Raw genomic sequence first — 124820 nt, 5'->3', positions numbered from 1 at the left:
TGACTAAAAACAACAACAAGCACAGGCATGCTGCTTCAAATAACTGTCTGCAATGATAAAATCCTCCAAATAGGGACATGATGTTGATTGTACACCTCTGTTAAATAATTTAATTTATTATTTAGTTTAATGGCGGACAGCAGCCCAGACGATCTGTCCTACATCACTTGTCGTTTGTAAGTAGGGTATCATAGACTCTAATAGGGGGTCAAAAAGATGACTCTGTTAATGCTGATCATGCTGCAGCTTGTCTGATTTGTTGCCTATGATGGATTAAAAGACATCCTGTTTTTAAGAAGACTAAAATGTTGTTTAGCATTGTTGATGCTGATTATTGTATAGCTACAGTATTTTGTAAATTCACTCCTATGCTGAAGTTTGCATAATTCATGACATCTGCAATGAAAATGTGAATGTTATTTTTGCAGCCCGTCCTTCTGAACATAGTACATTATAATGACAGCCATGACATTACTGATTCATTGCATCAGAGTTGCAGCACAGCTTATTTTCTCATTTAATTAATGTCTGTTTTCCAGTGGGAGCTGAATGGAATCCCTTTTTGAAGGAAAATCAGAGAACGTTACCCGGCATGAATGGAGAAAATGCTAATTTTAAGTCCAAATGACAAAATGTAAATAAGACATTTGCAATTCAACTTGACTAACAAGGCCAGAGTAATGTATAATTTGGGCAGGCCCAGGCCAGCTAGTTCTCTTTAGTTGGACCCAAAAAAGTGTTTATTTTGCAACATATGTAAGTAAGAAAATCCACAGTTTAGAGCTGTTCATCCCGCTGACTTCATCATGGGCTTAACAACAGAGGATATTTCATCTGCTAGGCCATAACACATTCTTTGTGTGCATTTAGTAACCCGCATGACCCTTGATTTTGTTTAGTTATTTTTTTCTCCTTTAAACTGAGCTTGCATTTTGCTAGACCTAGGCAAAATGAGCTTTGGAATCAAACTGACCCATCGGTGTGAGAAAACAAGGTTATTTGTGCACACTGCTGTATTTTTTTGCAGTGGCGGTGTTATCAGACACCTGAAAGTAATCCTTACTTCCCTGTTTGTCACACCAGATTGAAAGCCAGAAAGAATGCGAAGCATTCTGTGAGAGTGACATGAGAATGTTGCAAAAAAATAAAAACATCAGTAAGCCTCATGAAAATAGGTGCATGCCTATCAAAGTTCTTAGTTTGATGGATGTCTTCCCATCCTCGTTGGTACATGCTAAGATTTCTGTGTTTTCTTAAAGGACACTCTGGCATGATGCATTGCAAATTATCCTGTAATCAATGTTCCATCACCCTCTAGCTGAGCTATAGCCAGCCCATTAGGGTTTGACCACGTTGTACAGAAAGGTGGCTCTGCAGCTGTAACAGCAGCACAGTGAATTATACCACAAGGTGCAGGCCTTTAACAACCCTAATTTACAGTCAAGGGGACATAATAGCCACATGGCTTGAGGTATGCCATTGAAAGCCAGGGACAACTGGTATAAATACACATTAACAGTCTCTTTGCCAAGCTTTTCTGCTAGAGCAATACAGGAGCTCCTGCTGTGATTCATAACAGAGATCAAACAATCACGCTTACGTGATCTTATTCAGATGTTCCTTTTGCACAGAGACAGTGGCTCAGTAGTAGCACTAGATCAGGGCACATACGCTGCTCTGTAGAGTTTCTATGGGAATGCCACATGAATGTGCATGGGTGTTCTTGTTTTGCGGATTGCCATTCAAAATTAAAAGTTACTCCCTTTAGACCAGGTGACAACGTATGTTGTGACTGCTTCACGGAATTGTTCAGCCATTTTTAAGTGTTTCTATACAAAAGTGACAAATGACTGTTATTTAAGCTGTTATAAATAGATTTCTCAGCTACTTCTGATTGGAGTGTAACGGCATGACGGTTCTCTGATTTGTGCCAAAGGTCACATTTGCCCAGCTGGGTCAAGCTGGGTCAGACAGTACTTTGAATCCACAGATTAAAACCCAAGGAGCTGCGATGTCTGCTCAAGATCAGAACATCATCTGCTGTTCCGTCCCAGAAGAAGGACACTTCAAGGCACGATGATAATAATTAAATAATAATTCATTGATTTTATTACTGTTTAAATAATAATTACAACATGATCACTTGGTTCAGATATAAAGGTATTTTAATTACATGAAATGGATTACTATGCTTTGGGTATTATAATGATGATAATTATAATGATTATAAAGATGTGTTCAGCAAAGAAGACCTTCACCCTGTTCAGCTAACACAGCGTTCAGATAAACAATAACTGCAGCACATGTTTTTGACGCATGACCAAGCTTCCTTCCAGAGAGAGTGGGAGGGGTTCTGAGAGTTTTTGGTAAAAACCAACATCACAGATTCACGTCCAGTTCTTGAACCAACACCACGAGGGAAGGAGAACGGCCGTCTCCTAACCTCCACCTGCTGTTCTGTCACGCCGACAAGAATGGCTAAAGAACGAACGAAACTAACGAACTAACGAAAGACTCTCCCAGGGTCATTTGATTTCTGAAGTTAAGTTAAGACGATAACGTGCATCTGCCAAACGCTTCGTACAGCCGTGTACCCGGGACATCTCTGGACCGGACCATCGGACACTTGCGTCTACTCTACCAGTCGAAGTGTCACGTTGGATGAAACCATCCTCCTGATGTCTAGATCTGCAAAGGGGGTCCTGTTTGGGTGAGGTAGAACACGACAGATGACGTTTGATGCTGTTTTCTCTAAAAATAACTCAGTTATCTGCAAAACATCATTTTCACCCAGAACGCTTCATCCTCTCTGAAAGAAACCTTCTGAGAACTTCATTCACGCATCCCAAAACTCGTCATTCTCAATTTAGCTCCATCCAACACAGGTTTGCTTTGAAACAAGTTTAATATCAAAGCTGTTAAAGATTGTCATTGAAATTGCCATCCATGAACTGTCATTTTATAATTGTCGTTTCAAATCTTTCAGTTTAAAATTGTTAGTAATAAAATTTCTTCATTTTTAAACTTGCCTCATTATTGAAACGAAACACAGAAAAGGGTTGCATTTTCAGTTTATGGAATGGAAAGAATCTTACTGAATCTTCTGTTTAATAAATAAACTTTTGCTATTAATTTAAGCATCTTAAATTCATTTTCACACCATTACAGGAGTAATGCAGTTTACATCTCAGAAGAGCTAAACAGTAACAGTAAACAGTCCAGGGATTCTCGATCTTGGTCATGGAGTGCCGGTATCCAGCAGGTTTTTGTTTATTTTCTGCTCCAGTGCACTTGATTCAGTGGTCGAATCATCTGTGCAGCATCTCATCAGGCTATGTAGAGACCTGTTAATCACCTGCTGGTTAAAATCAGGTGTGTTGATGCAGGGAAACAACTGAAACATGTTGGGAACCCCCAAGACCAAGGTTGTGAACCCCTCGCTAACCCAAATGCATCAAGAAAGGTGATAGGTTGTCATCTTAACAAAGCTCCAAAACTCCAACAGCAATTCATGCAAGCATTTGGACATTCAATTTTTCATTAAATGTTCATTTTAGCCGGAACATTAGCAAAGTGAACCATGGAGCCCTGTGACAGACTGGTGACCTGTTCAGGGAGTCCCTCACCTCTCACTAAGTGACTGCCGGAGATAGGCGCTTATAACACCAGATGGACGGATGGATGGTTGGATCTTTGGATGGCTGGATGGGTGGATGGACAGATAAATGGATAGATAGATGGTTGGATGACTGGATGGATGGATGGATGAACGGACTGACAGAAGGAAGGATGGATGAAAGGACAGATGGATGGACGGATGAAATGATGGACAGATGGATGCTGCGATGATCATTTTGTTTGTAAAGGACCAAAGCCTTCCATTTAAAACGCCGTGTGATATGAAAATGACATCTTCAGTTAATTATTTTCTTTGTGGAACTTTAAACTTTATTGTCAACAACAATAAGAAATAATTAAGTTGTACATTAAACTGAAGGCCAAACGTTGCTTCTTCATAACGATGGAGGATAGTGTTTTCTTACGTCAGACATAAATCACTGTTTGCTTTATTAATTCTCCCTGAATGTTATTTTTATTCCAACACTTATCTCCAGGATGGTGTCACAACAGGACTTTAAAAGTCAGAGAGAAGCAGAGAAACCTATTAGATTTAACCACAGGAGCAGGTGTTATCCTGATCTCTGAGTTTAAGAAGGCAGCTGTTTTCACACAAACAAAATGTGACATCGCCACACGTAGAATCCTGCACCTCACCTAGCCGAGCCTCAGTCTGAGGAGGAGTCACTCCATCTTCATGCAGTCACTCTAATAAGGAGCAAGAAAGCAGCCAAAGTGACAAAATTCACCTTTACTTAAAAACTAACCACATGGACGGTTTGAACAACTGAGCAAAGGTTGTCTAGAGTAGATCACAGATGGAAGAGTAGAAGAAGAGGACTTGAAAGTGAGCAAGATAAAACCAGAGCACGCTGAGATGGAACGCCCGAAGATGAATGTGCTGCTGTGAAGATCCATGTTTGATCCTGCTCTTCAGGCTGTAGCTGCCATGCTGTAATTAAGGTAACAAATGATGCTGACAGTCATCTGCTTATTGTCAACGTATTTGGTGGTGGAAAAGAAATGCCTTACCGAAACAGGTCTGCTGCGAACGCCATCTATTCTGCGATGGGTTGGAAACTCCAGAGACAAAATCTACCTACTGGATGGACTCCTGGTTGTAAGAGGCTTGCCTTTAATAAAGAAATAAATCTGCTCAGACAAATATCGACGCATCAGTCTGACAGTTTGGCAGTGGAGAGACACAAATATATATTTAGTTTGCAAAGGCAACACATTATAAAATAAACATCGATATTGACTGAACGTTTTCCTCTGGATGACCGGAGACAGAATTTAACATTTATCGTCCTGAGGTCGGGGCTGAGGAGTGGATTCCAGGAGCGTTTCAGGTAGAACGCCCTCCAGCCAGCCGAGACCTGGGGAGTGCTTATGCCGCGTTGAGATGCCTCAGCGCTTTTTCTACACACAGCCACTGAAGTTCAGAAGTGTTGCGGTTACTTTGAAATCATTCTCAGCTGAGTCTTCCTTCTAACCCTCACATGACACACATGCCAGCTGTTCTTTCATCCAAATCCTCCTCTGTCACTGCAGCTCTGGACCCCAGCAGTACACAAAGAGAGGTATTACTCTGGCTTCAGCCGGCTGCTCTGTGGAGAGCGGCTGAAACAGATTGCTGAATCGACTGCAGCACATAATGAAAATGACTCAGATCACATCAGACCAGTGCGATCAAACTGTTTGACCAATCATCTCTTTTCTTCTCCATATTTGAAGTGTAATTTGATGCTAATCACGTGCATACGTTAATTATTCTGTGTGCTTACTCTGAACTTCTCATTAGTTTAAAACTACGCTATCCCCTGGCAGTGAGAGAAGATGCTTACACATTTTAGCATCTGTGAAATAAAACATTTCACAATTTTCAAAGATTGTAATAATTTTGTATTTTAATTATGAAGAAATTAAATTTTTTCTGGTCCGTTTTGCTCAATGGCCCAGCTGTACGTTCGTGCAGCAGTTAGTGGGTAGGTTCACTGTAGGGCCTGGTGTATGGATCAGACATAATGACTGAGTGGAGGATAGCAGAGTCGTGTGGGTGGGAGGAACCCAGTGGCTGGAAAGCCTCACCAGTTTGGAGCTTCAGATTTTGTTCCTGTTCCATGATGGATGTTTTCCAGTCCCCCAGTTTCACTCTCTATGTCACTGTCAGCTGGTAAAAGGCAGCAGGAATCGGCCTCAAAGAGATGGATGATCTGATTTATTCTGCGCCTCCACACAACAGAAAATTGCTACCATGTTATACTTGTTTTATACAATACAAGAAGTTCACTCAAGCTTGTTAAATAGGTTTTATATGGATGCTGACTAGAATATTCAAACTTTAGACATGTCTAAGGAATTATACCAGATTAATAAATCTGTAATAAATAAATAAATCTGAAGCAGATAATGTGACCAACCCGCAGTGCAAACTCTACCTACTGCTATGGTTGGTCTAGGTTTCTGGGCTAGGTGGAAGACTGTCCACAAGCCGCACGGACCCCAAGAATGCATCTGTATCGCGCTCAGTATAAAAGTGGCATAATTCCTGGAATTTCATTCTTATGGACACAATAAAATTCATGACCATAACAGTTTAGTTCATTCATTTCTAAAGAAACTGTCTCATCAACAAAAAAATAATATATAGTTAGAAGAAAAAGCTGGAGGGCCTAAGCCTTCCGGGGAGCCAGCTCCCCGCTGAAACCAATATGCACCCTCATTCCCAAAACCCATCCGGAGCATGGAGACCCCAGTCCATCTAGCCCTAGCCCAAAACAGCAGCATCACAGAACCCCACAGAGACTGAGGCCACCCACTCAGCCCCACCCCAGCAGAATATCTACGCCCACCCCCACATTTGACCAACCTCCAGACTACGTAAGACATAAGGCACCCATGTCAAGCTGGATCCTCCCTCTCTCGGACATCCCCCTCCTCCATGATGGAATATAAGTGCATCTGCCAGAAGGTACCAAGGTCTACCCAAGGCCCGGAGCCAGGGCCAGGCACTGCCCCATGCTCCCGCCCTTCCACCAGCATCATAGCAAGGCCCCAATTCCCCAGGCCCAGCATGGATCCACATCCGGGGATGACTGCCCCCATATCCCAAGCCTCAAGGTCCTCACCCAGACTCACCAGAGGCGCCAGACCTTTCCACCCAGCCCCAGCACTTTGGGCTCTAACGGCCCCCAATTGCTGAAGTTTAGCAGCAAAATGAATGTCCCAAATATCAACAATTGTTTATGTTCTCCGAATACAACTAAAACTACAATCAAAACAGTTTATGGTAAATGGTCTGTATTTGATATAGCATCTTCTAGAGTTCTGGAACCCTCCCCCCAAGGCGCTTTACAACACAATCAGTCATTCACCCAGTCACGCCCTGGTGGCGATGAGCTACACTGTAGCCACAGCTTCCCTGGGGCTCACTGATAGAGGCAAGCCGGCCGTACACAGGGGCCACCAGTCCCTCCGACCAACACCAGCAGGCAAGGTGGGTTAAGTGTCTTGCTCAAGGACACAACGACAGTGACAGACTGAGTGGTCCACGAACCTGCAACCTTCCGATTACGAGGCAAGCACTCCTGTGCCACCGTTAGATAGAAAACAAAACCATTTTAAATATTAATAAATTAAGATACAGTAATACTTGAACTGGCTCTCACTGTGTCTGCTGGAAACATCTCTGACCCTTGAACACATTTATTTGAGGACCTCTGCCCTAAAGGGTCCATCATGACACAGGTCTCATAGGAAGGGTGTGAGTAGGACAATAATGAACACCTTGATGAAAGAAGATCACATTAAATCAGGATACCTTGCTTATGGAAGTTTCCTGAAGCCAGACCTCCACTGGGCTTGATTACCTGGTGGTTGAGCCACAGGGGTTCAGCCTGAAAGATGGGAAGTCGTCTCATCATGGCTCCAAGCAACAGGTTGGCTGCTTAGAAACCAGGCAGCAGTTGTGGGATGGGTGCTCTGATTCCCTGAGTCAAACTAAGAAAACCTCAGGTTTTGAATTAATTTGGAGTTCTGAGAGCTTAAACAGGCCTCCAAACAGCCAAAGAGAGAGATGCAATTCAACAAGAAATCAAAGCTTATGGTATGTTTGTAGCATGTTTATGACCCGTTTAGCCTCCACCAGTTGTAACTGATGTAAGCTGTGAAAACAGTTTGAGCACCTACACATCCACACAGACATATGAGGCATGTAATCAGGCAAAAGGATCATCAAGAGTCTCTGCTTAATAGCAAAAAAAAAAAAAAAAAAAAGAAAAAAAAGGTTCCCCTGAGGAGAGGAGGAAGGGGTTTTTCACCAGGAAAGCCGTCATCTAAAAAATAAATAAAAAACTAGAGCAACTCTGCTGAAAACAGCTGAGCTTGTGTAAGCAGCTGAGGATGGAGATGGAGCACCCTCTTCTGGTCCGACTGCCCATCCACGTCCACCTGTGGAGCCGTGAGGGATCAAACCAACGTGGAAACGTAGAACTGCATTAACAAAAGAAGACATCAGAGTCCATTTTCAGAAAGCATTTTTAAATTAATTTTATTATTTTATAGCTAATTTACAACAAGCGCTTCACTGAACTGGAACATTTTATTTTGCTTCATATTGTCATTATTTATTGAATATATTTTTCTGCATCAGTTGACTTTGTCATTAACTTTGTATTCAGTCTTTTCTGTAAAAATTCATATACTTTATAAGGAATATCACACTATGATACGGATGGCTGAGAGAGATATTAAGAAATACACCGAACCCTCAAAGAAAGAAACTGAAAACATATTATTCCATTCATGAGCACATTCTCTGGGACTCCATTGGTGTGTAGATGTAAACGCATATGTGCACATGCTATTTTGTTTGTGCATGTGTGTGTGCGTGAGTGTGTTGCCCACCCAGAGTGTACATGTAATTTAAACTGGGCTGTAGCTCTTAATGGCTTCTTCTATTTGCTTGAATTTAGCATTTTGACCCTAAATCCACATGGAAACCCAACTTTGTATTTACATCGTCTGCAGGCCGAGACCCAAAAGCTTTCTCGATGTGGGGAAAAAAAAAAAAAAAATCCAACTCGGGATGGACAAGTGACAATTTAAAATAAATAAACCAGAAAACAAAAAAATATAGATTTTTGTCACATGTTTGGCTTCCACGTTATGCTGAGAGGATCAAATAAAGAAAATCAGTAAATATGGATGGTGATTGCCATCAAAACCTTCACTCTTATAATTCAGAACACAGAAGTTAATACAAATGCATGCTCCTAATCGGTCTTCACCCGCCCCCTTCCTGCTCATATTAGCATTTAATGCCACCAGTGCAAACTTTTTAGATACCCCTTTTTAAAAATCTTACACATAAATCCATCTTCATTGCATAACATCATAGCAGTATTGCACTACATCTTCATATGTGTGTGTGTCTCTCTCCCTCTCTCTCTCACACACACACACACACACACACACACACACACACACACACACACACACACGCACACACACACACACACACACACACACACACACACACACATTTTATACATCATAGCCATAAGCTGTAAGAAAGGATGTATTTTCACTTATAGCATCATCTATAATTTATATACGACACACACTTTCTCACCACTCGCACAGGCAGCAAACAAGCGCACACACACACACACACACACACACACACACACACACACACACACACACACACACACACACACACAGTCACACAGAGACACACAGCTGCATTGCACATGTATTTTTTTTCAAACAAGAACATGTCATAGATGTCAGTTCAAAGCTTGAGTCTGAGGTCTTCTCTAAATCATCTTAAATGTGTTTTTTTTCCTTTCTGTTCAGCATTTATTGTGTTTTACAACAATAAAATGTGTCTATGAGGAAATCCAACAACCAAAACAGCAATTTCACCCAAATAAATCAACAGAAAACTGCTCGGAAATGTTGATTTGTACAGACTTATTCCTGTTAGAAATTGTCATAAAAAAGATAAATATTTATATATATATTCATATATATAGGCCATGGATTTTTTTGGATATTTTTTCTTTCTTTAAACATGATTTAGCTTTAATTTGTGTGGACTTGAGAGGGAGAAAGATGCAGGGAAAAGTGGAAGAGAGAGAATACAAGAAGACCTATTCCCTCCACGCGAAAGGAGTCGCCACAGTCGTCTGCAGACGCACACACACACACACACACACACACATGTACAAACACACGCACACAAATGCAATGGCTTTTGCTGTGGCCACTGCAAACAGCGTGTACGTCTGTGGTTGAGGGGGATCTTTTTGGAAGAGTGACCGGCGGTGAAGTTAAGCTGTTTGTGCCTAAAGAGATAACATTCATCCTGGATTCTGACAAGCGGGTCAGAACAGCCGGTCTCCCCCTGCTCTTACTGCAAGAGGGGTGTGTGTGCGTGTTGCTGGACGAGTGTGAGACTGTGTTTGTGTGTGAGCATGTGCGCGTAAGAGGCTAAACTGTAAATCAGAGCATCGATTTGGCTCGGGGCCAGCCTCTTCTACCTTGACGAGACATGCTAAAACCCTTCACGTCTGCCTTTCTTCATCGCTCTCGTCTCCTTTGTTGTTGAGGAAGCATGCACAAATTCATCATATTGACTTTTAAACATAATTATTTGAACTGCCTTAAAATAATCCATTCAATTATTTAAGAAGTGAGTCCTGGATTTTGAGGCACTTCTCCTCAGGAACCACAGCTCAAAAAGGGTGAAAAGGGAATCCTGCTTTGCTCCCAATCTGCCAACATTCCTGCTCTGAAACCAGCTAACCCTAACCCTGCTCTGAAACCAGCTAACCCTAACCCTGCTCTGAAACCAGCTAACCCTAACCCTGCTCTGAAACCAGGCAGAACAAACAGGAAGTGGAAGACAGAGAGCCAAGGGGATCTTGCAGGAGGATTGTTGCATGGTGGTCTGTAAAGGTGATCTCCGACCTTCCTGTGTTGACCTCTCCTCTAACATCTGGAATCCAAACACAGACTGATTAAAGATCTACATGAAGGACCGAAGTTCACACCTGGCTTGAAAATTCAACTCAAATCGAACTGTTTTCCAATGAATTTACTTGATATCAGGAGGGGAAACGCATCTGATTGTGTATTTGGGTTTAGATGCATGTATGTGCACGTTATATAAGCATCACTAAAGGGTGCAGTCACAGCCAAAACACACTTTAATGCTGATCGTGAACTGGGCCTCAAGTATTGAACCCTACTTCATTAAAAGTGGAATACAGATAAATATTTTCTCTCTGTCTCTTTCAGTTTAATTACACATCAGTGTGTTTACACGAGTCATAAAGTCTCTGTTTCCTTCATTTATTGTTTTTGGTATCCTTCTTTGTCTCACTGGGTCACTTCCTGTTTTTGTCTCTGTGTCATTTGCAGCCTAAGCGCCGACTTCGCTGGAGGACTTCGCAGGCGGGCGAGGCTGGCTCGGCCTTGAGGGTGGAGGGGGGAGGAGAGGAGAGTGAGGGGAGGTCGGCCGGGTGCAGCATCACAGCCTCTCCCGGGTGGGGATCCAGATGTAAGGCCCCGATTGCTCCTCAATCACTGTCTTTACTTTATGATAAACTTCCTCAAAGCTGTCCCCGTCCACGACAGCTGCAGCAGGAAATGAGAAAAGAGAAGAAAATCATCAAAGAGCGAGCAGCGACAGAAGGAAGGAGGCAGAAAAATGATAAGATTAAAGGATGCCTTTGGTAGACAACTTAGGGAGCAACTTTTTAGAAAAATGATTCAAAAAAATCTTTTTACAAATGTTTCCACACATTTTGAAACTTGTTTACTTTTTCAGTGTCTGATACAATGTCACGTACCACAGCAATCTGGCATGTGGTAGAAACCGCAGACAGCACTGGATCTGTCAGAGATCTGCTGCTGGGATGTGCCCTAAATGCATCTCTAAAATATTAAAAATCTCTGAGTTATCCCAGAAGACTCTGGTGGGACTCAAAGCGTTCATCTCATTCAGGGTGGAGGAAGTCATGAATCAGTGGATGAATGAAGCTTGAAGCGTACCTAACAGAAGCGCCGTGAGTGCTAAACGTCTGAGTGCTAACGGTGATTTAAAACAGCAGCTCTGATGTGCATTAGCCAAAGTTTACGTAACCAAAACAGCTTTTGTCTTCCTGTAGAAACGTCTGACCTGAGAGAACACATGAACTCCAAGATCTGGGAGACATTTTGTATAAATTAGTTTTAAATCTGACCAAAACAGCTATTATGATCTTAAACTCTATGAAAGATCATGGGTGACGTGCACATTTACAGAATGTTCTTGCCTAACTTGAATGGTCCACATGAATGCTCTCAGGAAGACGTTTTAAAGTTCTGTGCTTTTTGCATGTTTTTGTTCGTAAATATCCCATGCCTTGGGATTAAAATCTATTAAAGCAACAATTGATAGTGTTTAACACTTTAAACACTTTTGTTTTCAAACTGGTTTCAGTGGTTTTGAGCGAGAACATTCACCAGCTTCACATTGGACAGCACTCTGTCGCCTTCTGCTGACCGGAATCTGCACTTAACAGTTTTGTGGTTGGACAGGAACACTAGTGGGGGGAGGGGGGGGGCTGTCTCTGCTTGCATTAAGCTTGGTTTATGCTTGACGCATTTACTTTCCGCTTGGTGATGCGGCTCGTGGCTGGAACGCGCTTTACAACTCGCAGCGTTTATGGTTCATGCGGCTCATCTCTGCGGTGAGCCAGTATTCTCCCAGACTGAATGGGGCAGCATGGAGCTCTATGGCATGCATCCAACACTACACCATTGTAGAAGTAAAAATTACTGTTTACAACATGGCATTCCAGCATTTTTTAACAGCGTCCTCGTCTTTTCCGACAGTGCGAGCTATTTCTCTCCAAGAATTATTAACAACATGTTGATCACGGTGATCTCTGAGAGCTGAATCATACAAATGTCTGTATTTACGAACCTCTGCCAGTCCGCCATGTTTTTCCGCGTCCGACCGTCCGCGTGGTTAGAAAATTTCCTAGGTGCGCGTTGCGGAAATTTTGGGCCGCGCGGAGCCGTGCGGACCTCGCAGATGCGTCAAGCATAAACCAACCTTTACGGCAATAGCTGTTTACTGTGCTGGTAGCTAGTTTAAAGGCTACCAGTTTGCTTTTGAGAGGGGAAGCAAGGAACTAAACTAGAGTGAACATTGGAAACATAAGAAATCACAGACTGATGGTGACCTAGCTTCTTTGTAAGTAATGATATTTGCTTTGTCAAGCAGTGTAGATCTTTTTCTTTTAAGGCTTATTTAATATCTGTTAGCATTAGCTTGTTGTTCCAACCAGTAAAGGGCGAACTGGAAAACTTATCAAGTTCAACTTTAAACTGTAAAAGTTTGCTAATCTGTAAAAATATGCTGGAAGGATCAGGATTTCTATTAGTAGAAGTTTGTTTTTATACAAATTTTTAACAAAACAGAAGAAAAATGAACAAAACAGTGAATCTATTTTTTATTTTATTTTATTTTTACCAAATCACATCTGGTGTAATCTACCTCCCACTTGTCTTTAGCTTCAGGGCTATTTGGATCTTTAACACTTGAGTGTAAATGTTATGTTCTACGAAATTAAATACAAAAGCCAAATGGGTAAAATAGTCACATCTTTGTGATAACAGCATTCCCACCTGAGAAACACTCTAGGAAGTCTTGCTCTAGTTTGAGGGCTCTGTCCATCGCTTTCCTGGCCTGCTCCTCTGTCAGACGAGTGTTGATTTCTCTGTTAGCACACACACACGCACGCACACACACACACACACACGCACACACACAGTTGTTGCCATAGCACGTTTTTGCTGATGCTGCATTTGAGGAGTTGTGAATACATACAGAACATTCTCCAGCGACTTGGGCCGAACAAAGATGGCGATAGGGTGAAGTTGAGCTGCCTGTAGTCTACGGACAGCGTTAGCAGACACATCCAGGATGCAGTGCTTCCCCTGCTGCTTGTGCACACACACACACACACACACACACACACACACACACACACACACACACACACACACACACACACACACACACACACACACACACACACACACACACACACACACGGTCGTGAGGATTTTTTAGGGGAAAATTGATCATTGGTGTCATAACAAATGAAAGCGCTGTTGGAGGCTAGAGCTGATGTGCTGAATTTTGATATTCAGGTTTAAATAACATCCTTGAGTCTGATCAAATGTGAGTGAAGAAGGTGTTTTTCTATTTCATAACTTCATATATGAATAAAATGTAATAATAATCATTATGTCAGAATGGGTGATTCATGCCTTCATTACATCCCGGCTAGATTACTCCAACTCCTGCTTGTAAGGCATCCGTAAAGCTGCTCGTCCAGACGTCAGCAACAAGGTTTCTGACTGGAGCTGACAGAAGACGGCACATTACACCCAAACCTAAATCACTCCATTGGCTGCCTGTTCAGTTCAGGATCAATTTCAAAATTTTGCTTCTTGTAATTAAATCATTGAACAGTCAGACCGCTCCCTATTTAAGCGAACTCCTCCATTTCTACCACCCTCCTCACGCTCTGCAGATCAGCTCCTCCTCACTGTGGCACGCTTGAAGACCTGTGGGGAAAGGGCTTTTTCCATCTGTGCCCCAAAACTGTGGAACGCACCTCCTCTCCAGGTCAGACAAGTGCCCTCTATTTTATGGGCGACGGTGGCACAGGAGTTAAGTGCTTGCCGTAATCAGAAGGTTGCAGGTTCGAGCCCCGCTCAGTCTTTTGCTGTCGTTGTGTCCTTGGGCAAGGCACCTGACCCACCTTGCCTGCTGGTTGGAGGGACAGTTGGCGTCTGTGTACGGCAGACTTGCCTCTGTCAGTGTGCCTCAGGGCAGCTGTGGCTACAATGTAGCTCATCACCACCAGCGTGTTAATGTGTGTGTAAATGGGTGAATGACTGCTTGTGTTGTAAAGAGCCTTGGGGGGTTCCCAGGACTCATTTCCATTTTTAAATCACACCTGAAAACACACTACTTCTCCCTGGCCTTCAACTCCTAAACCATAAAGCAACCATCATACTTCAATATTAAATCCGTGAATTAGCATTTTGTGGTTTGACTTTGTTTTAGTGGTTTGATTCCATTTCCCTTTTTTGCTTGTGTTGTTTTACCATGTGCAGCGCTTTGGTCGGTTGTAAAGCCGCGTTAAAAGCACTCTAGAAATCAAGCGGTACGTATTATTTTCCTTTTCATCATCATTCCTACGTACTTGCTCGGCCACCTCACGGACACTTTGCACACTCGTCCCGTACAAGTGGCTGTTGTACTGTCCTGCCTCGATGAACCGATGGCTCTGGATGTCCTTCTCCATCTGTTCCCGGGATGACACAAAGTGATAGTCTCTCCCGTCCACCTCGTACTCCCTCTTGGGCCGCGTGGTGTCTGTCGGGAGCAGAAGGGAACAATAAAAAGAATGCATATGCTCATTTTCAAATGAAAACTAGAAATGCTGCAGGTGGTGCCCCCCCAGCAAAATATAAATATAATAATAATAAAAAATAATTAAATACTGTGCAGATCAGTCTTTATGCGCGACCGTGTGATTACTCACGAGGGACACAAGATCCAAACTTATCAGGGAACTCGGACAACAGGTCATCATTTATCCTGTCCTTCACCGGACCCAGGATGATGATGGGCCTTGCGTAATGCACTTGTCATGAGGAGAGAGGAAGGAGAAAGAGAGTGGGATCAGTCGAATAAGGGAAATCAAAACAAAAATGAAATGTCATATTAAAGCCATCAGCCGCCGCTCCTGCAGGGTCTTACCTTCCACTTGAGTAACTGTCTCATAACTGTGGGGGGTTTTATCTCTCCCTGGTGACAGAACAGAGGCAGTCAGCATCACATCGTTTTTTTATTAGAAATGAGATTCAGCTTGGCGTCACGCCCGTGTGCATCACTCATATGCCCTGAATAGCTGCTAGCTTATATGTTGGAGGCATTCTTTGTGCATGTGAATGCAAATTGTGGTCCTGGATTGCTGTTGATTATTTCACTCCTTTAAGGAACACAAATAGTCAAATTGTTCCATCCATCTCGAAGCATCACAGCTGCAGCAGGCAAAACAGGAAGCTGGCCGAAACAGATGCTGACCGTATAAATGTGAGAATGGATAAGCATCATTTACGCATCAGCAGAATGTGACGGTTAGTTAGGTTTGTGTATTTTAATGTTAAATGAGTCTGCTGAATGTGCGCTGCCTCTGAGAAACGTGAGACAGATGTGACTTTGCACTAAAAGATTTACAAACAGATAAATGATCCCAAACTGAACCGATTTATTGCAGAGGCTCATTTTCTGTCATCCTGGCTTTTAAATGGTTTTAAAAATGTGTTGAATGGTTCAACTTGGCTGTTAAAACAGTTGAAAGGATGAATGCAGACGCAAACATGAAAACCAAAAAGTTTAGTGAGCATCCAAATGAGTCACAGGAAATGGAAAAGAGCTATTTTATAAATCAGTCATTTTATTAAAGGAAAGAAAATGGTTCTAAAACTGTAAAGGCCAACAGGAACGAGCTTTGGGTGAATCATTTTGTTTTAGGCTAAATAAGACATAGCTGGGAAAATGAAACTGGTCAGATGTTCACACACTAAGAACACACAAAAAAAAGAAGCTTGTTGTCTGAGAAACAAAATATTTAAAAAGATCAGTCTGGAAGTAGCATTATTACATGGATGCTGAACATTAATCTGCTTATTATTTGTGGAGTTAAAGCTGAAATCACCTCACTAAAAACACTAATCCTGCTTATGGGCCTCTGATGTGTAACAAAATCAGCTAATTTAAAGAAAACTTCTTTTTACACAGATTTTCTTTAATATAACATTTATCTTAGATAATGGTAGCATTTTAAAAACTACCTTGGATGCTGAAAACAAAAGAAGTGCTGATTTAAACAGACAATATGTATTTTTACCATTAATCTCTGGAAATATCCATCAAAATGTTGTTGAAAATGAATAAAATGATGTCCAGTTGTTGAATATTGGCGGCTTCTTATCATAATTGAAACCATAAAATCAAGTACTTATCGTGGGTCTAGCGACTTTGGGGACGCCATATTAGACGTGTTTTCTTCTGGCCTGCTCGGGGTTCTTCGCCTGTCGAGGTGCCTGTCTAGTAAACACTAGATTGGCTGGACGTATGACTTATGGAAGTTACGATACCAAGTTCACAAACATTTAGGCAGTAAGAAACACAAAGTTAAAGAGCAAACTGCAGGTTAGAAACTACCATGAACCAATGTTTAGAGAAACATAATAGAAACTGGTTTAAAACATTTTTTACACATGCATAAATTATTTAGGCTTTTAGAGTCATTTCTGTGAGAAAGTTTTTTTTTATTTTGGCCAAACCAAGTGACGTCAGCTGAGGGAGTCCTGAGAAAAATATGGACTCTAATGCGGCTCTGACACAGACGAAACTTTAAATGTTTATAATTCTACTTCTGATGGACCAGACCCATGAAGTTATGAGTTTGCTGCACGCCCCAGAGGGCAGAGACAAACCAGAGGGAGAGACCATCAGTCAAAGCAGAGAGATTGGGGAGAAGTAGCTGGGGAGCAGCAGGTGAGTTAACGATGTTAGCTTAAACTCATGTGCTAACATCACAATATTGTACAGATTACTATCATGTATCAGACAATTACAATAGTATTGGTCAATTAATGCAATATTAATACTTGACAATAATAAACTAATGAGCGTCTGTCAGCTGTCTCATACTCGGTAATATCCGTTCACGTAACGTAGTTTAGTGCTTAGAGAGGGAGAGACACGTCTGTCATCCGGTTCTGGAGCTCAGGTGGGCTTCTGTGAGCTGGATCTGACCCAGACACCAGCGAGCCGGTCCAGCTGGTATTTTTAAAAGCTGTGCATCCTCTCCTGGAGGTCCAGGCGGCTGTTCTGATCCGGTTCCGACCCAGAAACAAGCTGACCCGCTGAGCCGAGTGTCTCTTCTGGTGGTCGGTTCTGACCTGGTTCTGATGGGGATATGAGCTCCAGAAAGCCACATTTAATTTTTTAACCCCACCACGGGTCTCTAGAGCCCAGCGTGGACCTCCCTGTCCCGGTACTGACCGATGTGGGCTACAGAAGTCCGTCTTTTCAGCTGCAGAAACGCCCTCAGGCACAGAGATAGAGGCGTTGTTTCTCTTATCTGGAAACCCGTGGACTCGATGTCCAGACAGGCTGGAGCTGGTACAGCCTTCACAGACTCTAGTTTATCTAAATGAACACAATCCAAAACTCGTAAACACACACTGACTGGATAACATGACCTCTCTAAACTAAAACCAGCCACTCTCCACATTGAGCTGAGGCAGCGCCTAGCTTCTAACTCCCTTTGGTCACGTCAGAGGTTCAGATTTAGAAAAAAGAGCTTTTTTAGAAGCTTTGCTGAGAAAGGCCACTTTTTACTAGAAAACTCTGCTGTTGTGTATTTTACAACAAAATATCCACAATAAGCATTTCAAATAGTATTTTTGGGCAGCATTTTATATGAATAAGAAAAAAAATAACCTGCAATTTTCTCTTTAATAACAAAACTGCTAAACTCTGTCCAAAACCGATGTGACAAAACAGAACTGAAAAAGAGTGGTATTGCTTTAGTATGATGACATCACCAGCAGGCGCAGAACCTCGAGCAGATCTGTGAAGTACAATGCCAGAAAAACTACAAACAACACTGCATTCTCGACGGAATGAACTGAAGGACCATCAAAGTCTGAGCAGCCGTGCAGAGGTTGCATGCTTTCTGCTCCACAGGTAACAACATTACTTTACATTTACTTTAAACTAGCAACAGTCACGGGGATATGGTGTAAAACTACCCTGAAATGTATGTCCTGCCCCCTAGTGGCAGAAAACTACACACTGTCACTTTAAAACTTGACTATTTTTTCTCCCGTTATGCTTTCTGTCTTTATTATTCTAAAACGTTTCATTTCCTGAATGTCTGCATGATTTGTGAAATTGCCTTTGATTGTGTTGTATTTTCCACCTCTGAATCACTGCAGTAATCAGCCTAAATCAGGGAAAATCAGCCAGCCTTTAGTGATGTTATACGTCTGTGTTTATACTAATTACCTTGAGTGCCCACGTTGTCTCGCCCGTGGTCCTGTAAACAGAAACCAAACTCAGATTAACTCTCAGACGTTTAAGAGAAGCGACCTCATTCAGAGTGCACGGGTGAGTAAACAAACCCTCTCTTTGGTGTTAACCCGAGACCACTCTTTCCTTTCCACCCTGTAGAAAGATGAAGCATTTTATTGACTAAGTCTCTAAAACAGCTGCTGAAACACACACACACACACACACACACACACACACACACACACACACACACACACACACACACACACACACACACACACACACACACACACACACACACACACACACACACACACACACACACACACACACACACACACACACACACACACACACACACACACACACACACACACACACACACACACACACACACACACACACACACACACACACACACACCAGGTCCGACCTGTGCTTGCTGGGGATGAAGCCGACCTCCTCTGCCTCGTTCTGCGGGCTGACCTTACGGGCCTGCCACCACTCTTCATCTCCACAGTCCAACACGTGGAGAACGTCCCCGAACCGGAAGCCCAGAGCTTGACTGAGGAAGCCACAGTCTGCAGTCTTATCATAGTCAAACAGAGCCCTGAGGGAAGGGAAAGGAAAGCATTTAGTGATGATCTTTTCAACCTCTCCTGAGATTTCTGAGACAAATGCAGCTTAAAGTGTCACTGATGCTAAATTTAAAGGTATGATCTTAAAATCAGAAACAGAGATGAGAACTTCCTGACATCTAGGCGTTAATGATAAAGCCTCTCAACATTTCAGGGACATGTTTTCTCATATTTATGACGGCGTCGTTTCAGAGTTTTTTCCGTCACTTGCAGGGAGAAGCTATTATCAGAACCATTTTCTCTCTTCTATCTCCTGATTTATGCAGGTCTTTTTACTCTGTGTCAGTCATTAACGAAGACCCAACCCATCAAAAATAGCCAGAAAATTCAGATATTTTGGAACTGTAATGATTATGAACCCTTAAAACAAAACCCACATTTCCCCCTATAGCGTATTGTTTATGGGTTTATTTTTTTGTATGACATTTGAAATTTTTGGCTACTTTTTGTTTACAACAATGTTCATTTTTGAGGGGAAAAAAAGTTTTGTCAATAACATGTTGAAATTATAGAACATGTTTTTTAAGTTTTTCCTCTTTTATTGTTTTTCACACTTTTTACAACCTTTTTCAATCTGCTACCTCACAGCTGGACTTGAATTGCACCACAAAAGAGAAATAAAGTAAATGATTTCATGTAATTCCTCAATAATAAATATTCATACACTGCTTTTATTTATCGATTCAATATCTGAACATGAAATATTGCAATAATTCAGTGTTGTTATTTTCATACATCCCTACTTTTATTCATGCAATATTGGTAAATATCAGTTATCGGATATAACTACAAAATTAGTATCGGATATTGGTAGGCCTACATTTTCACATCTTTACATTCCTGCTTTCTTCTTCCTCATCGGTGCTATCTGAACTTTCATGCAAGTCCTGAGGAGTCCATTCTTCTTCCTCATCTTCTGCCAACTAATTAACATCCAATATCATGTTGATATTTTCAAAGTACTTTCTCTTTCTCATCTTTTTCTTCTAGTCTTTTCATACATCTTAAACTGGATACACGTGTAAATATAGCATAGACATAATTTCAAAGGAAGTTTTATTGTGAAAATACTCAATGTATTTGAAGATGGTATTTCAGTGATCGGTTAGAATAATTAAGTCATAATAGTCAAAATAGTATGTATTTGTATTTTATTAAGTATTCTGTAGATAAAATTACAAAAACGTCATTTTATACCTGCAGTATTAAATTTGATAGACATTTTAATATGGTTTGATTGTAATAAAGAATGAGCTACTTAATAAAAATGCACTATTTCAATAGAAAACCCATCTTTGTTAAGAAATTACTTAACTTTTCATGTTATTCTTACCATAACTTCTCAAACATTAGGAATGATTTACCTGAAAAAGGCGAGTGGATCACTTACTGGGTGCAGCCATGTTGGGAATGATCAAAACTAAACTTGAGCTGCCTGTAGAGGCATCATAATCCAGTAGGGAGCAGAATACATGCATCAGATTACATACAACAGGTTTTTAGGGCAAATTTTGATCATGTTGATGAGATAGAGGTCTCAGAAAGCCATGAAGCAAACATGACACAAATGGTATTAAAGGGTTAAAACATCCAGATGGCCTATCAGGATTAGTACCTTCAGCAGAAACCTGCCATAACATGTCTACTGCTCCCTGGTGGAGGATCTAAAGGTGGAAAGGGTCAATTTTACTTCCTAATAAGTTATGTTTACCTGATGAAATAATTGTAATTATTAAATTGTTATTTTAACATTAGATAAAAAATATTTTAATCTAAAATTTAGATTTCTTTAAAATGATGTCATAGTGTAGGTTTCAAGGGTCCATTTGCTGGTTACAGAATATTTTATATCACAATATCCCATTTTTATCTCTCAAGATATTTTCATTCATACGGATCATGAACGATATGATATCACACAGCTCTACTTAAATTCTTTAAGTAAAACAAGCTGGACATCAGGCATAAATTTAACCCATCTGTGTTAATGCAGACACACATTAAATATATATTTATTTTACTTCTTACAGTCTGCAGGAAATGATCACACTTTTATTTTGACGTCTTAAATGGGTTTAGGTCAGGCGTGTGAATGACTCAGTGAAAATGTTAACAGCTATAATAAAAGCATGCTTTAATCATCCATCCATCCATCCATCCATCCATCCATCCATCCATCCGTTGTCTGTCCCGCTTGTCCACGCAGGGGGCTGGTGCCTGTCAATCTCTGGGAAAACAGGCGGGGTGCACCCTCGACCGCTTTTGCATATTCCGTCTGTGTGTTTCTTCTGATTGCATTTTTAGGTTGTTTAACACAGGAAACATTTTTTTTAACCTTGCTGACAGTTTTGACCACTGCTGTGGTCTTCCTCAGATATGGTGGTGTCACATCCTTTTCTGTTTATCTCAGGGCTGCGCTCTTCTCATCGATGACAGTCCCATGCGTGATCCAATGTGTAGACCCCATCTTCTCTGTTTATGGTTTCATGCCCACGTCTCCTTATTTCTAAGGCTTCTTTAATCCATCTTTTGTATTTCTGCTGTTCTGTGTTTAGGATCTTTGTTCTGTTCCAGTCCATTTTATAGTTTTCTCTTGTGCAGTGGTCTGTTACGGCAGATTTATTTATTGTACTTTCTGCTTCTTGTTTTGCTGCTCGTGTGTCTTCGGCTTGTTTCCTTCTCACACTCTTTTCTATGTTCTATTGTTGGTGTGTTGAGTTGGCGTCTGGTTTCTCCTATGTATGATTTATTGCAGAGTTTGCATGGGATTTCGTATATGACTCCACACTTACGTCCTGCTGATATCTCAGCCATAGCAATAAGGAGACGTGGACAAGGAACCATGAACAGAGACGATGGGGTTTACACATTGGATCACGCATGTCATCGCTGAGGAGAGCGGCCATAGTGGCTAGCTCTGATGAAGACTGCAGGAGTGGTCGAAACTGTAAGCAAGGTAAAAAAAAAAATTCCTGTGTTTAAAAAAGAACCTAAAAATGCACCCTGCACAGGTTGCCAGTCCAATCGCAGGGCAACACAGAGACACAGGACAAACAATCAAGCACACACACACACATTCACACCTAAGGATCATTTTAGAGAAACCAGTCATGTTTTTGGACTGTGGGAGGAAACCGGAGTACCCGGAGAGACCCCACGTGTGCACAGGGAGAACATCAAATCAATCAAATCAAAGATACTTTATTCATCCCAGAGGGAAATTAGAGTTTCAGTACACACAATTCAGAGATCAGACATACATGGGCAAGACACATGACAAGAATTGGTGACTGTGGTCATTCGCAACCATGAGTCGCGCCACCTTAATAGAGATAAGAGGGGTTACATGAGGATTGGTTCAGGTGGAGGGAAAAAAAGGCACTTCAGAGTTACCCTCCCACCAGGAGGGCAGCTTTGCTCTGCGAAAAATCACCTCAAACATATATGCAACAGACTTCAGACAACACACGTGTCCACTAGGTGGGGTGGTGGGTTGGGACTATCCCTACTTCAGTTCCTGCAGCCACAAAAGAAGCAGCGCATGTCACCTCAGTGTGGATAGGGGGAGGAGCATTGAGGGTTGGAGGGTTGCAGTGACCCTGGAACGTTTCAGCGGCCTTCCCGCAGTCCCGCCCAGGCTGGGATAGAAGACAGAATTGAGTTGCCATAGCGACAGCACATTCCGCATATCTTCATGCAGAAAGACCAGGGACCTTCATGCTGCAAGGCAACAGCGCTAACCGCTGTGCTGCTGGGCAGCATGGTTTAATCAGTTTGACAATAAAATCTAAATATTCAGCCAGCAGCTAAACTTATAGCTAAATAGATGAAAGGAAAGGTTTCATGTTGACTTAAAATGAAGTGTTTCAGTCATTTTTGACAAAGATTTCCTTTGTTTACTACAAATAATAAATATGTATGTAAATGAATATTTTGGTCCTTTGATCTACGTTTGTTTAATTATGCACTCCTGCATGATTTATTTTAGATGTTGCATCAAATCTTTGTGGTACCTGATGTAGAAGCCTCTCTTTGGGTTACTTCTTAGTGTTGTAGTCCCAGAACCCATGCTGCTGTTCATCAGCTGCTCCCTCAGATCATGAATTTTGGCCTCAAAACGGCTATACTCTGGAAGAAATAAAAACATTGTATTTATAATAATAAACCATTATCAATGACAATGAGTGACATGACAGCTGTTTTAACACCCTAGAAGGTAATGAGATATTCAGAGAAGCTGAAGTATTGTGCACACACTCTAAATGTAGGAAAAGCAGAGAGTGAGGGACGCTAAGTAAACACTGAGTGAACCTTCCAAGTCCCCACTGACCCGATTAGAACATGAGGACATGGTGACCTTGACTTGAGTCAAAAATAGTGAAAACACCTGCAAGCAGCATGCCATCGTTCTTAGCAACAGTTCTGGGGCAAAGGCAGCAGCCACCTGCAGGTTCTGTTCCAGAAAGTTCCTGATGAAGAAGAGAAGGGTGAACTCTGAAAGGTGCAGCCAACAGCCAAACGAGAGGTTTCACCTGGTATAAACCGAAAGAAAGTCTGATTGCATCACATTTTCCATCTAAGAGAGGTGAAAGGTCAGCCTTACACATACATGTGCATTAGTCTATGGTAGAACGCTTTGTAAGTCGTACTTTGGGGGAAAAAAGCTCTGGCGAGTCTGTTACAGCACGGAGAATTCAGCTAGAGAAGAAAGTAGCTTCAGACGGCAGGATTTGAAGTCTTATTTCCTGATATCTGGACAGCTTGCTTCTGATTGGTTAACAGCAATGAGAGTCCACCACTGATTCAGTTTGCTTTACAACGTTGATGTTTTATCTCCACAAAAAAAAGTCTGAAGGAGTTCTGCTGTGTGGTGGAGTAGCTAATGCTAACGTTAGCTTCTAATAGCCAAGATGCTCTCTGCTGTTTCCTGGACGCTAAACCAATAACAGCCTTCCCCATCGTGAGTCACGATGGGTGACTCCCTGAATGATAAGTGACAATGTGACGTAGATCTGTCAGGATTTTATAATTTAGTTTCACCATTTATTTTCATGTTCAGCCTGCATGAAAAACTCAGAGTGACACGATTTTAATCAGAAATAATTGTTAAAAATGCTTTTTTAGTGAAGTTGACCTTTAATTTCTCAGAATTTCATGGGATAAGTATAAATGTATCTGTGCTCCTGTTTATTTTTGTGAAAAACTCTCTTGTCTGATGGAATTAACATATTTAAATAAATAAAAAACATTTGCATGAAGCTCATTAACATTTCCCACATTAAGCTCATCTCACAGACATTAAAACTCCCCACTGGGGATAATCAGCTGTCTATAAAAGCCTGAGTGAAAGCTCCTGTTTACCTTCGGGTCGGTACTGAGCGATAATGGTTACGGTCTGGCCGGCGTTCTTCAGCGCCGCAGCAGCCTGCTCGTGTGTGGCCATACGCAGATCCACGCCGTTAACCTAAAATACACACACCCACAGTGAGTGTGTTTACAGCCATTAAAATGCACAAGAGTGTGTGTGAGGAATTCAGCGTTGATGAAAATGTCATTACACTGAGGATCTGATCGCCCTTGTGAAGCTCTCCGCTGAGATCGGCCGGCCCTCCTGCCAGGATGAAGGAGATAAAGATTCCTTCTCCATCCTCTCCGCCAACAATGTTAAAGCCCAGACCCGTGGAGCCTCGATGGATCAGAACTCGCCGGGGCTCCCTGAAACGTTTACCAACAGAGGCATCAATAAAGCTGAAAACTCAATAAGAAGGCACCACGCAGGAGAATGGTATCACCTGGGGATGTCATCGTCTCCCAGCATGCCGTGCAGAACAGGAGAAAACCGGCTCGGTGAGGTCGGAGTGAGGGCTTGTGGGTAATCAGATCCAAGATAGTTGGAGTGGCTCAGTTCAGTATCCATATGAGAATACGCTGCGGAAAAAGTTGTCACAAATCAGAGCTGTGATGTGGCGATAAACACGATGTCATTTGTCACAGGTGAGTTTAATCAGCAGAGTCTAAATTCTTATCAATTTACACGCTTCTATCCTTAGAATGTGTGAAACTTTTATGACTTTAAGAAGGATTGTGTTGGAAATCTGCATCCTACTAAAATCTGGGGTATAAAAGTGTCACCCAACTGTTGTTTAGCCCCAAAAATTCACAGTTTTAGTAGCTCAGATGATCACGCAAGTGACTAAATACTGCAAAAGTACAAAAGCGCATCAAATTTTCTGTGAGTAAACATTTTATTTATAATATTATATTATTTCTGAGCTAAATAGAAACTCCAGAGCTGAAATGTTGCATCTCATTTGTGTTGTCTGGCAACTCTTATCTTATGGTTTAGAAAAGAATGAAAAATTGTCTATCTGTAATCAAAGAGAAATGTACTCATCATTTTTATTAAATTAATGGTAAAATGCTTAGACTAAATGATGTGGCATTAATAAATTTTTGAAACGCGATGAGAAAAAGAAGTGCCACTAAAACCAGAGCGCGGATCTTACTGCTGGTGAGGTCTGGTGGGTTGTAGGAGTTGGTCAGAAACAGGTTGTTTGGCTTGGCCACTCTGAGGTACACCACCTCGCCCGTGTTCTTCAGAGCTCCAACTGCATCCTCGTGCATCACGTCCTCCAGACACACGTTGTTCACCTGCATGTTGACGGCAAGCAGGATTGCAAACAACTGCAGCTGTAGCGTAGACGTTCACCAGCAAATCCAAGCAGCTGAAACTTTATTTTACTCTAAATAAACATTAAGGTCAAGTTAGTGCATGCTACAATGAGATATGTATAACAATGTCTGACCTGCCAGTCAACATGTATTTATCCCCTTTAGGAGAACAGATGCTAGCACAAAAGCTTTCAGCAGTGAGCCGGTGGCCCCTCCATCTCTCTACTAACCAGACACGCATGCACAGGGAGCAGCAGATACCCAGGTATTAAGACATGATTAATATTAGCTAATCAGAACAATGCAATCAATATTTTATGACAAGTCTCAATGCACAAGAAATGCTGTCGCTGACTCACACACCATTTAGAGGAAACTAAGCTCCATTTTGAAGCTTTAGGTGTGAGTTTCTGTGTTGTCCACCAGACAGCAGCAGAGCTGTTTGAGAAGCATGATGTTGGATGTTTACAGTCATCCATCTGGCACATGCAGCATCATGTTAATGAGCGTAATGTCAGAGAGTAAAGCCTGCAGCTGTAAAGGCTTGGCTTCAGGACAAACGTGCATAATGTCTGTTTTAATGTGTGTGTGTTGCTATCTCTGCATCCATGTGCTTATTATTATATCTGCATGACTGACCGCTAAGATCTTGTCCCCGATCTGCAGACGTCCATCTTTGTGAGCCGCCCCGCCTTCGATGATCTTGGTGACGTAGATGCTGTTATCTCCCGGTATGTGCTGGTTTCCCACCCCTCCAGCGATGCTGAAACCCAATCCTGAGAAAAAAACCAAAGAGATAAAAGAAACACAGAGTGAGCAAAGAATTGGGGGACGCAGAAGAGATTTGCTAAATCCAGAAGGGCACAGCTTAGTTGGGCACATGGCGCCGCTAAGCCCACACAAAAGCCTCCGTGCTGGTAAACCAGCCCAGTCCTCCATGTACCTTTAGGCCCTTTGATGAGTTTGATTTCGGTGACTTTTTCTGCTGCTGGTTTTCTGCGGAGAACGTAGAGGCGGACAATAGCACCTGCCTCTTTCAGAGCCTCCACAGCCTGGCTGTGTGTCACCTCCCTCACATCGACATCATTCACAAATAGGATGCAGTCGTTCACACTGAGAAACAGAAAGTAGGCGACATGGAGAGAGTCGGTGAGTGGGAAAGTGAGAACAGCATGACTTTGGTGACTATATCAGGATAATTCTCCATTAGAAAATGTCAGAAACTAATTTTTAACATTTAAAGATGGTAGAATTTCTTCCTTGACTTGATCAAACCATAACCCTTATACCCTCCCAGTGCATTTTTTGTGCACATGGAGAAGAAACGTTAAAAAATTCAAGGATTAAATGCGGGTTAGTGTCGACATACGCTCCAGTATGAACCTTGAGAGCCATTTTTGGTGAGGAAAAAGCTTTGGTGCTCCTGTGTCAGGAAGTAGACATTAGTTGGATGAGAGGAGGTGGAAAATGGACATGGAGTCTTACTGATGATCATTCATGATATCCAAGCATCTCGCCTCTGATTGACTAACAGCAATGCAACTTTCCCACTGCCTTCATTCGCTCTTAAATGTTGTTTTATCTCCACAAATAACAGAAGCCTGAAGGAGTTCTGCCATGTTTTGGGGTTGCTAATGCTAACGGTTAGCTTCTACTAGCCAAGATGTGCTCTGCTCTCTCCTGGACACTAAACCAATAATAGCCTTCCAGTTCACGAGCCAAGATGGCAGAATGCTAATTTACAGTGTGATGCAGATCCGTGAGGCCTTTTCTGACCCGAGCATTTCATCGTCCACTTTCATTCAGCGGCTAATACAGGAGAAGTAAGGGACTATGTTCATGCTCCTCATGCACGTGGAGCTGAGAGACCGATCATATTTCTAAAAGAACAAGTGTTATACGTCTCAGAGAGCCTCACTCTGAACCCTCCACAGCATGAATTTTTGTCTTTTGGCTGAAAAAAAAATTGTACACCCCATATTTTTGGAGCTTGGTTGTCTCTGAAAATATAGCCATCAGAAAATTTGCCCCCCCCCCCCCCCCCCCCCCCCCCCACCCCCCAGAATCAGGTTTTCTGCAGTGGTATATCAGTGGTTTACCAACCCAAAAAATTATATATTTATTAGAAAACAAGTTTATTGGATCTAACCAATAAACACTTCAGTTTCCAAAAAAGCGTCTATGCATCAAACCTTATTATTAACTTATTTTCTTATTTATGTATAAAATATTGAAATTCTGTGTATTTAAATGTGCAAAACAACAGACTGATAGTAGTGAAAACATTTAGCAAATATGCTAAATAAAAAATAAGGCTAAATAAAAGTAAGTTAAAGAAAAAACCTGATTATTGGTAAACTGTTTAAAATATAAGGACTTAACGGTTGAAAATATTCAAAATACTTGCAAGTGTAGCTAAACAATAAGAAAAAAAGTCACAGTTGAGACCGGGAAACAAACCTGCACAAAACTGCCTACCAGCCCAGTGCCCTGACCACTAGGCTACCAATACGCTAGATGACACCAATCACCAATCACCTAAGCCACACTTCCTGTGCTGGCCAGAGGAAAACGGTTTCAGACCAGAGACTAGCTTCCAGAGAGGAGCAGGGCCTGATGACGGGATTAGTTTAATTGATGCTTTACAGGATTTTCAAAGTAAGAAAGAAATCGGTCTTTTATATAGCGTCTCTCAAGATAAAAATCATGAGGTGCTTCACAAAAATAAATAAATAAAAACAAATAAAAACTAAACAAAAAATTAAATATTAAAAAGATTTCAAAAATGATTAAAATATATTTAAAATTAGAAAAATTTAAAGTAAATATTGTGAATAAAATTATAAGGAAAGGGGAAGAGAAAATGAATGAAATTAATGAATGAAAATGAAAGAGGGAAATCAGTGACCTCAAAATTTGCAGCAGGAACAAGACAATGCATGAATGCTGCCAACATTGTTTTTTTTCATGGAGGAAGTAACAATATCACTTGGTTAAAAGCTCCAACGTGTGGATTTCCATGATATGGAAAACTCTTAAGGTTTCTTTTCAGCAATATGCAATAACCTTCAGTAACCACCAGGGGGCCACGGATCTAGTAAACGTGCAGAAAACCCTCCTGGTGTTGGCTGTTTCTGAAAACAATGAGCAATGACGATTATTGCTGGCATTCAAATTAAATTTGATCATAAGTAGACGTGATTGTAGCAGTTTAGTCAGAACAATCCAATAAACACACCCTCCTCTTTGCAACATAAAATGTTCCCAGCTGATTACATGAACCCCCAGTAAACTCTTGAAGAGTAGTAGAGGTTCTAGTTTTAAGTCATTTCACGTGGGCGAATAAGAAAGCATCTTTTTGTGTTTTAAATCTCCAGAGACAGCAGCGTCTTAACGCAGCGCAGAAACACACAAAATGAAGGTTTTATAAGGTTTTCATTTTTTATCACAAGGAATAGAACATTTCTGAGAAGATCCTTCAAGGTGTTTGAGATATGCTGCTTGTGGCAGACTGTAAAAATGCCAAGAAAAAAAGAAAAATATGCATTCTGGCCAATACAAGCATTTCCTGCTGTAAACAGTCTTTCCAGATGGACGTTTTTAGGTCAGCTGTGTAGAGATGAGAATGCCTCTGTGCACATCTTGTTTATTCCAGCATAATCAGTGAAACGGGGTATAAATAACTCTAATCATTCAGAAAAGGCAAGCTGTGTCTTCTCTGGCGTCAGCAGCAAAACAAACTTTCTGTGACATATTTCCATCGTGAGGTCCTTTAGGATTTGATTACTTGAATTTTAATAGTAGTTAGACTTAATTTGCCAGAGTCTGTCAGAACAAAGAGGTTATTCCTAAAATATGTTGCTACTATTTTGTTTTTATAAATGATCATAACTTTTTCTAAATATTACACAATCATTATGCAACAGGACTTTTTGGCCTTTTGAGCAAGCTGAGTGGGTAAAGGTAGAAGTGCCTTCAGGGTTAGCTTTTTTTCTGACAAAAGAATAATGTTCTAAAAGCAACACTTAAGAGTTTTTAACTACTGCTTTCAAACTGGTTTCAGTGGTTCTTCAACCAGAAACTTGAGGAGTTTCACATTGAATAGAACTCTGCTGCCCTCTGCTGACCAGAAATTGCACTTAAGAGTTTTGTAGTTCGGATAGGAACACTAGTGGAAGGTCTAATCCTGCTTTATAGCCATTTACTGTGCCAGTAGAGGTTAGCCTTATTAGTTTGCTGCCCGATAATCCATACATCCATTGTCTGAACCCCCTTGTCCATGGGGGGGGGGGGGGGGGGGGGGTGATGCCTACACCCTGGACAAAGTGCCTGTCCATCGCAAGGCAACACAGAGACACACAGGACAATCATGCATGCACGCGCGCACGCAAACACACACACACCTAAGGACAATTTTGACGGACCAATCAACCTAACAGTCGTGTTTTTGGACTGTGGGGGGAAGCCGGAGCACCCGGAGAGAACCTGCACATGCACAGGGAGAGCGTGTTAACTCAATGCAGAAAGATCCCAGGCCGGGAAGCTAACCCAGGACCTTCTTGCTGCAAGGCAACAGCTTTAACCAATGTGTCACTGTGCAGCCCCTATCCGATGACAAAAAATGTAAAAGGAAGAAGAATTTGCTTTTTTTTTGGTTGGCATTAAAGACGAGCCTGGAGGTAAACGTAAGAGAGTAATGTCTTTGGAGGTAAAGCAAAGAGCTAAAACCAGAGTGGCCTATACTTGTCTGAGGGAGTGGAAGGAGGCTTTAAAATCTTGTACTGATGATGACCTAGCTTTGTTGCTACTTGACTTGCAAGTAATAACACTTTTGGTCCGGCAGTTCGGATCTTTTTACTTAATGGTTTATTTTATTAGCTAGCTCACATTAGTGTTAGCTTGTTGTTAGCTACAACAGGTTTGCAACAGTGTTTCCAGTAGAAGTGCAAATATTCACTAGTCTCACGATTCAATTAGATTACAATTATTGTGTGAATGATTCGATTCAATGTCATGATGCATATGATTTCATATGGATTTGTTTTCATAAATCAATAGGTGTCCGATAGAACATGCCATCACCCAAAAAGCTCTTCATTCACAACAGTCCTCAGGCTGTGGGGAAAACATGCTCTGCAGATGCTAACAAAATCTTAAAAAAAAAAAAAAAAAAAATACTGAAAACCTATAGGACATGCCTAATTCTTGTCTTTCATTTAGTTAATAAAATCCATAATAGGTCCATATCTTAAATTTCAATGCCTTTGAGCCAGTGGCAGCTCCAGAATTTTTTTTCTGCAGGTGCTATGAAGGAGCTAGTCTTTTAATTGAGGGTGCTTTGAAGGAAGTGGTCATGCTTACCTGTTGTTCTCTAAAACACCTTCAACACTAGCAGATACACATGCGTGTACAAAACCTCAACAACACCTGAAACAATCATTAATATACATTATTAACATATGAACAATCTCTGACTTTTCCATGAAATCATAAACACATACAGCCACACAGAAAACCATCTATAGTGTTGCAAGGTTAGCTAACGTTAGCATTAGCATTTCCAGCAGCTAAACCCTCGACTGCTGCAGTGGTTGAGGGTTGACTCTCTTCATCCAGATCCGTAGGTTTTTGTGGGTCTGAGATCACTTCTAAAGATTCATTCATTTCTGACTGAACCCGTGGAAATTTGGGCAACAAAAACCGATCCATTTTACCCATAGACTGTACATATACCACTAGCTCCACCTTTCACTCGTTCGCAGGTGGAAAATGAGGTCAAAGGTTAACAAATTTCGTGTTTTGGTTTAAGTTTTTACTATCTACATGATAATTTACTGATTTTTGTTTTGTATGTTAATTATCACATCCACACGTTAAATTAAAATTAAATTGTAAAAATTTTTTTTTAAAATCTAATATGGTTTATACTTGGGGTGCAATGACTAATCCAGGAGTAGCTATAGCGCCCCCTAGCGCTCCCCTGGCACCGCCACTGCTTTGAGCAGCTTGGATGTCAGATACTGATACCGCAGTTCAACAGGTGTGTCCTCCTCTCCTCTATTTATTTTATTTAACCTTTACTTACCCAGGAAAATAACCCACTGAGATTAAAAACCTCTTTTTCAAGGGAGTCCTGCAGCAAACATCACATAAATATACAGAAACGAAGTTTACACAATTAAGACCCATATAAAAAAAACAAAAAAACATAATAAAAAATAGCTAAAAACTAAAATAAATACAATTCCTAAAAAACAAAACAAAACTAAGAAACAAGTAGATTTAAAACCTTAAAATAATCTAAATAAAACTGTTGCATGTCAGTATATTGCTCTCAAGATTCCTTAGATAGGATTTAAAATTTTGCAAGTGTGACTTGACCCATCGGGCTCACTCGGTTTGGGTTTGGTCAGGTTAGAACTCCAGCGCTCAGCCCTGCACCGCCACTTAAAGGCGGACAATATTTCATCATCAGTAAATGTGGCGACACACACACATCCCACTGCACAAATGCAGCAATACAAATCAAACACTACAATCGATTATGGCGTCCTTCTTCAACGATGCACCGTGGTTCATGTATGCATCTGGATGCATCAATTGTTAGATTATTTTCCTCACAGGGAGAAACCTTTGAAGTGATACTTCCACATTGTAAATGTTACCTCAGCCGTCCGTCCTGAGCTGCGGCTCCTCCAGGTATGATTTTGGTGATGAAGATGCTGGGGTCGTCGCCCACATGAGGGTTGTCTGTTCCCCCTGCTATGCTGAAACCAAGGCCCGAGTTGCCCTGCAGCAGCAAACCCACAGCAGTATTTACTGACTTTGAAAACACAGCGACACGAGCTTTTTAAAGTATCAAATGAAGTCCAACGTCCCAAACCTACTCGTTCTAGTGTGATTTCCTCGTACTCGATTTCTCCTTCCGTCCCATTTACCTGTCAGAGGAACAGGCAATCTTTCAGGATTTGACTTGTTCAATAAGACACAGCTGGAGATGGTTAACCCATTTCTAGCCTGAGCTCTGGGCTGGATCATCTCAGCACCACTAATTTAGCTGGATTTGACCCGTGGGTGAACAACCTGACTAAAAATACCAGCCTTACCTCTGCAATTAGGAAACTCCCAGAGGAAGAGGGAAGTTAAGAAGCTTCAAACTTTACAGTTTTCAGGTTCCGACCCAGAAAAACACTTTTCTTGTTGCAGTGATTGTCTAAAACAAACTTCTGGGTGACAGCTGAGTGTGAAGCCTCATGTTCCCATCCCTCACATGATTATTCAGTGATTTAGACATTAAAAACAGCATCATTAGGAGAGGGCGACTCAGATACATGTTACTGTCACACCAAACGTTCATCAAACAGAGAAAAGGAGTTAAATTAATTACTCTTCTCTTTCAGAATAAAACAAAAAAGCAAGAAATAATTGCACTGCTTATACAGGCTGAAAATGGAGGCAGCTACGTTGTTCCAATATAATAATGAAAAATTTAAGATGGTCCTTACATATGGTGAGCCATCGAGTGTATCAGTGTTCACAACCACTGGAGGAGTGTTTCCCTGCAGGGAGAAAGAGAAAGATATTAGGGAATAATGGCAGGAACTCATAGAAGAGGCTGAAAGCTGGCGTCTCGTCAGGACTGATGGCCGTTTCAGGGTGACGATGAAGACCTCGCTCTGCTGCAGCTGTCACCCTGCTAAAGAGTAAAAACCACCACTCCACAGCCGTTTGTTATCATCCATCCATAATGAGCACAAAATAATTCATGCTAGCTCCAGTGCTTTGATTATGTCACATTTGCTGTCCTAATGGTTGCTTTATTTGGCTGCAGGTGTGGGTCTAATGAGGCTGTGTTAACTGGAGCTGCAAACGACCGTCTCATGGACGCTGTGGACGGAGGACACGCAGCCCTCCATCCCAGCAGTCATTTCAAACGCTCTGAGTAAATTACGTTCAGGCACATGGTTGGCAAGGGTCCAACACACTCAGAGGATGACGAGGATGCACAAAGTTGGTAGCTAAACACTGACAAGCAGCACGGTTAACTCAGACTGCCCACATCATCATGGCCATTTATTCTCAGACCACGGGTTCTCTGATATGATTTGTGCCAAACGGACAGATGAAGATGTACAAGGAGACAAGATGTTATGAAAACAAAAAAGGCCCACGCAGGAAATCAAAGTTTAGGTTTTGATTAGTAGCCAAGCTCTTCATTTGGCCCGTCTGAAGTCCTCATTTTCCTCCTCGTACATCATTTCTCCCGGTGAAACTAACGACTCTAAAAGTTCCCCCAAAAAGATTCCAAGAATTCCCAAGTCCCAATAAACCAGAAGATGGAAGAAAACACGAGCCAACATGTAAAAAAGCAGCTTTAACCTCTACTGGACATCATTTCCTGATTATCACTAATCAAATTAAATAATTTTCAATACTTTCTTAAAAGTGTACTTTTCTCATCAATGTAACTTATGGAGTAATATGGGGGGACGTGTACTTTGCTGATTGGAAAACTGAACTCCACCTGCTCTCTTGGACACTCCGATTAGCATGAACACGCTGCATCTAAAGTGCTTACAGCAGCAAAGAGCAGTGTATGAAATCAGCCCACTGACCTTCACAGACCTGACAGCTCCGACACACACAGACAGCTAACACACAGCAACGCTGAACCCGTTCCCTCAGCTTTTACAATAAAACACCCCACTTTCCTCAGCAGCGCTCCCCTCTGCTCCTATTTCAGCGGTGGGCCGTCACTCAGTCTAATGTATGTTTTAATCTAACGTTTCTGCACAAGACTTTTCAAAACTGCAGCACTGCTCTGGCCATTTAAGAATAATCACAAATGTCAGCAGAAAACAGCAGCAGCTGACAGCGTTCGCATTGCATTTGTTTCCCAGGATTTTACACGATTTGCAATTAAAAGTGACATCTTGTTTGTGACACTGTGGATGTGAAAAAGGGCTTTCTGTAAAACTCTTTTGTACGTTCATTCTGTGCTTTTATTCTTGTTCTCTTCTCACACAGTTTAGTAAGCGCTCTGATGATGGCTAGAGATACTAGCTGAAACATGTCAGGAGAAAAACAATTTTTTTTACCAAACTGTGTAGGAAAAGAACAAGAAATGGATTTTCTTTAGTATTTTTTGTGGAATTTAAGTTCAGCTAACCACTGAGTGTCTATTTAATGAAGCAGAACAGCAGCAGGAGAAAACATAATAAAGTTTGTAGTTTTGCACGAAGTCTCTGCTTCTTTAAACACAGGCTGCTCAGTTATGAGAGTTTGGTGGTCGTGTTTTTTTCAGTATTTGAATTATAATCATTTAATATGAACCCTCAATGAAATGGGTAAAATGTTGCATTTATTTCTCATCTTAAGATAAAAAATCACCATGAATGTTGGAACATGGCTCGTCAAAATAAGAGCACCAAAGTATACACACACACACACACACACACACACACACACACACAATAACATTTCTAGAGTGATGGAATTTTGTCTCTACAACTGGTTGTTGGTGTAAATAAACAGTTTTTAAACCATTCAAATAAAATAATTCCCCATAAATGTTTATTGCATTGAAATAATATTTTTATGTGTGTATGTTTATATATATGTAACACATTCTAACACTGAGTGCTATAAAAGCAGAGAAGAGCTGCTAAGAGACCCTGGATGTCCAACTATTGTGTACATTATAATGCCCCTGTGTATTTTTTTTTTCCAGTTTCATCTTACATCACTCTGCAATTAAAGCTCTCTTGTGGAGTTTTCTCCTTTCAATTATGTATGATTTTCCAGAAATCCATAAAAGTGATTGTCCTATTACGTACTGTGCATCTTTTTTCTGCTAAGCCCGTCCCGTAGAGCTTAATGCAAAATGAACTGAGCGCTGACAGTGTTAGACTAATGCTTACGTACAAATGTCAATCACAGCGCGTACTCGAGCGTTTAAGGATCTTTTCTTCTTCTTCTTAAACTTTTAGAAAATGAGGTGTTTAGGGTAGAATCTGTGAGGTTTGACAAAATAATAAACTTCAATAATGATGTATATATTTTTTGAGTTATAGTAACCATTGTGGGCCTATATTTAAGGGCTGAAACAAATCTATGCTTTGCATTTTTTAAAATGAACGTTTGAAATCATGTTCTCGAGAGGTTAACGAGAACAGATGTTATCTTTTAATGCCTTCATGCTACTCAAGACCACTCAGTCCTGATGGTGAAAAAAGGAAGTTTGATTTGAAATGAGCAGAAATGATAAAAAGTCCTTGCTGCGTGCTAATTATCACTGATCAAACACTTCCTGTTTAATATTGTGTAGGTCCTCTTGTTGCTCCTAAAACAGCTTGAGTCTATTAAGGCACTGGGCTCTTTTCATGAGGCATCCTCTCATTATGTATGTCACTGTGTTTCTTTGAATGAGAGGGCGATAGGAACATGTTTCCTTGTTCTTAGTCTTTGCAGATATGCCTTCTGTCTCCTCCAGGTGCACGGAGGATTTAGCGGGACCATCTGTGACAAAGACTGGATGCATGTGTTTCTCAGGAACTCCATGAGACCTCTGAGGGCGTCACGAAGCATCAAACGGCAAGATGTCTTGTATCTCGCAAGGTGCTGCTGATGAACGTGTTTATGTTCTCGGATAAGGTTTGTGTAAAAGCCACAAGCTGTGGATCACACTCACGTCTCTGCATGGAATTGGACAACGCTAGGACACATCAGAGCAACAACACAACATGACATAGTCGTCAGTGCAGAAATCAGTCCGCCATACACCATCAAAGCAGCAAATACATCCTAAAGGACTGTAGCACCTCTTCCTGCCCTGTCAAAGAGCACTGTTCCCGAGCCGACGCCATCTTTGTAGTTTTTCTCTGGTGCTAAACCCGCCCAACATCTCTCTACAAAGAGATTGTTTGGCCCAATGATGAGCCTAATCTTTTGCCGCTGTTACATTTGGTCTAGATCTAATTTACAGGCGCCATGATGTCAGAAACAAAATAATCGGTTTTAACATAAATAACTACATTTAGAAAAATAAATATAGCAAATAAGAATTATGAAAATCAACACCTGGAAAACATGTTTAAATGTTCTGTCCTTTAAGCTTTTTAGTGGCTTCTGCGTCCTCCTAAAGTCCCTCCAGTGAGCTGTGTTCTCTCGGTGAGGCTGGACCCATGTAGGATGCATCTCTGCTCCCGGCTCTGACCGAGGCTGGTGTCTACACGTAGCTGATAAAAGTCTCCGAACTCGTCGTAAACACAACATCCTAACTGATCAACATTCCTCAGAGACAACACAACAAAACTCCTTTACTGTTAAAATAGATGTATGAACAATTTCATAGATCGATATCCTCTGCAGGTTGTTATTAACGGGATCCATGTAAACACATTAAGCCTTCCCCATGCTGGCCTCAGACTACCTCTGGTGGATCACTGGCCCTCTGTTCACGTCTAATGAAGGTTATAGAGCTCCATTGTGCTGCTAGGCCGACTAGTGCTGCTGATCTCTGTGTCAAATACATCTTAATCTGGTGGGGAGAAATCATCAGTGTAGGCTGCAGAAATCTGAGGCTGGTGCAGACACCCCCCCCCCCCCCCCCCCCCAACACCCCTCACTCTGTCAAGTCTTTCAACATCAGGGTTGCTAGGATTTAAAGAGTTTGGCTGCACTCACCCCACCTATATTTTAACCCCACCCACTGAGCCGAGCCGTGTCTGGCATCTCTTTACGGGCTGCGCTGCCATTCATCCACAGCCTAATAGATGTATATGCAGCCAACTGATTTCCACACTTCATAACCGTAAAAGCTTACAATAAAAGCTGTAGATTTCAGGGGGATGTTGGATGGGAAAAATAAAAAAATAACAGCTCTGACGGCGTCTTCGCTTTTTTGTGTTGGGAGTAATTGTGCACATAGCACTAAAATATAATCAAATGGATCATTTCAGGTGGCGGGATTGTGTAAGAAAGGCGTTAACGTTGCATTTTATCTGAACGCTGGTCCAGTTAGAGAGCCTTTAAGATGCTTTCCAGTTAGCATGCATAAAGGTGACCTCCACCCAAGTATAAAGTGTAAAATTGTAGGCAGCCAATATGGTAATTTAGTATTTTTATAGTCGGCTGGAGCTGCTCTGGCAGATTTACACGGGATCTCAGTTTTCATTTCCAGTGGCATCATAAATTATAATAAAAACTATAAATCAGGACTTGTGTTGTGTTTTTTTATGAAAAAAGTCAACTCATTTAAGTATTTTAACTTTGGTCGACATCCCATTAGCTCTACTAGACTGTCAAAATAAAAGTCTTAGCCTGGATAGAAGTTTAGCATCAACCCACATTCTACCAACATCGATTTCTCCTCTTTTATGAAGTCAAATCAAAGCTTAACCTAACAAGTATGCAAAACACATTTAACATTTCCTACCATCACATGGCGCCGATACTTCTTGGCTTTTCGCACATTGTGGAGGAATCTGGAGCCCATCTTTTTGGCGTACCACGCTGACATAAACATGATGTTTGAAAAGTTCACAGTGCTCGAAATCCAAGCAAACCTTGTTGATTTCCTAAAATTAACACGACCACCAGGGATATGCCGGAGTCCATTCAGAGAGATTTAAAACACCCCACACAGAGAGCCACCCCATCTCGGCCCTGCCATAACATTTGGTCAGGAACGTTCAGACTGCCTCAGAAGAAAACCAAGTATCTGCTACAACTAACACATGCAGTTTAGACTCCATCTAAAATATTCATGGCTCCAAAATTAGCGTGCCTGAGGACTTCCCCTTCACATAGTTATAAATCCAGAATCTCTGCACGCATCCCAGTTAGGATCTTCTTCCTGGGTCTTTAGAAGAAGCTGAGCTCCGTCCAAGCTCTGAGCGATAAGGCTTTCAGTGACCTAAAGCCAGGACAAAACCAGCACATGTCCAAACGGATCCCTCCATGCTTCTGCGTCCTCTGTGGTGATGATGACAGTGCATCCCTGCTGCTGGTCTGTGCTCACTGAGAGTGCACTTTATGATTTCTGCTGCACTCCTCCCATCCCCATGGAGGGAGGGGGAGGGAGGGAGGGAGCAGGGAAGTTTGATGGCAATTAATTAGCTGTCTCTCTGTATATTGTCTGTGCGGGTGATGTGAGAGGGGGAGGAATTTCTCTGACTGAATGCCAAGGAGAAGACAGCTCAAACTGGCCTGACTCGTGTTTGAAACAGAGAGGTGACTGGAGGCTGGAGAGGACTGAGCTCCAAGTCTACAGTCAGTCAGTGAGATTGGGGAAGTTTCAAACAAAACAATGACAAGTGTGAAAAATCTTGTTACATAGAAAGTTTTAGTTTCTAGTTCTCAAGGTGGATAATTCAGATATTTTGAACAGGGTTTCTGTGGAAATGCTATAAAAACCAAGATGAAGGAACAGAAATGAGCTGAGGTGAAACTGACGAGCCAACATCCAGTTACAGCAGGACTAAGAGGATCATTGATGTTTTTAAACAACTCAAACCTCAAAAATCTTCATAACAGTTCATGCTAACACCAATTTATTAACATTTGATGTGCTCTACTTTTAAAAGGCACGCGAGTTTTTAGCACCCCCTAGCACAGGACAGCCAAAAATGCACTGTGTAGTCCGGGTATTACACACTAAACAGTAAGAGTTAGCACGCTAATTTCTGCAGAAAATAACCATAGAATCTTGTGTAAATAACTGTGGAAAGATGCTGTTACAATGTGATGCGTACACAGTTTATGTGAAGACTGAATTGACATTAGATGTGTTTAAGACAGCGGTGTGAGCTGTTAATACAGTCAGAGCTAGTTGTTATTTCTCCAAACTGAGGTTGTTTAAAGCCATACTTTACAACTCTTTCATAGTTTGAAATAATTTTCTTCAGCCAGTATGTGCTAAAATGAGCCTTTACAGGATTAATAAAATGCCAACCAGCCCCTATCGCTCCTTGTGTCCAGAATATCCCACTTGCGACTTCAGACTGGTGGACGCTTTGTTGGGACTTGCATGCCTGGCGCTGCAGTCTGCTTCCAGCACGTTTCCTGCATGTTTTAGATCATGAAAACACCTGATTAGTTTAATTTAGTGATTAATCCATCCTGTAGATACTAAGGAAGGCTGGGGAGGCATTTTAGCTGTTCGATTAATGTGAGAAGATAAGTGTTGCATCCAGTTTGTCCACAGAGAATTAATACTGGACAGTAGGAGGCGCTAAAGGTTAGCTAACCTGTCAAGTGTGCCTTTAAAGAGCTATCTAACAGGTAAAACAAAAACTGCTCATAACATTTTCACAGAACGCAGAAACATTAAATCATAACAACATAAAGGAGTGTAGCCTAAGATTCCACTCTTCAGAGACTTTTTGCACAACAAATTGACGTGAAGACTCGTGCTGAAGAACAAGCAAATCAACTCTGATCCTTTTACATAACATCTTTCCAACTTCACCTATGCAATCTCACTTTGCAGAGATCCTTCACTCCTATACTCCATCATTTAGCGTGAACAGCTCTCTCCTTTTCCTTCAGAGTGCATTTTTTCCCCTCTACCCTCTCCTCGCTCCTTCCCCAGGGACCTGAGCTGCAGCTGCACAGTAATTACACCGAAGCTGCAGGGACGTATTTAAACATTTATTAAAGAAAAGTCAGGAGGATGGAGAAGATAAAGATAAAAGCCAGAAACTGTCCAGTGCAGCGCAAAGAGGCAAGGATATGAAGAAAGAGAGAACACCGCTTCAGAAAAATGCAGAAAAAAATTGTTTGATTAAGACGGTCTTTGTGCTAAAACTCAAACACGTTCCTAAGAGCTTGACTGCTTTGAATTAAGAGCATTCTCAAAACTGACAACAAAACTGTCATCTGTTGAATTGTGAGAATTCTTTCGAGGGCTTTAGATCTCCATCAGCTAGCCGTGTTGCTTCTCACCAGCAACATAAGAGATAAATGCTAATGATAAATGAGGTGTAGACCTGCAGTCTGTCATGATGAATGCACCTTTTAACATAATTACAAATAGTGATAATTTTCCACTTTGAGATAATTGCACGGTTGCCATTTATTTAGGATGCTGGTAAACAAGAGACCCATCTGGTTTCTGCGGCTGTTCCGACTGAATACAACTAACAACACAATAGTGAAATGGCAGGAACACTGATTAGCAGCTGCATCACTTCATAGTAGATCCTCACCGACAGAGTCAGCTTAAAAAAACGGAGGTAGAGTCATGAGAGGATGCAAAAAGTTACAGAACGAATAACTATAGGACATCCTAGACGTCCATCCTTCCATCCATTTTCTACACCAAGTTCTTTTCGTTAAACATGACAGGAAGTCGATTTATCCCTCCAGCGTTTGGACATAATTAAACGTTATTATTTAAATTTATACCTGTCTGGATTCGACCCTCCATCGCCTCTTATTTCTTACTTCTCTTCTTTTAAATCCTGCTTCTTGTTGTTGAATCACAAAGAAATCAACTCTCCTATTGTTTGTTCCAATTACTCACTGCTAGTCTGTTTACTTGTTAATATTTGGACAAATAAAGTTTGGATTAAAATATTTTTTATCCGTCCTCACAACCTGTTTGCTCACTGTCCAGCCATCAGAGATGTAGTCTGTGTCAACTGTATTCTCTTTTTTAAAGTTGATGCTTATCCACCTGCTGTAACAGTTTTATATCTTAGTTTACGGAAACGCCGTTTCATTATTTTGTGAAACAACTCCTCTAAATGTTTGTCTCACCTGTAGCTCCGCCCCTGAAGGAGGGTTTGCCTAAAATTCACTATCAGAAGTCTCTGGGCACAAACCTTTTGTCACTCATAGGTGAAGATGAGGACATTTAAATGAATAAATGGAATCTGGAATATAGTCCCAGCATGCCTTCAGATTCAGGGGTTTTAAATAACTCCAGACCACTGAGTCTGTAAAACCCACAGACTCTGGGACCGGGAGTCCAATCTGAGGTCCACAGGCCGTTTGTGATAGAGAAAGATAGACTTTTGTCTTGACTTCAGGTTGTTGATGCAGATAAAAAATGTTTTTATGTTTATAGAGGAACTGGGAGGTTTTGGCATGCTTTAAGCACCCCCTAGTGTCCGTTTGTAGAACCGAAAGCAAAATCTCTCCTCACTGCGTTTGTCTTTTAACACCTTAATCTAACAGCTGAAACGTCTCCTCAGCCTTCATTAGTGTCTACAGAATGGATGAATCACTAAATTAAACAAATCAGCTATGTTTATTAACTGAAACATGCAGGAAACGTGCCGGAACCAGACTGCAGCGGCAGGTATCTCAGCTTATTTTTTTCAAAGTCCCAACAGACCGACCTGCCAGTCTGAAGTTGCAAGTGGAATATTCTGTCCACAGGGGCGATAGGGGCTGGGTGGCCTTTCATTAACCCTGTAAAGGTTCATTTTAGCACATTCTGGCTGAATAAAGTGTTTAACCCTCTGGAGGCAGGCGTTGCAGTTTTGCAACGTTAAAACCTACCTACCTGGTTACTCCACATACGTATTTCATGAGTATTTTTTAACACAGAAGTTCCCCTGAAGGACTTAGTTGTTCATCCTTTTATCAAAACTTGTTTTGAGCCTGAGAGGGTTAAAAATATGAAAAGTATCACTTTGATACAAATGAACAAAAGAAAACATTTTTATGGAAACATTTAAGTACAGAAAGAAGCATTTCTCTTTTACTAAACATGTTTTTTTTTTACATTTTGTTTTAATTTCTGGTAAACAGAAGTCCAAACCCACACTTTTTTAGCATCATTCATAAAACTCAACTACATTCCATAAAACATGACTGAAAACACAGACCCTGTTCTTGTTGCTGATAATGGACTCAAGAACATTTTCAAAAACGAACCAATCACCCCATCAGAATCAGGGATTTTGATGCTTTTCTTTTATTAAACCATCTGTTCGTATTTTTCTTTTATCTGATCCCACCATCTAGTGGCTATCAAGCGTATCACATCATGACCTACTTTAATTTCCGTATTTACAGTCAAAAGCAACACCTCTCGTTCATGAACGTGCTCCTCTAGCCGACAAAACAGAGCTAAAACATATTGTTGTACAATTATTATGCTCATGTTCTGTTGTTTTCATCTATTTATATTTTATAGACTTAATTTTCCATGAGAAAGGTTGCCAACTGTGCATGCGGTAGTAACACCATCAGTTAGTGCTGATGGGCGCTCACATCATATGAGCTCTACGGGACTGGGGCGGGCTTAGCAAAAAAGAGCTATTTCCTACATTATATCACAGCACATGAAAAGACAATTAATTTAACGTATTTCTGATAAATTACACAAAATTCCTGAAAGGGGGAATCTCCGGATAGCAACTTAAGACAAACATTTGAGACTTTTTGTATTTAAATGAAACACTTTTTTTCTTTTCCTTGCATTAAATGTATTATAAATAACTAAAAACATGATTTTTGTAGTAGTGGTAGTAGTAGTAGTAGTAGTAGTAGTAGTAGTTGTTGTTGTTGTTGTTGTTTTTCTGGCCTGAGACAACTTTAAACTTGGTGATTTTGGTCTCCAAAAGTTGATATATTTGATGTTATGGGAGATCTGCAGCTATCATCAATTGCCTTCATCACCAGATGCATTTTATATTTATTTCTGTTTCCTTTTTTAATGGAAACACCAAACCCTGTACTTGAATCACTCACTAAAACCCATGTTTAAGATTTTATGGATTTTTTTTTATTTGGACCCAAGTTTGTTCAGCGTTGAGACTACTAACACACTTGTGATGTCACATGTACTGGTGCTTAGAGACAAGAGGGCAGATTCTTGGGTCTGAACAGACTGATGTCAAAAGTTTTGTGCATTAAAAAAACTCTAATCACATTACATAATTAGTTTTTAAAAGAATTAACATCATTTGATGCTAAAGCACCTCTTTGCTAAATCATGTGCATAACCCAAAGACCTCCCTTCATCTGCCAAACCGGGGCCGTGTTCCCAGAGACAATCCTGCTCATAAATCAATGAGTCCTGGACTGGAACTGGCAAATCCCACACCATTAAAGCAATAAAGAGGCAGACTGACGACACCACCAACACATCAATGACATCCACATGGGCACCATGCCGGCTGCAAAGACATCAGGCACACTCAAAGGCATTGCTGCAATGCATCTTGCAGACAGTGCACACATTTTACCTAACCAGGGTGGAAAATTGGATGCATGCATCTGCAGAATGAAATATGTCTGAATATTCAGGGATGTAGGGCGAGAATGTGCACTACTATGTTAGAGTGCTGCAAAAAGTTAAATTAGAGGTATGCGCTGTTAGATGATGTTGGTGCAAAGTCAGGGAGACAGGACCATAAGATGATGTGTTGGATAAAAACAGTATTGGATGTACTGAAATGATTTTGTCTGGGTACCATCTGGAGTTTTTTTAAATTCAAACGAACGTTCATTCCATGCTCTTCTTTTGTTATTATTCTGTGGCTCCGGAGGTTCGACCTTGCAGGTCTGCAGTTGTTATCACAAAAGCTCCCAAGTGAAGTTCAGACAAAGTTTTTCTCTGTTATACCAAGAACCTGGGAAAGTTTTCGTTCTGTGAGGGGGGTGGGTGTGTTTATCTTTAATGTGTGTGTGCTATGTACTTTTGAATGAAACCTTTTGCGAGCATCTGCTCGTCGAGAGACTGAACAGACTGGTGTGTATCTTCTTTCTCTCCAATTTTGCAAAGTCTGGTTGTTGATTATTTGTGACTGATTAATGGTAAATGGTAATCTAAAACCTAATATCTCTAACCCCCTTGAGTGTGTTGGACTTTCTTTGAGGTAATCCTGGATTGATTAAATAAAATTACCCAACATGATGCACAAAAGAAGAGAGTACATTAAACAATTTTTAATCCATTTAGTTTAATCTTCATGCATTTTGTACCTAGAGGTCTTTTTAATCCTTACATTTATTACTTTTTTGGTGTTTTTGTTGTTGTTGTAGGATTTATGGCCCTGCACTGTGTTCCACAACTATAATGTAAAAGTTTTGCCTCTCAACTAAAAGTCAGTGTCTGAGGTTAGTCAGATCATAAAAAGTTCTACTAAATCAAGAAAGCCATCGCCTCAAGGTTATGGGAGTTGCTCCGTGCAGAGTAACACTGACACCTACAGACCCAAGCAGGTCCTGCAGGAACACAGAGTGTTATTAAACCCCCATGCTGGCTGACATCGACCACATTTAATCAATGGCTTCAGCCGAGTGGGTCGTATTTCAAACACAAGACTAAAACTGGAAAGCAGGTCTTTGAGTGTAAAATTCAGCCTGAGAGGTGCACGTGTGCAGACGCATGAACATGTTCTTGAGACAGAGAAGACATTTATAAAGGGTTTGGTTTGCTGTGTGTGTGTGTGACCACAAGCAGAATGAATCAGCAGGACAAAGAAGATTTAAACGACATGATGGGAAACTTAACGACCCCATGAACATCACAGAACAGCGTAAATGAAACAAAACCCAACACAGATGACGAGTGGGGATTAAAATGAAAGGCGCACACGTTTGATGATGATGGATGGTGATGCGGCTGATGTTAACATTGACGGAGCATCACGGATCGCTGTGCTCTTACCAGAGTGGAAACTGCGGAGGTGTACATTGGAGTGTGTCCCGTAGACATCAACACAGGCTGCAAAACAACAGAAGGGATAGGGTAACTGTGTGGGGCATGCAGACGGGCGCAAAGGAAGAACAGCGGAGACTGGTTTAGTTTCACTTCCACCTTCAGGTGTCACATCTCAACATTTATGGTAAAGATTGTTAAGAATCGAACATTCAAACTGTGCAACAGTCTTCTAAAAAGGATAGTTTTGCACAAAATCTGTGTAAAAAAAATGCACAAAATCCCAATAATTAGCAGAACACAGTGTGAGAGTGCTGATCGTTGCCCCTTTAGCTCACTAATTGTTGCCATATTGGGGACAACTTTTACAAATAGCAGCACTGCAGCACCTTCACACGCTGCAGACAGTTTCCTCCCACTAGAAAAGTTTTACTTTGGAACGAAGAGCAGCAGTGAAGTCTGAATGCTGATTCCAAAACAGCACCTGAGAGGTGAGTTTTTGCTGACGCTGACATTTAGAGACACCTCCGTTAGCACACAGAGGTGACCCACTTGACATATTTCTGTCTCTTCTTGGCAAATCACGAATGAATGTGGCAATAATTGTGTTAAATTTAAAATTGGGATATTTTAGGGTTGCCCCATCTAAATGTATTTTTACGTGTTCTGGGATGAACAAATGTTACGTTTGAGGTTTTAGTTTGACTCTACTGCATCATTTCAGCCAGCTTGTTTCCTCAATAAACGTCATATCAACACTTTTATAGATCATCTGTAAAATACAATGGCAGCTGGTGAATTTCTTTTTGGTGGGGGCATTTATGCCATCTGTTTTCAGATGTGATAACCACATATCACCACTAGGGCATGCCAAATTACCATTACTATGATAGAATCCATGTTTTCTACCTCAACGACACCCAATGATGCTAAATAAAAGGGCTAAAAAAAAGCTAAATACGCTTATTGAGAAAAACACACAATGGCAACAATGCAATACAATCCTCTCCACAGAAGCAGCCATTTTAATTAATGCCCAGACTCTCCTCTTTACAACAATATAAGTACCATTACTCTACCTGCAAAACTCACAGAGCAAACAAAGCGAATTTAATGAAGTCAAAAGCGTAATTTCAGTCTTACCTTTGCTGGTTTATGGTCAGAATAATCCGTGTTATAGTAAAAAACAAATCCACTGGGTCAGTTTGTGTAATCCCATGTTCCAACATCAAACTGAGCTGATTCCTTATTGTTTAGGCTTTTTTTACCCGCTGGAGAGTGTTTCTCAGACACCACATTTCATAATTTTACAGTTCTCCATAATAAAAAAAAAAGTCTACAAGGTGTACTCAGCTGCTCTAAAACTAAGAACGGTGAGGTGACAAAGAAATAAGTACATAAAGAACAAGGAACTTTGGGGAGCTTTCGGTTCTGGGTTGACATTCTGATCTGAGCTGAGACTCACTCCACCTGCTTTTGGTTGCAAACCTCTGCGCCCAAAGGCTCTCCTATTTTTTGCATTGGAAGGGGGATTCAGTGCAGATTCGCCAGTTAGCAATGGTAAAGATTGCTGCACCCAAAAGGAACAGGAAATTTGTCAGAAGATGACTCAGTCATGGTAAAAGTTAGAGAACATTTTTAAACTACACTTAAATGCAGGATATACACAGTATGTATAGTATGTATGCTGTATAGATAGTTTAGTTAATTTTCATGTTTTTAAAATATTTTGTGATTCCTATCTTCTTCCTCCTCCTTTGAGACTGATTGGGCGGCACCATAGCACCCCCTACGGATGAGCCGCCACTGGTAAAATCTACATAAATCCTTATTTTCTTCATGCTCAAAGTAAATTTTTTCATGTATCCGCTAGATTCTTTGTTTTACTAAAAGTGTTCAGAGCTCATGCATTGGTCTGATTATAAGTCAGCAGGCTGTAGTGTGATGCCAGCTTACTGACAGAACCTCTAATAAAGCAGGCTTACAGGCCAGGATTGGATTGGTAAAACAAAACGATGCAATGACTTTTAAGGAATATAAGAAATAACTTCTAGGTCGCTCCTCTTTACTGACTAACATTCTTTCCTCAACGATGCCGCTTTTTCCCAACCGGTGTCATAAAACAAATGCCAGTGCAGTTAGATTTCCCAGTGCAGACTTGGCTCAAACATGATTGGCTCTTGAACCAGGAAGTATGGAGGCGAGACAGGTGTAAACAAAAACCGAGGCCCAATCCAAATACTTGCACTTCTACCCTTGTGCCCTTCAAATGTGCAACCTTGTTATGGGGTGTGAGTGCGGAAGTTGACTACGCCCCTTTTGCACCCTTGATCTGCACTGTGAATGAAGGGTGTTACCCACAATCCATTGCTGCATGGGAATTTTGAGAACAATGGCTCAAGTACCTTTTTCTGAAAATATGCATTTGCAATCAAAATAAGTTATTTTAAGATGATTAATGATATTTATTCATGTTCTGAATGCTTTGGACTGAAGTTTAATGTGGACAGCACAGAATGTAAATTTTGTCAATAGTTTTTTTGAGAGTTGCACAAACAGCGACCGATATCCCAGCATGCGTCATGGTTGATGATGCAATGGTCACCGTCCCCATTTGGCAATTAGATGGACACTTGTGTACTACAGACCTAAAGTCTTACTGCACACTTTCTCCAAGTGCACTTCACAGAAGACCATAGAAGGCAGTGCTAGTATTGGGACTGGGCCAAAGTCCAAGGCCCAATACTTCCACTTCGCGCTACGCTCTTTCGTAACCATACTTCCAACATGAGTGAGATGTTAGACTGTTATGTGACTATTTCACAGTAAAATCTTTGCATATTGTGCTTTTAAATCATGTTTCCTTGTGTAATAATTCTAAAGGTTAAGGTTAAAGAGCTTGTAGACAGGACACGTTCTTTTAAATGTAACATTATTTTTGCTTTTGTCCCTGCCCAAATAAACGTCAATTGAATAAGACTATTTAAAAGTACAGACAATTTTTGGGAGGATTTTATTTTATATCAGCCTGTTTTAATAAGTGTTTAACTTTAAATGAAATGAAAAAAAATTTCAGTTTTTTTTATATTTTCTTTCTTTCTCCTGTTGTTGGCAGTGTGAGTTTAGCCAAAAGATCACTCTCGCTGACACAAACGGGCATTTGTTAAAAACAAAAAGCATTTAAAGCAATCAGCCAAGAGCCACAAATGAACTCCATCAATCCTGAATTAATTACCCTTCATCGGACCATGGTAAAAGCTTTCTAAAGATCAAAAATAACGTTTTCATTTGAATAATAAAACGGAAACAATTAAAAAGCTCAGTTTTAAAATACTCCTGTCCTGAAAGGGGCAAAAACTAAAGTGTTTTTAATAGTTCAGTCACTTTTTGTCCTTTTTATTTTATTTTCTATAACTGTTCAAAGATGTTCAAGAAGGTTTAGATAAGTAAAAATAGATGTCTCTTTTTCTCCCTGAAGAGAAACACAAAACTTCATAAATAATAACAGAAATCTAGAAATAGTAACATGAATCCTCCTGTTCCCACAAAACAGCATCAGGCTTTCATTCAGATGACTAGAATAGGCCATTTTATTTTGTCCTCATACTCTGGCAAGCCCTATGCAAATACATAAATATATATAGTCTGGCCACGACTCATAGACAGCTCAGTTTTGGGCTGCTAAGATCGCCCAAGGTCTCTCTACAAACATAGAATGCTGCGATTGGCCCAACCTGAAAGTGGTCAAGCCTATGGAAGAGGCTACCATTGGGCATGGCTACACCGACCTGCACCTACGGTTTGTCTAGATTTCTGTGCGACATTCCTCACCCACCGGTGCTAGTTTTCTTTCTCATGAAACAAAAGCTTAAACCATTAAGATAGCAGAAAGGGAAATAAAGGGGTATCTTGTTTAATTCAGACCGGAACAATGAAGTTAATTATTCTTTATTGTCACATGGATAAAAGTGAAAAACACTCCAAACAGAAAAATAACTCATCCATCTGTTTTTTTTTCTGTGTTATATACTAAAGTCTAAAGACTAAAGTCGTCAATTGCATTTTTTTAACGGGGGAAGCTTGGGAATGTGCTCGTGCACCTTGAGAGTAAACATCACAGCTCTAAAGCAGATTTTCATTCATGTGTGTCACACGTCACATGATCAGGACACATGAATTACTAGGATGTGACAGTGCTTTATCTATAGTGTTGTTGGTAGAGAAAGCAGGATTTGTATGCCTGATCAACACATAGCTTATCAGAGGATTGGTGGGCGTGGCCAGGCCCAGCTTGTTTTCTTAAAGTGACAGAGCTCTGAAATGGCTCATTCTGGAAGGTACTAAAATATCAAGAATAAAGTTGCTGAAATAACTTTATATTAGAGGGATATGTGCAAAAACATTCATGATCATATTTTGTATAGAGCATGGAACTTTTAAAACTAAAAATAATAATATGTCCCCTTTAAAGAAAACTAAGTTAGCTAAAAGTCTTATTTAAAAAATGACAAAAGCAAAAAACATTTACCCATATCTTGTTTGGTCATAAAATGCTCAAAGGACACATCGTTCTGCTGAGGCTCGATAACCTTGGTAACATTATAAAGACAGACTGATTAACATTACTGCAACACCTATCGCAGGAAAATACTGGATCTCATAGGGCTTCAGCGACTGACAGATGCGAGGAGAATGGAAGGAACATTTCATATTTATATTCCTTCTTAGACTTGATTAACCACGTATTGGCAGGTTTTATACATGTAGCAATTAATACATATTAATTATGACCAATAAGATGTGATGATTCCGTATAAATATGAAATATCAATCCGATTGATCTTTGAATGTTTAATCAGAAGATTCTAGGGTTCTTTACTTCTTTAGGGACCATAAACACACTTCGTATTAATTCAGACAGAGTCAGTATATAGTTTATAAAATTTATTTAATCATTTTTCCTAAACTAACTATTTATACATGACAAGATATGAATAATGAGATGTGATGTGGTGGATGTGAGGTGTTGTGATGGAAGCTAGATGTTGTAGCAACCGTTCTTTGTATCTGAGAGAAATTGTGAAATCTGGGTGTAAAATAATTTGTTGTTTGTTTCAAACTATAGAGTTGGTTATTGATTAAAAAACCTCATCAGACACCAGTATGCAGGCTTACGATACCCTTGTATGAGTTGTTCCCGGCGGTCCGGAGGTTTTCGGTCAGAGTCGTGAGGTCACCGGACGTCGAAACCACAATACTTAGATTAGTAGCTTCCTCTGAGTTCAGCTTCCTCGGCCATGAGATGCAACCTGGGGTCTGCAGATTAGGTGTCTCAGGTGTGAAGTAGCTCTGAAAAGAGCTGTTGTGTCTGGAATCACTTGCAGCGTCGCAGAAAGGTTTTGACTTAAGACAAGCAGTAGTGGAACAGCTCAACATCCCCACTATTCCTCTGTCTACTCCCATCCGCGCTTCCTCGTTGGATGGTTGTTCGCTCACGACTATAATACATCGCACTGTCTCCATAAACCTACAAATCTCCAGTAACCATCATGAGACTTAGAGCTTTTACATTTTTCCTTCTCCCCAGTCGCCAGTTGTGTTGGGCCATGAGTGGTTGGTTTTACATAACCCACAAATTGACTGGAAGACCGGGTTGGTGTCTGTTTGGAGCCCCTACTGTCCGTCTCACTGTCTCCTTTCAGCTCCGCTTCCTGCCCAAATCACCAATAACCCTCCTCAGGAACCACCCGATCTTACTGGAGTCCCTGCTGAGTATCACAGCCTGCAACAAGTATTCAGTAAGGACCGAGCATCCTCCCTACCTCCTCATCGCCCATACGACTGTGGAATCGACCTCGTCCCGGATGCCATTCTACCCACCAGTAAGCTTTACAGTCTTTCTAAACCCAAACAGGCTTGCATGTCCAACTACATTTCAGAGTCCCTAGCTTCTGGTATCATACGACCATCCACGTCTCCCCTGGGCGCCGGGTTTTTCTTTGTCTCCAAGAAGGATGGTTCGCTCCGCCCCTGCATCGACTACCGTGGCTTAAACCTTATCACCATCAAGAATAAGTATCCTCTGCCTCTGTTATCATCCACATTCGAACCCGTAAATGATGCCTCCATCTTCACCAAATTAGATCTGCGCAACGCCTACCACCTGGTCAGAATCCGAGAAGGAGACGAGTGGAAGACAGCATTCAAGATGCCTCTGGGACACTTTGAGTATCTTGTGATGCCGTTCGGACTCACCAACGCTCCGGCTGTATTTCAATCCCTGGTTAACTCCGTGCTGGGTGACTACATTAACAAGTTTGTAACAGTCTACCTAGATGACATTCTCATATTTTCCAGAAATCTACCTGAACACCGTCAACATGTCCATGCTGTGCTCCAACGCCTCCTCGAGAACCGGCTTTCTGTTAAAGCCGAGAAGTGTGAGTTTCACGCCCCCTCTGTCAAATTCCTCGGGTTTGTTTTGGAGAATGGGAAGTTAAGAACTGATCCTGACAAGATCGCTGCCATCCAGACCTGGCCCACACCTACCACACGTAAGCAGCTCCAGAGATTCCTAGGTTTTGGTAATTCCTACCGCAGGTTCATTAGAAGTTACAGCCAGATTGCAGCACCATTAACCCAACTCACCTCCATCAAGAAACCGTTTTCATGGACCAAAGAAGCTGACCAAGCATTCCTGTCCCTCAAGAATAGTTTTGCTCAGGCACCCATACTCACTCGCCCGGATCCATCAGTTCCATTCACACTGGAAGTGGACGCCTCTGACACCGGAATTGGGGCAGTCCTATCCCAAATCTCCTCCTCTGATCAGTGCCTCCATCCCTGCACCTTCTATTCTCGTCGCCTTTCCCCAGCCAAGCGAAATTACGATGTGGGTGATCGTGAACTGTTGGCAGTAAAGCTGGCTCTGGAGGAATGGCGCCACTGGTTGGAGGGAGCAGAGCATCCAATAACTATCTGGACTGACCATTAGAACCTGGCTTACTTAAAAGAGGCTAAGAGACTGAATCCCCACCAATCTCGATGGTCACTGTTTTTCTCTCGATTTAACTTTATCATTTCTTACAGACCCGGTTCGAAAAACATCAAATCTGACGCTCTCTCTCGATAGTATGCCTCCGACAGAGAGGTGGAATCCACCACCATCTTACCTGCCTCCTGCATAGTCGGCTCCATAACTTGGGATATAACCAACAAGGTCCTGGAAGCCCAGCAGCAGGAACCCGATCCAGGTACCGGTCCCCCTAATAAGGTCTATGTCCCTACTAGTACCTGTTGTGCTCTTATACACTGGGTCCACACCTCCAAGTTTTCCATTCACCCAGGTCCTTGCAGGACTATTAGTCTCATCAGGAGGACATTCTGATGGCCCTCCATGTACCGTGATGTGAAGGAGTACATCAGTGCCTGACAAGTATGTGCCAGATTCAAAGCCAGTAATCAGTCTCCTCAGGGTCTCCTCCAGCCTCTGCCTGTTCCCCATCGTCCATGGTCACATATTGCTCTGGACTTTGTAACTGGTCTCCCCATGTCTAAGGGGTTCTCTGTCATTCTCACTATTGTCGACCGTTTTTCTAAAGCATGTCATCTGGTTCCTCTTAAATCCCTTCCATCATCCACCAAGACAGCCAACCTACTCATTAAACATCTCTTCCACCTTCATGGACTGCCCAGCGAGATCCTGTCTGACCATGCCCCCCCAGTTCATTTCTTGCATATGAATTGACTTCGCCTATCACCTGGGAGCTAAGGTTTGTCTCACTTCCGGCTTCCACCCACAGACTAACGGACAGGTGGAGCACATGAACCAAGAACTGGAGGCTGTGCTGCGCTGAATCTGCACTTCCAATCCTGCCGGATGGAGTTCACAGCTGCCATGGGTGGAATATGCGCACAATTCCCACACCTCATCATCCACAGGTCAGTCTCCATTTGAAGTCTCGCTAGGATACAAACCCCCTCTGTTTCCCTCCAACTCTGCTTCCTCCACCTCAGTTCCTCAGTTTTTGCGCCGGGCCCGCCGCACATGGTCTCTGACCCGTGCAGCGCTCCAACGCACTGCTGAGCGCAACCGCCGGATTGCAGACCGTCACAGACGGCCGGCACCCACCTACACTCGAGGCCAGATGGTCTGGCTCTCCTCCCGGGACATCAGGGTCCGTGGGTCCAACAAGAAGTTCTCTCCTCGCTTCCTTGGACCTTTCCTGTGGCTGAGGTCCTGGATCCTGTCTCTGTCCGGTTGGAACTGTCTCCATCCATGAAGGTACATCCAGTTTTCCATGTCTCCCTCCTCAAGCCGGTGGTGTCCAGTCCTCTGTGCCCCCCTGACGCTCCGCCTCCACCCATCCGCCTCGCCGACGGGGGTCTCGGCTACCGGGTGCATCGCATCCTGGATGTTCGACCCCGTGGTCGTGGCTGGCAGTTCCTGGTGGACTGGGAGGGGTACGGTCCCGAGCACCGGCAATGGATTCTTGGATCTTGGATAGAGGGTGCCTCCCTAATTGAGGACTTCGAGGCCTCCCGTGATTCCTTCTCCTCCGCCTCCTCCTCTGCTGGGCCGCCTGGTGGCGTCCCTTGGGGGGGGGTGGGTGGGGGATCGGCACTGTCACGGTTTGCCTCCACCTACTGGTGAGGTGTGTCAGCTCTGTGTTTGCAGGTGGGCGTGGCATCCGTCACAGCTGTTGGGAGTTTCCACGAATCGGAGGTTCAGAGGATTTAAGGAGGGGTGTGACTCAACCCCAGTGCTGGTTGATACTCTCATATGGGTAGCATCTAGCCTAGAATCTGTCTTTGGTTCCTGTGATCCTGGTCTAATGATTTTTGTGTATCCTGTCCTAGTATCGTGTTCTGCACCACCTACCTTGCCTGGAGTTGTCTCACGTCCCGCCATTCAAGGATCCTCTGGCCTCCTTTCTCCACACCTGCCTACCTGCCCACGCTCAGAACCACCTCACCCGTTCCAGCCTCTCCCAGTTCGCCTCCGCTCAAATCCTGGTTTCGGACCGTAAGAACTTTCAGATACGGATTCATATTCTCCTGGTTCTCTGGTTCTGGCCTCGCTCACATTTTTTTTGTCTTCTTAAGCCCCATTCCCACCTGTACCGGGTCAGCCTGGGCCGGGTAGCGTAGGTTGTTTACATATCTGGGTGGCCTGGAATTTTCCCGGGCCAACCAAGGCTCATTCTCGGCCCTCTTCCCGAGGGGTACTGCTTCAGGCCGACCAGGGCCAACACGCCCACTGCTGACAGCAAATTCACACCTTCCATTAGAGCAAGCCTCTGATTGGTGGGTAGAATCAGCCCACATGGGATGTGTGGAATCAACCAGGCCAGGCTGGAGCCGACTGGGGCTACCCGGCCCGGGCCGACCCGGTACAGATGGGAATGGCCCAATAGATTCCGGTTCCATCCTGTTCCTGTTTTCAGAAGCAGCGCCCTTAGTTCTAGTTTTTCTTTTCTCCTTTAAAACCGAACACTTGTATTTTTACTTACCTCTTCTCGTGTGATTCTTCATGTCCTGGGTGAAGCACATTACCCATAACATGACAATAACTATAAAGTCGTTGAGTCTTCACTTATTCAGAGTGAAGAATGTTGATGCCTGGCGTTCACACAGTGAGCGCAAGAACCTTAGGTGAGAATGTTTGTTTGAATGTTTTGTCTTCACGGAATGTCAACACGCGCTGAGCAGAACCTTCTGGGTTTAGAAGGTCACATAGAAAGTGGATTTATGCTGTAGATGAAAGGTTATTATGTTGATCAATACACAGGTGAAAATGGACCCTTTTGGTACGTTACATACAGAAGAGCAGGTCTCTTGCTTCATCAACCTAATTAATTAATTACACGTCTGTCAGCTCTACCAAGAATTATCACGACTCATTTGTTCTTTCAGGGAGTTTCGACTTGGAGAACTGAAATGATGCCTTATAACGTTAATTATCAAAGACACAGACATGCAGGAATGTTATTCTGTTGCTTAAAACAAACCATGACATGACAGAGTGTTATCGTAACATCCTCTGATGTTTATGTGTTACCATGGCAACAAACAGAACAGTATCTAATACACTGATGCGTAATCACTGCGCTGCGAGATGAAGCAGCTCCAGCGCCTCACATGAAGACTGTATAAGCACTCTCTGATGCTCTGGGTCTCACATCCAGACTCGCTAAAGCCAACCCACACTCCCAGCATCCTTAAGGAGGAATCTCCATGACAACCCCTGCTCTTCCTGAAGAAGAGGTGACTGTATAGTTTAAATAGCAGCATTAAACCACAATAATTCAGCCTCTCGTCTTTGTTTTAACAGGCTTATCTGGCTGTGCTGCAGCCAGAGAAACTCTCCGTGCAAATCGAATCAGGAACTCCTGAGTTTTCACAGGCTGCTGGATTACACGTGTGAGTGGCACCATCATTACGTTGCTTACACCTTTACATCAGTCGCTTTACGGGAAGTGTTTGTTAAAGCACTTCAGGCTCAGTGCTCATGTTCCTCCTGATGTCAGCTGTATCCTCACCAGCTGTCTGCCTCGCCTACCAGGAAACTCTCTGATGTTAATGATGCTCCTCTACAAAAAATCTTTATAAAGATGCTTATGCTAAAGTTTGATTTCACTGATCTCTATTTGAGTCATTCCTGCAGAACAAGCCTCTCTACCTCTTTGTGGCTCCATAGATCAGATAATAATGTGTCCATTTGATCTTCATGCTGTCTAGTACTGACATCCAATAGCCTGGTGCTGATGTTCAAGCAGGTTCAAAGCTGAAGCTCAAAGGTGCTGCATTTATTCCCAGCAAATGTGATTATATTCCCATCAAACCTTCTACATGCAGGAATTAGGATTTAGATTCGGTGAGCATATTGTGTTAAGAACAAAACTAAACTAGATGGTGTTTGTTGGAAAGTGAGACTAATGTAATTTAAATGTAATCAGCTGAGATTGCATTTCATAACTGATGATGATATGTCAGCATCACTATTTACCATTGCTGTGACTGAACGTGAAAGAACAGAGCCAGAACACAGACAGCTGATTGGATAGATGCTGATGAGTTATCCAATAAGGGGGTTTTCTGCTTCATAAATAAGTTAAATAAATAAATTAAGTAAATAAATACCGCCATCCTTTTCTAACACCTCCAGGCTTCTGAAATGCTGAAAACAGAATAACACAATTGATCAAAGAGTTCTTCCTTTCCTCCCTTCAGTTGGTTTTGGTGCTCTCACTGGAAATTTCCGTATGCACTTAAAAAATATATCAAACAACAAACTTCCTCCCCAAATAATCTGGAATCGATCTGGAATTAGTCTGATTCAAAGTGTGTTTTCAGGATTTTGCATCACTCCAATGGTAATGGGCTACACATGCTTGAACAGTACACATAAACCCAAAGGGAGACTGGGCAGGTTTGGCTTGCTTTAGCACCCCCTAGTGTCCGTTTGTAGAACCAAAATCAAAATGTATCTTCTCGCTGTGCATTCGTCTTTTTAACATCTTAATCTAACGGCAGAACTGTCTCCCCAGCATTTAGTAGGTTCTACAGAAGTGATTCCTCCCTAAACTAAACAAATCAGCTGTGTTCATGATCTAAAACAAGCAGGAAATGAACTGGAAGCAGACTGCAGTTATACTAAGTATACAGTAAGTAAAGAATGATATATATAAATGGGGTAAGGACATATAAGTTTCGACTTCAGCCTACTTCTTTTCAGACAGAGAAGAAGAAAAAAAAGGTACGTCAGCTCAATGGTTTTTAAAGCCTGATTTATGCTTCTCCGTCTGCGTCAGTGCGGAGACATGCAACGTCCTTGCGGGCCTGCGGGAGTCGAGCTCTCTTTTCTAAACATCCGTCAGTCGAGACGGACAACGCAAGCTTGTGATTGGTCAGGACGCCGCTGTCGTCTACAGCGCCACCATTGCACCCTCAAAAACATAAAGAGAGCCGAGGATAACTAGCGGCAGACACGGAGCAGCTTGAAGAACACCTCGCGAAAAAACTCTAAAAACATGAATGTTTAATTCCCCCGTGACTGAAGGAGTGAAAAGATGCACAGCAAGCATTTTATTGGTGGACGGAAATGACAGGAAACGTGGGTTTGGAGGTGACGAGCGCATGAAGAGGTGGAGGAGGATGAGAGACAAATTTGTCTGTGATAAAAAGTCTCTTATATACAACCCCCCCCCCCCCCCAAAAAAAAACAGCATAAACACACTATCTTGGACCGGATACATGACAGGATACCACAGAACAGCGCTATGCCCTCTGTTGTCCTGCCAGGGAATTGCTTTGCAACACTCTCCAGGAGACGGAGAAGTATGAGAGCAAAACACTTCCGTCAATCCGTGCGTGTCTGTCCCTTGCGGAGCTGATGGAGAAGCATGAATCAGGCTTAAGTCCCAACAGAGCGTTGTGCCACTCTGAAGTTGCAAGTAGAATATTCTGACCACAGGGGGCGATAAGGGCTGGGTGGCATTTCATTAACCATGGAAAGGGTCATTTTAGCACATTCTGGCTCAAGAACAAGATTTAAAATTTAAAAAAGTCGCATAATATCCCTTTAAAAGGATAATTTCACTTCCCTGGCTCACAAACATCCCATGTTACTGTGCTAAAACATGCTAGAGTTTAAAGCTCTTCATAAGAATTATTTCCAAACCTTAAAAAAAAACACCTTAAATTTTTACTTCTATAGGCACCAATAAGAGCAATGTCAGAGAGAGGCTGGTGGCCAAGCTGCAAATAAAATCTGGGAAATTTACTAAATAGTTGAGACAGCTCTGTGTCACATGTCATCCAGCCATAAAGAATCCCTTCATGGTCAGTTCATCAACAGTAAATGTGTTGAAGAAGATGATGCAGATTTTTTTAAGAACAACTATGTGTGAGATGTGCCACAAAACCATAATTTATATTCATTTAGAAAGATCAAAGTAGAAAATGATTTAGCATCTGCAACAAGTCATCAACAGTCACAGCCCAATGAGATGCTGGCTTAAGGGTTCTTCACTCTTTACAATAAGACTCAGAGAACTAGAGAAAGCATGTAGCTACGAGATTCCCCAGAGCTCAGGTCTCACGAACATCTGGGACAACCCGTTCAGATATCGATATCGGATGTAATTCAAAATCGGCCCCAAAACGGTATTGGATTATATCGGAGGGCGTCAAAAATCTTCAAAATAAGCGGTCCGTTAAGGTTCACATTTTTGCAACCAATGGTTAAGAAAAAATTGTCATTTTTTTTTCATACTTGCTGTTATTGGCTCTTGTTCTCCAATTGAGTTATATCACTTGATCAAGCCTTTCATACATTCCACGCTACGAAATAGGTACAAATATGCATGATTTGTGCTGATATCGTATCGGATTGATATCGGTATCGGTCAGTACTGAAGGCTGCAATATCTGTATCGTATCGGAAGTGAAAAAGTTGTATCAGGACATCCCTAATCTGAGGTGACATTTAACACTAATCACAAAGCTTAGACCATCCAAACACTTTATGCGAGTTTAGTCGGCTAACAATAGTCTGGAACAGCAAAAATCCTAAAAACCAGAAGAGTTTCTCAGATAATTTCCCAACAATATGAAGATTTGTAGCTGTTAATTAGTTGAAATAATAATCAATCTTCTGTAAATCTACTATATTCTACTATTAAGTGATTGAAAATCTATGAAACTGCCCCATGATTTGACACTTTTTGGGTAAATTTTTGTTTAAAGGATGGTTATGTAATAAAAAAAACCGAATTTAACATAAAACCTCTAAATCTGATGTCAAAAGGTATAATTAGGACTGTAATAAAAATATAATTAAGGAACAATAAAGTAATTTGCTCTCACTGCCCACCTGTCAACAACAAATTTCTTAGTGCTGCAGAGGTAAGTGTGTTGGTGTGTGTGTTACCTTGACAGGAGAGATATGCGTGTGTGGCGTGTAGCCATGAATGGCCTCCATGGCAGCGAGGTTCTTGTCACTCATGTGAAGCATCTCTGCACTTTTCCCAGGAGCCAGATGTGCTGGACTGTGCTCCAAGGGGGGCGTCTCCTCATCCTGGTACCTGTACTTCTACACACACACACACACACACACACACACACACACACACACACACACACACACACACACACACACACGCACACGCACACGCACACACACAGATGAGTTCATTTAGTCTCTGGTTAATGAGGGCAGCGGTTTGATGACATCAGCTGATAAAGAGCTAACAGAGCAGCTTTGTTTTTGTGCTTTTACTGGTTTTTGACTGATTCCAGAAAAAATGAGGCACGTTGGGAGAGGACCGATAAATCCACTGATGACCAGGATTGTCTGGTTTTCAGATTTACCTGATGAGCTGCTCTGAATCTCAAATATCCTTTTTAGGGGTCCATGAATGCACCGTGGCTAAACCGCAATAAAAGTAGAAATTTGAGCCGGACCTGACAGAAATCTGCAGATCGGAGCTTCACAAATAAGTGAAATTGGTACATCGGAGCGTTGTCTCTAAATGTACATCTTGCATTTCACACGTGTGACGCCTACATGCTCAGACATTGTGGAGACGCAGCTCGTTGCATTTCTAAACTTATCGTCCCCCACAGCCACATGGAGAAGCCAGAGCCGTGATTCATGGTTGATTCTTATAGAGCGGCTCACGCTGCTCCTTTCTAGTAACTTCACTCCCCTACCAGTCTCCCACACCTGGGCACACCGCCAGCAGCCCACTGTTTCAGCCACACACGGTAGGCTTCATTCTAGGCGTGATGACACCAAATCTGCATGCAGCCTTTTCCGTCACAAACACATGAGAAGATGGGCAGCATTGTGCCGGAGCTCTGCCACACTGTCCTGTGCCTTGGAGCTTGTGTTTTCCACAAATCTGCGCCCCCTCCCCCCAAAGTCTGCCAGGCTCACAACAATCTGCTGCACTGCAGATGTGAAGCAACCCGCTATTGGTATTGAGAAATTCAAATGCATCCTCTGGATTTTGACTGGTTTCCTATCTCACTCTTGTGTCCCTTTTGTTTTGGGAGGGTGGCACCTCCCCACCTCACCCCACCCCCTTTTGGACAGGCTGCCTAGCAACCGGAGCAGAGCAGAGATTGCAGAGCCACAGTCGGGCCTGGCAGCATCGGTTCTGGATCACATTACACAGAGACAGCAAGAAAAGGAGGGAGTGTGGCAGAGATAAAGATAGAGGAGAAAGTGTGTGTGTGTGTGGGGGGGGGGGGGGTAAAGGAAGACATGAGACCATCAATAAAGACAAATGGGAAACAGCAGAAAGGGACAAAAAGAGAAGAATAACTGTTGAACAAACTGAAGGGTATTATTCTTCACTAAACTGCAGAATCAGTTCTCACCAACACACGTTATGTAACCATAACCTGCTCCTGCAAAGAGTAATTCTCCTGAATTAATAATCCTAATCCAAATTAATTCTGCTATGACAGAATAAGATCTGCAAACATCAACATAAAGCCTGGTAACACTAGAGTAAATGACACGAATCAGAGCTCAGATTAGCCCTGAGTTTCCACTGCCTCCCCAACATGACCAACATTCATGCTGCCTTCTGTCCTACTGGTGGGGGGGGGGTGACATTCAGTCCACGGAACAGTGGACAAGTGTCCTTCTGGAGACGGGGAAGTCAACCTCAGCACCATGCTTTCATTCATTTAGATTTAGAAAAAAGAAAGAAGCAGGAATACAAAATCTCCAATAATTAGTTTCCTAGAAATTATTGTTTTAAAAACATTTAGAATCAGTACAAAAAAAAAACATTTGTTCAAAATGGCGTCTAACAAGCACCAGTTGTCCTTTTCTGGTTTATCTCTGCAGGAGTTCACACAGCTTCAGCCACACTGATGCATTAACAAGCACTGAGTAAATGCCCTTTTAAAAAGCTCCATCCACTCAGTTTGATATTTATGCCTTTTTTACCCACAATCACTAAAATCACAATGGAAAAGCTTACAGAACTGTCATGGGTAAAAACAAAAGTTTGTATTTATGTTTTAAAATGTATTTGTGGTACTTTTAGGAAATAATTCATTATTTTAGTCATGGGAAAATGAACTGGTGTCTGTCAAACAACAAGATAAGGATAAAACAAGTTATTTAAGAAATGTCCCCATCTAAATGTACTGGATCTATTATTAACTCACAATGTGAGAGCTGACCTGTTTAAATGAAATATTTGATCTAAAAATATACTTCAGTTTTACAAAATAATCTACAAAGCTACAGACCTGACCAGGAGCCCTGAGGCACCCCTTTTAAACCAATTTCTGTCTTTCTTAGAACGGTTTGATATTTTGTATTTTTATATTTTCAGTACAGTTTATTTACTGGGCCAATTTCAAACAAATGTTTTTTTTTAATACTCAACTAAAAGCAGGTTTAAATAGCACTTTAGGATCAGGATGTGTCACGTTTAAATTGGTCCACCCAGAAACAGTTCTCAATCTTTCTCTTAGATGAGACAATTTTACAATCTCTATTGTTTTGGAATGTGTCAACACATTCAGACCCTTTAACAGTTTTCATGGCCCACCCCTAACGGAGACCAACCATTGGTGTATACTTGGACAAACTAATATGTGAGTTTGAGTATTTATGACTCGATTTACCCAACTAAAGCAGCAGAGATGAGAGAGAGAGAGAGAGAGAGAGAGAGAGAGAGAGAGAGAGAGAGAGAGAGAGAGAGAGAGAGAGAGAGAGAGAGAGAGAGAGAGAGAGAGAGAGAGAGAGAGAGAGAGAGAGAGAGAGAGAGAGAGACTCGCACAGGCTCCTGTGGAGGATTTCTGACATGTTTACTGCACACAGGTAGAACATATGTCAGCTTTGTGCTACCCGTTAAATCAGAAATCCAGTCTTTTCTCAGAGGGCGCCATCTAGAGGTGGACATAATGTATCACACCCTGAGCCTCTCTCACTGCTTCCGTGATTACAGGGGAATCAATGCATCTCATATGCCTCCAGCTGGCCAACAGAGCTAAAACACACACACACACACACACACACACACACACACACACACACACACACACACACACACACACACACACACACACACACACACACACACACACACACACACACACTGCGGTTGACAGCTGGATGTAAGCGGATGTCCAACACTGCTGGCTGGATATTTTAAATGACTCAGCTTTGTGTAATAGATGCACTGAAATCAGACATCAATGCTTAGAGGTGAAACTTCCAGAAATGTCTGACTGTGGTTTGTCGTGGGTGTGTAAGGCTTAGGACAACAGCGTCCCATCGTGTGTAAATTAAGATGCACAAGTTACCAAAAGTCAAAGTCAGGGAAGGTTCATCACTTAGCACAAACAAACAAACAAAAAAAGAATCCCAGACACAGATTTGGGAGATTTCTGAACTTTGTGTTTGGGTTTAGCTGAATGTGTATCATCACACCGTCTGGATGAATGATGTTTAAGAAACAGGAATCTCTCAGCAGGCCACTATTGTTTAACTGGAGACACAAACCAGCGAGGAAATAAAGGAATCTCAGTAGGAATCAGGATGAATTTTTCTAAACAGCAAACATTTACAACATCTGTTCACACCGCTCATGCAAATGTTCTTGTCACGATTAATTTATTAAAGATTTTTAACTTATTAACATATTTGTTAAAGTTAGTTTTACAAATGCCTCGCTCATAACAGCAAATCTCATTTCAACAGTCAGAATCAGTTTGAAAACTCCATCAGTTTCCTGCTCTTACTGTGGTGACATACAGATGGTGAATAGCCCGTATTTGTATAGCGCCCATTCATTAAGATACTTATTATATTAAATTTCATTCAGTAACCAGTTAGAAATAATCCAAGCTTTATTTATAGTTTTTATGCAGTAATGAATTCACCCCCTACACACGGAACCTGTGGGCCAGAACACCTGCTGGATGCTAGAAAACTCTCACACCTTCCCACACCAAGCCCGCCTTAGCCGCATGCTTCCACTACCTTAAAAGTCGGCTCCGTGAGCTGGTTCTTCCATAGCTTTGGAACGTCCGTTTTCCCACAAAAATTCCATCCAAACCAGCTATTGTTGCCTTCTCAGTTTATTTTCACTCACAAGTGTCTTCACAAGTGCTAAACCTCAAACACAGCTTTCATCTCATTTGCACTCTCACCATCGTTGCTGCCAGACAACACCTACCAGAGGAGCTGTTTGTTTCACGTATATGTAAGCATCAGAAGGTCCACCGCCAAGGATATCTTCAGGCTCTCCTCCAAGGTGTCCCAGCGCAGGTCTCTGATGAGAGTTGTTACCCCTTAGCTGCGTGCGCCTCGACAATAACAACAGATTTTTACTTTCACCATGAGGCTGAGTATTAATGGGAGAAATCCCAGAAACCTAAATATAAAAACTAGCTACAACATGCGCCTTCATTCCCCCATGGAGTCGCTCTAGATTCACCATCCTCACAAAAATCATAGCCCTCTTTTGAGGAGAGTCATTAATCACATATGATGCTAACTTGTGGCAAGAGGTTTTCTGATAAGCACAGCTTTCTGGGCTAATTAGGCTAGTTTATTATTCCAACTGGACCTGCAGATGCTGGGAAAATTGATAAATCATGTCTACATTTTATGTCTGAGTTACTCTCGGAGGCTCTTTTGCAACTTTACGCTCAGTAAACACCTGCTCCTGTCCAGAAAACTCAGTTCCTACTCTTGCAACCACAACTGTCCAACCCACACTGTCCTAATAAATGCTGATAGGACGCAAACCAAATTAAAAGCAGGTGATCCACCTTTATAATCAAATGTTTTCTCACTACTTTCAGAAGCCAGACTGAGCAGAAGTGATAGAAGAGTATGATTCACAAATGGATCCCAACAATGTCTCCAAAGAAGACAGTTTAATTATAAGATATATGTCTAATTAAAAACAGAAACCTCACTTGCAGCACGATTTTCTGAGCTTTCATGCAATAAGACCTTTATAAAGACTGCTTGTTTCACTTGACACAAGTTAAATAAGTGTTTTTCCTGTTTCATGTTGCTTCTTACCCCAGTCTTTAAGAATCACACGTTCATTTCTGTTTGACACGTTTTAATGAATTTTTAAAACCTGCCAGATGACTCATCATCAATAAGAGACCCACACAGGAATGAATGCCTTTCAGGCAGAACTCAGGGCACAAAAAGCCCACAAACTCCCCTCTCAACAGTCTGCAACATCACAGCTGGTCTTCAGACGACAGAATTTGGAGTTTTATTTCCTGAAATTTGGACATCTCGCCCTGGATTGGATAACAGTAGCACGACTCTACCACTGACTTGCAACGTTGATGTTTTATCTCCACAAGTAAAACAAGCCAGGAGAAGCTTCTGCCGAGAAGTGAAGTTGCTAACGCTAACGGTTACTCTAAACTAGCCGAGACGTCCGCTGCTGAATCCTGGACCCTGTCATGTGTCCAGATGGCTGAGTCCATGAATTATAACACATAGTGTGACGTAGATCTGTCAGGATTTTCAAATCCTAGAGTTTCACCGTCTATTTTCTATCAGAAGCTAAAGCAGGAGATAGATGTAGGACAGTGTTTACCAACCCTGGTCCTCAAGCCACGCTGTCCTGCATGTTTTCCATGTTGCCCTTTCAAACAGCAGTGTTTCTCTGCTGCCACACACCTGACCTAAATGGATGACTGATTAACAGGCATCTGCAGCACTTGATGCCCTCCTGAGGAGCCAACGTAAACCAGGTGTGCTGAAGCAGAGACGTGGAAAACATGCAGGTCAGTGTGACCTGAGGATGGGGGTTGGGAAACACTGATGTAGGAGACTATTTTCACGCTCAGCCTGCATGAAAAACTCAGCGTGACTGATTATAATCCAAAAAAATATATATTTAAAAATGTTTTTTCAGTGTAACACACTTTTAAATAATCAGATTAGAGTCCCAGATCCAGTGGCAGATCCAGGAGTGTGCTTCCTGTGGGACATGCTGCTCCTGATCTGTTAAATCATGTGATGAAGAAGCATCTACAAGTAGAAGCTGTTTCAGGCCCGTTTTTTATCCTACCAGTCCTCAGGTAATTACTCGCATGCGGCGAGACAACAAGAGCAGCGCAGTCAGGTTAGCTACAGCGCTGCCTTCAATGTCTCTAATCGATATTCGTTAAAGTAAGAAGGATGCCATGTGACCGTAGCTGTGGGCTAAAGCTCCCAGAGCTCCACAACTGCCTTTGCTTCTCCAGCTGACACGTGTCATTCTGATTTTCATTCACTTCAGTGAATGAAATAAATGAGAGAAAGAATGAAAGGACTTGCAGCTCAGGTACAGCCTCGGGCGAAGCCCAGCCACCCCCACCCCTCTCTCCGTCCACTGAGGCGTGCAAACGCCATTTTTATGCTGAGTACAAACATTCTGATGTATGCTGCACTTGTAGAGAGGGACTGGGCTGTTAATCCCACCAGTAGAAACCATTTAACCACAATGCACTGTGAGGCTCATCGGACTGGTGTAAATATATTAACATGCAAATAATCATCCGATTGGATGTTTTTAAAGGTTAGTAAACAAAAATGGAGCCACAAAAGTATCAGTAACAGACTAAAGCTCATTTTATAGCTGATGATTGAAATGGAGGAGTAAAAGGGATTTATGATTTGTTCCTGTTTGTCTTTTATTGCAAACTCTTGTTTTTCCAGCTAGTTGCACACTGAAGACCTCACAACGGGCGTGTGTTTACACCCCTGCAGGATCCCAAGTTTGTTGCATTTGTGGTGTTTTGATGAAGGCATAGACGAGCACCTCAAGGTCATAGAAAACCTGAAGGAGAACCTATATTTGGTGAGAACTATGAGTATCGTGTTTCCAAATTTGTCACAAACCAGCTGTGTCGTGATAGACGGTGGAGCAAAGAGTGTGGAGCAGGGCTGTTATCCTGTGTGAGGGGGGCCTTACAGAGATAAAAGCTCAGCTTATTTAGCATTTTTGCATTCTATAAACATTCAGGACCTGAGGGGAGTGACCGTGACTCTATCTGCACTTGACTGAAGCTGAGAATTAATTACATTTCAGTCGGATGATCTGAGCCGAGTGGATAATGTTCAACTCTGTTCTTGACCAAAAAAAAAACCCTAAATATTACACGAATCATATTTAACGTTAGTCTTCTAACTACCGAGCTGTTTAAATTTACCACCTTTGACCTAAGGAGGCATCAGCTGACAGATCTGACATTTAAGAACTGAACACGTTGTTGTTTATCTTATTGTGATCCGAGGAAACCTATGTGTTTTATCCTGCAGGCCTAACGTCACATTCGTCGTATGACCTTCGTTCTGGACACAAACTTTATTAAAATACTGAAAAATACAGAGCTCAAATTCACATTAAACAAACTACAAACAGCTTTGGCTTCAGAAGCTTGCAGCTGCAGAATTTTCTGCCAATTGCACCACCAGTTACTATCGAAAAAGCCTGACATGATTGTGATAGTTGCTGTGAAGGGGATTCACAGGTGTTGCACAACAACCAGCAGGAGGAAGGGGAGTTCCTCCACTCGTTCAGGCTTCAGAGAGACGGCCAAATCATTTTATCTGAATTGAATCAAACATTTAGGAGTGTTTTCATGATTCTTAATGGGATCATTTGACTTCACAAAGCAGAATTAAAGAAACGGACTAGAGAGGACTGAGCAGCGTGCAGCTGCAGGTTAATTTTCTATAAATGTTGTTTACAGTTGTCAGGGAGAGGGTAGGCAGTGGAGTTATCTGTTGTTAGATAAGTCCAACAGGTCTTCCTCCATTCTGTTACTTAGCTACGCTTGGCTTTAATGACTCATGACGCTCTGACATCAGTGAGGACATCTCTGAGCAACACATTCTCACTCCCAGCACGTCAAAAACAAACGCTTGGTCAGCCACCCTCCGCCTCAGACCCCTGACGCCAAAAGTGCCCTTTTTCGTTACTTATGTGCGAAAAGGGTTTTTCCCCTTTTCTAACTGCAGATCCCAATGCAACGTAGAACTGACGTGATGGGATGTCTGCAGCCAGGGCATCAAACAAGCTCATTGTACCTCACCCTAACCTTATCCTCTTATTTAACCTTCCCCTCACCCCTATCCTAACCTTAACCATCTTGCTAGCGAACACGTTAGTGATGTGTCGGTCGCTCTAAAAGCCGGCTCCATGAAGTGAACGGCGGGATCCGCCTCGTGATTGGTCGGGTTTGGACCGAGCCGACGCGAGGGGGAGGTTTCAACTACCAAGGTGGAGGTTAAAAGTAGAGGGTGTTTGTAACCTCCCCCTCGCCAGATGTTCTAACGTTCCCCTTGGGCGGCAAATACGAAAATTCCCAGTCAGAATGCATGGGAAACCAATGCTTGATCACAGTGGGAGTGACGTTTTAGGTAGCAAGAGGGTTAAGGTTAGGGTGAGGGTGAGGGGAAGGTTATAAATAGTAGAATATTAAGGTTTAGGTGCGGTTAAATGAGCTGGTTCTGTGCCGCATCAGCGGACATCCCATCACGTCAGTGTAACGCTGCATTGGGATCTGCAGTTAGAAAAGGGGAAAAGCCCTTTTTGCACATAAGTAACGAAAAAGGGCACTTTTGGCATCAGGGGTCGGAGGCGGAGGGTGGCTGACCAAGCGTTTGCTTTTGACGCGCTGGGAGTGAGAATGTGTTGCTGTGAGCCGTCTGATCCTGGGTCATCCAGATTAATGTGTAATGAAGGTAAACTGTAGAATAAATGGTAAATGATCTGTATTTGATATAGCACCTTCTAGAGTCCTGAAACCCCCCAAGGCCCTTTACAACACAATTAGTCATTCACACATTCACACGCTGGTGGGGATGAGCTACGATGTAGCCACAGCTGCTCTGAGGTGCACTGACAGAGGCAAGGCTACCGAGCACAAGCGCTCCCTCCGACCACCACCAGCAGGCAATGTGTGTTAAGTGTCTTGCCCAAGGACACAATGACAGCAACAAACTGAGCGGGGCTCGAACCTGCAACCTTCCAATTACAGGGCGAGCACATAACTCCTGTGCCACCGCCACCCATGAAGAATAAAATCCTGACTTTTATAGTACAGTTTTTTTTTTAAATATTATCAGCCAAAAGGTGAGATTTCAACTGGACAGGCCATCAGATTCAGGCTGTTGCTGGTAAACTACAGACGTCTAAATTATTAACCGTTTTCTGGCTGCTTTAAGACATCACCTGCTAGATTCTGCAGGTGAGGATTATAATTTATGACCATATGCTAATTAGTCTGGTTTAGTTAAACGGCTCTCAGATTTTATGTCAAAAATACATCCGCTCTTTAATCCCAACAGCCAAAACAGTAGGAGTGTTTTTTATGATAAAAGTGCTGCTTGCTGCTGCAACATGCACCTCTGGTCCTTTCAGGTGTAATAGTTGGTTCACTAAGCACAGGAAAAAACAGAAAAGTAGAGGTGACTCTAAAGCAAGGGTGTACAAAGTATGGCCTGAGGGCCATTTAAAGCCGTCAGAGTGAATTTGTGCGGCCCTCAACTGCAACTCAAGGAGGACAGAATTTTGGGCAGACGGACACGTTTTAAGTTTGTGTTCAGATTGAATTACAGTAACACGAAGTTTTTTATCATTTAAGCTTTTGCTTTCAAATTGGAGTTGATCCTGGAGGGGACTTGGAGAGAGGGTTCAGATGGCGCTCGCGCAGGTGCCCGCAGCGAGCTGCTCGTCCTCTTTACGCAATGGAACCTTGCGTTTTATTGGCTTTTATGTATTTTTATTGTCTCTGATGCTTTTTTGAATGGTGTGGCTTCTCTGGTGACTTATGATCAAGCTGCACTGCTGAGGCTTTATCCCTGCGCTGCTGAGGCTTCGTCCTCCTGTTGATGTAGCGGGCGCTGCGAACTGGGAACCTCGTGGATGGCGTTGTTGTGTGGACTGCCCATGTGCTCTCTCCTCCCAAGCCGTGATGTGTCGGCCCTCTGTCCTCCCCAGCTCGAGAAGGAAGCATCATAGAAGACGGGAAAAGCGAGGTAGCAGGCGCGTGAGACGTCGGGCTGGACTTCCTGGATCCCTGAAGAAGCAGCTGGTCCGATTCAGCCCAGCTTGTGACCCAGTGGTTCCGAGACGTCTGATTGTCTACTCTGTGCCCTGCCTTGTGAACTTGGCCGGCTTTGAGGGTGAGTTGGCACCGCGCCACGGCCAATCGGCTCGAGGACCTCGCCAGAGCGGGGTTTGCTGGGAGAATCTACGCTCGGTTGTGGGCTCAGAGTTGGAGAAGACGGTGCCCGTGCACGATCCCGGTGCTACGACAGGGTTGCGGAAGGCGCTTTATAAATAAAGCTTTGATTGATTGATTGAAATTGGTTTCTTTGATTCTTGAAGAAGTAACTTGATCAACTTCTAAGTTGGACAGCACTCTGTGTCCCTCTGCTGAGCAGAAACCACATTAAACAGTTTTGGCAGGTTTGTAACGTCTTCACGGCTTTGACCCTTTGCACATGATGTCACACCACTCATGGGACCGCCTCCTTCGCCAAGATGGACGAAGACCGTTTACACACATGGAAACTCCAGTGAAGCTAGTGAAAACATGCCAGTTTGAAGCATTTTATCACTTTTATTTAGTTGATTTCACAGTAAAATGGTAATTTAGAGAGGATGGCTGCACTAACAGATAAGGATGTAAACTCAACTCGTTTTATTTTGTTCAAATAGCTTTGATGGAGACTGAGGAGGTGATGAACTGCAGCGGTGAATCAAACAGACTAGCTGCCCTTAGTTTTGCAGTGAACGTGTTTTTATCGGGTAAGATTAACGTTCATGTATTTCATGAAGACAGGAACAAACGTGGTGCGTTCATGCAACGTATTCATAATCCTGGGTGGATATTTCACCACGGAGGATGCATGGTACCGTCCACTGTAGTGAAACGCGAGATGATGATTACAATATTAATGTAGGATTACGTGTGTTAAAACAAAGTTATTTATTTAGTACGAGCGTCACTGTTCAGAGATCTTCTCATCCCGGCGTGAGAGCAGCAGCTGAACTTGGTGACACTACCAGCAACAAAAACGGGAAGGGATCCAGACTTTTTTTAATCAGCTTTGGTGTAAAAGTGAAGCCCTGTTTATAACATAATGTTTTAAATCTAGTGGGGTGAATTTTGCCAAAGTAGGCTACTTGTTTACATCGGTGAACAGCTGCAGAGAGAACTTAAGCTAACCTTCGAAAGCTAGCTAACATACACCTCTCTATGAGCCCTACCTAGGTGTGCTTCTTCTGATAACTGAACTGGGTTTGAACTAGTTGAAGGAATGCTAAAGAGCGCTAAAACAATTTCAGGCTTTACTTTTCCCTTTGTTTAGTCCTGGTATCCCTCACTGTTTACAGGCTTTTGCCGTCCAGTATGGTGGACCCACGTGATTAGGTGTCATAGGTGCAATGAGTCAATAGCTGTTTACTGTGCTGACAGCTAATATAAAGGCTAGCAGTTTGCTTTTTCAGTTTGCTGACCGTCAACAAAAACAAAAAGAATTATTTTTTTGTTGGCATCATGGTGTAGCCTAGAGGTAAAAGTAAGAGAGTAACATCTTTGGAGTTAAAGCAAAAAGCTGAAACCAGAGTGAACGCTGGCGTGGCCTACACTAGTTTAAGGGAGCTAAAGGAGGCTACAAAATCACAGAATGATGCTGACCTGGCTTTGTTGCTACTGGACTTGTAAGCAATAATATTTTTTGTCCAACAGTGTGGATCTTTTTACTTTGTAGTTTATTTAATATCACTTGGCACATGTTAGCGTTAGCTCATGTTTGTGCTAGCTTGTGTTACCATTAACTCATGGTTAGTGCTAGCTACAGCATGCTGCTGCAAGATTGTTTATGACAGCTGTAATTCTGCTTTCCACCAGTAGGAGGGAGAAGCGGGAAAACTATTAAGTGTTATTTAGGTCAAATTTAAAAAAAAATCAAACATGTTTACATCTCTAATTGACTTATTTAAAGATACTGTTCTATAAAAAATGGATTGTGAGCAGATTAAAACATGACTTTATTTGTTCAATTACAAAAAGAGAATGTTCTAGTAAGTTGATGCGTTGTTGAGGCCATGAGGCTTGCTTCACCAAACAACTGTCAAACAACAGGAGGATGCTGTGTTCTGTCTGATGGAAGAAAAAAGAAAATGACAAGATTCAGAAAAAAGGAACAAAAGGACCAGAGTTTTTTTTTATATACATTTTTCAAAAAATGTCATGTGTTTCTGTTAAAACTGAATTACCTGTAGCTGCAACCAGTCTATACAATAAGACCAGCATGGTGCTGCATCAATGTCAGTCCATGCATGCTCACCTCTACATGCTTGTCGAGCACTGACAATAGTTTAAAAGCATCTTTACGAACACGTATTAAAGGTGCAATTTTAAAGAATAAAGTAAGAATGACATCTTGTGGTCAGATTTTGGTACTGCAGCCCATTTCTAAACACACTCACTCTCTCACTCCCATTCCATGAGTTTCATGGCTGTTGCTAGTTATGGATCAACGCCAGAAGATTCTAGAAGACGAGCAACTTATCAGTTGATAAGTAGATAAATGCATTTCACTGTAATATCGAGTTGTTGGCAGTTAAATATGCAGCTTCAGATCTCTTTAGAGGGGGGCTGGGCAATATGGCCTAAAATTAGTTTCACGACATATTGAGGATTTCACCAAGATAACGATAAATGGACGATAAGTACAAGTGTGTGCCAAAACAAAAGTTGTCCACTAGATGGGGCTGTCACGTGTGTTATGTTGAGTCAAATTTTTACGTGACTCAAGGTGGTGCAGCTTCTTAAAGGGGCATGAACGTTGCTTGCCAACCTGCACACATCTTTTTATTTTTTATTATCAAATTTATTGACGTGGGAAATTTTTTCTCGATAAGAGTCAGAAATTTCGATACCGATAAATTTTTGATTTATTGCCCAGCCCTACTTTAGAGCCAGCGATGTTTCTAATTTACAGTTAGCATTTTTAGCTCTATGTTAGCCTATAGCATTCTTTACCCAAAGCCACACCAGCATAAGTGTGGTCACGTGAGAGCGTGTGCTTATGAGGGCCGAGAGAGAAGAGTGCAGCATTTTAATAGATGCAAAGTATTGGTTAATCAATGGATTATTCAACTCTTCTACCAGGATATTCAATCATGGCAGCCCGTTTTAAATGGCCACATTATTGCCGTGTTTCTCTCACCTGAGGCTCACAGCTCCACAAAAACAGAAGGTGACACAAACTAGGATAAAATAGGTCAAATCCATAGGAAGGGATGTGTGTTGAGAAAACTTCCACAGTGGTAGCACTGAGACAAATCCATGAAGATGGGGCATGCATCTTGTTTTTGTTATATTTTCAGTCATCAGACTGGCTGGTATAGTGACAGGAAGTCAACGTTCTGTCTATTTTCCAGTAAAGACATCAGTGCAACGATTCAAAGAATGAAGTAATAATCAACCGTAGATACAGGGCTGAAGAGATCCCCAAGTTGTAAAAAGATTATCACGTATTTACTCTGATTCCTTCAAAACTCAATCTTTTCTCTACCGTTCTTTATTGTTCCCCTACAGCTGGAGGTGATTGGGCTGAGAGCCTAAAGACAAACCCAAACAAGGCAAGCTGTTTGGATTAAACACTGTAAGCCCACTGATGGGCATTAAGGAAAAAAAGCACATTAAAGCACTGATGAATGCTTAAAAACACGTTAAAACCTCCTTTAAGACCTTATACTTGAACAGGTGCTGGGTTGTGTTTAAGAACAAAGGTTATGCAAATAAGGTACCTCGGATGATCACCTTGGGAAATAACCAAATATGCTGTAGCTCTGCTAAAACAAGAGTTTAGCAAACGCAGCCCACTGGAGATTAATGAGAACGAGGGTAAAAGACAAACATGTATAGTGGCACGACGTAGAGGACTGTTAAAGTACATTGTTGCATTGCACCGCGCATCCATGAGGATTAAATTAAAAACCACCTATAACGAGTTCCCCGGTGGCTGCAACTGAGTGGACACACACCGACAGAGCTACTGAACCTACATGCCAGAACAATGCAGGTGATTATATTGAATCCTTCGAGATTATTAATGGTAGCAAAATAAAGGAAAGAGAGAGAAATAAAATGTTGGGGTTGGGGTCCATCTGGACTTTATACAAACTTACATACAATATGATCTGATTCAATATATCTGGGTATCCAAAATGCAGCCTGTGGGGGGTCGGAGTGAATTATGTTCATGTTGAGCAAATTGCTTATTCCTCAGCAGGGTCGAGGGGGCTGGGGCCTAACACGTGGTCATCGGATGAGAATCAAGGGACACCATGGACAGCCCTCCTGTCCATCACAGAGACACAGAAAAAAAAACACTCACACCTAGAGACTATTTCAAAGTCTCCGGTCAACCTAACATGCACGTTTTTAGTCTGTGGGAGGAAGCTGGAGTACCTGGAGAAAACCCAAAAAATGCATAAGAGAACAAGCAAATTCCTCACAGAAAGGCTGCAGCTGGGATTTGAACCTGCGACCTTCTGAATGCAAGGCAACAGTGCTACCACAATTCCACCATGCAGCACCTCCTGTCAAACCAGGCTGCATTATTACAGAAAATCAAGGGGTACAGTGACTCATTCTTTTCATATGTGTTAACTTTAAGGTTGAGTAAGTCAAGTAAAAATGTTTAGATGTTTATATTTAAAGTGGCAGTGTGTAGATCCCTGCCAATAGGGGGCAGTATTTACATTCCAGGATAGTTTGACACCATATCGCCGTGACTGTCGCTAGTTTAAAAACATTACGGTAAATGTTGTTACCTGTGGAGCAGAAAGCATGTGACCTCGGCAAGACTCCTCACACTTTGATGATCCTTCCGTTAATTCCATCAAAAGAACATAATTTGACGTAAACAAACAGGAGGAGGAACGTGCTGCACACTTCCATCTCCTCGCCTTCTGATTAGTTAGACATCACATTCAGCAGGCAGCATGTTCATGTGTCATCTAATATCAGACCAAGACAATCCAACATGTCTGAAAGCCCAGATTTATGCTCACAGCAGTCCAGACGTATTCCTGAGCAGACCAGAGCTCTCATAACACACTGCATACAGCAGAATATCTGATAAGATCATTTTCAGATGCATTACAGAAATCATGCAGATCCTTAAGATTGTTGGAAAGGGAGAATCAGGTCAAAGTATCATAGTATGACTGTTAATCTGCATTTTGTCATGTTCATAAACACATAAAAACATAATTCATAAACACAGCCGGCTTTTTAAACCTCCCCAGCTTGTGGTTTCGTTTCCTGGTTAAGTGCAACTCTCATTAGCAGCAGGAGTTAAACAAAAACATCAGTCAGAGATCAGCAAAGAGCATTCATAACACTGACATATTAAAGTCATCTGTTTATGGTAACATGAAATAGTCTGTGAAATGCATCAATAAACTGTCTCCCTACTCTGTGATCCTCAAGATCTCACAAGTATTCAGTTTAACAACTATTGTAATTAGAGGCTGTTGTCTGCAAATCTTGGCTGTAAAAGATACCCGAAAAACCCACAATCAATCAGACTGAGACTCAACGCTGAAGTACGCTAACATCTTAAAGCAACACTAGATAGTTTTAACCCTTCAAGCTACTGCTTTCAAACTGGTTTCAGTGGTTCTTGAGCCTGAAACTGTAGCCCTCTGCTGACCAGAAATGACAATAAACAAATTTGATGGTTTGGGGAGGAACACTAGTGGGAGCTATCTATCTGCTTTACAGCTGTAGTAGCTAATGAAAAGGCTAGCAGTTAAAGTTTTCAGTATTAAAGCACAAGAAGACGAAGATGAAGAAGTTTGCCTTTTTTTTTCTTGGCACAATGCCGTAGCCTGGATGTAAAAGTAAGAGAGTAATGTCTTTGGAGGCCAAACAAAGTGCTAAAACCAGAGTGTACACTTGTTTGCTTCAGTTTCAAACCATCTAAACAAGTAGAAAGAGAAGTCCTAATTTTTCTCTGTTTCTGAGCTGCTAATAATCATACGTTCATAAAAACGTGGAAAATCCAAACTGTTTCTGATGACATCGTTGTCTGCAAAGCCTGCAGCAGTGTTGTTTACAAACAACGGTTGTAATTCAACTTTCAACCGTTAGGGGAGGGAATCAGGAAAGTTAATTAAACTTAATTAAATGTTACTTTCTTAGTTTTTGCATGCTTAAACTTCCATCCATCAATTTTTAGCTGCTTTTCTGGAGTCGGGTCGCGGGGGCAGCAGCCTAAGCCGAGAGGCCGAGACTTCCCTCTCCCCAGCTACTTGGGCCAGCTCCTCCAGGCGTTCCCTGGCCAGGTGAGAGACATAGTTTATGTTTATTTATATGGCAGACGCTTTTGTCCAAAGCGACATACAATTGTTAACCTATAGGGTATGTTGTGATCTGTGGGGTACCTGGAGGAAACCCATGCATGCATGGGGAGAACATGCAACTCCACACAGAAAGGCCGCAGTTGGGTTTCAAACCTGCAACCTTCTTGCTGTGAGGCAAAAGTGCTAACAACTGCGCCACCACGCAGCCCTAGCCATAGTCTCTCCAGCGTGTCCTGGGTCTTGCCTTGGGTCTCCTCCTGGTTGGACGTGCCCAGAAAACCTCACCAGGGAGGCGTTCAGGAGGCATCCTGACCAGATGTCCGAGCCACCTCAACTGGCTCCTCTCAACATGGAGGAGCAGCGGGTCTACTCTGAGCCCCTCCCAGATGACCAAGCTTCTCACCCCATCTCAGCCGCTTGTATCCGCAATCTCGTTCTTTCAGTCACTACCCAAAAATCGTGACCATAGGTGAGGGTAGGAACGTAGATCGACCAGTAAATCGAGAGCTTAAATAATCACTATTAAATTGAAATAGTATTCTCGCTAATGGTTTTCTCTTTCGTTGGATATTTTTGTCTGGCGCTTGAAGTTGACTGAATTCCTTTCTTATAAAACACTTCTGTTTAAACCCTCATTATACTCTAAACCATTTGTTTTACTTGAGCCGTTAATCCCATTTGATAACCGCTCAGACGGAATAAATATGTGGAAATAGATTTCACAGGTCGGTCATGATGATGAAAGCAGTTTGACTCCACGGGAAGAGAATGTTGATATGTATTCCTACGACCAAGTGTTTCAGAAGGAAATGAGAGGAAAATTGGCTGCAGGAGGGAGCAGACACCTGGGATGAGCGCAGCAGGACCACCCTCTCAGAAACACACAGAGCAAACATCCAAGTCAACTTTAATGTAGAAAAAACTCATCAGTGAGACATTTTAACCATCCAGCTATTTCTAGTCTAATACGATCAAAACGTGCGTGTGTGTGTGTGTGTGTGTGTGTGTGTGTGTGTGTGTGTGTGTGTGTGTGTGTGTGTTACACATCATTTTGGCTACCATAGGTGTGATTCCTGTCCAAATAAGTGGTCTGATTTGGCTCTGCAGTGGTAACAGCCTAATGTGGAGGGAAACTAACTTGGCACCCATTTGTGGAATTACCTGAAGCTGAGAGGGTGACAGAGTGACAGTAAATGAATAGAAAACAGTATTCCTCATGACAGACAAAGCATTATAGACGTCAGGGTGAAATCAAGCAGCTGCAACAGCTGCTTGATTAATTAGCTATGAGAAAACAGAAGCATTGCAGGATGAGGTGGTGCCTCTGCTGTGTGCGGTTTGTCTGATGAATGATATCCAAGTGGCCCTGGGCAATAAAGTGCATTTCCCAAGGTCACAATCATCCCATGCAATTTGCTTTGCTCAGTTGCAAGGTAAAAAAAAAATTAAAAAGAGCCAGTGTTGTTTCTACCTGATAGTGGCAAACATTATTATTATTATTATTAATAATAATAATAATAATAATAATAATAATAATAATAATAATAATAATAATAATAATAAATAGTAGCAGTCACATCCTTACAGGATGTTGTGGCCTGATGGGTGTAAATAGAAATCAGCCGACAATGAGCCTGAGGACCACGCTGAGTAAAATCAGAACCATCTCCCAGGAGGACACCAGGTCCAAATGAACCTCAACAAACCCGATAAAAGCAACTCAAGCAGGAAGGAAACAAACAGCAATGCCGTTTTCCTCCAGAGGCCTTTTCCTGATTGTATCTTATATTTGTGAAATTCCATGAAGGGTCGCAGCTGCATCCATCTGCCTCCACCTACCTTACACCCGAACATCAGGGACAGGGTCCGGTTGCTGCAGATGAGCTTGCACTGGCACATGACCGGGGAGAGACACTTTAAATTCCTGACGGGCAAAGACATCAGTCCGGAGCCGCACACCGGAGACAGACAGCACAGAGCACGGCTCGCCGCCGCGAGCTCACAACCACGACACGCTGAGGAGGAGGGGGGCACGGTGAAGCCCGTTAAAAGCCCGAATCTCCCGCTACGACGGGACCGTGCAGGCGGTGTAACTTCATTGCGTTCACACACGTAGTCCGAGCCGTCCTCACATCACTTCCAGTTCCCTTCCTTTCTTTAACCCGCTCAAAGCTTGATTAGCCGTAATGTTGGTACTCAAAGCGCAGCTCAAATCATGAACGAGCGCCACCGTCATTAGACTAAGACCATTAAAAACAATGAGCATACACATAACAACAGTTGTATAAGTACACTAAATAATCAACAAAATAGCAAAGGGAGAATAACGGAAAAACATTTAAAATGTAGTATTTAAGTGTTCCTTCTCACTGCCACGTGTGACGGTGTGGTAGCTGCGCCCCCTGCTGGAACATTAGAGAACTACTTATTCCTAATGAGCTGTCCTTGGTGCTGAAATCTGTGAAAGGTAGAGATCTCTTCTCAGGCGTCCCTCACTGACACACAGACTTTTCTGTCTGTCGTCTACTGTATACGGTAGCAGTTTAAACTGACCTTTGACCCACTTTCCTCTAAAACCCAGAACTTATTCATAACCACAGAAAAAAGCTATTTCATTTGGCCTCTATAATCACTGTGCAACTGTGTTTGATCATACCAATTGGTTCGTAGGCATGTTGGCTCACTAAGAGGTCACTTATCAAGCAAAACGTGCAAAGTATAACAGATAAAACATATGTTTACATTTCTGTTGAACTTAATCTGGATAGAACAGCTGTTCTGAGTGAGAAAGTGCTTTTAAAGCAGCAGGTAAGTAAACGATAGAACATTATATAACATTTGAACCGTAACTAAGTCTTAAGTCTTTGGGCTTGAAAGTGTTTCTTGTCAGTGCATATTTAATTTGATCATTTTAGGAGAAGGATGTTTTACATGTTAACACTTTTAGCCATTTTATTACAACAAACAAATAAACCATCAGTATTGAATATAAATATATATTAAAGAATCATATGACGAGTTTTCTTAAATTGCATTATTTTACTTATCTGGCATCTGTTTTCTCTTCCTAATTGCTTTTGTGGCTGCTAGACGCAGTACCGCAGCACAAGTGTTTTCATAAAGTTTCTTATCATAAAAAACTGTTTAAATGTTTAATTTCAGGACACTAGAAACTGTCAAATGCAGCTGAAATGATTCCCCCCAAAGTATCCTGTAAATCGTACGCCAGAATTCAAGGGATGAGAGCATTCAACAGGGGAGTTCAGGAATCAGATCTTTTATCCCAGCTTCTGTTCAAGAATCCTGTTACATCTTTCCTTTTCCTGTATTTTGTGCTGCTATGGTGAGTCCACAGGGTGGAGTGAGAGAACCAGGTAGGTTAGATTTAAATATTGTGCATTCATCTCAGTGCCGACTGCGGCGCAGAGCTCAGAGCTCCCCAGTGATGTCAGCACTAAATCTAATACAGAGACCAGTCCCACACCAGTGTCCTCCTGATTGTCTCTCCCTAGCTTTTTAAATGCTATCACCCTCCCAGAGTTTCGGGATATCCTGGGAAATCTGCAATGTGGCTTAGGTAGCAGCACATTTAGGAAGCTGCACAGGAAGCGTACTTGTTTTTATCACTGGGTGGTTATTTAAAAAACACACACACAAATTTACAGCTCAGACAGAAAACACGCCATTGATCAGAAAATCAATTCCAAGCTCATTTACCAAAGATTAGTAATAAAAAATTTCTGCCTATGCAGCTGTTCAGGTTCCAGATGCAGCACATACCACATTTACAGATAAAATACACGCACACATACTTTTATGCAGATTTAAGTATTGTTGCAATTTACTGTATTTTACTGTGCTTTTCCCTCAAGTAGAGCCTTATGTAAGTGTGGGAGTCACATGGAAACCTGGACTATGGTGTGCTGAGCATAGCATTACCATCCCGATGCTGCATTGTATGAGAGAAAGAGAGACAACCCCAAAAGAGTGTTTCCATGACAACATCTGCAGGAGGTGGCAGATACCTAACAACCAGCACCAGCAGATTTTTGGCCACTGCAAAATTGCAGAGCAGTACAAAAATGTGAAAGCAGGTGTCCCTCATCTGGTGTTTCAACTACAAGTGGCACAAGTGACGTTGGTGAGAAGGTTTTAAGTGTCACTGTGAAAGCAGCACTTTGAGTCCAAAGCTGTGCACTTTACTTCCTTTAGGTAGAGCCAGATGTGTCTTATGGTGAATTATCTGTTTTTTGCTGTATAGCTCCAGCAGCAAGCTGCATGGTGGCACAGCTGGTGCCTCACAGGGAAAAGGTTGCAGGTTTGAATCCCGGCAGCAGCCTTTCAGCATGGGGTTACCATGTTCTTCCCATGCATGCATGCTTTTCTATGGGTACAGGAGTTAGACACCAGCTAGCTGCAGCCCTACTGAGGACAGAGTAGCTTAACATGAGTGAGAGAGAGAGTAATCTGCTGCAGCTCTCAGGTTTTTGAATCCAGGGAGAATTGTTGCATCCCCACACACATTAGTGATGCTAATCTATAGTTTTAAGACTTTTCTAAAGACAGCGTAGTAGGAGTTGTTTTTACCTTTTTTTGCTAACAAGTTTCGGCTAACGTTGTAGCCTTCCTCAGAGCACTGCCGATGTTGGTGCTGTTACTTCAAAAGATGATGCTATTCTAGTTTTCACTCCACATGCTGTCAGAAACATTATGTTGGACTTGTAGCTTTTATAGAAACCATCTCATCTTCCATTTAATTTAATGGGACTTTTACATCTAACATGATTTTACTACAAATCGACGCGTCCTTTCTTGCGTCGGTGTGGCAGCAGATGCAGCAGCACTCAGGGTTTTCTGACAGCACACTGTTACGTTTCACAAAAGATATTCCTGGCTTTGTGTCTTGCAAAATCATCCATCTGTGCACATTTGGAAATGCCCATATAGACTCATCCCCATCAGTGAAGAGTGGTGGCTATGCATAATGCACAAAGTATGGATAGCAAATTTCAACGTCAACGTACAAAGAATGAAAAATGCATTCCCACTAAATTGTGTTTTCTTGGCTCATATTAAATGTTGAAACTGAGCTGTTGGAGATAACTTTCTGCTCCACCTCGCAAGAGCATCAACCATGCTGTTAAAACGAAAACACCCTGATGATTGTGTTCCTGTGACAAGAAGCAGCCACTGGTCTGGGTCTTGGTAGTCATCCCCTCACCATCACAGCTGGGTTGGATTGTGTCTCCACCCACACAGAAGTCAGCAGTAGCACTGAAACAATCCTCTGCCAGCTGTCCTCCATCTCTAACCTGGACCTGCTCACAAATGTGGACAGAAGACAACTTTAAGCTGTTAACCCTAAACAGAAAGTTTGTTTCTAAAACCCAGAATCACTCAGAGCCTCTCTTTGCTCTAAAACATCATCATGTACCTTCTCATCACTCCTAACCCTAAATGAGCTGCAGCAAAGTCACTTCCTACATATTAAAGCATGATTTCAGAGAGAACAAAGCATTTATTGACTGAAGTCCTATTTTTGTTGTCTCAGGCTTCTCAGCAGCTATAATTACTTTTTATTTGTTAACACCTCACTGTGTACTCCTCAGTTGTATTATACACACCATTATCCATTCCCTAATCAATGTCAGAACACAATAAGTTATATCATATCAACAACCTACGGAAAACAGCGATGCACAGATTAAATATGTATATGTTCCTGCTGAGAAGAGCTTTCTGAACAGCCGTAACGATGAGATATATTTCTTTAATTCACATCTATGTGTTACAATAATGTGTAAAAATAGACTTTTGACTGCAGGAAGGGTTTCCATAGCTCTGCCAAGCCTTGTCTCCGTTTCTGTAGCAACTGTAGCTTCACTATTCTGTCTCTGTGGTCGCTGCTGGTAGGCTGCAGCTCGGTTCTGGTTTCTCGGTGCTTTGCAAAGAAAAACTGTTGCCTATGAATCTATAATTAGAAAGGAATTTGGCCGTAAGAGATTTAGCATTTTTAAAAATAAAAATAAAGTCAGTAAACGATTCATGCCATTGTCAGTTTAAAGCTCATCAAATAAACCGAATAAATCATGCTGTCTCTTGCACACTTAAAAATACTATGGCAACATGAAATCATACAAAAATCTGCACCATAAGAAACATTTGAGACATTGTTTCAGTCCCTTTTCCCCTTGAGAACACACAGGTGTTTCATTTTGATAAAAAACCACAGAAGAGCCAAATGTGTTTCTATCCCAGGGTTACGATTGGCTCCTGATTGGCAGCTGTTGGACAGCTCAATGCAGAGATCAACACCATCACCGGTCGACCTTCAACAACTCCTGGTTGAGGAATGAGAGCCAGACTCTTGAAGCTAAATACTAGAAGGTCCCAGAAATGTAGGATCTTGACTATTATTATATTTTTAGCATCATTATTAAAGACACTTGTTGTTTGATGCCAAAAACCAGCTCAAAACTCCAAACACAATCACAGAATCAATAAGTCAACATGCATGGATCCCTGTAAGAATCCCTCAGCATGCTGCAGGGTTCAAACTGCCGATCATCTCCACTGCTGATCCACAGCCAACGGGCAGATCTGGCTGGATGCATTCATGCTCTGATCACCTGCAGCCTCCATCATAAGGAGGAAGGAGGAGGAGTTAACTCAAGAGGCACAATCAGGTGTTTTGAAGAAGTCAGAAATATGGTGCTGCAAATTTGTGTTTTCAGTTATTACTCATGGGGGTGTGCAGTAATATTCTGTTTAAACAGACCAAACCTGATCTTAAAGCACCTCCAGTGAGCTGCCCGGCCTGCAGCGACATAACAATACACAATAATTACCAGACTGCTGTAATTACCCACTGAAGTCAGCAAAGTTTGATGTCATATCAGCTATTATCACGGTTGCAGAAAACTGGGAAATAATCACAGAATAAAACAAAGTGTTATTTAAAAAGACAGTAATTATCATTTATAATTTAAATAAAGGAATCTTCACTTTAATGATTTTTCTTTATGAGTGATTAGAACGGTGTAGTCTGGAAAAGGCGTCAGAAACGGAAACTTCAAATGTAAAAGTCAGCAGCAGCTGCATTTTTAAACGTTCGGCAAGGCAACCATATGATGAGGCCTTCATGTCATTTCTGCAAATAGCACAAGTCTAACATCAATAAATAAATCTGCTAACATGTTTTAATCACAACTTAAAAAACTAGATTGTTTAAAAAACATTAACACATGTTTATTATGAAGTTTAGTTTCATTCTGATCAATTCCAGTTCAAAGGTCAGCATGCTTCACAAAGGTCGGTGACCTCTGGTCTAAATATTAAATATGTTCCCAGCCATACATTTAAAATGAGCACATTTTACCTTCTATTAAATAAATATCTGTTCTGTTTGATCGTTTAGGTGGGAATAAAATTCATAGAGTAAATATCTGTCACGTTGAGAGGATGGTTTGGACCCAAAATGCAGTAACCCAGGATGACACGAGGCAGAAGTGGATATGAAGTAAAAATCCTTTTATTTTAGGAGGCTGGGCATAAATCCAAAGGCAAATGCTGGCAAAAAGGCAAAACAGAAGCTCTTTCATGAGCAAGATCAGGAGAACACTCAAGACGGACAAAACAACACTGACAACGACACCTGGACCGACAAGACACATATGGGCCATTCCCATCTGTACCGGGTTCGCCCGGGCCGGGTAGTGTAGGTTGTTTACATATCTGGGTGGCCTGGTATTTTTCCGGGCCAACCAAGGCTCATTCTCAGCCCTCTTCTCGAGGGGGTCTGCTTCAGGCCGACCAGGGCCAACACACCCACTGCTGACAGCAAATTCACACCTTCCATTAGAGCAAGCCTCTGATTGGTGAGTAGAATCAGCCCACATGGGCTTAAGACAAGGATGTGTGGAATCAACCAGGCCAGGCTGGGGCTGACTGGGGCTACCCGGCCCGGGCCGACTCGGTACAGATGGGAATGGCCCAATAGACAAGACGGGGCTTAAATACACTGGGGCATAATGGGAGGCAGATGAGCTGCAGGTGTGTGGAGTGTGGGGGGAGGACCAGGTGAAAGCAATGACTAATCAGGGAAGACCTAAGAGTGAACCTAAAAACACAAAAGCAACAATATAACTAAAATTCTAAAGGGAAGGAGAACTACAAAGACCGGTGGGACAAAACATATTAAAGAGACTAATAAAAATGAAAAGCTGAAACTATAAACACTGCAAAGGGGTGACTGGAGAAGACTAAAGGAACACAGGAGACACATCAATGAGATGCAGACAAAGGACACATGGGGGTGCTATGAAACACAAAAGGAGAACCTGGAGTGGGAACTGGAGGGGCTGGGGAACAAAGGGACACAGAACATGACAATATCAGATCAATGCAATTTTATCAACATTTTCTTAACCAAACCAAAGATCCTAAAACTTATATTTTCTTCAATAGTAAAAAAAAAGTTAGCTTATTTTATTTTGATGTCTAAGAAAACTGTTTGTGACCAAATAACCTTTAAGCCTGGGGTTAAAATCAGGACAACTCACAATAAAACAAAAGTAAGAACAAAGCATGACAGGAAGAGCTGCCTGTCAGGTGATAAGGACACCACCAACACAACAAAAACAAGGTTGTCATGACACCAACGAGCTCCATAGGCTAGTGTTGTGAGTGTTTTCTCTCAGAAATGAAATACAGTATGGTTCTATAATATTAGACAAATGTTCCTGAAAGGCATTTTGGACATTAAGCAGATGTAAAACTGATGCTTCATTACATGAACAGCTTGTGTGATCACTGGAGAGCACAGGAAAAAACTCACGTACTTTACATGTTTGTCATATGTAATGCCATTAATAGGTTTATTACCATGGAAACGTTCCGTATTCCCACAGCAAATATGTGCAAAATGTATTACTTCTCACCTGATTTTCACATGGCTTCACATGTTCAACTTTGGGAAGACAAAATACATGCACCCGTTAAGTTTCTCATGTGAAAACAGTCATGTGTCTTTTTATAAGTGCATAAGAAGGGATGAAAGAATCATAACAACCCTATAAATTAGAGGTTAAGAATCAATATTTTTTTTTATTGTTGTTAGCGCCCGATTACAGTTTCAGAACAACCCGTCTAAGATTTGACAAAAAAACAAGACACAGCATAACAGAATCAGGCTGAGCTGTGGGCATGCGCTCTCCGTGCTCCCATAGCGAAGGGGTAGCATGAGGAAAGTACGGGGAGGAGGGTCAAAAGGGGATTCCAGAGTTTCCCCAAAAGAGGGTGGCTTTGTTATGCAAAAAAACACATCAGACGGCGAGTCAACCAGAGACTCTTTTTCTGTGATCTTCTAACCATAAATGCTTCCTGAGCATTTAGTCCCATCAGCCATGAACTGTGAGATCCCAGTTTGGACCGCCTCCAGTTGCTGTGGCTGATTATGATGGCTTGATGTTAATTTTTCAGTAATTTCTGATGTTTTAGTCAAACTTTATGGGTATCCATTAACATTATGCTCCATTCTCCTCCTCTTCCTGTGTGCTTTAGTTCAAGCTTTCATTAATGTACAAAGCACAAAAATAATAATCATCTCATGTGTTTATTCTGCACCATTATGATTTATTTTAGTGGGTTTTATTGAACAGTGATACTTTTTTGCATATTTGTACCTTCAGCTACATTTTGCAGACGAGTAAACAAGACTCTAATCTGTCTTTGGATTTTTGAATTGTAGGAGGGAGCAGCTAACTCCCTCGTTTTGCAGCTATAACCAGTAAAAAAAACCAACAAGCTCACAAAGGTTGTCTCACGACCACAACACGACCCAAACTTTGAATCCTTCTTTGAGGCTCGTTGGCTAATTCGGACAGAGCTCTGACCTCCACTGTCTCGGATCATCTGAAAAACCTTCAACATTCATTCTGAACAAATCTAACAAGTCAGAGTTAATCTGAGTGATTGCTGCAATGAGCTTCATTTGATAAGAACATCAACAGAGTTCAGTAGAAAAACTAAGATTCTGGACTATTGTCAATTTGGAGCAAAAAAAACATCCTTTGATATCTTAACTTTACTGTATTTTGTACTGATCGATAAAAATGAGCCTTAATTTGAGTATTTGACACTCATGACCCTACAAAATCTAAAGAAACTAATTCAAATTAGCTTTTTAGTTGCTCATCGCGTGCACGCGCGCGCACACACACACAGGCTAAAATGCCTTCTAATTAGAGCTGAAGGACCCTGGATCGGTGTCTCTGTGCTTCATTTTAATTAACATCCACAATTTCTACTTTATACAACACGCTAACACTTTAGATTTCTTATTTCTTAAATGTAAGTCGACTCTGCATCGCTAAACTTCACGTTGATCCCTTGAAATAACAGGTGTGCTGTTCACCGACATCCTAAGGAGAAGCTGCACTTTGAGGACAGGAACGTGCTTATTTAGGTGAGACAGGAGTAAACAAATTCACCTTATTCTACAGTCGTGGCCAAAAGTTATGAGAATGACACACATATGGGAAATTGGAAAAGTTGCTGCTTAAGCTTTAATAATATCAATTTGCATACACTCCAGAATGCTATGAAGTGATCAGATGAATTGCACAGTCCTTCTTTGCCATGGAAATGAACTTAATCCCCAAAAAACTGTCCACTGTATTTTATTGTTGTCATTAAAGGACCTGCTGAGATCTACTCAGTGATCGTCTTGTTTACTCAGGTGGGAATGATGACGAGCACAAGGCTGGAGATCATGTGTCGGCTGATTGGGTTAGAATGGCAGACGTGACGTGTTAAAAGGAGGTTGATGCTTGAAATCATTGTTCTTCCATTGTTAACCATGGTGACCTGCAAAGAATCGCGTGCAGCCATCGTTGCTTTGCATCAAAATGGCTTCACAGGCAAGGATGTTGTGGCCACTAAGATTGCACCTAAATCAACATTTTATAGGATCATCAAGAACTTCAAAGAAAGAGGTTCAATTCTTGTTAAGAAGGCTTCAGGGCGTCCAAGATAGTCCAGCAGGCGCCAGGATCGTCTCCTAACGAGGATTCAGCTGCGGGATCGGAGTGCCACCAGTGCAGAGCTTGCTCAGGAATGGCAGCAGGCAGGTGTGAGCACATCTGCACGCACAGTGAGGCGAAGACTTTTGGAAGATGGCCTGGTTTCAAGAAGGGCAGCAAAGAAGCCACTTTTCTCCAAAAAAAAACATCAGGGACAGATTGATCTTCTGCAAAAAGTATGGTGAATGGACTGCTGAGGACTGGGGCAAAGTCTCGGATGAAGCCCCTTTCCAATTGTTTGGGGCATCTGGAAAAAAAGCTTGTCCGGAGAAGAAAAGGTGACAGCTACCACCAGTCCTGTGTCATGCCAACAGTAAAGCATCCTGAGACCATTCATTCATGTGTGGGGTTGCTTCTCATTCAAGGGAGTAGTTTCACTCACAATTTAGCCCAAAAACACAGCCACGAATAAAGAATGGTACCAAAACACCCTCCGACAGCAACTTCTTCCAACAATCCAACAGCAGTTTGGTGAACAATGCATTTTCCAGCACGATGGCGCACCGTGGCATAACGTGATTACTCAGTGGCTCGGGGGCCAAAACGTTGAAATTTTGGGTCCATGGCCCGGAAACTTCCCAGATCTGATCGCATGGAGAAGTTACGGTCAATCCTCAAGAGGTGGGTGGACAAACAAAAACCCACTAAATCTGACAAACTCCAAGAAGTGATGATGAAAGAATGGGTTGCTATCAGTCAGGCTTTGGCCCAGAAGTTGATTGAGAGCATGCCCAGTCGAACTGCAGAAGTCCTGAAAAAGAAGGGCCAACACTCCAAATACTGACTCTTTGCATCAATGTCATGTAGTTGTTGATAAAAGCCTTTGAAACGCATGAAGTGCTTGTAATCATATTTCAGTACATCACAGAAACAACTAAACTAAAGATCTAAAAGAAGTTTAGCAGCAAATGTTGTGAAAACTACTATTTGTGTCATTCTCAAAACTTTTGGCCACGACAGTAGATTAAACAGAGATGGAGGTCTGGAGATTCAGCTGACTCAGAATCTGACCTCCAGGCAGTTTCACATCAACCCACATCATCAGAAACGGGATCAAAACATCGGAAACACAAAGGTTCTAATGGCCCTCAGGAGAAGGCCTGAGGGGAGTGATTTGTAATCTAGCTGGAAACAGAGTTGTTTAAAAGCTTTTAATGCTGCATTTTTTTTTTGTTTGAATCAAAAACTCTGAAGAGGAAAACCAAAATCTCCCCAATGAAGGTAATGACCACAAAGAAGCAACATATCAAAGCACAAAGAGGACTCAAATGCAGAGCTCACCCAGTTTTAATAAGCAGAAGGGATTCCTGGAGTACAACACAACTGAAAAGTCCAAATCTAACTGAATACACTTTTACCAAGTGTTTCTGAGAGCAGGTTCACATCACACAACAGGAGAAGACAAACTGGCAAAGGAAACTGTTGCAAAGACGCTTAAATGGAGAAGCCAGGACCCAGGTGCAAGACATGAGGCTGATTAGTGAGGAGCCTCATGTCGTGAAGCTGCCTGTAATGAGACAGGAAGTGAATGCACAAAATAAAACAGGAAGTACCAGAAATACAATAAAATCAGAAACAAGACTGCAAAGCACTCAACCTGCAGAATCACCCATGACACAACAGAACAACGTGGCAACAGCAGAAACCCGGCAAAGGGACAAAACTGAGGAGTATTCCTGCAGGGAGGGACGGTCCAGGTTAGATAATGGTACCAATAACTCTTAAAGAAATTCAATAATGTCACCTTCCTTCTACACTCAGTCTAATTTGAATCAAAACAAACCATTCTCTGAGCTTAACGTCCACAGGAGCCACATCAAAAACCAAAGATGAAGCTTCAGCAAACGTTTAAACTAATGCAACGACATCAGACGGAAACACAAACACGATTCGTAAACATCTAATAAGGGTTCAGTGATGGGACATAGATGTTGCTGAATATTAATGCTGCAGTTTGTGGACGGTCCCTAAACCCTCATTTCACATCCGGTGTTGTGCTGACTTCTGCTTCCCCATTAAAACCAACCCTCTCAGGCTTACACAGGCAACATAACACCTTCCGCACATAAACACCAATCATATATCAAATTCCTGCCACAACAGTTTTATACCTGGCCCTGACTGGGGTCTGTAGGATGGAAATGCACACCAACGTGATTAATTCACAAAAGAAAGCTACGGCATAACCTGCCGTTAAATGGAACAAACAATGTTTTAATCAACAAGTCTGCTGGAGTTTTCCTCCCTACGCATTTCAGAACATGCTCCCTGATCCACCGGTACATGTGTCAGGCCGTGTTCATACGTGGAAAATGCACATGAAGGAATGACCAAATCCCCATTCACATGTTTGTGATTTCTCCATGACGAGCGTGATGACGAGCATGTTCGATGCAATATACACACATGTAGACACGGAGCTCCCCTCAAGCCTGCAGACTCTGAGCTAACATGCAAATCAGAGGCAGCAACAGAGAGATGGAAAAGAGAAGAACGTCACAAACACAGAGGTGAATTTACCTACCACACATGGGCAGAGAGAAGGGAGCTTAGTGCGGCCCTTCATGAGCAAGAGACAGAGGAAAAACAGCCTCCCAGACACCCGCAGTAAAGGAGGGGAGGGATGGGGAGAAAGAAAGAAAGAAAGAAAGAGAGAGAGGGGGGGGGGTGCGAGGCTGGGGAAGGGGAAGAGGAAATAAAAAGAGAGGGAGGGCGAGACAAGAGGAGGGAGGGACGTGTCGTACCAGACGAGGAGCGAGAGTTTTCCTGGAAGCCAGAGTTGTTGCTGTTGGATATATCTTGATATTAAAGGCAAGAGGCTGAAAAGACGGGACGAGCGGTCTGCTCCGACCGTGACTCATAAAAATATGTTGGCTGCTGCCGATGAGTGAGGGAGGGACAAGGAGAGGAGACGTAGAGACAGTGAATCAACCCTCCGTAGTATGTTATCATCGCTGCCTCTTTCTTTTGCTCCTGCGCTGAAACAATGTCAGAAATAAAGAGCCCATAGAAAAGTGTCTGTTACATAAGAGGGAACTTGTTTCATAAATATTCAACATGCAGATTTCTGACACTTCTGTGCATCCATATCATTTTATTCTCTGTGCAGATCCTCCTTCACACGTCTTCATTTATCAGACTCATGCTGCTGATCCTCCTCGAAGATCCTGAACGACTACAAAGTTTTGGCCATTATTGGAGCCAGTCTAGTCTCTCCCGAAGGGGAAAAAGTAGATTCCTACAGAAAACTGGTCCAACATTGATGTCTGTCCTGCTTTTGCAGAATTCCCACGAGAATCTTAACAGGATGGTTTGTTGGGATGATAACACTCTGAGCTGTCCTGCTAAAACTTTTAAATTCTAAGGTTTGGTGGAAGACGTTTTCTGAGGTGAGCGAGACAGAGGAAGGACTGAAGCACTCATCCATCCATGGTCTTATATGTAACCAGGTTGCAGAGACTGCAGCCTTAGCAGAGATCCCTACACCTCCCCCCATTTCCCCAGCGACCTCTTCCAGCCCTACCGAGGGAAAACCAAAGCATTCCCACACCAGCTAGGAAATCTAACTACTCCATTCCTACTAAATCTGTTTGGAGGCCTCCTCCTGGTGGGTCATGCTGGAAACAGGTACCCAGAGGACATCCTTAGCAGATGTGCCAATGATCTCAGCTGGCTCACGCTGATGCAGAGGAGCCGTGATTCTCCTCGGCACTGATGAGCTGCTCAGATGAATCTGAACTCACTCTTCTCCACAGGAAGATGGTAATGTCCACATCATCGATGTTCAGGGACCATTTGGGTTTCATGGACCAACAGTGATCTTCCAGAACGCCTAGCAGTAACAACTGGAAGTGAGGTGTGCAGTCACAAGCATTCTTTAAGTCCACAACGTAAAAACTGGGATGTTTATGCTAGCATGTTCTTGAGTAACTGACAAGTGCGTTCTTGATAAGTACAGGAGAAAGTCCGTTCTAACGAATACGGGGGTACAAGGACGGCATTTGGATCTGAACCGTACTCCATTACGTCACGGCATGTTGAAGAAAAATATGTTACTTTTTCATCAAACAGAGCTGTTTAAAGCTACGTTGGTTTTATTTTAATAGTGGATGAGCTAAGTTTCATTTTGAGGTATTATAAAACCCACACAGCAAATGTATGGGTTACACGCACAGTTATCTATGGTGGGCTACACAGTTGTTAGCGTTAGGTTTACATTCCAACCTGGGGTCTTTCTGCATGGAGTTTGCATGTTCTCGCTGTGCATGCACAGGTTCTGTCCAGGTACTCCCACTTCCTCCCACAGTCCAAAAACATGACGTTCAGGTTGACTGGTGTCTCTAAAGTGTCCTTAGGTGTGAATGTTTGCATGGTTAATTGTTTATCCTGTGTGTCTCTGTGTTGCCCTGCGATGGACTGGCAATCTGTGCAGGGTGTACCCGCTTTTATACCCGTAGACTGCTGGAGATAGGCACTAGCCCCCCGTGACCCTGCGTGGACAAGCGGGTACAGATAATGAATGGATGGATGGACAATTATCTACAATAAGAAACAACTTTTAATTTATTTTTCTAGACTTCATTATTTGTATTTTTGACATGAATACTCTAGAGCTACGAGCTTTCTCCTATGCCATTTTCAGTTTGAGGTACAACGGTTTGTAATCCTAAGCATGATGAATTACAAGCCACTGTCCTTGCAGGCCCAAGTCTGCAGAAGGTTGCGTTGACGCAATCTTGAGGGAACTTGCCATGGTAGATTGGAACAATACTTGGGCCAGTGTTGATGATGATGCCATTTTCAGTGACGTTTCACAAGTACGCATATTGAGAAACTTGTCACGTTTCGGGGATGTTTAGGACCCAAATATGCAGATACCCAGGAGGACATGAGGCAGGAGTAAATATAAGGAAAAAATTATTTTATTAGAGTTTTAACAAAAATAAATCCAAGGCAACGAGCCTAAAGTCCAAAGTCCTGGAGCACAGGACACCCAAAGCTCTCAAAGAGCACGAAGACCAAAGACTTTGAAACAGAAGCTCACCTAGAGCACAAAGTCTGGGGACGAGACAAAAAGCTCATAAAGAGCACAAACAAACGCAGACAGAATACAAACAATGGGCCGACAAGAGACTGAGACAAGACAGGGCTTAAATACACAGGGAGGATGAGAGGGAGATGAGCTGCAGGTGAGTGGGGTGTGGGAGGAGGACCAGGTGAAGGCAATGACTAATCAGGGGAGAAACTCACTTGACCTAAGAATAAAACCTAATACAAAAGAGCAGGAAACATGACTACAATTCAAAGGGAGGGTGGGAGAAAAATAATAAACACTGATGGGAAAAAAAAACATAATAAATCATGAAAGGCTGTAACTAAAGGAAATGACTTGATAAACCTAGAGGGCTGGAGATCTAGGGGCAAATGGGGAAAACCAGAAGACACATGAGGAAGACGCAGACATGACACATGAGGGCGCTAGGACACAAAAGGAGCACCTAGAGAACGAATGGAGGACACAAGGAGACACATGAGGGGAGATGCAGACACAGACCATGACAAAACTATCCCGTACGAACTCTTACATTCCCTCAGAACAGCAGAGGACATAATGGTTGTATGTCCCAAAACGAGGACCAAATCTCAATGAGACAATGTGTAGGTTTTGCTGTTAATCTCTGAAAATATCCATCAAAGTGTTGTTGAAAATGACTCAAATGATGCCCAGTTGTTGGTAACATATAACCATACAAATCAGATCTAAAATATACGGGAGCGGGTTTCTGGGCGACAACATATTAGAAGCCATGTTTCCTCCTACAGGAGCCCATGAGGACCAAATGCATTTACTGATTTGTAACAAATGGTTACAAAACTTTTGTCCTTCATTAACATTGTTGTTTTACACATTTACCTCTTCGCTTGTTGCTAGTGATGAAAGGGAGTGGAATGGGCTTATCATTTTGCTGGAGGTTGTACTCCCAGAGATTTTTGACCCTAATGGCCATCCATTGCTGAATTCTAAAGCTTGAGTCTTGCTTCTGCGTCTGCGTCAGTGCGGAGACACGCTATGCTGCTGGAGAGCCCCCGCAAGGACTGACGGAGTCAAGCTCTTTTCTTAACATCCGTCCGTCGAGACGGAGAACGCAAGCTTGTGATTGGTCAGGGCACCGTTGTCATCTACACCGCTGCCATTGCACCCTCAAAAACATAAAGAGAGCCGAGGATAACTAGTGGCAGACACAAAGAAGCTTGAAGAAACTCGATGCGCAGCAAGCGTTTTATTTGTGGACGTCCACAAATAAACGTTTTACAATAGGTCCTATCCCATACTTTAATTCTCAGCTAATTCTAAAATGAGGAGAAGCTCCTCCTGCTGGTGAGTGGAGGGATTGCAGACTTTCTCAGACAAAGAGGGTTTTTCAGGCTGTAGCATGCGATGTCCGAGGGGTTCGCTCTCTTACAGAAATGATCGATGTTGTGAATATCAATCAGTTCTTTTTCTGCATAAAGGAAGTTTTGTGTTCTTTGTGATTTTTCTGTGTCAGCCTTTGATGTAAACACCATCTTAATTTAGCGTTTAATAACAGTAAAAATCAGTACAAATCTGGTTTTACTAAATAAATGCACGTGTTAAAAGAAACATTCAGAAACATCTGAAGGAACTTGCATCTGTGTAGAAGTCACTGACCTTTATGACGAGACCCAAGAGCGGTTAGGGGATGCTGAACTGGTTTGGACTCTTTTGAATTGGTTTCTCATTGCAACAAACCAGTGCTCACGGATTGAAGACAGAAGCTGCTGACTAAAAATAAACACCTTTCCATTTTTAATGGATGCACAATTCTAGCTTCTCAATAAATGCAGGCCTTCAGTTGTATTTTCATTCCATAATGCACCAAATGATTCCAACACAGCGGCTATTTCTGGCTGGCTTTTGACCTCTGATCTCTTAAAACATGAAAGGAGCGTTGTGGTCCACCTCAGCCATACTCACATTCTAAAGGCCTCACAGTTAAAGGGATATTCTGTATTATAATAGTTTTCAACATAAGTAATAAACTTGTAATAAACCTATTTTTTTCTTATCCCATCACATGAAGCCCTGATAGAGCCAGTGGTTCTTAAGATCCACCATCCTGCCAGTTTTTGTTGTTTGTCTAGTTTGGTGGTTAAATTACCAACATTTTCTTAGGTACTGCAGAAGCGCGTCAGTCAATGTTTGATTGAAACCAGGTGTACTGAAGCAGAGCAACATCTAAAGCCCAATCCCAACACTCGCCCTGCGCTCTACGGTCTTCTGTGAAGTGCCCTTAGAGGGAGAGCGCAGTAAGGCTTCGAGTGTGTGGTACACAAGTGTGCAAAAAAATGGATGAATTGAGATGGGGAGCTGGTCACTGTGCTACTTTAAAAAAAATTTATTAACAACTTTCTAACAAACAAACATTGGTAGCTCAGGTGGTAGCGCGGTTTGTCCAGCAATCAGAAGGTTGCAGGTTCAATCCTGGCTCTGACCAGAGAATACTGTTGTTGTGTCCTTGGGCAAGATGCTTAACCCCACTTGCCTGCTGGTGGTCAGAGGGATCGGTATGCCAGTGTTCGGCAGAACTCCCCTCTGTCAGTGCGCCCCAGGGCTGCTGGCTACAACACAGCTCATCCCCACCTGCGTGTGTATGTGTGTGTGAATGATTGACTGTGTTGTAAAGTGCCTTGGGGGGGTTATAGAACCCTAAGAAGTTGCTATATAAATACAGGCCATTTACCAATTGCTTGAAATTAATTTACATTCATTTCTGCTTTGTCTGAAACATTCAAAGCATCAATTAAGCATCCTAAAATTAACTCCTTTTATTTGAAAATACATATTTTCAGAAAAGGACCCTTGTTTTCTCCCTCAGCAATAGAATGTGGGTATTAGACTTCGCCCAAGTCTGCATCGATGCGGAGTTGGGCAAAGTGCTGATCAAGGGTGTTAAAAGGGGCGTGATCAACTTTCGCACTTGTGAATCGGAACACCCTACGCACTCGCACCCTTGGCTGGGATCGCGCATTTGAAGGGCGTGTGTGGAAGTGCGAGTGTTGGGGTTGGGCCTGAAACCTGCATGATACTGGAGGCCCCTGGAGGACCTGGGTTGGATGCCAATGCCTGAAGAAAATTCAATCTTTGTTTTAATATTTTTAGACTAATCCTAATAATAAAAGTTTGTTTTTTTTCTGGCTGCTTTTCCCTCCTAGATTCCGGCAGAGTCGTTGTTTTAACAGCGGTATAAACCGAGTAAATGCAACATGGCCCCATTGGACTGTTTTACAGTGGACGGCGGTGGACTGATGGATGGGTTATGACACCTGCAGAAGTTAGGCCCAAAGCCCTCTGGACCTCAGTGACACACAGAGCTGTGGCTCCAGCATCAGCTCCTCTGTCACTAACTAAAAACAACCAGAGCACGTCGTGACATTTCCTTCTGGAGTGAAGCTCGTCAGAACGTCGTCAAATGCTACGTAACCCGCCCATCCAGCCACAGAAGACCAAACGCTAATTTTTTTATTCTCCGTATTCATGAGCATTCTTTACTGCCGCCTCCGCAGAGGTCACCCTCCTACCTGCACACTGTGGGCCTCACATTATCAACACCCTTCAATGGCAAGACTCTCTCTTTCTCTCTCCTTCTGTCTCTCCCTATCTCTCCTTTCCTCTCCTCTCTGCCTCCCTTCCTCCTTTCATCTCTATTCTCTCCATGATGATACCCCTGCCATGTTGTCATGGCAACAATCGGGCCATGATTGCTTGGTTGCTTGGCAACTGACATCACCTATAAGAGGAACATGAAGATACAAAGCCAGAGACAAACAGGTCACATAAAATGCATGTGTTTGCACGTTACCGTGTTTAAGTGTGAGCAGATCTGGGTTTCCACAGCGTCATTAGCTGATGTGCTGTCACCCGTAACACATTTATGATGTTTTTCAGGCGTGAGCCTTTACATCTAGGCTACAATATGTCCAGTAGCAACAGAGGTGCAAGGCCTAAAAGGAGACGGAAGGCTGGATTCTTCTGTGCTTTTGCCAAAAAGAGGTTAAAAACTCTGAAGTTCTGGCATGAATTTTTGCTTTAATCACTCAAGTTCTGCAAAAAAGGACGTGGCATGAATAACTGGTTTAACATCTCTGTTGCATGCATCCTATTAATTGTATAGAAGCACACAAGGACCTGATTCTAGTGAACACAAGGTGCGTATACACTCTAAAGCGTGTCCTCATCCTCTTCTCTCAATAAACCATCTGATGACACCAGAGGCTGAAATGTGACGATATATTTGAAGTAGGTTGTCGTGAGCTCCTGTAGTTTAACAACCTGCTACAAGGTGTCACTGTGAGCTGTGGTGACTAAAATCATCCCAGCTCTTCATGAAAATCTGATTCTATTTGCAAAGGTGATGCAAACCACACCCGAATCAGTGATATCACACACACACACACACACACACACACACACACACACACACACACACACACACACACACACACACACACACACACACACACACACACACACACACACACACCTGTCTTTCTATCATTGTAAGGACCATCAGTTGTTTTCCATTCATTTTTGTGATTCCTCTATGCCTAACCCTAACTGTAACTTAAACTTAATTCACACCAAACCTCTAAATTTAGCCAGCAGAGCTCTGTAACGTTGTACCAAAGTGAGGACCAGCAAAATGTCCTCACTCTAATGTCCTCAGTTTGTAGGTAAAGAGCTTGTCATTGGTCCTCACTTTGATGTATAGACGAGTACACACAGACACACACGCGCACACACATTTACCTCTGTAACATCATTAACATCTTTATTGATTTTGACGCTTGGTTGTCTCATTCTGCAGCAGTGTGTCTCTGTGTCCCGTCCATTTGACACACAGTCGCTGTCCTCGTGTACAAATGCAGACTCATGTTTTTCCATTAGTCTTCTCACCCTATGTGAGACGACAACATCTCCAGCCCGAGCCGGCCATGATGGATCTAATCTGTCACCTGTCATATGGACAGTTTCAGAATACACAACTGTGCCGGCAGACAAAACTCCCCCGAACGCCCCTCAGCAGAAGCTGCTTTAAACAAACCAGAAACAGGCTAAATCTTTTGTCTCACAAGGTCCAATTTAATGTTCATCTATGAAACGTTCATACAAAGACACAGCAAACATGAAAACCCAAGAGGGTCAGTTCAGAAGAAAAAAGTCTGGCTCACTCATAAATGTGTAGTTATGCAGAAAATGATGCACAAAGTGGCTAGAACTAATAAAAATACGGTTTTGAGAACAACAATGTATGTATTTTTGTTATCAAAGATAAAACTAGAGTTTAATGATCAGTCCTCATTAGGTGAATAAATCAAATGTTTTGAAACACACAGTTTCGATCAAAGTCCATGAAGCAATTTATTATATTATTTTCATCCAGCTTGTGTTGTTTGAACTATTATTGTCTTTCCCTTTTTTCTGTCTTTTTTCAGTGTTATTTGTTTTCCTCTCTGCCTTTGCAGTCTTTGTCCAACATGGATGCATAATAAAAAAAAAAAATAATAATAATAATAATAATAAAAGTATAATGATAATAATAACAACAATAATAATGAGAATAATAATTATTATTATTATTATTATTATTATAAATATTATTATTTTATTTTTTTTGTTATTACTTTTGGTCTGCATTATACCTCCCTACCCTGTTGTGCCGTGGTCACCCTAAATTTTGCCATCTAATGAATAAAGGTAACTTTTGTACAGGAGGAGTATCTCAAACCCCTCAGGGTAAATCTGCCCTCACAAATTCCCCGTTTAATCTGCCTAATCCATCATAACAGGACAACTTGAAATGAAGTTAAAATAATTGCCCTTTTAAATCAGTTACATTATTTTAAATAAATTAATACCGTATTTTTCCGGACTATAAGCCGCTACTTTTTCCCACGCTTTAAACCATGCGGCTTATAATGAGGTGCGGCTTTAGTCAACCAGAAAGGATGGATGCTGGAAAGTCTAATGAAGGAATGGTTAAAGGAGTGCTACGGAAAGCGCCCAGGAGAATTTTTTAACAGTAAAACGGCGCTGCTTGTTTTCCCAGCTTCACCTGGGATGATGACAGCAACACGGAGAGCGACACTGATATCGCCACAGAAAAGGTATGTGGCGAAGCTCTTCTGAGGCTGTTCAACTCCGACACTGAAGAAGATGACTTCAGTGGTTTCAGTGTGCAGGAGGACGATGAATAAACTAATCAATAACTTTTCTGTTTTGTTTGATACTGATCAGTTCAGTTACGCTCAGTTAAACTACGTTTTCAATTCAGTAGATATCTGCGGCTTTTAGCCCGGTGCGGCTTATATTGAGATGCGCTCTATAGTCTGGAAATTACGGTAATAATACAATCAATTGAAAAGAAAAACATAAATGCCACAAATTATTTCCCCTTTTTTCATTTAGCTTTCTGAATGAAAGGCCTGTTATTCCTGGCTGGAGAATGATCTGCTGCTTTTGCTGGTAAGATCATTTTAAGGCGTGAAACACTCCTTTAAACAATACATTTGAAGTGATTAGAAGGAATGAATGCCTTGTAAGTCATACTTTGGGGAAGAAAAAAAAGCACTGGTGCACCAGTTTCAAGAACTAGAATCTAGGGGTGTAACAATATCCAAATATCACGATACGATATTGTCGTGATATGAACCTCACGATACAATATTTATTATGATATTGTGCGGCGGCTCACCATATTGTGGCTATGCTCACAATAATAAGACTCACAACAGAAAATACTTTGACTGGTCATTGGTACATTTGTCATTAACTTTATTATCATTATGACATTTTGAACAGCCTGAAAAGCCATAAAGTGCTAAATTCATGTAACAACTCGATATATATTTATAAAAGAAATGTCAACACAGGTATGGAATTAACAGCCAAATGAAGGGATTATTAAACAGCCCATTCAATAAATAACAATACTTAGGCACTAAAAATACCAGGCTGTGTGGGCTGCACTCACCCCCATTGGTGTACTGGCAAATGACGCGGAAGCAAAGGATCATGGTCTATGTAGTTTACTTTTCTATGCTCCTGTGGAGCAGACTGAAAAGTGTTATTTTTACCTCAATACGTACGGTACAATATCGTGACAAGACCACGATTATATTGTGGCCATTTTACTACGGCGACATCGCGATATTGCCAATAATGTTACAGCCCTACTAGAAACACATCAGAGCAGAGCTTCAGACGGCAGGATTTGGAGTATTCTTTCCTGATATTTGGATATCTCACCTAAAGGACTTCTGCTGTTCAGTGGAGTTGCTAATGCTAACTGTTAGCTTCTACTAGACAGAGACGTTCTCTGCTGTTTCCTGAACGCTAAACCAGCCTTCCCCGTCGTGAGTTAAGATGGGTGAGTCCATGAGTGTTACGTGACAGTGTGATGTAGATCTGTCAGGTTTTTCTAATACTGGAGTTTCACCATCTATTTTCTATCAGAAGCTAATGCAGGAGATATGTGTAGGAGACTATTTTCATGTCCAGCCTGCATGAAAAACTCAGACTGAGCAATTATAATCAGAAATAATTATGACATTTTGTTTTCTGTGTTCCACACCTTTAAGGTAAGAACTGGACAAGGCTTGCAGAACAAATGAACTAAACTGAATCTATGCAGACACAAGAACCCTGCACAGATTGCTTTGTGTGCTTTTGACTGAGAACAGCTCCTCATTGGCTCGAGTGTGTGGTGAAATAAACCTCTGCAGTGTTGATTCTGCACCTTCAACGGGCAAAGTAAGACTATTGATGAGCTCCTGTTTCAGAAAAAAGCATTTTATTTAAACCTCTTTCCTGGTTTTCTTTCTCTTTCTCCACCATTGTGATCAAATTATGAGGTGTTTTTTTACTTCAGCTGCATGTTCAACAATAAAGCACTTTCAAATTAACACCTTCAGCAGAGCAGCAGCACAATCTTCAAACAAGTCCAGAGAAGCAGGATGCTTCTCAGTTAGTGTGGATTCTGTCTGATCATGTAGGTGTTCGCCCTGCTTTGGAGAAACAGGCTGAACGTGTGGGATCCTGGTGCAACATTATAGCAGGAACAGAGAAGGAATGCTTGCTACTGTGCTTCAGGAACGCAACAGCAAGTTCATCATCTGAGCCCAGATGATGACAGTCAAATCAAGAGGGAGAAAATATATATAATTACATCTCTGTTAGCCCCTCAGTTCCGTTGCACTGTTTATGGGCCAGTGGAGAAGCTCAGTGCTGTGCAGTCGTGGCATCAGACATGCACTGGGGGGCGAGCCCGGCTCCTCTTGTGCCCTGAGAGTAACTTGGCAGGATCAGTGTTTCTGTGGCTGCATACAAAGGCCTGATAGATGCTCGTGCCCTTGAGTGGAGATCATTTGAGCTCACCACTGGATCTTTAATCCTAACGCACAGACAGCACAGTATGTCCGAATCACGCAGAGACGGGCTGTAGCTTTACTCCATGTTGGAACGTCTCAGAGCTACAGCAAGATGCAGCAGCCATGAGCCTCTCCTCTTTTGTTTGCTCACAATATCACATATAGATGGAAGCAATAAGCAGGCAGCAGAAATAATAACAACGTGTTTAAGAGCCAGAATCTTCTCCAGAAAGGAGCACGTTCGTGTCAGAGCTAGTGCATAAAGCTAGGATGCAAGGATGCTGACATTGACAACATCTTGTCAAATGTATAATTCATTTGAAGAGCTGGAGTAGCTCGGAAAGTGCAGAAGAAAGGGGGCTGGAGCTACAGAGGGGGAGAAGAGAGTGTGCAGGGGGGTTAAAAAAGGAGGTAAAAGGAGATAAAGGAAAAACGATGCTGGGAGAAAGGAGCGAGTGAGGGATTACTGAGGTGAAGGAGGCAGAAAGGACGAAAAAATTGCAGCAACTGGGAATGTGAGAGCAGTGAAGTAGAACGACAGAGACAACAAGGAGAGGAGCGATAATCACAGGAAAACTGAGCAGGGAGGAAAACTGTGGATGAAGTATTTGGGATAACTTCTGTTTCACACCAGAAAACCTGATGTTATCACCATCATCTCCCCTAAAAATAGAACTTGGATTATGTGCACAACTATCTCACCACTGTTCTCTGGCTTACAGTCGTACAGAGACGGAAAGTGTAAGGCGTTGTCACACTCTCGTCAAGCAGAAGTGTGACGTCCGTGTGCGCCCTAATAGTCCAGTTTGAGACGTTATGCAATGACCCTCCTGTGTGATTCACTGGTATAATGTGTTGCAATTTGTTGTTTTTTTTCACAGAGATTTTAAGTGTAGGAAGGAGCAGAAAATTACATAAGCTGGTAGAAAAAGTCCAATTCCACACTCAGTGTGATGTGAAGCACTGAGCCTTCGGCTGGAGCAGTTTCACCAGTTTCTACCCTCCTCAAAGAGAGCTTTTATGTCAAAGGTGTAATCAATGACGATCACATCTTCCTGAACAGCTTCTGTTTTTGGAAATGGAGCTTAAGTATTACATGACTGATGAGTGAATAGCCAAGCCAAACACCTAACTGCTTTGGCTTAAAGCCCCAGTGTGTAACATTTTTACCTCTTTACTATCAAATTCTGTGGATCCAGTTGTTCTTGTAATATTTCTCACCAACACCAATTCTAAATATTCCTCTCAGCTTGAAAATTTGTGTTTTTAAATACATAAACTGTGGTCGACGCTCCACGGTCATCCACCATCTTGAAATACAGCAGCTGTTAAGGGACATATGAGCCCTGCATTACACATTTGCACTGTGACTGTAACCTAAAAGAAACAGCAGAGGGCAGCAGTACGCCCTGGAAGCCTGGAGTCTGCCAATTCATCTAAGAAGAAGCAGAGACTTGCTACACCGTCGCTGTACTTTGTTAGTTTCAATAACAAACAATGATATCAAAAGTTACGTAAACATTTGTCAGGTCCTCGTCATGTCCAACACCCGGAAGCTGCGTATGATGACCTCCCCGTCTGCCATTAGCTGTATCCAGCCTCCAAGTGGTGTCCCTGACTCCCTCACTCACCTCAAGTTGCTCATTTGTCTTCTCTTCCTACCAGCGCTCCCGATCCGGTCCCAACGTGTCAGTTCCAAAGTCCCTCTTCAAGAAAGTTCCTTCTACTCAAGTCTCCTCTCTTCCTGCAGCCTGCCGTCTCTCTCCCAACACACTCCAGCGCCCGTCCGCTAGCCAGTAGCTAAGTCAGCATTGTTTACTTGATCTCCACAAGCACTTTACTCATGGTGATGTACTTCTCCGTGCACTGCAGTGACTACGTGCTTCTCCGAGGGCTCCTTCTCAACTTTTAACTTTAGATGTGGATCTCCTTTAGCTAGTGATCCGTGGCAGTTTCCATACACTGTGCACAGCATGTCCCCGGCTCCAATCAACCCTCCTTCTTCTTCTTCTTCTTCAATTAATATCTGCACGCTAGACGCCTATTCGGAAGATTGCTGCCAAAGAAACTTCTAAACTCTACCCAGTCCAGATCATTCCCTCCTGTACACCTCCTGTACAAGCGCTCTCACCCTACACCGATCCTCCGCCCCTACAAGGTCCACTGTCACACCTGTAGTCCCCAAGAAACCAAACAGGGCCTTCCATTCAACTACAAAATTAGGACGAAGCAGGAGGACGTGTCCCGCAGTCCTGCAGTCTCCAGCTCCCCACAATCACAAGAGTGACTGGGTGCTTCCCCACCAATAGCAGCCCCCCACAAAGGCAATTATGGCCCAGCCTCAGTCGCATCAGGACCACAGGGTCTCTCCGCCCTCAGATAAGAGCAGACCCACATACATCCACACAGCTCTGTAACATGTACCATGTTCTTACTTCCATAGATAAATGGTAATTGGCCTGTATTTGATAGAGCGCCTTCTAGAGTCCTGGAACCCCCAAAGATGAAGAAGAAGAAAAAGCAGAAGAAGAAGATATGGTTTCTATAGCGCCTCTCAAGATAAAAATCACGAGGCGCTTCACAAAAAAAATGTAAAACATAAAAAAAGAATTTAGAAAATGATTAAAAATATATTTAAAATGAGCAAAAATAGACAATTGTGATTAAAAAATGTAAAGAAAGAGAGAGAGAGTGAATAGAAAAGAAGGAAATCAGTGGATCCTGAGGAAGGTGGAATAGAACAAAGAGAGGGTGATGAAGGTCACGCAAAAGCCAGCCTGAACAGGTGAGTTTTCAGCTGCTTTTTAAGGATCTCAGGCTCAGGAGGAGAGAGGTCCAGAGTCTGGGGGCCACAGCAGCAAATGATCCGTCACCTTTGGTCTTTAGCCTGGTGCTGCACAACCAGTAGGCTTTGATCACTGGACCTCAAGGACCTGCTGGGGGTGTAGAGACTAAGAAGATCACCAATGTAAGACGGTGCTTGTCCATGTAAGGCCCTGCAGACCAGAACTAGGATCTTGAAATGAATCCTGAAGTTGACTGGCAGCCAGTGAAGCTGGAGGAGAAGCGGGGTGATGTGGGTGTGTTTGGAGGACTTGGTCAGAAGCTGAGCACCGGCATTCTGAACCACCTGTAGACGGTTCAGGGAGGTTCTGCTCAGACACGTGAAAAACGCTTTACAACACAATCAGCCATTCACACACATTCACACACTGATGGGGATGAGCTACGATGTAGCCACAGCTGCCCTGGGGCGCACTGACAGAGGCGAGGCTGCCGAGCACAGGCGCCACCGGTCTCTCTGACCACCACCAGCAGGCAAGGTGGGTTAGGTGTCTTGCCCAAGGACACAATGACAGCAACAAACTGAGCGGGGCTCGAATCTGCAACCTTCTGGATACAGGGCAAGCACTACTGCTGTGCCACCTCTGTAATCCCTCACTAGGTCCTTTCTCCCAGCTCTAGATAGCTAAAATATCAAGGCATTTTTTTTTTCAAAATAGTTATAGTTTGAAACTTATTAAAATGATGTTGCGTGCAACTGAGTTGTATTTTCTGTTGTTTTTACACAAAAATCTTAAATACGTCAGGGTACCGTCTGAGATTTCACCCTGCTGCACAGAACACCCTTTTGTGCATGACACACTCATTCTCGACACAGCGGCCAAACATGTAGAGAAGCTAGCTTAGCTCCAAAAGGTCACAGACCCGTTTAGTTTACAAATCTCATTTAAAAAGGTGTTTTACATGTTCTGTTTAGAAACTGGTTCTGTTCTTGTTGGGTGGAGTTATTGTCCCTTGCCCTGCCTCCAACATGCCTCCATCTAAAAGGCTAGGTTATCCAGAGATATCTCTGTAGTTATGCTGCTATAGGCTTAGACTGCTGGAGGACACACTCACCACTTTCCACACTCTACTACTTTCTTCTACAATTTGCTCTTTAACTGTATTATTTCCTGCTATTTCAGCTGTTAACTTTATTTTCTCTCGAAGAGTTTTTCTCCCCAGAAGAAGCTACAATGATGTTCTGCTGTAGCTTGCTTGAACGTCTTTTTCCAAGAACGAATACTGCACCTTAAAAGGAAATGTTTCTAGTCTGTCTCTGCCTCTTTAACCCTCCCACTGTCCTAATGGGTGTGACCCCATGAGGAAAGTTTACCACTCAGCAGGATTGATGGTTTATCCCTTGAGGTCTACGTGGCAGGGGTGAGGTGGAGCTCACTCCTCACCCCTGCTACGTGGACCTGAGTTGTAAACCATCAACCCTGCTCAATGGTCAACTTTCCTCGTGGGGTCACACCCATTAGGACAGTGGGAGGGCTAACAGAATGGCCGGTATGAGCGTGGCCCCCCTCTAATGTTAGTCTAGAACCTCCCCTGTAAAATGCTAAAACATTCATTTACCAAGGCATTTTGTCTTTGAGACAATTTGGACAAACACCCCAGCACTATTTTACAATTTTACTTCAAGAAGGATCAATTAATATTTCTTCCTTTAACTGCATTTTACTTTTTCTCCACAGTTTCTGTACTCACAAATGTCCATTAGAAAATCTGGAAATCAGATGTGAACTTTCCACTAAAATACTGACTCTGGCTGGTGGGTGGGGGGACATTTAGGACTCAAAGACGGCTAGAAACTTTCTATTGTATCACTAATTTTTGTTATCAAAAATGGCCACTTATAGCACAATGGTGCTTTAATTCGTTTGTCACTCTCTGGCTCATTGTGCGATCACCCACACGCTGAAACTTTGTGCACAGACCTTCACAGGGAAGCAACGCTGTTCACGTAACCTGTTATCCAGCACGTGGGTGTCAGGGAACAGCTCACTAAGGGAGCTTCATGCTCACCCATCATCTGCTACATGAAGCAAAGCCACACTCCTCACCTGCAATGCAGCCTCCATGAAACTTTAATCACTCACGTCTAAAGGAATATGCTAAATAATTTGCAAATTCCACTTGAATTCATTCAACTTGTGCTTTTGCACATTTGGACCTCGTCTAGTTTTATTCTTCTGACTGGTCCTCATCATGCTCTCAGAGTTAGACGCTCACTTAAAGGCTTTAATGATCAGTGAGCGCGTTCTTTAACACACTTTTTGAGCTCTAACTTTCTCTATTATAAACTGACCATCTGTCTCGCGGGTTCTTGGCACAAGTCTGATGGTCTCTGCCAGCTTTACAGTAAGTCTTTTCTCACTTAGAAAGCGATGCAGGATTCTGGAACAAGTTTGGTGAAATATCCACAGCTACCAACTGTGGTCTTCAGCTACATTTGCCTGCTTGGTTCTTTCAATCTAAATCAGAGAAACAGTCCAGGAACATAGTCTGAAACACACCATAATAAAATCATTTTGTTTTTCCCTTTTTTCTAACTGGATTAAGAAAAAAAAATTTAAAAGCAACAAACATCAAATGGAATAAAGCAGATCAGATGTTTTTAATTCCCTTTACTCCCACCTCATCTGACTGCACCTACTTATCTATGTTTAACTGACCAATAATTTCTGTTGCCACGGAAACAAGGAGCTTGATAAGCAAATGAACGTGCTATAGTTAAGCACACATTTATGTAATACATGCGACAGCACCAGCTACACTCATCTCTGTGCTAAAACAGCCAAATAAACAAAAATACCCTCTGATGATCCATCGCCTTCATACAGCTTTGAGTGAAACTGTTTCTATTTGTGTTTCTGAGTTTTTGCCATCACTTCCTGGTTGAAACAGGATTCAGGTGCAGGGCTTGCTCTAGGGTCGGTGTGTAAATGGTAGCATTCACCAGGATGTTCAGTGGTCCTGTAGCTCCAAGTCTGACCGCACAGCATGTCAGGTGTCACATTCCATTAAAGCTCTGTCATTTGCTCTTTATTAGCCAATTTCCAGGATGACCTCACGGAGCAGCAGGAGGAGTGCCGATGCTGGGCACACATGTGTGTATATAACACGTCAATCAGGGGCTGAGATGCACGGAGGGTAGCAGCGGAAGGTATCGGGATAGCATGCAGAGTGCCCACCCATGGTCTCGGCTCATCCTGACATATTCTGCAGCCCTGGTGCAAAACAAAGCCAGCCTAAACACTAACTCTCTGCTGCTTCCATCACGTCCACGCAGGTCATCCAGACCCGGCGTGGAAACTCACAAAGCATGACACAGAGTAGGAGACGCAGAGAGAGTGGGAGAGAGGGTCATCCAGAGGGGGAGAAATCAAAGATAACACACACACACACACACACACACACACACACTTCTGTTATCTCATCTGAATCCTCACAAAGAAACGATGCTGGTAACAAACTTTTAAAATTAGTAGATGACTGGGATAAGAGCTTTCTTCTTCTGTGGTCACCTACAGTTGTGGCTCCTTTCATTCTGTCTCACACAAACACATGCACGCACGCACGCACACACACACGCACTCATATAGCTTGATAAGAAACAAGAGACAGGCTTACCTTTGTAGTCACAATGCAGAGGCAGTCCATGGTACTTAGAACAAAATATTTGGGTGTATCTCAACCCCCCCAACCCCCCACGACAGAGGGCTGAGACCCCACACCCCTCTCCCCAGCCTGCCCCACTCCTGCGCTCTCACTCTCGTCCTGCCTTTCCCCCCTTTTCTCTCCTTCCGTGAATCTCTTCTTTGACTAACTGAACCAGTGAGGGAAAGAGAGGATGGAGGGAGGGGGAAACATGAAAAGGGAGGGGGGAGGGCCAGAGGGAAACGGAGAGAGTGAGCAAAGAAATGAGTGAGGAAAGGAGAGAGGGTGGTCTCGGAATTTAGTCTGAGAGGGAGAAAAGAGCGAAGAGACAGGACGGTGAGAGTGTGTCCGATTCCCTTTTCCAAAGGCAAAGAAAGGATTAAGGAAATAAATAAATAAAAGGGGTATGATGGGAAACAGAGAGGAGATGGGGTGAAAGGAGGAAAAGGAGGATGGAGATGGAAAGCAGAGGTGGTGGGATTAACAAAAAAGGAAAAAACAGGGGGTGGTGGGGGAGTCACTGTGGAGAGGAAACAGAGAAACAGAGAAGTGAACAGCGAAACGGCAGAGGATGGAGAGGAGAAACCGAGGGAGGGGACGGCGAAAGAGAGAGAAAGGAGGAGAGTGGGTGAGCACGTGAACGTGTGCATGTGAAGACAGAAGGAATTAGACCGAAAGAAAATGCGTGGAGGAGGAGAGTGTGAAGTACATATGCATCGCAGAAAAAGGCACAAAGCACCACATGAGCATCTCAAAGAAGAACGAATGAGGAAAAAACGTGAAGTTTCTACCAAGCAGACGGGATGAAGCGGCTGGAATCGCATCACTGTTTTTTCTGCTTGTTGTAGCACTCTGCAGCTGTTGCCTTAGCAATGCTGCAGTTGTTGCCATGGTAATAGGAGGCTTGTTGTTGTCATATGGTCAACCTGAGTGCAGAGAACCCTGACTGGAACTGACACTAGCGCGCGCGCGCGTGTGTGTGTGTGTGTGTGTGTGTGTGTGTGTGTGTGTGTGTGTGTGTGTGTGTGTGTGTGTTTGTGTGTGTGTGTGTGTGTGTAAAGAAACACACATCTGATTAAGTGGTCACCTGTAATCTGACGTCGCCTGTGAGGGAAAATACATTCTAATGAGACTTTTGCAGATTCCAATCACTTCATTTTCTTTTCATGCTTATTTTTTTTATTAGTTTCCTATTTTATCACAAAAATGATGTAAAAGTGCGTGTCCGCATGCATTCACACACACACACACACACACACACACACACACACACACACACACACACACACACACACACCTCTGAAAACACTCTGCCTTTAAGACTGCGGACTATACCACTTGCAGTCCTTTGCGGGGCAACGTTTGCTCGAGTGTCTTTACATCATCAGATCTATAATTGTACAAACCCACCCATCACCCCCGCCTCACCCCCACTTCTTCAACACTCATTGATGCTGAAGCAGTAGTGCAGCAAAAAAACCTCTAAACCACACATTTATTCCCCTCTGTGAATAGTAGAAGCTTTGATTGAACAGAACAGTGGAACACAAACAGCCACAGATGGCCAAAACCTACAGATGGCCACTGTTATAAAAATACTTCAGCCTCCATCGTGAGAGTGGAAATCTGAGCAGCTCCAGTTTGAATGCCATAAGTAGCCTCGGATGTCTGATTGTTTGAGTAATTCTAACTTGTTAGAGGCTAGACAGCAGCTAAATGTGATGAAGTTTTAATGAGACAGCCAGCAGAGATTCCAGCAGAGGTAGTAGAAGTAATATTTTACATTGTTAAGTGAGGGTATGCACTTCATAGTGTTGTACTTGATTTTAGCAGGTAACTAAAACTCAAACCCTGTGTAACAATAACTCATACACTGTGAAGTTCAGTGTGCCAGTAGAAGAAACTCACACATGTAAAGGGTACTCAGAATAAATTGTGGTATGTACATGTTTGATATTCAATTAATGTTTACTTCATACAATCTAGTCAGTAGCACAATTTAGTACTGGTAACTTGTCTAAAACAAGTGATGAGTACTATTGTATTTTACCGTGGTGGTTCATGTCATTCAGACTGTTCAGTCTGTGTCAAACGCTGACACTGGCAAAAACGCGGAGTTTGGGCTAGTTTTGCCTGTAGTGTGAAATTATCGTTTGTGGAGAGATTAGGGATCATTTTAGAAATCTGGAAACAATGTATGTGCTGATTTCTGCAGCAAACCTCTCAACATCTGAAGGAGTTCAGAGATGTTATAGGAATGACTATCAGCTACAATCATGCTCATTTTAGCTCATTATCTATAGAATGTTTGTTGGCTCAGGTAGATCAGCGCTGGTGGCCATCTTGAATTGGGTAAGTTAATGCTTTTTCTTCTACAAATAGAGGTAGGACAATAAGACTCTGCATAGCTGATGCTAACAGAACTGATGGAGCTTAGATGAAAAGCTGTTTACCTGGTGCAAAAAGGAAGTGTCCTACCAAAACGGAGAGAAGATGTTAATACGATTTAGTTTTTACACAGAAAAAAGTTTGTTTGTCAAGCAGGACTTCTTCTGGAAATACGTCCAGAATGCATCTCTTCAAAATCGGTCAAGAAAAAGAATATGTAATGAAGCTGAAGAGTATATAAACATATTTTGTTATTTACCTACCTGAAACAGTCGCATCACTTCCAGAGTTTGGGAATATCGTGTAGTTTGAAACTCGTGTGATAAATTAAATTCTTAAAAAACTTAACTTGTGTTATATCACTGTGTTGCAAACCAATATCTTTTCAGAGATACACACATTGTCTTTAAACCACACCTGAGATTTGAACTGCGTACTGTCAAAGAGGTTTTCAGTGGAAAAAATATCTAATAAAACTGGCATCTTCATCTATTTTCCTCCTCAATACTCAGAGGTTATGTTTTCAGAGCCCAAACTTAAGAGTACTCCCATTTTTAAAGTTCCAGTTCCTTTCGGTGGAGCCTGTGAACAGCATTGACTCAGGAAAATGACATAACACAGATGGTGATTATGTAAAAGAAGGAGAAAGCATGCATCTTACACCAGCCAGCCCTTTCTTTCCCCTCAAACACCCACTCTCAGACACACGTACTTATGCATGCACATGCTGTTAAAAATATATCATGCCACAAGAAGCAAAGAGAAAAACCTCTCCCCCCTGGACGAGCGTGGATGCTGAGAGCAGCTCCACTGGTGCAGACAAACCTCCATTATGATATTCCTTTAATAAAACTTCAAAAGCACTCACCCATGAATATGCCGAGTCCATCCTGCTGTGCAGCTTTGCTTAAAGACTAAAGTGTTTTGGCTCTAATGGTGCGCTTCTGAACAAAAGTAGGCCAAGGACAAGCTCTGGTCATCCAAACAGGCTGGACCCAAACAGCGCATCCGAATCACGGGACTGCTGTTGGAGAAGTGGCCTATTTTATCATCAGCAGGGGCCAACAGCTCAGTCTTTATTGCATCTGCCTCGTTTCTTAATTAAATCACCAGACAGTAAAGTGCTGATTTACATATTCGTTTTATCATGGAATAAGAACATTATCTACATTAGTGATTTTCTACATCACATTTTAGTACAAAAATGCAGTAATGTGAGTCTTTTCTGACATTTATTCCAATAAACCTTAGCTCTGTGCTCTAAAAATGTTCATTTTTGCATTAAAATCTAGAAGATTCCTGATTTGTCAGGGACAGGACACCCTGGGGTGTCTGCACACTTGTTCCACATGGTTCCAGTTTGCGTTTCTGGTGCCGCTTTAGCAGGTGAAACGGCTGATATCTGGGCCTGGCTGCTCTCAGATGGATCATCCTCAGTGCAGCTTATGCATGCAGCACGCCGTGTGTCTGGAAAAATGGCTGCAGTTTGGATTCTGGGAGTTCTGAGCGTCACATCAACACAGATGGGTGCTGATGGTAACTGATAGATTCAGAGAAATGTAACAGAAACTTCCTCAACAGATTGCTTTGACATGTGAGCAGGCTTTGAGCTTCGTTAGAGAAGCAGCTGTACACCTGCTGAGCTTTGACAAAAGTAAAAATAAACACTTGATCCATATTTATATTATTCACTGATAAAAACATCAAATCACGAGCTGAGCTTGAAAACTCACATTTGTCTGCTTCTTTTGATATTTTGACATTATGTTACATTAACTTTTAAGTCACGATTGACTCACGACTGAGTCACTTATCTCTTAATCCTTTCTGTGAACAAGTAATCATGGTCATTTACCTCCCACCCCCTCAAAGGCATAGTCCAGGTGCTTTATGACTGAATCCTGTTATAAATCATCAGTATTTTACCTGTTGTAGATAAAAAGTTTGAGGAATTCGGTGAAAGAGAATTGGAGATTTGTTCAGATGCAGATTGATGAGCTAACGGCTAGGAACAAGCAAGCCTTTTTTCTGTCTCCATCTGCATTTGTATTTTTAAGATTGAAACCAAAGATCTTCCAGTTTGATCACATGTGACGTGGAAATAAAAGTCTCATTGGTTCTTTTTGTTTATGGCAAAATATTAAGTGCATAAGTATTTGAACTCATAACACCAAGTGATTTTTATTATTCAGGACCATTTATTTGCATGTAGGGGGAGGGGCTTAAAATGTATTAGCCAACAAGTAGGCAACATTTGTAGTTTTTTTTTTTTTTTTTTTTGAGTTGCACCTACTATTTTCTCCAAATATACACTCACTGGCTAGTCTGAGGTTTTTAGAACCTGCTGATCTTCTGGGATTGTCACGCACAACCATCTCCAGGGTCTACAAAAAATGGTCCGAAAAAGGGAAAACATCCAGTGAGCGACAGTTTTGTGTTGGCAAAAATGCCTTGTTGATACCAGGATCAGCAACATTGGACAACAGAAGATTGGAAAAATATTGCCTGGTCTGATGAGTCTCGATTTCTGCTGCAACATTCGGATGGTAGGGTAAGAATTTGGCGTCAAAAACATGAAAGCATGAATCCATCCTGCCTTGTATCACCGGTTCAGGCTGGTGGTGGTGGTGTAATGGTGTGGGAGACATTTTCTTGGCACAATTTGGGCCCCTTAGTACTGATTGATTATTGTTGCAATGTCACAGCCTGCCTGAGCATTGTTGCTGACCATGTCCATCCCTTTATGACCACAGTGTACCCATCTTCTGATGGCTACTTCCAGCAGGATAATGCTTAAAGCTTGAATCATCTCAGACTGATTTCTTGAACAATGAGTTCACTGTCCTCAAATGGCCTCCACAGTCACCGGACCAAAATCTCTGAGGAATGTTTCCAGTACCTCGTTGAATCAACGCCACAAAGGATTTAGGCAGTACTGAAGGCAAAATGGGCTCCAACCTGGTACTAGCAAGGTGTACCCAATAAAGTGGACAATGAGTAGGTCATATCAAAATATATTGTAATTGCTCATAATGAACTGTTTTTCTCTAATTTAAAGTACCGACCTGACATTGTCCTGAAAACTAATGATAAACATGAAAATAATGAGTTGTTTTTTTTCTCGCTCAGTTAAAATGGCGTTGTGTTTAGGTGAATGATTCTTGCCTTTCTTATTGTTTTGGCATTTTTCTCCATGTGAGATAACGAGTTAAAATCACATCATCAACTCCTTTTTTGCTCCTGTAAGCAAACAGTAAAGGTTGTGTAACGGGCGTCCTCCGCAGACTCATTTGCTTTCATGATCAGGCCAACAGGTCTCAAATCATTTCCGCCGTGCTGAAAGGCCACAGCTGGGTGTTGAACCTGCAGCTTTGCTGATTAAAATGTAGGTCAATGAAGTCGTGACAGACACTCTTACCTTTTAAAATACATATTTTAAGGATTTTAAGGGAGAAAGTGTTTAATGTCATAAATATAGTAAATGTGACAAATGAGATTCCTAAAAGTAGATTATTTAACATCTGATTAAACTGTAATATTAGGGTTGCTGTTATCAGTGAAGCTCTATTTGGCAGTTTTAGTTCCCCCGTTACTCTCAGCCCAGGACTATAAAACACATAAAGACTAATAACTTAATAACTAGCTAGTAAACCCAGGGAGCTGGCTCCCTGGAGGGCTTAGTCCAACCAGCCATTCCTCCCCATCACCACACATTTTTCTCCTCCTGCTCCCTTACATCATCACACAATCATGCACATAGGACCTTGGGGGGTGGACAAGTCAGGGGGTGCGGGTATGGACACCATTCCCGCATTCCTGTGGCAACCTACCCCCCAATTTTATTTGCACCTTAAACACTTCCACCAACGACATTCCACGCAAACACACACTTAGGGCCTTGGGAGTGAGCACATTCAAAGGCATTTGGCAGGGGGATTTTTTTAGCCTCATCCCGAGTGCTGGTGCCCACTTCCAATTTTCAACTGCACTTAGATACTGAGGGCTGTGGGTGCAAGTGGGGTGGTGTGGTGGCATCAGCTGGCGTAGGCCAGACGATGCCCGCACTGCCCACTCACCACAGCCATAGAATACACCTCATCAACACACACTAACACTATATTGGAGCATGCGGAGGGAGACTAGGGGTCTTAGCATACCTCTTTTGTTGCTTGGCTTCCCGGGGCTGGAGGCTAGGAGGGAGATCTGGCTACACATGTAGGGAAATCTGTCTGACTTAAACGCCGGCTTTCAGCCACTCCCCCTGCTGCGTCCGTCTGCTCTCGTCTGTTTTCCAGGCGAGGCGCTGCTCAACTCGAACAAGCCTTATGACTGTATATGTCAGGTGGGCCTTTGACTCCTCCCCTCTCCTGGAACTTCTTTTGATGCTATACATCTTTGTCTCCACTCCCCCTGCCACACCTGGTGTGGAGTGCGGTGCCTTGGTCTGCCTGAGTGTTCGTGGCTCCCGGGTCAGGGGGTTTAAGATTTTTGGCGTCTGCCTGATCAATTCCGGTGGCTGCCTTGTGGGATCTGGGTCCCTGGGCTCTGCTGGGTCCCTGGTGGGGGTGGTCGCCCCTGGGTCCCAGGTCGCTGAGTTCCAGGCTCGGTCAGCTAGGGGGTGGGAGGCTGCGGGCGGGCCTGTAGGCTTGCCGCTGATATCTCCGGGGACTTTGCTGGCTGCTGGTTGTGGCCCTCCGGGGCGATCCTCTGGTCTCTTGAGGGGGGCGGGGGCTTTTCTGGTCGCAGTCTCCCTGGGGTCCCTGCGCTCTGGGGCAGCTCCTGGGTCTCTGGGTCTTGGAGCTCCCTCCATCTCCTACACATCTTTGGGGGGCAGATCTGTGGCCCCTCACACTCTCTATTGGACGCTCCTATAGAGAAACCTTACATATACAAGCGCGGGTACGCACACAGGTGCTCTCATAAGTATGGACTTGGGCACATTCAACACATGTCTTAAGGCTGTGGTTGGCACTAAATGCACTGTGATTTATTATCATGTGATTGTTCAGAAAAACAATGCTGATTTTATATTTCTTCATCAAGTTGACGCAGTGATAGCTTGGTCCTGTTGTATTGTTGTGTGTCCTTTTTCTGCAGGTCTAGAAGCAGGCTCTTATTCATAATTGATTGTTTATTTGTCCAATATGTCCAAACTGCGAAGGTTGGTGTCAAAACTTGAACTTGAAATGGTCATTCACACCTTTATCTCCTCCCGTCTAGATTTCTGTAATACACTCTTCACACGTTTTAACAAAAAAGCCCTTGACCGCCTTCAGTTGGTCCAGAACTCTGCAGCGAGGCTCCTAACTGGAGCAAACAGAAGAGCACACATCACTCCTATTCTAATGTTGGGGCGACGGTGGCACAGGAGTTAAGTGCTCGCCCTGTAATCGGTAGGTTGCAGGTTCGAGCCCCGCTCAGTCTGTTGCTGTCGTTGTGTCCTTGGGCAAGACACTTTACCCACCTTGCCTGCTGGTGGTGGTCGGAGGGACCGGTGGCACCTGTGCTCGGCCTCGCCTCTGTCAGTGCGCCCCAGGGCAGCTGTGGCTACATTGTAGCTCATCCCCACCAGTGTGTGAATGTGTGTGTGAATGGGTGAATGACTGATTGTGTTGTAAAGCACCTTGGGGGGTTCCAGGACTCTAGAAGGCGCTATATCAAATACAGGCCATTTACCATTTAATGTCTCTGCACTGGTTACCCGTTAGAATTAGAGATCATTTTAGAATCCTGACTATAACTTTCAATGTTCCACATGGTCAAGCTCCTCCCTGTATTACTGAACTGTTAAAGCCTTATGCTCCAACCCGAGCCCTCGGGTCCACCCACCAGAACCTTCTAGAAGTTCCAAAGACCAGATATAAAAGTCGAGGTGATCACTCCTTCCAGACTGTTGCACCCCGACTTTGGAATGATCTTCCTTTATCCTTATATAGTACTGACAGCTGAAGACCCTTTTATTTAAGGCTACGTTTACATGAATCTTTTGTTTTCTTATTTCTAACTCAAATTTGTAATCATCTTTCATCTCTTTATGATCAGTTCTATAATTTTATGACAAATTTTTTCTGATGTTAATCTATTTCTGTTTTGAGATCGTTATGATTTTATGGCTTTGTGTTTTATTTTGTTTTGATCTATGTGGAGAACTTTGTGATTCTATGTCTGTGATAAGTGCTATAGAAATACGTTTTACTTACTTACTTGATACAAAACATATTTTATTGTTTATAAAGAAGCTTTTTGAAATTAGCAAAAAATAAAATACATGAATGTGTAAATAAGCTAACTCTGACGAAGATAAATTATGTTTATGTTCATCTGAGCTGCAAACAATAAAGTTATTTTGTATTTTCTTGGCCTTCAAAGGTTACAGAGTGATTTTTCTGTTAAGTACAATAACACAGACATATTTTCCAGAGTTGTTTGAAGGAGTGAATGCAATTTTAAATTCTAGTCTAAATCTTCCACTTGCAAGAGATTTTTCTCTAACTCAAAGAACAACACAGCCTGTATATTATGCAGTCCCACACTTGTATAAAACTGCTTTATCTTGCAGATTTAGTGTGATGCTGTATAATCAGAGGAGAACTGATTGTTTTTGGTTTAAAGCAGGCATGAGCCTGAGCCTCATCCTCCTCTGCTGCTGCCTCTCCTCAGCGGTGTGACACAATGCCACAACAACATGTTACACAGTGACAAGTAGTCCTTGGTTTTCTCCTGAGCACACAAGCAGGGGATGACCATCAGACTGAGCTGTGATACCACCAGGCAAAGCAAAAATGAAACTCAAGCCATCCCTCAGGTCCTTGATGCGTCAGTGGATGGGTGGAAGTAAAACCAGGCTGCTACAGAGAGCATTGGCAAAATGTTGTGGGCGTCATAGACACATACCGGCAGCATGAGTAATGCATGAAAATTAAGCTGAAAATCACTGAAGGAATCACTTATGTGGCAGGCTCTTTATGGATCAGAAAGGAAAAATGTCTAATACAAACAGAATAGCCTACAGGCAAAACAATTAGATATTTACACACACTTAGCAGGGAGATGAATAGTTCAGAACACAAACAGCACCTTATAATAATGTTCCTGTTTTAGCCAGAGAACAGCCCGATGGACAGACATTTGGCATGCGCATAAAGCAAAACCAGAGACACTTTGAACAAGGTGCCAGCCTAACTAGCGTCGCTTGTTAGCTTGTGGTAACCTTTCCTTGCTGATAATGCCCACCAACCCACAAGCTTGCTAATTAATAGGCAGCTGGGGACTTCTAAGGGTGCTAATGCATTCACTTGTCCACTGCAGCATGTAATGATATAGCTCACATTCATCCTCCTGGCATATCAGCATGAGTAAGAGGCTGGTGGGAGTAAAACCCTAATGCTAATCTGAAAAATACACTACAGTAAGACAATGTGATGGAGGTTATGTAAGTCTGTGGGTAAACCATATGTTGGTGTGGGAAGGCAGTGAGAAACAATTATGAATTCAAAGTTAAAACACTTTTTAGTAATCGAAGAGACAAATTTGTCTTTGTGCTTAAAATGTTTGTTTTTCTTGAATATTTTAGGTATTTACTTAAAAAAATATTTTTTCTTTGTCTGAATAAATTAAATATCTGTAAAAACAGCATATTCTAAGATGTAACCTTTCAATCCCATTTTCTCTGAGCTAATCAAAGGACATCATTACGTGGAGTTGAGCACCATCTGGTGGTGGATTTCTTTACTGCTGCTTTAATTTGGACCCGTAATATGTATGCTAATAGTTGTTTACTAATGAACATAAAAAGCTTTATTTCTGTATAAACATATTATTTGTGGTGTTAAATACTTTAAACACAGTGAAATTGAACTTCTGGTGGTGTGCTTGCTAAAATAAGGATGTGTTGGGCTCATCAGGTGCTACACATGTTACACGTGGAGCAACAGTGTTCAGTCCTGGTGCTTTAGCATCATTAACCTGCATGTTCTAGTTACTTCTGCTCCATCACACCTCTTTCAAATGAATGAACCTCCTCGTCAGCGCTAAAATCGTACATTGATTTTAAACAGATGTGTTGGAGCAGAAGAAAACATCTAAAACATGCAGGACGGTGGTCCTGGAGTCCAAATATGAAACACTTCTGATACAGTGAGCTTGTGACTTTTGAATCTTGCACCTTTTAGCTGTCTGCATCTGTTGTCTCTTAAAAAAGCTCTGCAATGTCAACATTTAGTTCCCTTCCAAAAATAGTTATCGAACATCGCCAACATGAAACCGGTTTAACTGGTCTTTGGGCTTCAGACCCTTGCTGTAAAACATTTCAACAACCTTTTCATTTTATTGCTTGTTTTATACATTCAGTATCTCCTGTGTCAGGTAAACGAATGAAAACTGGGTTTACTAAACCTTCACCTTGTTTTAGGGCAGGTATGATCGTCTTTCACTCACGGGCTTTATTTTGTTACAATAAAACTGACACTGCCTTCCCCAGGCGCGCTACTTTTGTTTCCTCTATTCGTAGAACACTCTCCCTGAGGGATTAGGGCTCATCTTTCAACATTCTTTGCCTTGGATGCAACAATTAAAATGGGCTGATTTCAAAATCTTTGAAAGTGTTTTTAATGTTGTTGGTTTGTTTGTACATTCATGACCTTTCACCTGATAATCACCTGATCACAGGATTACCTAACTCCTTTGGAAGCAATGACCATCCACCTTGAAATTAATAATACAGAAGATACTGTAAAAAATTATTCCCATCTCATCCTCTGCGTGTGGTCTCATCCTTCCAAGCTCGGGTCCTCTACCAGAAGCCTGGGAGCTTAAAGGTTCTGCGCAGTAGCTGCCTGTTAGCCACTGGCTAGCGGAGAAAAGCTGCCGTGAGCTGAGAGGCTGAGAGAGGAAACTTGAGTAGAGCTTAAGAAGTAACAGACTACTCAAATGAAAAAGTTGAACATACAGAACATGAATAAAATAAATAATAACAAAACAACAGCTAACCAGGGGTGTACTGCTGCTCTCCACTGTTTGTTTCAGGTTACATCATGTCAAAGTGCAAACGTAAAACGCAGAGCTTGTATGTCCTTAAACAGCTACCGTATTTCAAGACGACCATGGCGCGTTGACCACAGTTTATGTATTTGACTCAGGGGAAAAATCATAACAAGAGAAATATTTAGAATAGATGTTTGTGAGAAATATTAATGAAAAAGTTGTGATCTGGATACACAGAATTTGATAGTAAACAGTTAAAAAGATTACACACTGTGTCTTTAAATAACGTGAGTCCGTAGTGATAATGTTAACAATTGCCATGTTCTGTTTGCTACTGTTGATAGGCTAATCAATCTCCCAACACAGTTAGACCCTGATTTCATATTTCAGACAAAGTGTTATGACTTTGAATCCTTTTTCAATCACAAAATCATAAACATCAGATTGGCCATTCACTCCTCCCTATCAACCAACACAACCAGACCGCAGCTTCAGCCACACAAGAGCAGTCTGGCTAGAACACCAGCTTTCAGTGTGATTAGTGCTAAAACACTGGAGGACATAATTGAGACCTTAAACTCATCCACCTGCTGTCTGGACACCCTGCCAACAGACTTCTTTAAAATTGTTTTTAATTACTTGAAAGCTGATAAAGGCTACAGAAAATTGCTAATTGCTCCTTAATGTCGGGTATTTGCCCAAATCATTGAGAACTGCTGCTGTTAAGCCTCTTCTGAAGAAATGAAAATTATATCCCTTAGTGATGAATAACTACAGACCAATCTCTATTCTCCCTCTATTTGGGAAAATTATTGAAAATGCTGTTATGATCCAGCTGAACAACTTTTTTGGAGACAACCAACCTCTTGGATGGTTTTCAGTCAGGCTTTAGACAACACCACAGCACTGAGACTGCACTGATTAAGGAATTAAATTATATTTGTCTTAATACAGATTGAGGCAAAACATCTGTTCTGATGATGCTCAATCTCAGTGCAGCTTTTGATGCTGTGGACCACAACCAGTGGCGGCTCCAGAATTTTTTTTCTGCAGGTGCTATGAAGGAGCTAGTCTTTTTATTGAGGGTGCTTTGAAGGAAGTGGTCATGCGTACCTGTTGTTCTCACTCCCGTTCTTAAATCTCTACACTGGTTACCAGTAAACTACAGAATCATTTTCAAGGTGCTTCTACTAGTTTATAATTCAATCAGTGGCACCAGTGGACCAGAATACATGTCGGATCTCCTTCTGGTAGATACGCCCAGCAGGGCTCTGAGATCCTTAGGAAACAGTCAGCTGGCAGAACCTCGGGTCAGAACCAAACAGGGTGAAGCTGCTTTTAGCTACAATGCTGCACACAGAGTGAATCCGCTTCCTCATGACCTCAAATGTTCCCCAACTCTAGTAACTTTTAAATCAAAATTGAAAGTGTTCATGTTTTTCATCAGCCTTTGAATGAATGTTTCTTAGCGCCTCGTGTTTTTTATCTTGAGAGGCGCTATAGAAATGATATTTTCTTCTTCTTCTTCATTTTATGCTGCACCTTCTGCACTGTAACTGCTCACCCTTTAACTTTACCTTTTTATCTAACTCTTACATCTAATTTAATTTGTGAATTCTTTACTTCGGTTTTATAGTCTGCTGTTCTATGTTACAATGTTGATTTTAATGTTTTTTGTTCTTGCTGTTCTTGCACCTTTCTTCTGTGTATGAAGTGTGCTATACAAATAAAGCTGCTTTGCCTAGCCTAATGACTGACTAACCTTAGCTTATTACTCCTGACCCTGTTTGCTAATCATTACCTATCGGATGTCTGCTCTCTGCAGAGTTTAATGTTCAGTGTAGTGTTCATTTATGTCTATAAAAACACTGAAGTCCCTACATTTGTTAGTTTAACTTATCTGATCTTAAACTTCTATGTTTATATGAATTAAAATATGGACACTTGGACAAGAGAAGGTTGTTTTCTACTTAAGGTCCAGAAACAAAAATACCTCGGCAGTGACCAAAAGCTGCACTTGGCTGAGCAGAGACGACAAGCATGGGGCTTCAGGCACCACAGAGATGAAATGCGGTTATTGGATTAACTTAGTAAATAAATAAAGTTGTTGCCTAACTAACAGCCTGAATTTAATTTCTGCCTGAAATACATCATGTGTGCTTGTATGCTGATTGTCACCAAATTACTTATTTATATTGTATGTCTTGAGAGGCTGCCGAGAGTTCCTCTTGAATTTAAAGCAAAAAATAAAAAATAAAATAAAAAAATGCAGTGACTATTATCATGACAAGGATGATAGAATATCTCCTAGTCTTGAATATAAGTGAGGATAAAAAGGCAACATTGATGCTGGAGCAGCAGGTTGGAGTTGTGTGCATTAGCACTTTTAATGCTAATGAAATAATTAAATCACCACAAAGTAGCAGTTGCTGACGTTGGCGAGTTGAACGTTGTGCTCTTGTTGCAGAAGACTTCCTGACAGGACTGCCCACATGCAGAAATAGAAAGCCCTGGGCTTTCAGGACATTGTCAGATTCGGGTCTTTAAATGACTCTACGTCCCTTCTTGAGCCCATCGCCACCTGCCACGACACTGACTACCAGCCGCTTATGTTACCTCTGCGCTTATCCAAAGTCTTAGCCCGACTTCTGACAGTCACTGAGAGATTTGTCAATTTGCCTTTTATGGGCGCATGGGCTGCATGGTGGCGCAGTGGTTAACACTGTTGCCTCGCAGCATGAAGGTCACAGGTTCGAAACTCGGCTGCGGCCTTTCTGCGTGGAGTTGCGTGTTCTCCCCATGCATGCGTGGGTTTCCTCCGGGTACTCCGGTTTCCCCCACAGATCACAACATGCCCCATAGGTTATAAATTGTAAGTCGCTTTGGATAAAAGCGTCTGCCAAATAAATAAACATAAACATAAAACTGCTTAGATGCATTTTCCCCCTACCAACACAAAGAACTTGCGCACCTCAAGAGCATCCATCCAAAATGTGATGTTTTCAGCTTTTCTTTAGCAAACATCAAGTCATTATTAAAGGGATACTTTGAAACTATTTCATAATTTCAAATCATTTTCTTGAGCCAGTATGTGCTAAAATGACCCTTTACAGTGTTGAGAAAAGGCCACCCAGCCCCTATTGCCTTAGACTGCCTACAATAAAAGACCACCCTGGCATGTGCAGTTTGATCAAACAGCACAATGCCAAAGATGTCACAACCTTTGAGGAAGCGTGCAATTGAATGTTGACTGCAGGAAAGTCTACCAGAGCTTTTGCCCATGAAATGAATGCTCATTTCTCTACCATGACCCATCTCCAAAAGCGTTTCAGAGAATTTGGCAGTACATCCAACCAGCCTCACAACCACGTATGACCACACCAGTCTAGGACCTTCACATCCAGCATGTTCACCTCCAGGATTGCCTGAGACCAGCCATCTGGACAGCTGCAGCAACAATCGGTTTGCATAACCAGAGAATTTCTGCACAAACTGTCAGAAACTGCCTCAGGGAAGCTCCTCTTCATGCTCGTCATCAAGGCCTAGACCTGACTGCAGTCCATCGTAGCAACCGACTTGATTGGGCAAACACTCACATTTGATGGTGTTTGGCACATTGGAGAAGCATTCTATTCACAGATGAGTCCCAGTTTTCTCTTTTTCTCTTTTTCTCTTTTTCTCTTTTTAGGGCAGATGGCAGATGGCAAACTGCATGTGTGACGTTGTATGGGTGAGCGGTTTGCTGATGTCAACGTTGTGGATCGAGTGGCCCATGGTGGCAGTGGGGTACTGGTGTGGGCAGGTGCATATTATGGACAACGAACACAGGTGCATGTTATTGATGGCATTTTGAATGCACAGAGGTACAACGGTGAGATCCTGAGGCCTGTTGTTGTGCCATTCCTCCACGACCATCACCTCATGTTGCAGCATGATAATGCACTGCTCCAGATTGCAAGGATCTGTACACAAGCTGGAAGCTGAAAACATCCCAGTTCTTGCATGGCCAGCATACTCACCAGACATGTCACCCAATGAGCATGTTTGGGATGCTCTGGATCGGCGTGCACGACAGCGTGTTCCAGTTCCTGCCAATATTCAGCAACTTCACACAGCTATTGAAGAGGAGTGGACCAACACTCCATAAGCCACAATCAACAACCTGAACAACTCTATGTGATGAGATGTGTTGCCCTGCATGAGGCAAATGGTGGCCACACCAGATACTGACTGGTTTTCTGCCCCACCACCCCCCATAAAGAAAAACTGTGCACATGTCAGGGTGGCCTTTTATTGTGGGCAGTCTAAGGCACACCTGTGCTTTATTCTTGCTGTCCAATCAGCTTCTTCTTGTGCCACACCTGTGAGGTGGGATGGATTATCTTGGTAAAGGACAAGTGCTCACTAACACACATGTAGACAGATTTCAGAGCAATATTTGAGAGTCACGGCTGTTTTGTATATATAGAAAATTTTTCAGATCTTTGAGTTCAGCTCATGAAAAATGGCAGCAAAATTAAAAGTGTTGCGTTTATGTTTTTCGGTGTCTATTTAAGGTGTTAAAAAGAAGAAAGTACAGCGAAAAGATAGGTTTTGCTTTTGGTAGGACAAACTGACACTAGGGGGTGCTAAAAGCAAGCCAAAACAGCTCAGTTACCCTCTAAAATAGACAGTTGTGGGGCAAACCTGATCAGTGGACTTGTTATTTTCATCTAATTAAATCAATAAAGATTATCTAAATTTAGGTCTTGTGTTGAATACTCTCTATATCTGTGTGATAGTTGCTCATAATAAAAAAAATATATAAAAAGAACTGCTCACCAGAATATACTGCAAAGCTTGTATGAATAAAAACAAACAGAAAGCAAAAATAGCCTCTTTTTGTGGACCAAAGTAAAAAATTTTCTCTCAGTTGTTCGGAAAAAAAAATACAAATATATAAAAACAAAAGTGATGTAGTCTGCCTCTGGGTAAATTTTACAGGAAAAAAAACACACGCATGCATTGTTATCAAGGTGTGTAGGAGCCTCTAAACATCAAAGAAAGGGTTAAGTTCAGAGAAACATCTCATGCCACTTCGGATGCAGCGTTTTCATGTGCTTGTGGCAAACAGAGGTGAGATGACACATGAAGCAGAAAGCAGACAGATGAGGAAGGATCTGTGGAGACGGGTGGCACATTATTCTTATATCTCAGCTACAAGGCAGACACTGACGGGGGCCCATGGGAGCTGAAAGACTAGTGAAAGAGCTTATTAATCATTTATAGCACTTGGGCTGTGTTCTCAGAACGACACTTTTGTGATAACTCATTTAAGTTACCTCCATTGTCTGTCTAAAAGAGAGACCAAGGCAGAGCTTTAGCTAAAATTCTCACTGCTGTTCTTGTGCGAGAGTATCACAGGTTTTGTCTTAAAATGTTGCTGCAATTCACCTAAAGCAGAATGAATGCAGAAATACATAAAGATGCATCTGAAACTCTGATTTTCCTTTAAGAACTTTAGTCTGAATTTCTGCCCGTTTCTGTCATGAAGCGTAGAAGTGAAGCAGGATTGATTTTAAGAGTTACAGCAAACACATGACAGATTTCCAATATTTTTTTGCCCCTTATTGACTGTTTTTTTTTCTTTATAAATCAAACATAAAAGGATGCTTGACTTGTTGAACTGTTAGTGCTTCTGAAGAGAGCATATTATCTGTATTAGCCTCGCTTCGTGCAGCACATCCTGGGTTAATGCAGCTGATACTGATTCTCAAAACGACTTCCTGGAAATAAAAAAAAAAACTCACATGAAAAGGAATTAAAAAGAAGAACGCTTGTGATTTTGTCTGTGATCCTTTCTTGTGAGTTTGCATGAAACATGTAATACTAACATTGTCAGTGACATGTTTCACATCCAAAAATGAGCTATTTTAGGCCCAGTGAGTGACAAAAAGACCAAATAACCAAAAAAGATGGAAGGAACTGAACTAACAAAGCAAGATTGTTGTCTGTACCTGTCAACAATCTGCCCGCAGCCAGTTGTGAAGATGAGAGGCGAGGAGCTCCCTGTACTGCAAACTTACTGTACATTATAAAGTGTTGCACGCTTCAGGCAGCTTGTGAGTCATTTTAAGTTAAACGCCCGATTATTTTTATCGCTTACAAAAACAAAAGCTTTACAAAAGAATGCAACAAAGACAGTGTCCTCCTGTTTTTTCAGGTTGCAGCGGTGATATTAATCTGAAGGGTGCTAATGCAGCCTGGAACCAAAACTCCATCATAGATGTTGAAAGCTAAAACTAACTTATCATGTTTTAATGCATAAACAGAAGAAATAAT

The 124820-nt window shown here is 42.2% G+C and overlaps 1 protein-coding gene across 5 annotated transcripts; it reads right to left on the bottom strand.

The window, feature by feature from the left end:
- Positions 1-8143: 8143 nt before the first annotated feature.
- On the bottom strand, positions 8144-108110 carry LOC107386432 (disks large homolog 4). 5 transcript variants are annotated; one of them, XM_015960812.3, is made up of 22 exons: positions 107103-108110; positions 59652-59813; positions 45728-45784; positions 33603-33656; positions 32985-33035; positions 32763-32887; positions 27041-27210; positions 26737-26873; positions 25932-26076; positions 25218-25353; positions 24984-25140; positions 24787-24889; positions 23439-23553; positions 19221-19397; positions 18898-18940; positions 18782-18812; positions 15458-15505; positions 15240-15341; positions 14898-15070; positions 13508-13620; positions 13306-13397; positions 8144-11265 (listed from the first exon to the last, which is right to left on the bottom strand). In XM_015960812.3, the coding sequence occupies exons 1-22, from the start codon at positions 107130-107132 to the stop codon at positions 11159-11161; spliced, it is 2328 nt and encodes a 775-aa protein (XP_015816298.1). In that variant the 5' UTR covers positions 107133-108110; the 3' UTR covers positions 8144-11158. The 5 variants fall into 5 exon arrangements, with proteins under 5 accessions (XP_015816298.1, XP_015816296.1, XP_015816297.1 ...); XM_015960810.3 differs by lacking the exon at positions 107103-108110 and adding an exon at positions 89936-90913; XM_015960811.3 differs by lacking the exon at positions 107103-108110 and adding an exon at positions 89716-89844.
- Positions 108111-124820: the final 16710 nt, after the last annotated feature.

Source organism: Nothobranchius furzeri, chromosome 10 (assembly GCF_043380555.1).
Source record: "Nothobranchius furzeri strain GRZ-AD chromosome 10, NfurGRZ-RIMD1, whole genome shotgun sequence".
Classification (NCBI taxonomy): Eukaryota; Metazoa; Chordata; class Actinopteri; order Cyprinodontiformes; family Nothobranchiidae; genus Nothobranchius; species Nothobranchius furzeri.
The sequence above is the reverse complement of the archived record's forward strand: the minus strand, read 5'-3'. Positions and strand labels throughout refer to the sequence as shown.

Excerpts from the sequence above, each read along its gene's own strand:
- LOC107386432 (XM_015960810.3), bottom strand. The coding sequence starts at position 90,052 with ATGAGTCACGGTCGGAGCAGACCGCTCGTCCCGTCTTTTCAGCCTCTT. Across the intron at positions 15,071-15,239 it reads GTTTGGATCTTGTGTCCCTC|ACACCACGCGGCCCAAGAGG; the intron begins GTGAGTAATCAC and ends TGCTCCCGACAG. Across the intron at positions 13,398-13,507 it reads AAGTCGCTGGAGAATGTTCT|AGAAATCAACACTCGTCTGA; the intron begins GTATGTATTCAC and ends GTGTGCTAACAG.